General features: G+C 39.5%; 3 protein-coding genes, 3 long non-coding RNA genes and 1 pseudogene across 11 annotated transcripts in view; 4 read left to right on the forward strand and 3 right to left on the reverse strand.

Annotated features, from left to right (window-relative positions):
* The window catches only part of KAI2 (alpha/beta-Hydrolases superfamily protein), a 2,275-nt gene extending 601 nt beyond the window's left edge, over positions 1-1,674 (reverse strand). Inside the window, exon 1 of the mRNA XM_077377645.1 lies at positions 1,215-1,674. Within this exon, the coding sequence (XP_077233760.1) occupies positions 1,215-1,582 (368 nt within the window). The 5' untranslated portion in view covers positions 1,583-1,674. The remainder of the gene's footprint in view (positions 1-1,214) is intronic.
* A 19,456-nt stretch (positions 1,675-21,130) lies between these two features.
* Positions 21,131-25,362, forward strand: LOC143876041 (uncharacterized). The gene is made up of 2 exons (XR_013250287.1): positions 21,131-21,771; positions 25,005-25,362. It is a non-coding gene; the product is annotated as an uncharacterized LOC143876041 (long non-coding RNA).
* Positions 25,363-40,055: 14,693 nt separating this feature from the next.
* On the reverse strand, positions 40,056-51,975 carry LOC143875714 (putative protein phosphatase 2C 78). The gene is made up of 4 exons (XM_077377316.1): positions 51,563-51,975; positions 49,988-50,361; positions 40,888-41,124; positions 40,056-40,717 (listed from the first exon to the last, which is right to left on the reverse strand). The coding sequence occupies exons 1-4, from the start codon at positions 51,816-51,818 to the stop codon at positions 40,457-40,459; spliced, it is 1,128 nt and encodes a 375-aa protein (XP_077233431.1). The 5' UTR covers positions 51,819-51,975; the 3' UTR covers positions 40,056-40,456.
* Positions 51,976-64,956: 12,981 nt separating this feature from the next.
* On the forward strand, positions 64,957-65,408 carry LOC143875715 (uncharacterized). The gene has a single exon (XM_077377317.1). It carries the CDS (start codon positions 64,999-65,001, stop codon positions 65,281-65,283), a length of 285 nt encoding a protein of 94 aa, XP_077233432.1. The 5' UTR covers positions 64,957-64,998; the 3' UTR covers positions 65,284-65,408.
* Positions 65,409-82,097: 16,689 nt separating this feature from the next.
* LOC143876042 (uncharacterized) lies at positions 82,098-100,818 on the forward strand. Of its 6 annotated transcripts, none has more exons than XR_013250290.1 (7): positions 82,107-82,366; positions 91,769-91,897; positions 92,016-92,201; positions 94,152-94,229; positions 95,422-95,492; positions 95,590-95,660; positions 100,629-100,818. It is a non-coding gene; the product is annotated as an uncharacterized LOC143876042 (long non-coding RNA). The 6 variants fall into 6 exon arrangements; XR_013250288.1 differs by having other exon boundaries at positions 82,111-82,366; positions 94,207-94,229; XR_013250289.1 differs by having other exon boundaries at positions 82,111-82,366; positions 91,769-91,892; positions 94,207-94,229.
* A 12,262-nt stretch (positions 100,819-113,080) lies between these two features.
* On the reverse strand, positions 113,081-113,794 carry LOC143876044 (uncharacterized). The gene is made up of 2 exons (XR_013250294.1): positions 113,575-113,794; positions 113,081-113,406 (listed from the first exon to the last, which is right to left on the reverse strand). It is a non-coding gene; the product is annotated as an uncharacterized LOC143876044 (long non-coding RNA).
* Positions 113,795-115,384: 1,590 nt separating this feature from the next.
* LOC143876043 (subtilisin-like protease SBT1.7 pseudogene) lies at positions 115,385-118,516 on the forward strand (annotated as a pseudogene).
* Positions 118,517-125,001: the final 6,485 nt, after the last annotated feature.

Below are 125,001 nucleotides of genomic sequence, written 5' to 3' on the forward strand. Positions count from 1 at the left end.
AATGAAATTTTTTTACTGATAATCTATGCATACTTATGCATATGCTGTAAAAATCTATTTTTAGGAAAAGACAGACCAAAGAAAAGAGATGGAAATGATACAAAATGTCTATTCTTAGGAATAAAAAACCAAAGAAAACTAGAGAAGAGGTTGAAATGGTAGTTAAGAAGATATTCAACGCATACCTGTTGAGCTGATGTCATTTCCAGGAAAGGACAAAGAAAAGGGGGTGAAGTGCAGAGAAAGGAGTATAATTACGTTAATATGCTGTATGCCATAGACATTAAATATAGGCCACTGATAATCGCACCACCATGTTTTTTATAATTGACCTAACTCGACTCGTCTTTTATTACTTCCAGTTGTCCAACATTTATGATAATTCCCTAAAAGCTCTCAGAAGCCAATTAAAACATAAAATGCAAGGGAAGTTAGTGCAATTATCAAAACATGGTAGTGTCAATATCATTAGCCAAAATATTTTTTTAACAAAAATACCTTTTGAGTAAATTTAAGAGCACGGTATTTTCAAGTTGAGTCGAGTTGGGACAAAGCCTTAGTTGAGTTGAGTTGAGTTATAAAAACTTAAATTACATTATTAAGTTGAGAACAATTTTTCAAGTATCAAACCATGGTATTTTCAAGTTGAGTCGAGTTGGGACAAAGGCTTAGTTGAGTTGAGTTGAGTTATAAAAACTTAAATTACATTATTAAGTTGAGAACAATTTTCTTAGGAAAATATTTTTTTTCTGGCATTTAGAGACCTTTTCGAAATATTTCCCAATATGTTACATAATTTAAACTTGTCTTAATCTACAATGGAATGCTTTCATGTTTAAGAAATGGCAAAGAAAAGGGGGTGAAATGGTGAAAAACAGAGGTAGAAATTACATTTATAGGAATTAGACACCAAATCTCTTTTTCCAGTTTAACCCAAAATCTTAATTTTATTAGAAGTTTAGTTATATGAAAACCATTAAGATTAACATATTTAGGCAAAAAAAAAAATTAGGCCCAGTTTGGAATTCAAGAAAAACATCTCTTGTGGAAATTCCTTTCCTAAGAAAGTATTATAGTTGTATTTAAAGACCTGTTTTGGAAACATTTCCCAACATGTTAAAACTTTAACCCTATCTTAATCTACAATGACTAATTGGGAAATACTCTACAAATTAGAGATACCCATTTGAATTTTACCTAGAAGAGTTTCATACCTGGGAGAAGCAGAGACACAAATGACCTTAGTAAAGAGATCAGGGCGATTAATGGAGGCAAGCATTCCGACTATGGCGGAAACGGAATGACCGACTAAGATGCAGGAAGTAACTCTAAGCTCTTCGAGTATAGCCAGAAGATCATAAGCATAACCTTCAAGAGAGGAGTATCGATCAAAGTCAAAATAATCTGGGTTTGTTGGACCAGCACCCATGTTATCAAAGAGAATTACTCGATGATCATCTACAAGGTGAGGGACGAGGTGTTTCCAAACGGACTGGTCTGTGCCGAACCCATGGGCTAGAACTATGGTCTGATCTCCGGACCCTAAAATCCGAACGTTGTGTGCTTCTTCTACGATTCCCATTTCAGCTTCGTACTACTACTACCCTTGACTTCTTGGGAAGGAATAGGGATTTTGAAGGAGGTGGGAGGTAGTGGGTTTATTAGAACCACATGTTTGTATGACAATTGACTAATGCTTTGTGATGAATAATATCTGGTTGATTTTTTAGTTAATGGATCGCAGGACCTCTTCAAATTGTGTCTCGCTCTAATTTTCTTGGAAATGTTTGGGTGTGTAAAAAAGAAGTATAGTGGGCCCACCAATTTGGATGATAGAAATCATTCAAATGTTACTAGGAGCTACGGGTGCAACTCGGGTCGATTTTGTGGAATTCAGGTTAAAGCTTTTACATTAAAATTGGGTCGGGTTCAGGTTGATTCCTATTCATATTTTAGCAAAAGCTCCATCCGACCCGACTCAAGTTGCACCCCTAGTAGGAGCATGTTCGGCAAGGCTTCTCTTTCTCGCCTGAATGCTCTGATTTAGGGCTGGCAACGGGGCGGGTCGGGGCGGATGTTGGGGTCCCCTACCCCTTCCCCTCTGAGGGGAATTTCCCCCCTCCCCTTCCCCTCCCCTCTGCGGGGATGGTGGGGAATCCCCCTCCCCTCCCCGCGGGGAATATCTAATCCCCTTCCCCTCCCCGCATCCTTCGGGGACAAAATCCCAGCCCCGCCCCGCCCCAACATCACCCCCTCTTTAGTCATTGATACACTAATGCTGGGTGTCCCTAATCAACTTGATGCAATTTCAATATATAAAAATGTTATAAACTAACAATCGATAGGCTACCTGTTAATTAAATTAGCAGGAGATTGGTATAAGGAGTTTGTCTTCTCTTCTTTATATATTGATTGAAATGCTGAGCAGCAACGAACGTCCAGATTTCACTTGTTTGCAGTGTTTTTTTACTTGAAGATTTAATAAGAGAGGGCAGATCCATATTCGGTATTTGTGTGTGGACGATGGATCCATTGGACCGACAGTAGCTGTTATTGGATGATGGGATTTCCGCACATTGCTAATTGGATTCGATCCAACTTCAAATTTAGATCAAGTGGTATCATAGCTTGCCACTTAGAGTACCCAACATCCAAACCCCATTTTGGATCATTAATTTTGGGAAATGTTATGAGCACTACTGTATTCTGATGATCGCACTCCTGACTTTATTAAAAGTAAGGTATGGCCCACACCATAGGATGATCCAAACCGTCCATTAGATGGTGCACACCCTAAATAGGTTGCGCCCAAAAAATCATTTCCTTAGGTTGATCCTTACCCTCCAATCTGTAGAGGTACTGAATGATCATATTCCTCTGTAGATCGGAGGGTTAGGATCAACCTATTGAAATGATTTTTGGGGCACAACCTATTTAGGGTGTGCCCCATCTAATGGATGGTTTGGATCATCGTATGGTGCGGGCCATACCATACTTTTAATAATAAAATGCAATTTATTTTGGCTATCGATATTGGCACTACAATTTTTTGATAATTGCATACACTCACTCACTCAGCTTGTCTTTATTATTTCAACATCTGTCAAAAGGTTATTATAGTTCCCAAAATGCTCTCAGAAGCTAATTAAAAGGAAAAGACAAGCTAAGTCTATGTTTGGGGGAATCTTGTAGCCGATCCACAGAGTTTCTAGTAGTTTTCCTTAAAAAAAAAACACTTAAAAATATACAAAAAAATGGCATTGATTAACGGGGCAAGGTGGGGCGGGGCGGGGAGGGGACAACTCCATCCCCTTCCCCTTCCCCTTCCCCTCCCCACACCAGGGAATTTTTAAAATCCCCTTACCCTTCCCCTCTCAAATAGGGGAATCCCCGCCCCAAACGGGGCGGGGCGGGGCGGATCCCCGCTTTTTCGGGTGAAATTGCCAGCCCTACCCTGATTAAGCGGGGAGAAATGGATGGATGAGCATCTTCCGACAGTCGGAAGAATCTCATTTTTTAGTTGAAAGGAATGTTCAAAACAAGAAACAAGCTTGGTGGCCAGCTAGTCAAACGGGATTCTTGTGATTTTTTTGCTCTCTCATTTTCTGCACTTAAAAAAGCAAAAGAAGCCCATTCAATAATAGTTACGGAACACGCCCGCCTAAGCGTCAATGGACCCAGATGGATCAAAAGGATCCGAACAACAGCTGGATTCCGTCGTGCGTCCTAGATATATGTCATAAGGTCTAAAATTATTTTGGATCATGAACCAGCCACAAAATCTGATGGAGCATCCTCGGTCTGAATAGAAGGATCGAATGTACTATTTATATTTTCTTTCATGTATGTTTTTATACTAATGAGAGTAGTTTCAAGTGATTTGGCTTCCCACTTGTTAAGCTCTTTCTTGCTTCTTTGAATCTCTGTCTCTCTCTCCACCCTAACATTTTCCCTCTTTCCTAACCCTAAGCCCTAATTGACTACAATGTAAGTACCACCTAAGAGACTCTTATAGATAGTCCGATTGAAAATGGATCGATCGTGACCTAGTTTCATAAAGAAAGATCCAAAAAGCATTCCCATTGACACCCCTACTCAGCCCCTCAGCCACACCCCCACCGCCCCCCACCCCCCACACACAAAAAAAAAAAAAGGTCTTCTCTATAGGATGATTCTACCCCTTTTGATTTGTGAAAGTTTCTATATATACTATAACTATTTGAACTTTTTTAACCATCCACCAGCAGTATTATACATTGAAGAATCGGCTCCCCCTATGTTTTGATAACAATATGTTTGTATCCCTTACTAGTCCATTCGTTTGTAAAATATATTTATAATGGGATCCTACCTTTTATGTTTGGGTCACGATTTCATTTTGAATAGGACCATAAATTGGAGTGTCCACGGTAAGCATGAAAAAAAGAATATTGTTTGAAATACAATGAACAAAAATAAGACGTGTGGTTTTGTATAGTGGTAAGTTAACATGGTATCAGAGCCAAAGGTCTCTATTTCAAACCTCCCAGATAGCAAAAATCCACATGTGATGTTAACTAACCAACTTCTCCAAAAGCTTAAGCTGTTAGAAAAATGCGTTATTTATCTTTTACACTCTAACACTCCCTGCACGTGTGGCCCACTTGGCAAACACGTGGCACATGTGGTCCCACTTTGGGCCGACCATCGCATGTGGATTTTCGCTATCCGGGAGGTTTGAACTCGAGACCTTTGCTCTGATACTATGTTAACTAACTAACTTCTCCAAAATCTTAAGCTGTTGGAGAAAGGCGTTATTTATCTTTTATACTTTAACATGTATACATTAGGGCCTTCCATTTGGATCTAGTACGCTCCATTAAATTTTGTGGCTACATCTATATGATGATTTGAAATAATTTCGAAACTTGGTATATGGATCTGATGGACTTATTTGGCTCAAATCCATCTAGCGTGCCCAAATCCTATCCATTAACATTCGGAGCCTCTGGATCCTTTGAAATTTTATTTTTTTAAAGGAAATTTTTTTAAAAAAAAAATTATCTACATCCAAATGCCCTGTAAAGGATGTTACTGGGGGGTTAACTTAAAATAGCTACTCCTAGCTAATGCTATTGAAACGACATGATCCACGAGGGAGAGAAAATAATTTGAAAGTACGGAAGGGGTCCAATATATAGGTGTCTTCTTCGAAAGAGCCCATGTAGGTCACAACACTGAGAGATACATTCACATGGGACTGCCCCCTATATTTAATGCCGAAGCAGGGAAAAAAGATCTACTAGCCTGTCATTTCGGGACCATGGTGGGTTTTGTCACACACAAAGTCAAAAGTGGGTGGTCCAGAAGTGGCCCTCCGTGTGTTTCAGCTTCCACTTGTTGGACCATTTTACATGGACCATGTGATGTGATCCTCTATGATCTGGAACTCTTGATTTTTGTCTACTATCTATAATGAAATGATATTAACCCTTCCACAACTTTTCTTCGGCTTTGTCCTTAAAATGACTATGGTTACACCACTAAGGAGTTGGGAATATCATTTCCTTACGCATAACGGCAACGCCACGTCCACCTTCTGCCACGCAAATGAGATTTTCCTTGGGTGGTGATATCCCCCCTTCCCTGTTATGTGCGTGATATGTGGAGTTAGTTCACTCCCCTTTATTTTCAGTGAATAAAGACGTGTGCAAGATATGTTTCTTGTAACGTTTAAGAGTCTAGCTGTGTCTAGCTTATGTGGCTTAGTCTCATAGGTCCATGTATCTAGATCAGTTAGAAGTGTTACCCATTTTCCTAATTGTTGGGCTCTCATTCTATAAGAGCTACCATTATCAGGATAATAAACTATGTAGAAATTTATTCCCAAAAGTGTGTCTTGCGCACAAAAGAGGACAGACCCTTCCCTCGACGTGGGTCAAAGGCCGATCTTCCCTCTAAGAAGATCAAATCCGCTGCGATCCGAATAACCCCTCACCTAAAAAAAGAGACTTAAAAGCTAACAATGGGGGGGGGGGGGGGGGGGCGAATATCACTACCCTTTTCCTTTTATTGTGACTGTTGTCAATGTGTTGTGCGTGTAGTAATATGTAGGAAAGAATTAGACTGGGCGTACCGCATCAATCGTGATCCATGTTAAATAATAGGGATTTTGCCAACAAGTGCCTCCTACAAATAATATATGCCAATAGTCTTTAAAATTTTGATATTGTCCACCAAGTATTACTTTTAAAAAATTATTACCACAAGGTCCCTAAACTAAACTGACGTTACTTTTTGTTGTAAAGACTTGCAAAATGACAAGTTTACCCTTCAAGCTAGCCCATGATGCCTTTAATAATCACACGGGCCTAGGTTTCCATGAAACTGTATATGAGTAGTTTAGTCTATAAGACTAAAAAATATAAAGTGGGCCCCATGATCCGAACCGCTGATTTGCTAGTTTAGTCTATATACAAAATATAAAGTGGGCCCCATGATCCGAAAGTTTAGTCTATAAGACTACAAAATATAAAGTGGGCCACATGATCCGAACCGCTGATTTGCTAGTTTAGTCTATAAGACTACAAAATATAAAGTGGGTTCCATGATCCGAATTGCTGATTTGCTAGTTTAGTCTAGAAGACTGCAAAATATAAAGTGGGTCCCATGATCCGAACTGCTGATTTGCTAGTTTAGTCTATAAGACTACCAAATTTAAAGTGGGCCCCATGATCCGAACCGCTGATTTGCTAGTTTAGTCTATAAGCCTAAAAATATAAAGTGGGCCACATGATCCGAACCGTTGATTTGCTAGTTTAGTCTATAAGACTACAAAATGTAAAGTGGGCCCCATGATTGAACCGCTGATTTTCTAGTTTAGTCTATAAGACTACAAAATATAAAGTGGGCCCCATGATCGTAACTGCTGATTTGCTAGTTTACTCTATAAGACTACAAAATATAAAGTGGGCCCCATGATCCGAACTGCTGATTTGTGGAGGTCTTTGTACTCGTTTGTGAACAAGGAGAAGAGCAGGAGAGAAAATAAAACGTGGTATATTTATTGGTTGAAAAAATCACTTACAACTAAGGGTAAGTTTGTCATTTAAAAAAAATTGACGGAGCAAACTGACAGCTGTGTTGTGGAGGGACTTGGTGGCAATTATTCTAAAAAAGCATTACCGTACAGCTAATATTTCATTCTAATGACTTATTAGCAACTGTATTATGAAGGAGGGACTATTCGGCAAAAATCCCTAAATAATATATATTCAACCTTTTTTTCCCCTTGGAACAGTCCCTTGTAGTGTATTTATGACTGCTCTTTTAAATTAGAGAGGCTGTCCAAAGGAGGTATATCCCAACTCCTAAGTAATAAAAGGGGCAAATATATCATTTGAGAACTAATATGGTGCCCGACCGTCAAAACCTAAAGGGCGGAGAGAGAGAACCATCTCTCCCTTGATTTTTAATCCAAGAAAGACTCCCGTTTTTTACTTTTTCCTTGGTTCAGTTCTCAAGGCAACAGGTTTTGTCTATATGTGCCCATTTATGTTTTGACAGTCGGGCATCATATAAATTCTCATATCATTTAACTAAAATGAATGGGCAGTGATAAATTGACCCTCATATATCTTAAAGCGACTCCCTATGTCTGAGGAGAGAGAAAGACACATAGGGTGTCGATTTATCACTCCCCAAATTAGACCCGGCAAAAAGTGACCCGGACCCGCGGGTCCACCGTGTCCGCCCGTAAATTCCGGGTCCGGGTCACCAATCTGTGACCCGTTTGAAATTGACCTGCGGGTCCACCCGACCCGTCAAAACTGGGCCGGGCCGGGTGGACCCGCGGGTGCCTGTAGAGAAGTACAAAAGTTTTATTTTGGCCTTTTTTTTCCCGTAATTGTCATAATTTTTTAATTTCCTTTGTAGTTTTTTTGGTAATTGTCATATTTTAATACATTCTTTTGGTTTTTTTTTTTGTAATTTTTCTACTTTGCTTTCATTTTTCCGTAATTTTTCATTTAAAACTTAGTACCCGCATGATTATTATATATTGCTATTATTTATTTAAAGCCACCTTTTGCGCAAATCGTACTTCTGCCGATCTTTGCAGCAAAGGATGGGTGACAAGCCGAAAAGTAGCCTCAGCGAAGGTGGGTAGTGAACCCCTATACCAAAAAAAAATCTTTAAAAAAATACGTCAAAAATCCGGGTGACCCGCAGGTCGACCCGGCCCGTACGGGCCGGGTGCGGGTCCATGGGTCATTTTGACGCCAGTTTGACCCGGACCCGTACGGGACGGGTCAAACCCGGGCCCAGCCCGCCCGTTTGCCAGGTCTACCCCAAATGAATCAACACGAATATTTTGTGGGCCCCAAAAGGGAAAAATGAATGGCCCCACCTAATATTATTCAAATCTTTGAGTTGTTCTCAATTAGAAGTGTTACACTAGTGAGCGGTCGTCTCATCTCTTTGGTTGAAGTTGTACCTGTGCAGGTGTGTTAGAATCATTCTATGATTACTGTGTTATGATCACTCACAACTGAGGTTCGTCGATTGTCAACTTGGTCACTTTTCCAAATTAGGCAGCTATGCAGATCTGGAATTCCCTGGACTCTGGCCCTCTCGAGTATGATATGACTGATAAGTCTTGTACAATTGAGCTAGAATTGAACCTCCAAACTCAGAGATGAAGAACATAGCCTTATAGAATTGAGCTAGATGCTCAGCCCCGAATAATCAATAATCCTTGTGCCCAAGACAAATAGTTTTGACCAGTAAGACTCACAGACGTGATTTGGGGTTTTTCAATAGTCAGTCCCCATTCAGTAGTCCTCTCTAATTATATCGAGAGCGTTGGGATGAGCTCTATTAAATTACATTTAGATCATATAACAGTGCCAAATGGTAAAATGCACCCCAAAAGTCCAAACAATCACTTCCACACCTCCCCATTTAAAAGGACAACAGGTTCAATTATAAAAATTAGAGTGAAAAAATAGCAAAACAGCCACTCTAACTAGCAAAACAACTGTTGCACGTTTTATTGATACTCTATGCAAAAAACAATTCAGCAGAAACATCCCAGCTGGTAATTGTTGTGAGAAAACCCTCTATAGCAATCTACGATTTCAATGGCAAGGCAAAACGAACGAACAAACGGAAGCAAATGCACAAAGACACAAAGACTTACGTGGTTCCGCAAACCTACATCTACGACAGGAGACGAGAAAATCCACTGTATACAGAACTGGCCAAAACTTACTCTTATCGGGCCAAACTCACTTAAAAAATGGGTCAAGCCTAACAATAAACAGGCCGCATCTGGGCCGTACACAGTATTTCGGACCCAAAAGGGTTTGAATTCAATGCACCCAACTCAACAGTAATCGCCTTGAAAAATAAACAGAGAGGCACCCATAAAGATCTAAAGTACACTAGTAGCATTTTGCAAGATGAATATCACCTATTTGTGAAATTTTTTATTTTCACCATATCCTCGTGACGTTGTTGAATATCACCTATTTTAACGTCGATTATGTGGTTATTTTGATTATATTGTTTAGGCTATGATTTAGAGATCAGTACTACTGGGCAGGAATGGTGCCTAACACCTCCCATTCCTGAGACTAAGTAACATACCCAATCTATGGAGATGCATAAGGTAATTTTAAGACATGCATGGGTCCTAGGCCCTAAATCATGGATGGCTACTCTAGTTGAACCCCATTGGATTTGTATCGAAATTTTTTTGTGGCGGGGATATTTTGGGGTGGGAATCAAATAGGACAATCCGTTCGTAGATGTTAATCAACGCATGAATCGCCCTTCAAATGAAAAATCCCCTAAGAACTCCTTGTTTAAAAATAGAGGAATGATAGATACAAGGGAGCCCTTGCATAAAGAGACAAAAAAGGGCTCTTAATTGGATCCACGTCATCAAATGTACCTGATTTTACTTTTTCAAACGATTTTAAAATGTAACTAAAAATGACGTGGATCCAATCAAGAGCCCTTTTGTAGCTCTTTATGCAAGGGCTCCCTTGTATCTATCATTGCTCTTAAAAATATGAAAGCATAGACGAGAAAACTTAAAATGGGACTGTCATTGCAAAGAGCTGAGAATCAGGCCGGAAGGCGTCTGAATCGCGATGTGCGAGCGCAAGAGCCCACAGTGTGTAAGAGAATATCTATAATATATAGATGTTAATTAAGTGTTAATTAATAAAAATTAAATTGATGTATGGACATGTAGTTACATGTGACACAACCTCCCCCTCTCCCTTGGAACTCAACTCAACTCAACAAAGCCTTTTTCGCAAACTAGTTGGGGTCGGCTAAATGAATCCTTTAGAAAAATTTCATGAAGAAGGTGAAAGGAATCTACCCGACTCTAATATTGTGGAAGTGGAGTGATAATCCACTGTACAGAAGTCCTCATAGAAGTGGTGAAACCTCTCCCCTTCCTTTCTGCCCATGGGATAGATGAGAAAAAAAAAGGTATTCCTTTGGGAAATCGACTTACAAAATCTCTCCATTCCTCTGCTATTTACTCTCTCCCCCTCTCATCCTTTGATATTGATTTTGTTAAATGGGGGTAATCACTCCAGTCTCTTCATTATCCATAAATCATAATGAAGAGGCAAAGAAGGGACATAACTACAAATAAGTATAGCCTGCCATCTGCTATTCAAAAAAGAAACCCCAAAAAAAAAAAAAAAAAACGTATGGCCTTCCATCTGATAATGTATGGACAAGTCGAGGCTCTTAATCGATGCTAGGAAATATATCATCAATGCTTTGTTGGAGATCCCTGTTCATTTAGGCCCTGTTCGTTTCAGATTGTGACCACAGATGGTGAGGGTCCCAACCCATTACTGGCCCAAAATTAAACAAAAATTTGGGGCCAATAATTGGTCCTGTGCTCAGAATCAGTTGTCACAATCTAAAACGAATAGGGTTAATTTTGAGTCTAATAATCGGTATTTGATTAACAATCTGTTGCAACAATCTTAAGGCCCTGTTCGTCTCAGATTGTATAGCAACGGATGGTGAGGGCTCCAACTGATTATTGGAGCAAAATTAGAAATGGGTGAAATGCGCGGATACATGTCTGCTTGCTGAACGGAGTTCTTCCCAATTATTCATCATTTCTCATCCTCAGCAAGGCGAAAATGAGAGGACCCATATGGAGAATGCTTGCTGAACAAGCCCATAATATTACCACGTAGCTTATGGAATCCATTTTCTCACTGCTTAGGCCCTGTTCATTCGTTTAAGATCCTGCAACCAAATGTGAATCTAATACTGATTTTTTGACTCAAAATTATGTTTAGGCCGTGTGTGGCAACCGATTGTGAGCCCCAAACCGATCCCCGCAAAGCTGGTGTGGAAGAATGAGCTTTCCCCTGATTTTTCGAAGACACTGGCATTTGATTTGGGTGATTCTTATTCTCCTGTTTCGGCAAGCCACACGAATTTGATTCAGCGGGAAAATGATAATGGTTGCCGAACAGGACAATAATTCCACTTAGACTCTCGTTCTTTGCAAAAAGGACGTGGTAAAATCTTATCAAATAAGAGGCAAAGAAGGCATCTATAGAAGACCCCCTCCTATCATAAGCTCATAACCTTATCAACAGTCCACTCTTACCATGCCTTCTAATCAGAACTTGGCTTTCCAGGGACTACATTGGAACCCGGTAGCAACCTCACTGCAAATACGGGTAGAATTGATTCTAATCTTCAAAATATAAAATTTTGTATGGAATTGCAATCCCTCCCAAAACATACATTGGATCTCGTGTCATTGACAAGCTTCTAGGAATGAGCGTTCGTCACCTTCTCATCTCGGAATTCCAAAACATCAATAAGAGTAAAAGGAAATTCTTCCATAAAGAAATGGGGACCAAGGGAACTTGGGTTATAATAATAATAATAATAAATTGACTCTGAACCGAAACGAATCACCATTCATGTAATAGTATCCCTCGAGTAGAATTATGTACAAAAAATCCCGTATTTTATTACTCAAAATTCATCTTCTCACCTTACCTCCGTTCGGATCCTTCATATACAGTCCTACATATCATCAGTGTGTCTGATATGTGTATGTATATGTCGTAAGAGACATGCTAATACCATTTGCCCAAGGGGTGAAGAATTAGCACCCAAATGAGACTCAGTTTTGTACCTGTCAAAGGGAACACATGTTCATAATCCTTCACCCCACTTGAGGGGAATGGAATATCTTCATGTTATATAATTTACTTCTTATTCACCAAAGATTGGTAGTTAATGTTGTTGGATATTTTAGTGCCTTAAAGGCATGTTGACTTTTTTAATTAAAAGTCAAACATTTTGCCAGGTTTTATTATATTTTAATATCATATACGTTTTGTGCTTTTAACTCGTTATAGAATTTACTCATTCTTTAATATTACTTTATGACTTTTTTGTAAACGTTCCAATGCTTTATATGGAGAGATGTTGGGGATTGTGGATTATATACACTTCCATAGTGTATACAATAGATCCTACTCTTCCTCTTGTTATAACAAAAACGAGAAAGTCTCTTCCTTTCTACTGTTCACTTTTCTAAAGTGTGTTTCTTCATTTTTCAGGCTTTTAAGCTTTTGTAATATTTGGTTTTATTTTTGGGCAAATTATTCGGCATCAGTCGTTGTTCGCAAGGTCCGAGCCGGTGCGTGCACACCGTCTGTGACAAAGAAAGTGGTGTTGTATCCTAGAGATAGGTCGCAAGAGAACCCGATTGCATACCAAGCGTGGTGGGGGCGATAATCTATCGTAAGGGTAGCGTTATTTCGTAATGTGCCGCTACCACTATATTCATTCCCTTTTCTTTCATATTTCCTCTGATCTTTGCTTACAAATTTGCGGTTTACATTCGGGATCATCAAAGGAAACACTTTCTTTATTTCATTTCAATTTTATATATATATATATATATATATATATATATATATATATATATCACTAGTTTTGTTGAACTAATCTACTTGACCCCTTCCAACAATCTTAAGATAGATTATTTGGATTAGTTCAACATGGCCGGTGAAGATTACACCCGTCCCGAGAAGTTTGACGGATTGAACTTCAAGTGTTGGCAACAACACTTATTCTTTTGGCTTTCAACTCTTAAAGTTGCCTATGTCCTGAGCACACACAAACTTAGTCCCGAAGAACATGAACCTGCTCAATCCAAGGTTACACAAAAATGGGAAAATAATGACTTTTTGTGTCGTGGCTACATTCTTAGTGCCATGACGAATTCCTTGTATGATTGTATTATGGAATGATGACCGCAAAAGAAATGTGGGAAGCTTTAGATAAAAAGTACAAAACCGAGGATGCCGGAGTGAAAAAATATGTAGTGGGAAACTATCTTAGATTTGAGATGGTGGATGGAAAATCTGTCTTAGGACAAGTTCATGAATTCCAACTTCTATTGAATGAGATCCTAGCGAAAGGAATCAAAATGAATGACCGTTTCCATTCGGCGGCCATTATTGATAAACTTCCATCTTCATGGAAGGAATTCGGAAAAAGTCTTAAACATCGAAAAGATGAATTATCTTTAGAAGACCTCTTAGTGACACTCCGAATTGAAGAAGAATATAAAAATCGTGATCAAAATGATAAAGAATCGGAACTCCTTTCTAAGGCCAATCTTGTTAGACTAGTGAGAAGAAAACAAATAAAAATCCTGGGTCTCATCAAAACAAGAAGATGGAGAACCGAAATCACTTCAAAAGTAACAAAAAGATAAAAAATAAGAAGAAAGTGGGTTGTTTCAATTGCGGAAAACTTGGACACTATGCTAGACAATATCGACATCGAAAGGAAAAAGACACTTACCAAAATGTCGGGAACTCTCAAGTTAAACCTGCTCCTCAGGCCAATATGGTGGAATTCGGGACCGTTATTCACAGAAACCGAAGTGAAGAAGCCTATAACCGTAGACTCTGAAGTGAACATGGTGTTCAATGTAAGTGATTGGTGGGTAGACATTGGAGCCACTGTACATGTCTGTTGTGACAGAAGTGTGTTCGTCACCTATCATCATGTAGATGAAAACGAAATACTTTTCATGGGTAACTCCTCAACGGCTAAGGTCATGGGGAAAGGGAAGGTTGATCTCAAACTCACTTCCGGCAAGGTTCTCACACTACACCAAGTTCTCTATGTTCCAGAAGTCAGGAAGAACTTAATTTCTGGCTACTTGTTGAACAAGCACGGTTACAAGATCATCTTCGAATCTGATAAGTTTATTCTCACCAAGGGTGAGATGTTTGTGGGAAAGGGTTGGGGGTCTATTCAAGCTCAATGTATCCATGATTGAAATCAATAAAATTTCTGATTTTTCTGCTTATATTGTTGAATCTTATGATGTGTGGCATGGTAGATTAGGACATGTAAATTCTCAATCTATCAAAAGGATGAAGAACTTATATATGATTCAAAATGTTTCTATTGAACAAAAACCAAAGTGTCAAATATGTGCTCAATCAAAATTTAGTAAAAACCCATTTAAATCAATAAAAAGAAATTCAGAAATTCTAAGACTAGTACATAATGATGTTTTCGACCTAAAGACACTATGACTCGAAGAGGGAATAAATACTTTATAACATTTATAGATGATAAATCTAAATATGCAATGGTATATCTTCTTAAATCTAAAGATGAAGCTTTCGAAAAATTTATAACTTATAAAACTGAAGTAGAAAATCAGTTAGAAAAAATGATTAAAATACTTAGATTGGATCGAGGTGGTGAATACACCTCAAATGAATTTTCTGAATATTGTAGAAAATATGGAATTATTCATGAGGTGACGGCACCTTATTCTCCACAACAAAAATGGAATTGCAGAAAGAAAAAATAGGACTCTAATTGACATGGTAAATGTCATGCTAACTAGTTCACGGCTACCACTCAACATGTGGGGGGAAGCATTATTGTCTGCTTGTCATATATTAAACAAAATACCCTATAAGAATGAAAATGGAACTCCATTCGAGTTATGGAAAGGTAGAAAACCAAGTATTAAATACCTTAAAGTGTGGGGGTGTTTAGCTAAAGTAAGTTTACCTCCCCCTAAGAAAACAAAGTTAAGATCTAACATAGTGGATTGTGTATTCATAGGGTATGCACAAAACAGTACAGATTATAGATTTCTAGTGGTGAAATCTGAACATAACTCTATAGATGTAAACACTATATTAGAGTCTAGAGATGCAGAATTTTTTGAGGATGTATTTCCTCTTAAACTAAAAAGTGTGAGTCAAACCCTAATACCTCAAACAGAAGTTGCATCTAGTAGTCATGGTATTCCTCAAATGGAAAACCAAGAACCTAAAGGAAGGAAAAGAGGTAGAGAAGAAGCTAACCTAGAGGTAGAACCTAGAAGTAGTCTAAGAGCAAACAAAGCTACTAATTTTGGCTCTGACTTTTATACATTCTTGGTAGAGGATAATCCATCTACTTTTAAAGAAGTCATGTCTTCTTTGGATGCAAACTTCTGGAAAGAAGCTATAAATAGTGAAATAGAATCCATTATGTCAAATAACACATGGGAGTTAACAGATTTACCTCATGGGTGCAAACCAATAGGTTGTAAATGAATTTTTAAAAAGAAACTCATAACCCATGTATCTATAGAAAAATTTAAAGCCAGATTAGTAGCCAAAGGTTTTAAACAGAAAGAAGGGATGGATTTTTTTTATACATATTCTCTTGTAACTAAGATTACAACAATAGGAATGTTGATAGCTATAGCGGCTATCTATAACTTAGAAATCCATTAAATGGATGTTAAAACCGCTTTCCTAAATAGAGAATTAGAAGAAGAAATTTACATTGAACAACCTGAGGGATTTGTTGTCCCTGGTCAAGAACATAAAGTTTGTAAACTTATAAAATCCTTTTATGGTTTAAAACAAGCGCCAAAACAATGGCATGAGAAATTTGATAAAGTAGTGTTATCAAATGGTTTCACCATAAATGATTCTGATAAATGTGTATATAGTAGATTTGAAGATAATTCTGGAGTTTTGATCTGCCGTATGTCGATGATATGTTAATCATCGGTACGAGTCTAGATGTTATAAATGACACTAAGAATCTTTTGTCAAAGAACTTTGACATGAAAGATCTTGGATTGGCAGATGTAATCTTAGGGATTAAGATAATTAGAAATTCAGAAGGGATAGTTTTGACACAATCTCATTATATTGAAAAGATCCTTAGAAAATTTAACAAATTTGAAAGTACTCATTTAAGTGTACCATATGATCCTAGTTCAAATCTTAAGAAAAATAAAGGAAAAAGTATATCACAATTAGAATACTCCAGAATTATAGGCAGTTTAATGTATCTAATTAACTGCACTAGACCTGATAAAACTTACGCAGTTGGTAGGCTAAGTAGATATACTAGTAGTCCTAGTCAAGAACACTCGGATGCACTTATCAGAATTTTAAGATATTTGAAAGGCACAATGGAGTTTGGACTCTACTATGGTAGTTATCACGTTATATTAGAAGGATATAGCGATGCAAACTGGATTTCAGATTCTGAAGAAACAAAATCCACAAGTGGATATATTTTCACTTTGGGTGGTGGTACTGTCAATTGAAAATTTACCAAGCAGACCTGTAGAGCACGTTCCACCGTGGAATCTGAATTTATTGCTTTAGATAAAGCAGGTGAAGAAGCAGAATGGCTTAGGAATCTGTTAGCAGATATTCCTCTGGTGCAAGCCAATTCCAGCTATTTCTATTCATTGTGATAGCCAAGCTACAATAGCAAGGGCTAAAAGCAGAACATATAATGGTAAATCCAGACACATATGTTTAAGGCACAATAATATGAGGCAATTACTTTCTGATGGAGTAATTGCAATTAATTTTACTAAGTTAGAGAGAAAGTTGGCAGATCCACTAACCAAAGGACTACCTAAAAAGCTAGCGGTTGAAACATCAAGAGGGATGGGGCTAAAGCCTATCAAATAGAATCACCAATAACGGCAACCCAACCTATATGACTGGAGATCCCAAGAACTAGGTTCAATGGAAAAAATAAGTTATATGAGTGATCAGTGAAAGCACTATACTTAAATTTTCATGAGAATGAAAGACTTCTCTTGGCCTATCCCTAAGATGCAAATAGTGCTACCTGTAACGATATGGAGGAAGAGCTTTGCTCTGAATGGGTCTATTGTTGTTTATAAGCAGGGTGTGTAGTCACATTTACCCTTGATGGACTCACTCATATGAGTGTGGAAGTGGGGCCGCTTCCTATGAGAATTAAGGCTTATTCTCTACAGCGCTCATGAAACAGGATCAATGCATGGCCGAAATGTGCTACCCCGATAGAACACGGTTACATTACAGGTATCGTGTGTGTAATATGTGACGGTCTATTACTCAAGGTTCTTAGTTCAAGATGTAATTCACTTGGAATCTTTATAGACTGGAGTATATGAACACTGAGTGAAGGTTCAAGTCCACAAGACACCTTCGCCCATTGCATGATATATTGATTTGCCCATATTTATTTAACATATTTTGATTTGAATTTTCATTCATGTGGGGATTGTTGGATATTTTATTGCCTTAAAGGGATGTTGACTTTTTTGAATCAAAACTCAAACGTTTTGCCAGGTAGGTTTTATTATATTTTAATAACATATACGTTTTGTGCTTTTAACTCATTATAGAATTTACTCATTCTTTAATATTGCTTCATGACTTTTTTGCAAACGTTCCAGTGCTTTAAATGGAGAGACGTTGGGGATTGTGGATTATATACACTTCCATAGTGTATACAATAGATCTACTCTTCCTCTTGTTATAACAAAAACGAGAAAGTCTTTTTCTTTCTACTGTTCACTTTTCTATAGTGTGTTTCTTCATTTTTCAAGCTTTTAAGCTTTTGCAATATTTGGTTTTATTTTTGGGCAAATTACTCTACATCAATCGTAGTTCGTAAGGTCCGAGCCGGTGCGTGCACACCGTCAACGACAAAGAAAGTGGTGTTGTATCGTGGAGATAGGTCCCAAGAGAACCCGATTGCATACCAAGCGTGGTGGGGGCAATAATCTATCTTAAAGGTAGCGTTATTTCGTAACGTGCCTCTACCACTACACTCATTCCCCATTCTTTCATATTTCCTTTGATCATTGCTTACAAATTTGCGGTTTATATTCGGGATCATCAAAGGTAACACTTCCTTTATTTCATTTCAATTACATATATCACTAGTTTTGTTGAACAATCTACTTGACCCCTAGATTATTTCCAACAAATGTACCCTTCCAGTGGGTCGAGAAAGACTTCAATTCAGGGCGTCGGCCGAAGAGGCTCATCTGCTTCATCCGCATTATAAGAGTAGATAACCGGTGCATTAGTAAGTGAGGAGTAGCTGCCATTTGCGAATGATTCGCAACTTACGAATCACCCCTAAACACAATTTGTTGTTAAGCATAATCGCAACAAAGGTGAAAATCAGTTTTTACTAAGTTTTTGAAAATCTGTCTTCTCAAGTCATTTCAGAGTTATATCCTTGATAGTATCCCTAGTAGAGTCGACAGCCCGTGGATCCCGGACAATCGCAGAGGGTGGGCGCATTGTGTTATTTTGATTGTCCCTTTTTGTTTCCTTCGGTTAGGGGGTGTTTGTAAATGTCTGTGTTTCCTGTGAATTTGGGATAAAGATTTGAATTCCACAGAAAAAAGATTCTCAAAGTCTCCAGCTAGGTTAGGCTCTAAGACCAACGCCTGCTCTTTTGATGAATTAGGGATAAAGATCGGACTTTCACAAGAAGGGTGGTGACCAAGTTACCGTCTAGGTCAGGGCCTAGAACCTGCAATTAACTCTGTTTCTAGGTATGGTATGGTCTGGACAGAAATCTAGGTAAGGGATATGGTTACATTCGGGGAAGGTATTAGCACCCCTCATGCCCGGGTAAACCTGGTCTCTTGACTTGACTTGGTAGTTTTGGGAAAACTCAGCAGAAATTAGTTTTAAACTTTTGTCACGATTAAGCTTATTCTCCAATTGGGTTTCAAACGGAACGAAATGGTGAAAATAATAAGGAATTTTAGGTCTTTTGGTTGTTTTATTGAATACTAAACAGAGGTAAAGGGCCTTTTTAATTCAATCTTCGACGAACGATAATACTCACAAGATTGAGATTACCCCTAGATCTACTTCTTAAGCGTAAGCCCTCTTTGAACAGGTCAAGTGAGCACATAGAATCGGAGGCAATCTCAATCTAGTTGATTATTGCGGGCGATAAGTGAAAATTAAATAATGGTCTTTACAAAGGGTAAAGAGGGAATTTTTATTTAGTAATAGAGGGGGCTTACTTAATCTAGTGTATTTATAAACAACAATATTAAAATGATTGAAATAGACTTCCCTGCGAATTCCGGACATCGGGAGGATCGAGGCCCATATTCCCCCCTTGCCGCTTACAAATACCGAGGATAATGATCCATCGTTAATCATATTATTTGTTGCATACAAATAACCGGACTTAATGAAATAGCCTCCATTTTAATAAAGAACGAAAAAAGAAGCGGATTTACACTAAGGGTTTGGGGCCAGAGGATCCCCAAACCCTATAATTACCCGTTCCCAAGTTTTGTAAATGAAATACAGAAAGCTGTTAAATATACCTAGCAAAGGAATAATATTGCCTTCGGAATTTTAGTATTGCCATCGTCCTCGAGCTCGTACTAGAGTGGGCGTTCGGAATTTCGGCAGAATGCCGGCGTCTTCGCGCTTGTAGTAAAGTGGTGTAGCTATGAATCCTTAGAATTTTGCCAGAGTGCCGACGCCCTGGGTTTATAAGGAACTTCAGGAGAAATTGGGTAATATACCAATTTCTAGGGAAATTCGGGAGGTTCCTCTCTCTCTCTCTCTCTCTCTCTCTCTCTCTCTCTCTCTCTCTCTTAAAAAGGGAACTAGAAATCTTGAAAGAAACTAATTTCTAAGAAAAGCAAAAGCCAAAAACCAAAACTTAGATGATCTAATCTGATTTTGATGTTAATCTGACTTGATTCTGATCTGTTGAAAAATGAAAATCGAACTTTGCAAAACATCAGAAATCGCATGTTGTGATTTGATATCGCAACTTGCGATTTGGTCTGACACAAATGTCAGGTTGGCCGACCAAATCGCAGGTTGCGATTCCCAAATCGCAGGTTGCAATTCCCAAATCGCAATTTGTGATTTTGGAAATCGCAAGGGAGGGTTTTTTAATCTTTAAAATTGGTTTTTTGGTTCCCGAGAGTGATTTATGGGTTTCTGAGAGTGATTCTCAGTTTTCGAAAGTGATTCACAGTTTTTGAAAAGTAGTTTTTGTTCCAAAAGTTAGTTTTTGTTCAGTGCTGTGTAAAAACAAGCTTTTTAGTGGTGTCGTAAAAGGCGGGTGTTGGGCAGAGATGGGCTTTGGTTTAACTTTGGAACAAAAATTTGTTTTAATAAAGTATTTTCACTAGAGAAAGACCAGAGATGCTCCGGGACTCATCATAGGAAATGTTCTCGTGACAACCTATCATTAGCACGACCTTGACAAAATGGGGTGTCTACATCCTTAAATACATAATCTAATTTTCTATGAGACTTGTTCCTAGAGAGGTTTTCTTTTTAGGTTCTCAAATAGACAAAGAGATCCTAAAGAGACAAAACATTTCTATAATGTTTGAGGGTGTTACGATATTTCTCCCATGACAGTGGTAACTTATCAATAATAGCGGCTACTGGAATTTCTTCATCTATTTTAATCCCCTTTGATAGGATTTATCCCGCCATCAATTGAATTTCATTTACTTGATCAATTACGGAACTCCCATCCACCATCATAGACCAAAATATTTTTGTATGACATACTAGGTATTTCTTTTCTAAGGTCATACAATTTATTACTTAAGGCATTCAAAATGTGTCCCCTACATATATAATCATCGTTTTTCCATTTTTCAGCAACATGAATTCTTGCAAGTTCATTCTCTTCTACATTAGTAACCATATTAGATAACACATATTTGTAGACACCCACATTTTGCCTTACTTTAACCAACAATAACCTAATATATTGATCCGTAGAATTTCATTGGTAAAGTATGCATCCTCAAATTTTTTGAAAAAAACAAAATGATAAAGAGATGTACCTGGTGAGATGATTAGATCCGAAAAATTGAAAAATACCCTGATTGGTGAATTTAGTGTGTTAAATCCATGTGAGAACCCCCTCTATCATTGATTTATATGTTTTAGGTCATTAATATCTTGATCTGACTTTACGGATCATCAATCGGGACAAAATAAGCTAGGGTCACTTCATAGCCCAGACCCTGATTCCATTCCGAGACCCGATTTCCGTAAATCGTTAGATCAATGGCAGATCTTGACCTGGGTCTAACCATCCAAAATCACCTAACCTCTCCTCTCATCCTAACCACCCAAACCTCACCTAACCTCACCTAACCTCTCCTCTCATCCTAACCATCCAAACCTCACCTAACCTCACCTAACCACCTAACCTCACCTAACCTTACCTAACCTCACCTAACCTCACCTAACCTCACCTAACCTCCTATCCCATTCTCCTATAAATACCCTCTCATCCCACCATCCAAAAAAAGAAAAAAGGAGGAGAAGAAGGGGAGAACCCCTCTCTTAGAAAATTCAAGCCCTTTCTCTAGACCGAATCCCTCTTCTCCATAAGTTTGCATGGAATATCGTTTACAAAAAGGTATGCCTTTTGGAATTTTATTTTATTTTCTATATTTGTATGATTGAGTGTTGTTTTGCGTATATTTTGGTTACTGTCATGTTTAATTTCGTACCGGTTTGGCCTTTGTCATGTTCTCACTTATGCTAAATATAATTAATGTGTTAGGGTCATTAGAACCTATTAGAGTGGGATCTTAAAATCATTAGCTTTTTTTTAGGAATTTCGGATTTGTTTTGGGAAAACAATTCATTAAAATTTTTGAACATTTACAAGAAAGAAAACTTGAATTTTACATGAATTATCAAAACCCATTTAATTTGGCTTACAAAACCTCCATCTTTCAATTGATAACAACAGCCCCCACTCCAATTTGATAACAACAGCCCCCACTCAATCTCAAGAACCCAATATCCATACCCCACCTTGCCAAGTAGATAAAAACAACCCCTTTTTCAAACATCCCATTTGAATCTAATCTCAGGCCCATTCAAGCCATTTTTCATATTCACCGTCTTTTAATCACTAAAAAAATAAGAACTATCAAAAGAAAACATGGGGGTGCCAATATCATTCCCGTCATAGTGCTAGCTGTTAGACTTTAAACAGATTTTTTGACCTCTAAACAACCGAATCGTGGGAAATGGTTAACTACAAAGTCGTAGATATTTTCGTTCCGTTTCCAACGAGTATTCGTGCTAGATCAGACGGCGAGCGGTTAAAAAGTTAAGTCCAAAATGGTTGCGGCACACCTTTAGGCATTTCCAGTTTAATGTTGCTGTCCTTTTGTTTGCAACACAAATTCGAACCTCTAAATCACAGATTTACAAACAATGGAGAACTACAAAGTTGTAGCCCTATAAAAGATCTTTCCAACGCATGTTTGTACGTTGAATTTGGCCAAGCTGTTAAAGAGTTACGACAGTTTTAGTGGGCTGCATTTGTTAGATCTTTTAATGGTCAATGGTTTGTCGAATTTGTGCAATTGTCAAAACTTGGTTGTGTTAACGTCATTTTCCAAACCAAAATCGAAAGACATTAATCTAAAGTACATCCAACCTAAAATTAACAAAACTAAAATTCACCCATTTAAAATCCACTGATAAAAATCCGTTAAAAGCCATTAACCAAAAGACCACTAAAAATTTCAAGTGAAACTAAAACCTTCTAAATAAACAACTTTAAAAGCTACCAAACACACTAAATACCTTCAGATAATAAAAGCTTCAAGAAAACTTTAAAAGTTTCCACAAGCCCAAAAGAATTCGAGATTCCCAAGAGCCGGTGGATTCAAAATTCCTTTAGGAACCCTTAGAGCCCAATTTAGGAACACTGGTGTCGTGTCCTAAGTTTTAGGGAGTCTTAGGTTTTAGGGAGTCCTAGAGTCAGGAGTCCAGCCTCATCACAGATGCTTGCTATGTATAGCAACCGTGCCATAGGTCTAGTTACACTAGTCACCCACTCTTTCCCTAGGACAAGCCTAGTAAACTAGGATGTAGGCTAACCTGCATTAGTCTAAGGGAGAACTTGCATTTAGATAAGAATCATATAGCATCTTAGATGAAATCCTAAGATAATAAAATCCTCAACTTGAATTAAATAACTTCTCCTAAAACTGTTGAAACAGTCAATCCCGTCTAGGTCGGTGTCCTAGTTGAGTTAGGCATAAGTAGCTTAGCTTAGGTGCACCGAACTACGTCGACTCTGATCCCAGTGAGGCTTGGGTACGTAGGCAGCTTGGATGTCTGATGGCATACCACCCGCGAGTCGGCACCACAACAAATTGTGGTGTTTTGTATATTAATTCTCTTGTAAATGCTTAATCAAATCACTTAGGACTTTCCATGAAATTAGAATTTTAGGAGAACTTTCACTTAGATTGAATCCAGACAAATTAATAAATCAAGATACACATTTAGGATTCACATTGAAATTAGATGTTAGGATGCATGTCACTTAGTTCGCACTTTAACATAGAGTTGAATGAGCCATTTAAAATAAATTTAAAAGAGTTAGCTTTTGGAATCGAAGACCGATTATCGGGCAGGAATGGTGCATGTGGTGGATAACTCCCCATACCTTCCATTACCGATTATCGGGCAAGAATGGTGCATGTGGTGGATAACTCCCCATACCTTCCATTCTCGTAACCAGGTAGCGAGTCTAGATTTCTGGTTAATTACGGGTCCTAGATCCCACATCTAGGTGGCGACTCTGTCAGTCTCTTTCGTGTGGAATTCGGATTGCCTTAGTGATCCCAAGTTCACAGGAAAGATTAATTCAAATCAATAATAAAATGCACACGCCAATCGCGTGGATACGAGAGACCAAGAGAGAGAGAGCGGCGGCTCGCGCCCCACACCCCTCTCGCGGGATCAGGGTACCACAGTTTGGCGACTCTGCTGGGGATCACCTAACTTCATTAAAATTCCAAAAGATAATTCATTTGAATTTAATTTAACTGGCTCATAAAAACTCTATACTTGTCAGATTAATTTGTCTTGTTTTATTTTCTCATCACCTTTTACTTGAACTTAATCTAACAAAACCTGAAGGCATCATAGATTGCGCAAACATATTGCACACACTTACATCACTTGCATCTAAACCCTTGCATCTCACGTGCACACAGTCCTATTTTAGGAACCCGGAGTGTTATCTAGCATGGTTGACTGGGATTTCATCACCTGGTGCCTCTGTTCTAGAGAAGCATTCCACCCTTAGCCTAGTACCTTTATGGTACGTAAACGGATCTCTTGTTCACGCCGGACACTGGTACAGTATATCGAACAGGGATTCGCGCTAAGGGAACTCTTGGCCTTACCCCTAGATTAACCCACACATGCATGTAGTATACGAACACATGTGCATCACGTGTGTGAGCCTAGTTTAGGATATCCTACCCATTTGTGTCTAGATTAGGCCGTGGTCCATCTTCCAATGGCTACGATCGGTCCTTAGATACACGAACAAAGTCATGAGTCGAGATCCTCTCTCCACTCCGCTAGATTAGGATTAGGGTTGATGCCTTCAGGTAACACTGTTAAAATGTGTGAAGATTAAAAACTTTCCCTTTGGGGTTAGGATATAAATCCCATCATTTCCAAAGATCTCATAGGATTAGTCATTCATGATCTATCTGTTGATCTGTTGAAAGCAATCTTATGCTATCTCATCTAATCTCTTGATCGTGCGTCTTTCATTCTTCTGTCATACAATTCGATCGTATCTTCATGCCATCCCCTAACTGGCAGGAGCAGAATCTCACAATCTTTCGATTATGCAATCTCATGATCTGATCATGCCTGGTCCAGATGATCCAATCTTAATTGTACCCTTGGTCCTTTCTTACTCTAAGGGCAACATTTTTCAAGAATATTTTGCTAAGTCCTTCGGAGTTTACTCTCATAATCCTTGAACTAGGGGCATTCCCCTATGCGAATCAGTCATCATGGTCAGTACAATTGTTGAGTCCGGTCTTACATTTCAAGGTCAATGCCTAGTCCAGGCAAGTTATCTCTCTTTTTTATTTAGAGTTGTGAATCCTGAGAGGATAGGTCGTCAGATGTAATAGCTTTTTCTTTAAATAAAAATTTCAAGTCAAATAGTTCACTTGTGTCTGTTTCTTAAGTGTGCTTCTGATCTTAAATAAGACTCCCTCCTCAAATGAGGACAAAATTGACAAAACTCCACTTGAGTCACAGCAATTACTTGAATAAGAGGAGGAGCGCCAATCCCGGCTTTTCAAAGATGAAATTGAAGTGGTAAACACTGGCACTGAAACTTTGATTCAGTGAATGCCGATTGAAAATACATTACCCTCTGAAGAGTGTGAAGAATTGATAAAATTATTTCAAGAATAAGAAGATTGTCTAGAAAAGCTATAACCGATACCAGGGGCAAGACATGGATGGAAAGCTCAAAGAAAATGAAGAAAGTGAGAAGATATATGCTATACAAGGGGCATAGAGTGGAAACAACTTTCATATTTTCAATCAATGACGTTGGTTCTCAAATTCATAACATAAAGCCAACAAATTCAAGATAAGAAGTTCAAGAGCATGCATTGAAAAGTGATCATCAGATATCAAGAGTACGAATCCATAGATGGAGGATGTCAAAGAACAAGTTTCGCTCTATGAAAGTCTACATCACGCATTAGAATCTTGAAAGAAGAAGATCCATTATCTTACCTGGAAATGCCGTCAAGCTCCGTGAAAAAAAAAAGAAAAAGAAAAAAAAAGAAAAACAAATAAATAATCAGTACCAGAGGGACTCTAGTAACCTAGATCGATTCTCAATCTGAACATCGGAAGGCCTCCTTTGGCCGAATAAATCTCAAAATCAGAACCCAATGTCAAAAGAATACCGATTTGCAAATCCTCCGAGCCTAAATCAAATTTTCTTGAAAACCCATCAAACTCGGGGCATTCGCCCCGAACTACGCGAGACCTGATCCCTACACTGGGGTACGTAGGCAGCTCGGTTAAACCGAGTTCGGTCGATTCAAAGAAAAAAAGAAAAGAAATTCAATCGTTTCAGAAAAAAAGAAGAGGGACAAGTTCCAACAGAAGAGAAGTCAATCATTCCAGAAAGAACGAAAAAAAGGAAAAATCAATTAACCTTCAAACAATTTATCTTCAAACTAGGGGCATTCGCCCTGAATTACACACGACCTGATTCCTACATGGGGATATGTAGGCAACCTGTTCATAGGTTCGGTCGAAATCTTTGTCGAGCCTTAAGCCATTCTTTGTAAAGCCCTATCCTACCTATGAAGTCCTCCCGATGTTCAGAACTAATGATCTAGGTCTCGAGACACGATAAGAAAAAAAATGATGAATAAGAAAAAGAACGGAGTTTGAAGATCTGCTAGACTGAAAACCTGAAAAGGCGGTTTAGGCAAAATTTAAGATCATTCCCCTGCTAAGTTGAAAACCCGAAAGGACGGCTTAGGCAAAAGCTAAGGGGACAGCCTGCTGAATCGAAAACCTAGAAAGGCGATTCAGGCAAAAGTTAAGGCTAGCACGGTCCGCCAAGTTAAAAACCCCAAAAAGGTGACTTGGTCACGGTAAGAGAATCATTATAAGAAGGCCACATCCGATATCAAGACTGAAGATTAACTGAAGTTCAAACAAATTCAAGTAACATCCTCAAAACTGGGGGCATTGAAGCTAAGCAATCTTAGGGGTCATAATTAAATCCTTGAGGCATTACTGTTTTAAGGAAAAGGTCCAGTGTTTACCAATTGAAAAACTATTCCTCGGAAGGATAGACTTACCAAACAAAATATTAACTAAGTCAGAAGCATCACTGTGTCTGTCAGTGTAGTCAGTCAATCTTTGTTATTCTAAGTTCACTCATTCAGAGCTCTTCAGTCCTTTGAGTAGTGCCTTTTATCTAAGTTTTCTCTTTAGAAAGAGTCGATCATTGTCCAGTTAGTCAAATGTTACAGCTGTCTCGGTGAAAGATGCCTGGTGTATCTAACCCCCTGCAATCGTTCCAGAGCTAAGTTAATCCGCATGCAAGGATTTCAAAAAACAAAAAAAATCTAATCTTACATCAAATTCAAGCTCATGAAAAATCTCTAAATTCTTCAAGCCCGTTTGAGAACGGTCTCTCTTTTCTTTGAGTCCATACAACTATGGTCTCTTATCCTCTTTGAACATCATACAATTATGATGTCTCATTCCCTTGGAATCCGTACATGTCTCATTCCCTTGGAATCCGTACAAATACGGTATTTCATTCTCTTCGAGTCCATACAACTATGGTCTCTTATCCCCTTTGAACATCATACAACTATGATGTCTCCTTTCCTTGAATCCGTACAAATACGGTATTTCATTCTCTTCGAGTCCATACAACTATGGTCTCTTATCCCCTTTGAACATCATACAACTATGATGTCTCATTCCCTTGGAATCCGTACAAATACGGTATTTCATTCTCTCCTAGTCCATACAACTATGGTCTCTTATACCCTTTGAACATCATACAACTATGATGTCTCATTTCCTTGGAATCCGTACAAATACGGTATTTCATTCTATTCGAGTCCATACAACTATGGTCTCTTATCCCCTTTGAACATCATACAACTATGATGTTTCATTTCCCAAAAATAAAATTAAAAAAAAATAATAAAAATAATAAAAAATAAAATTTTTTTATCAAATCCAATCCCCGATTCAAAAAAAAATAATAAAATAAAATCCAATCCTACGAAAAATCTCTAAATTCTTCGAGCCCGTTTGAGAACGGTGCCTCTTTTCTTCGAGTCCATACAACTATGGTCTCTTATCCTCTTTGAACATCATACATCTATGATGTCTCATTTTCTTGGAATCCGTAAAAATAGGATATTTCATTCTCTTCGAGTCCATACAACTATGGTCTCTTATCCCCTTTGAACATCATACAACTATGATGTCTCATTTCCTTGGAATCCATACAAATACGGTATTTCATTTTCTTTGAGTCCATACAACTATGGTCTCTTATCCTCTTTGAACATCATATAACTATGATGTCTCATTTCCTTGGAAGCCGTACAAATACGGTATTTCATTCTCTTCGAGTCCATACAACTATGGTCTCTTATCCCCTTTGAACATCATACAACTATGATGTCTCATTTCCTTGGAATCCGTACAAATACGGTATTTCATTCTCTGCGAGTCCATACAACTATGGTCTCTTATCCCCTTTGAACATCATACAACTATGATGTCCCATTCCCTTGGAATCCGTACAAATACGGTATTTCATTCTCTCCGAGTCCATACAACTATGGTCTCTTATCCCCTTTGAACATCATACAACTATGATGTCTCATTTCCTTGGAATCCGTACAAATATGGTATTTTATTCTCTTCGAGTCCATACAACTATGGTCTCTTATCCCCTTTGAACATCATACAACTATGATGTTTCATTTCCCAAAAATAAAATTTAAAAAAATAATAATAAATAAAAAAAATTCATCAAATCCAATCCCCGGTTCAAAAAAAAATAAAATCCAATCCTACGAAAAATCTCTAAATTCTTCGAGCCCGTTTGAGAACGGTGCCTCTTTTCTTCGAGTCCATACAACTATGGTCTCTTATCCTCTTTGAACATCATACATCTATGATGTCTCATTTCCTTGGAATCCGTACAAATATGGTATTTCATTCTCTTCGAGTCCATACAACTATGGTCTCTTATACTCTCTGAACATCATACAACTATGATGTCTCATTCCCTTGGAATCCGTACAAATACGGTATTTCATTCTCTTCGAGTCCATACAACTATGGTCTCTTATCCCCTTTGAACATCATACAACTATGTTGTTTCATTTCCCAAAAATAAAATTAAAAAAAATAATAATAAATTAAAAAAAAATTCATCAAATCCAATCCCCGATTCAAAAAAATAATAATAAATCCAATCCTACGAAAAATCTCTAAATTCTTCGAGCCCGTTTGAGAACGGTGCCTCTTTTCTTCGAGTCCATACAACTATGGTCTCTTATCCCCTTTGAACATCATACAACTATGATGTCTCATTTCCTTGGAATCCGTACAAATATGGTATTTCATTCTCTTCGAGTCCATACAACTATGGTCTCTTATCCTCTTTGAACATCATACAACTATGATGTCTCATTTCCTTGGAATCCGTACAAATACGGTATTTCATTCTCTTCGAGTCCATACAACTATGATGTCTCATTTCCTTGGAATCCGTACAAATACGGTATTTCATTCTCTTCGAGTCCATACAACTATGGTCTCTTATCCCCTTTGAACATCATACAACTATGATGTCTCATTTCCTTCGAATCCGTATAAATACGGTATTTCATCTTGCCCAAGCCCATTCAAAAATGATGCTGCGTTTTCATTAAGAATCTTTCAAAAGTCATCCATTATTCTCTCTGAGACCATTTGAAAATGACGTCTCATTTCCTCTGAAGCTGTTCAAAAGCGATATTCCTTTCCCTCCGAAAATCCATTTGAAAATGGTATCCCATTTCTCTCGTTGCCAGCGGCACCGCAGCGGGTTTGTTTTATTGCATTCCAATTCTAGGATTTCATCTAAGGTCTTGCATTATATTAGGTTGCATTGTGTTTAGGGGGTTCTTTGTCGATTAAAGCTACGCAAAATGGTTCTGTCATTTTGACTTTGGTATTCGATGACTACGTCGTCTCTACCAAAGAGGGGCATCTGTAGACACCCACATTTTGCCTTACTTTAACCAACAATAACCTAATATATTGATCCGTAGAATTTCATTGGTAAAGTATGCATCCTCAAATTTTTTGAAAAAAACAAAATGATAAAGAGATGTACCTGGTGAGATGATTAGATCCGAAAAATTGAAAAATACCCTGATTGGTGAATTTAGTGTGTTAAATCCATGTGAGAACCCCCTCTATCATTGATTTATATGTTTTAGGTCATTAATATCTTGATCTGACTTTACGGATCATCAATCGGGACAAAATAAGCTAGGGTCACTTCATAGCCCAGACCCTGATTCCATTCCGAGACCCGATTTCCGTAAATCGTTAGATCAATGGCAGATCTTGACCTGGGTCTAACCATCCAAAATCACCTAACCTCTCCTCTCATCCTAACCACCCAAACCTCACCTAACCTCACCTAACCTCTCCTCTCATCCTAACCATCCAAACCTCACCTAACCTCACCTAACCACCTAACCTCACCTAACCTTACCTAACCTCACCTAACCTCACCTAACCTCACCTAACCTCCTATCCCATTCTCCTATAAATACCCTCTCATCCCACCATCCAAAAAAAGAAAAAAGGAGGAGAAGAAGGGGAGAACCCCTCTCTTAGAAAATTCAAGCCCTTTCTCTAGACCGAATCCCTCTTCTCCATAAGTTTGCATGGAATATCGTTTACAAAAAGGTATGCCTTTTGGAATTTTATTTTATTTTCTATATTTGTATGATTGAGTGTTGTTTTGCGTATATTTTGGTTACTGTCATGTTTAATTTCGTACCGGTTTGGCCTTTGTCATGTTCTCACTTATGCTAAATATAATTAATGTGTTAGGGTCATTAGAACCTATTAGAGTGGGATCTTAAAATCATTAGCTTTTTTTTAGGAATTTCGGATTTGTTTTGGGAAAACAATTCATTAAAATTTTTGAACATTTACAAGAAAGAAAACTTGAATTTTACATGAATTATCAAAACCCATTTAATTTGGCTTACAAAACCTCCATCTTTCAATTGATAACAACAGCCCCCACTCCAATTTGATAACAACAGCCCCCACTCAATCTCAAGAACCCAATATCCATACCCCACCTTGCCAAGTAGATAAAAACAACCCCTTTTTCAAACATCCCATTTGAATCTAATCTCAGGCCCATTCAAGCCATTTTTCATATTCACCGTCTTTTAATCACTAAAAAAATAAGAACTATCAAAAGAAAACATGGGGGTGCCAATATCATTCCCGTCATAGTGCTAGCTGTTAGACTTTAAACAGATTTTTCGACCTCTAAACAACCGAATCGTGGGAAATGGTTAACTACAAAGTCGTAGATATTTTCGTTCCGTTTCCAACGAGTATTCGTGCTAGATCAGACGGCGAGCGGTTAAAAAGTTAAGTCCAAAATGGTTGCGGCACACCTTTAGGCATTTCCAGTTTAATGTTGCTGTCCTTTTGTTTGCAACACAAATTCGAACCTCTAAATCACAGATTTACAAACAATGGAGAACTACAAAGTTGTAGCCCTATAAAAGATCTTTCCAACGCATGTTTGTACGTTGAATTTGGCCAAGCTGTTAAAGAGTTACGACAGTTTTAGTGGGCTGCATTTGTTAGATCTTTTAATGGTCAATGGTTTGTCGAATTTGTGCAATTGTCAAAACTTGGTTGTGTTAACGTCATTTTCCAAACCAAAATCGAAAGACATTAATCTAAAGTACATCCAACCTAAAATTAACAAAACTAAAATTCACCCATTTAAAATCCACTGATAAAAATCCGTTAAAAGCCATTAACCAAAAGACCACTAAAAATTTCAAGTGAAACTAAAACCTTCTAAATAAACAACTTTAAAAGCTACCAAACACACTAAATACCTTCAGATAATAAAAGCTTCAAGAAAACTTTAAAAGTTTCCACAAGCCCAAAAGAATTCGAGATTCCCAAGAGCCGGTGGATTCAAAATTCCTTTAGGAACCCTTAGAGCCCAATTTAGGAACACTGGTGTCGTGTCCTAAGTTTTAGGGAGTCTTAGGTTTTAGGGAGTCCTAGAGTCAGGAGTCCAGCCTCATCACAGATGCTTGCTATGTATAGCAACCGTGCCATAGGTCTAGTTACACTAGTCACCCACTCTTTCCCTAGGACAAGCCTAGTAAACTAGGATGTAGGCTAACCTGCATTAGTCTAAGGGAGAACTTGCATTTAGATAAGAATCATATAGCATCTTAGATGAAATCCTAAGATAATAAAATCCTCAACTTGAATTAAATAACTTCTCCTAAAACTGTTGAAACAGTCAATCCCGTCTAGGTCGGTGTCCTAGTTGAGTTAGGCATAAGTAGCTTAGCTTAGGTGCACCGAACTACGTCGACTCTGATCCCAGTGAGGCTTGGGTACGTAGGCAGCTTGGATGTCTGATGGCATACCACCCGCGAGTCGGCACCACAACAAATTGTGGTGTTTTGTATATTAATTCTCTTGTAAATGCTTAATCAAATCACTTAGGACTTTCCATGAAATTAGAATTTTAGGAGAACTTTCACTTAGATTGAATCCAGACAAATTAATAAATCAAGATACACATTTAGGATTCACATTGAAATTAGATGTTAGGATGCATGTCACTTAGTTCGCACTTTAACATAGAGTTGAATGAGCCATTTAAAATAAATTTAAAAGAGTTAGCTTTTGGAATCGAAGACCGATTATCGGGCAGGAATGGTGCATGTGGTGGATAACTCCCCATACCTTCCATTACCGATTATCGGGCAAGAATGGTGCATGTGGTGGATAACTCCCCATACCTTCCATTCTCGTAACCAGGTAGCGAGTCTAGATTTCTGGTTAATTACGGGTCCTAGATCCCACATCTAGGTGGCGACTCTGTCAGTCTCTTTCGTGTGGAATTCGGATTGCCTTAGTGATCCCAAGTTCACAGGAAAGATTAATTCAAATCAATAATAAAATGCACACGCCAATCGCGTGGATACGAGAGACCAAGAGAGAGAGAGCGGCGGCTCGCGCCCCACACCCCTCTCGCGGGATCAGGGTACCACAATATTCAAGAATGTAGCAAGAAAAAATTGCAGCTTTTGTTGCCATCTCTTAAAATCAGATTCATCAAATTTCTTAGGTCTTTCAACATGAGTCGAAGCCATTATTTGAATAATCTAAAATATCCCTTTAGAAAATCAGTGATACTTGTCTCAAGATTTTTATTTAGGATATTGGAGGATTTCATATTATACCTTTTCCAAGATGAATCTGATGATAGAACTGAAATATGTAGAATCTAATATTAGTGCAAGATCTGATATGTAAAAATAAAACAGTAACAATGTAAGCAGTAAAGGAGAACTTATCGATGAGTTGAGGCACGAATCTTAATCCCCTGTCTTTGAGACAAGTATCGCCCCCACATACGACGAATCGCGGTGAAGATTGGTTCTCTTGGCGTATGTCTTCAAGATTCAACAACTCCGCTCCAGGGGGTGTGCACTCATGCTACCCGGATGTCTAGCGAATATGCTTATGTAGCCTTGATCAGAGATGAAAACGACCCAAAACTTCTCAAACAGTAAGAACCAAAAACAGAAGTAGATAGAATACAGAGAGAAATATCTTTCTATTTGTTTATATCTCTCAACTCAAAATGACGCCTTAAATAGACTCCCAAAAGTCGCGTCCTTAATCCCTTAATTAAGGGACACATTTAGGAAATGTTGCCCAATGGGAAGAAAGATAAATCCGCACTTCATGGACGGTTACAAAACAAAAAGTCGCAAAATGCCCCTGATGAATTCGAAGTTATTTACAAGAACGACTAAGTTATCTGACCAAGAACTTCGAAGTTATTCACCAAGAACAACGAAGTTATTCACCCAAGAATGGTGAAGTTATTCTCCAATAACTTCAAAGTTATGGAAGTTATGGAAGAATTTTCATGGGCAGTAACAAAAATAAAATTAAAATGGAGGAGAAGAGAAAAGGCTTCGAGTCACACGCGCGGCCAGCCGGGCCGTACGGGGCAGGGCCGCGCGTGTGTGTGGTATAGCCAAAAGCCCGCCGGATCCACTCGGCTACTTGAACGCGTAGGCCCACATTTTCCTCTTCTCATTCACAAAGCAAGAGAAGTGAACAACAATATATACCGATGAACCTTCCCTCTACTTTCCAATGTGGGACTAAATATCTCCACAAAGGACAAAGGGAAAAGGAGGGAAACTCACTACAAAAGCACAAAGTGAACAAGCTAAAAGACAAAAGACCCATAAAAACAAAGTGGGCAAATATTATAATTTTGAATTAGACATCGGGGGAGAGAGAGAGAGAGAGAGAGAGAGAGAGAGAGAGAGAATCCCATCTCTCTTTTGATTAGTAGCTTAATATTTGTTGTAAACTGAATTGGGTATCTTTCTGTTTTCCATTATTTTTTTTCTGCCTAAGATTTTATTTCACTTGTTCAACGTGAGAAGGAAAAAGAGAAAAAAAGATTCAATAGAATAAAACTGAATTTCTTGTGACCGATAAAACCCAAAATGGGTGTAAACATACCTCTTGTTCTTGTAAACTTCTTCCCCAAAGAAGAATAAATAGATTTCCAAAGAATCTAACAGAATTTGTTTTCTTTATTATGAGACAAGGGCAGACAAAACATGTTGCACCTTCAAGAGGAACTCTAACCTATAACCTCCCTGAATAGAAGTGGCCTTTTAGCAAAGAAACCGAGGAATTTTCTTCAAAACTAAATCTTCTTAATAAGCAACCAACTCAATACACATAATAATGAGATAATAAATAAAAAAGCATTAAGAGGCTAGAAATAGGGAGGGGGTGGCGGATTAACCGGACTTGGAGGGTCATAAGGTTCATCCTTCCTGTGGGGAGGGTTGCTCGTAGGAGTAGGCGGCATTATGAGACGCCACCGTTTTGCCTCCTCTTCCATTTGGCGAAAGTGATGATTGGAACCAATGGCGACTTGCTCGTAATCCGGCATAGGGTTGGTCTTCATCTGCGAAGCGGGGACTCCAGCATTGGTCTTTGTAATGCTTGTCACCACACCAAGTACCAATATAACAACCAGTGCCCATGAACGAAACTTCATTGCATCTATTAGCTGCGAAAAACTACTTGTTCATGCTCTCTTTTATAGGCAAAAATAAAGGTTTGAATTTTTTTCACACCAAATCTAAGAGATTAGACCTTAGATTTAACTTAACAAAAAAAAAGGATCTAATCTTAATTATCAAACTTGCTGTTCTTTGTGGTTTTGTCTTTTCATGGATGACTTTTACGGCTTGTCGGCCAATTGGATGGTTAGAAATGTCGTATGGCGAGACTTTTATGGGTAGGCTCATGCATAATGAGGTGATAGTGATCAAGATCCTCTTACATGTAGGGACCCCTTTGATTTTGGTGACTAGAGAGCTTCAAATTCAACCATTCCTTGGTCAAAATTGTTGAAATTCTAGAGGGATTGTCTCGTTTGAGGTTAGCAAAGAGTGAATAGATAAATTTTGAGGATCTCAAATAAAAGATGCTAAACTAGGGTCACGGAGTAAATAACAGAATTTAGAATTAAAAACATACAGGAAAGGAAAGTAAATGACAAAAAATGGAGACGACAGAAACTTTGAGCCCTGATAAATTCGGCCCCTACAAGTCCCTATTCTGCTTTGTAGCCGGCAATGGTGCGTGAAATTGTAGGCTTTATGTGAAAATAAAAGAAATGCTAAATTAGGGCCACATTGTAAGTAACAGAATTAGAATTTACAGCAAAGAAAAGTAAATGACAAAAAAGTAAATCATATAATACATGTTTTTGGAATTTTTATTTCACTTAGATCCACTTTGCTCAAAGATCCAAACCGTTCACTTGTTGGCCTCCAACTTAAGTAGGCCTTGTCCAAAAAAATCTTCTCCACAGAATGACCCTAACTCTTTTAAATGTAAAGAAAAATATATGGTATTGTTGCTACTCAAATCCGGCCGAGTGTAGGAACGACTTTGTTCAGCCTAACATGGCCCCAGCACGGTTGGTCGGTGCAACCGTGTGGGGTGTGTGCGTGTGTGTGCGGCTGTGCCAGCTTCCTTGGAGGCAATAAACTAGAAACTTAATTTGAGGGGTCAGCGACCAAAACGTATCCATCCACTGGGATTGGATTTCAAGCGATTGAGAGGAAGAGGGGAATGACACTAATTCCTTGGGCTTCTCTTCCTTTACACAGGTGGGAAGGTCAATACAGACGTGACGCCAAATGTGGGGATGTCGACACACCCAGAATGTGAATGACCTGTCAACACGCGCAGAACGTGAATGACTTGCGATTGGTCAATGCCGCAAACAACTCTCAGGGTCGACAGACCGTTTGATTCATGTGTCTCCTTATATAGCTTTATTCAGATAACCGCTCCTCATTACCCCACATTCTCTTGGAGGGCACTTTTTTGTAACCACCCATGCTAGGCTCCCTTATTCTCACGTCCTCCATTCTTCCATGTGGTTATATCCACCTTCCCATGATAGGTAATTGTGGTGCCACTTCTTTGACCCAATCCATCCAGATAGTATTTTGATAACTCGGTCCCCCTCGACTGATTGGGCTTAAGATAAGTACAACCGTGAATGAACTTTTGGCAACTACCCAACCTTCTAGCTCCCATTACTTGCACATTCGTCCACATTTTCATCAAACACCATACTAGCACATAAGTCTACTGACTCGGTCTAAACGACTCCTCACTCGGTGAATTAGTCTTTCATGATCGATCATGCCCAAAATGGGTGTAAACATTGCCCCCACATTCCTTCGGTTGACAAATGAAGACTAATGGAAAGTAGCATAAGCCAAATGTCGAACATACGGGCATATTATTATAACATCTTTGAACGCTGTAATTAGTCCTGACATCTCGCTATTTTGGATTATGAATTTTGGCGGTTGAGCAAGGACGCATGTTGCCTTAGGGTTATGCACGTTATTTTGAAACCAACGGGATGAGCTTGGGATCTGAAATATCCAAAGACCACAATACTCATCTTCCCCGACTCTTCACCTTTCCTTTGGTTAAGGGTTCTTCCAATCCTCCTTTAAGATTTCTCATATGTATGGTGTCTTCTCCCTTTAAGAGTCCCCCTGATCCAGATCCCCTTGAAAATCCTAAAGGCTCTTGATGAATACTATGGTGTCTTCCTCCACATGGCCAGGAATTTTCTGCAAGTTTCTGATGACTTCTTCTTTTTTTTTTTTAAAGTTCTTTACAATTCAAAATTTACAAGAGGGGATTCTATTTTGTCTTTTTGTGGTTTGTCCTTTAAGACTTACTTTATTCTTTCTGGAAGCCTCTCTCAAAATTTGAACTTCCCTGAAAAAGGCTAAGGTCTTGTGAAAACCTTCAGTCCAAGATGGGAGATTTATGAGGAAAAGAGTGTCCATATATACTTCCACTCTCATTGTCTTGTGAATGAAAAAGAGGAAAAAGAGAGACCTCGTACATGAGCCGTCGGGTGGCCCGGTGGGCTAGACCATACCACGCGCGCGCGCCGCCTGGCCCGGCGCGGCCGCGTGCGTGGCCCCTAAGCTCTTCTTTTCTTTTTTCATCTCATATTTTTCTTTAAAAAATAATTTTGTTACCGTTTGGAAACATCTCTACGTGCTTAGTAGGACGTTTAGGAAACGTTAATTACGCAATAAGTATTGCAACGTTTCAATTCCCAACAGATTCTTTCCTTTCTATAAAAATCAGATTTAGAGAGAAGAAAATCAATCCCAAGTGGAAAGTCTTCCTCTCTTCTCGTTCTTCTCCCTTTCTGCTTTTTTGCAACTGTTATTTTTCCTCAAAGCTTTCTAATCAAGGTATTTTTGGCACTAATAAGCGACTTCTAAGGCATCCGGGCTGCGTTGAGTACACACCCCTGGAGCGAAAGTTGTTGTATCCTGGAGACATACGTCAAGACGCCCATCTGCACCGTTGATTCGTCATAGTGAGGGCTAGATTTGCCTTAAGGACAGCGAAGATTCTTCGTGCCTCAACTCGATAAGTCATTTCTTCTTCTGTTTTGTCTGCAGATTAATTATTGCTGGTTTCTACCATCTGTTCATATCAGTTCATCTTCTGTGGAGCTATATTGGTATATTTTGTATCCCAAAATTACAGATTATAATAATATTTTCTAACAATTTCAACACTGTTGGAGATATTTTTGGTTTAACATTTGGTAAGGCTTCCATTTATTCTAGATTTATCACTATCTACGGAAGGTTTGACGTTGATGTTACCAACCGTCTACTTTGTTTTTCTCTTGATTTGAGTATGTAAGTTCTTTCTTTGCACCAAATCAGTCAAGGTCATCAAAACCAATTCGAAGTTAGCATTATCCTTGTTCCATGGCGCGCTTTAGTTCCCCTAGCCTTATTGGCTATATATCATGGTTTCCACGACTTCTTATCTTTTGGCCTGGAGGAGTGACCGCCTCAGTATGAGTTTATGGCAATCTAGATCTATAAAATCATGAACTTGGATGATGAATTGAATGCCCTGGTCTTAGATTTATACAACAATCATTACATATTCTAGCAAGTCCAGGAAGATAACACCCATATACAGCAAGTTCAGTTTCTCAAACATTTGGGTGAGACATTGGAAGCTATATTGAAATGCCTTGACCAATATTTTCTGATCGCAACCCTATCTTCATAAGCTCTAGAAGGAGTTCTTTACATTACAAGGGACATAACTGCAAGTGAGATAGCCTACCATCTGGAAATGGATGGACAAATTGAGGCTCTAAGTCGATGCTGGGCGTATATATCTTCAATGCTTTGTTGGAGATCACCTTAAGATTGTTGCAATCGATTGTGACTCCAATACCGATTATTGGACTTAAAATTAAGGCCCTGTTTGTTTTTAGATTGTGACAACCGATTGTGAGTCCAATAATCAGTTTGGGGCTCAGAATCGGCTGCAACAGTCTGAACTGATCAGTGCCTTAAGATTGTTGCAACCAATTGTGACTCCAAGACCGATTATTGGACTTAAAATTAAGGCCCTGTTCATTTTTAGCTGGTGACAACCGATTGTGAGCCCCAAGCCTATTATTGGCCCAAAAACTCACAATCGGTTGTCAGTCTTAAAGGAACAGGGCTAGACATAATCTTGAGTAGAATAATCAGTACAATCAGTTGTCAGAATCTTAAATGAACAGGACCTAAGCAGTGGGCAAAATGGATTCCTTGGCTAAATGGTCATATAGGACGTTCAGCGAGCATTCTCCACATGGGTCCTCTCATTTTCGCCTTGCCGAGGACAAGAAATGATGAAAATTTGGGAAGAATGAGCTTTCCCCTGATTTTTCAAAGCCACAACAATTTGATTTGGGCGATTCTCATTCCCCTGTTTCGGGCAAGCCACACGAATTTGATCCAGCAGAAGAATGAGAATAAGAACAGTTGCCTAACACACCCATAACTTCTCTTAGGCAATATAATTTTGCTTGGGCTCTGTTTCTTTCGCCCTAAAATGGACGTATGTAAAATTTGTTTTAACTGAGCCTTATCAAACAAGAGCCAAAGAAGGCATCTTTAGAAGACCACCTCCTATCATCGTGCCTCCTACAATTAGCACAGATCAAGTTGATCAAGAATCCTCAAGGAGAATCTCTTCATGGCCTTGAACAGAATGAGGATTCAACATGATTGGGCATCAATAAGACAAGAATTTCAGGTACAGAAGATGCTCTTCCTCAAGCTGTATTAACCTTATCAACAGTCAACTATTGCCATGCCTTCTAATCAGAAGTTGATTTCCCGGGTACTACATCAGAACCATGTAGCAATCTCGGTACAAAAAACGGGTATAATTGATTCTAACCTGCAAAATATAACATCTTATATGTAATTGCAATCCCTCCCTTCTGATGTGGGTGTCTACCAAAACATACATTAGATTTCGTGTCATTACCAAAGCTTCCGGGAATGAGCGTTCGCCGCCTTTCCGTCTCGGAATTCCAAAACATCAATGAGAGCAAAAGGAAATTCTTCCGGAAAGAGATGGGGGCCAAGGGAACTTGGGTTATAAAAAAAATTGTCTCTGAACAGAACGAATCACCATACATGTAATAGTATCCCTCTTGAGTAGAATTATGTACAAAAAATCCCGTATTTTTATTACTCAAAATTCGTCTTCTCGCCTTACCTCCATTAGGATCCTTCATATACAGTCCTACATATCATCAGTGTGTCTGAAGTATGTATGTATGTATATGTCGTAAGAGAAAAGCTAATACCATTCGCTGAGGGGTGAAGAATAAGAACCCAAATGAGACCAGTTTTGTACCAGTCAAGTGAACACACATAATCCTTCACCCCACTTGAGGTGAATGGTATTAGCATTTCTTCAAGTTATATAATTTACTTTTTATTCACAAGAGTGGTAGTTAGTGTACAATTCCAGTGGGGGATATGGCTTTCAGTTCAGGGAGTAGGCCGAAGAGGTTCCTCTGCTTCATCTGCGTAATAAGAGTAGATATCAACTGGTGCACTAGTGCAGTCAACAATGTTCCCCTTGACTTTGGACGAACCATGGTGACGATCGAGATAGATCACAATCACGGTAATATCATCATGAAAGTGGCGCCTTATCCCCTTCTCGATCTTTTTTATGTCCTCATATCTCATTTCTCTTTTCTTTGCGGCCTCATTAAGAGCTTCTCGCACCAAGCGCTTTGCTATTCCCTGCATAATTCATAATTCATCGGCTAAATGGTTCATAAAAGATTTTGGACTTAGACAAACAACTTTTTTTTTTTTTAATGGTATCTTAGACAAACAACTTGTGAATGGAAAACAATGCAGAATGAGTACAGCAATATTGAAGAAACATCAGATTGGAGGTGGGAACTTACGGCTCTTGGATTCTTGTAAACGATTTCTACAGCTGCTTCGTCTGTTAATTGCTCCCAGAGGCCATCTGAAGCAAATATCAAAAATAAGTCTTGTGGTTTGATCTTCCGAACTTGTATTGATGGCTCTGCGGTCATCACAGCTCTTTTCAGAGGAATAGGAGACCCAAACTGATGGAAGAGAGGGTCCCTACTGAACTCGGGCTTTTTCAAATAGATGTCTCCAATCGATCTTGACACCTAAGAGAGCAAATATCAGACTTTAATCCCATCTTTATACAATATGCTAAAATTTAGGGATAGTTCAGAATAGAGTGCTACATTAGCAGCTACCAGATGGTAGTAGAGAGAATTATCATAGGATTTGGATCCTTTTCGCATGATTTCGTAAATGTCAATATTCAATAGTAAGTAGTGCTTAAAAAATAAAAACTTCTATTCTGACAAGAACATGTATAAGATTTCATAAATATCAGGCACATCAATGATATAGAGTTTTTTATTGACTCTATAAGGCTTAAGCCCTAGTGAACTCGGGGAGAGTCAATGACTGTTTTCAGGCGGTTTTAGATAGTACCAGTAAAAGAGTGCGAACTAAGTCCAAAATGGGTGCATGACAATATGAGAAATTACGTGCCTAGAATATGAACTAACAGATAAAGCATCAAACTTAATTATAACTAGCAAAAAAGGAGGGAAAAGAAAATTCTAAGCACAGCCATAAAGAGATGAAAAGAAAGAAGGAAAAAAGAAAGGAACAGATAAAAAAGGACTGCCTTCTCCAATATACTGTCCCTATTTATAGAACCTCCCATAAAGGTCTCAATTACCGTTACCCTTGCTCGACTATAATCCAATATAAAACTAAATGGAAGAAGGGCATCTTTGGACCATACAAAGAAGACTGAAAATAATGGGAACTGCTTCCATGAAACTTCAGCCTCATGGTGTGACATCAAAACAGACTTAAAGACACGCACCAGTATTTCATCCACCAACCGTTAAACAATAAACTTTCCATCTAAGGCAACTAATACAAGAAACACACAACCAGTAAATTGGATTTCCAGTGTTGTCAATCCATTGGCAGACCTCAGATCTAAACATGTTTGTTATTACTCTGAAAATGAGTGTGGGATTAACCCTAAAAATCAGTTAAAAAAACCACCATGGAAATGATGTCCCAAGATTAAGAATTTTGAATATCTGGATTGTCAACCTCCTTTCAAAGTTAGTTTGGCAAATTCTTTTTTTTTATGGGTAAGCTGGGGACAGTTACAAAGATGACTAGTTACTACATCACTGCATACAATAAACAGAAAGGGCAACAGAGTCGACTGCTAATGATGCATCCCCATAGAAAGATCCTTCCTGAAATAAGCGTCAATTCCAAAGGAAAAGAATGTAAAAAGGTATGATTGGTTTCACCAATGAAGCACGAATACGGGTACAGGGTGCGGGTACGACACGATACGGTTACGTGGATACGTGATTTTAAAAAAAAGGATATGAGTACGTTGGGGGTACGTTGAATATAATATATTTTTATATCTTATTATAAATTTATAAAAATAAAAATTAAATATTTTGTTAAAGAATTCAAATAATTTAATTAGAGAACAATCAAATAACAATAACATCATCAAAATCTAATATTACTTCACCAAAATCTATTATTACTTCTAAGTTGTTAGGTTTTTAATTACGGGATATATATATATATATATATATATATATATATAGAGGAAAAGGATTGTACGCTCGACCGTACCTAAGGTTAGGTACGGTAGAGTGCCAAATCACATGGGTCCCACTTTTTTTTGGTCATCTAAATCATTCATTTGCAAGGCCCCATCATAGATAGGGTGCATACCAAAAATCAGCTCCATAGGATCATCCTAACCCATCCATTTGTGGAGGTCAAAATGGACAGACACTGTTTGTCCACAAATCTGCCCATTTTGCCCTCCAGTTTTGGAGGGGTTAGGATGATTCAATGGTGCTGATTTTTGGTACACACCCTATCTATGATGGGGCCTTGCAAATGAATGGTTTAGATGACCAAAAAAATTATATATATATGAGGAAAAGGATTGTATGCTCGACCGTACCTAAGGTTAGGTACGGTAGAGTGCCAAATCACATGGGTCCCACAATTTTTTTGGTCATCTAAACCATTCATTTGCAAGGCCCCATCATAGATAGGGTGCATACCAAAAATCAGCACCATTGAATCATCCTAACCCCTCCAAAACTGGAGGCCAAAATGGGCAGATTTGTGGACAAACACTGTCTGTCCATTTTGGCCTCCACAAATGGATGGGTTAGGATGATCCTATGGAGCTGATTTTTGGTATGCACCCTATCTATGATGGGGCCTTGCAAATGAATGGTTTAGATGCCCACCAAAAATGTGGGACCCATGTGATTTGGCACTCTACCGTACCTAACTTTAGGTACGGTCGAGCGTACAATCATATACCTCATATATATATATATATATATATATATATATATATATATATATATATATATATATATATATATTTTTTTTTTTTTTTTTTTTTTTTTTTTTTTGATATATTCAACCCCCCTTTTGTTAATTGGGACAACCCCTCTATTGTAATTCTGTAATTTTCGATTTAATTTGAACTGGGTGCGCACCCAATACGTACACAAACCCGGGTGCGTGCCCGGTACGCACCCAAAGAGTACTCAAGAGCACCCGCACCCGATAGGCACTCGACACGGGTACGTGGGCGTCCGGAGAGTACCCGTGCTTCTTAGGGTTTCACTAAAGAGGAAATTACTGTGAAAACAATAAGCATCAAAGCATCAAGGTAATCGAGAAGGGGGCAAGCAAGAAAACTCTCAATCATTGGAGTTATTTGGGAAAGGCAGAATCAGTGATATGCAATTACTTTATATGCTGAATAAACTATCAACTGGAATAGTTGGTGGCCTGTCTTAGCACTACGGTGGAAGTTCATTAGCTGCTTATGGAGCATGGTCAGGTCTCAAGTGCATTATTTCAAAAAAAGATGAATGCATAGTTACCTATGTAATGTAGCAGTAGCACAAGTTACTCGGTTCCAACAACCAACAGTCAAGATGAAAGAATACAATTTACATTTTGAATAGCTCCTCATTATTATACTTGACAAAGGTTTGGGTGCATTTAATATATTAAATGCACCATTTCTGTTTCTAAAGTGATAATGAGATATTGTTGAAGAGGTGGGAAATGTGTCGGCTAGAGAGAATTTCTATCATAAAAGGAAGATGTATTAGATTCCTTTCGTTGAACATTGCAAAGAACTGACAAATGAGGAGAACAAAAGATAACTTTTTTTCAGCCAAAAAAAAGGGCAAGAACATATAAAAACATAAAAACAAACATAAGAAAAAGAACTTATAAAAACAAAAAGAAACAAAAATGGGGTTGGTTCTTAATTGGGATCATCACCAAAACAAGGACAATTAGTTACAATTCTTTAAAGCATGGTTGTAGTCTTGTAGAGCATGTTTGCTTTCGAAAAGTAAAATTCCAGTTCACATGCCAAAGAAGATTCAAAAGGAACAATGCAAATAAATTACTATGGAATGAAACAAGAGCTTGTACATGATGTTACCATTCTCCCTCACAAAGATTATTGCCCCTAGTCATTGTTATAGTGTACTATGATGCAAGGCCTAGAACTAAATAGTATATGCGACCATGAAATTCGCTTAGGCTCCATTCCTTTTGACGTAAAATGGACGTAAAATTTGTTTCATGTCGTAAAAATGAACATAAAACAAATTTTACGTCCTTTTATACGTCCAAAGAAACAGAACCTTAAAGTAAATTAACTCATAACTTTAAAAATTTACAGTATAAACTAGAACAGCTACAAACAAGCAAGTCTGCTGTCATCTTGTAGCATCTGGACAGTGAAATATAGGCTAAAGCACTGCACAAAATAAAATGAAAGTCACAAGATAAGAAATGTTAATTTTTACCAACATGGGATACCCTAAATTCATCATCTTTGCCTATTAGAGCACAAAAAGAGGCCAAACCATCAACCGATATAGGTCCTAGCATATTGCTATTTTTTATTTTTTTTTGAATGGTAGTATATTGCTAGTTTTGTATGCCCTCAAAAGCTATTTTTCAGTTTTATCTATTTAAACACTCTTACATGCGATATACGAATTATTTTTTATGGTTTTATTTAATTCACTATCATGATTGTTATGAGTATATTAAATTTATGTGCATTAGATGTTGACATAAGGTTCCTTAGGCAACATTGTAGGAACATCATGCTTAGGATTTATGAATCCAAGGCACGAGATGGTGTTTCAGTTCCTTGTAGACATAAAATAGTTCTCAACTGGGAATGTAGAGTGGTAAATCACATTCTAGTACAGCTGACATATGTTGTGCTGTTAGGAGAGGAAGAGAGAGAGACTTATCTCAGTTAAATATCCAAAAAAAAACGAACAGAGAGAGAGACTGCTCAGTCACTGGAGTGGAGAACTTAAGAAGACTGGTCGCTGCATACAGATGCTACACCAAACATGATCATTGATTGCAAAACACCCAAGGGATATTCTAATTGTATAATGATTCCATTGGTTTATTTACATGAAATGGATCTCTAAATCTGAGGGATCCATATAATTCTATTTAATGTTTGTACAATTTTGATTATACTAAATAGTAATGCCCAATAAGGGGCTATATATGGGTACATTGGGTTAATATTGGGTTAATAGAAGAATACGACACTGCATAGAATACTTGTATGTTCAACATGGAATCCACCATTCCCATAGGAGAGAATACTTAAAATGACTTTCTATATGCATTGAGCTCCAAAAATTTGGATCCAATGGTATTTGATAAAAAGATTTCATCAATTGTTTTATCAAAATATTATATATACTATTAAATATAGGGAAATGATATCAGCACTGCAATATTTTGATATTTCTGCTCAAGTTTCTTGTCTTGTAGTATTTAAAGGGCTGTCAAAAGGTTATTACATTTCCCAAAAAGCTCTGACAAGCCCTTTAAATACTAAAAGACAATAAACTTGTGCGGAAATATCAAAACATTGCAGCGCTGATATCATTTCCCTAAATATATTATTTACAAAAGTATTTGTAAAACATTTTAGAAGTCCATTAATATTATTTAATAAATTAAAAAATATAAGGAGCTAAAATTCAGGGGATAGAGACACCCCAGTCTAATTGAAAATTGTTTCCAATTGGAACCAACAACTAGTCTTGGAAATTGGAAACCACATGGAGATCCTACAACCCATCTTAGGGGTCACGAAATTTACAACAAGGTGACCACCATCTATGTAATTTGTATGGGTTCATTTGGACAAGAATTCAAAAAGGAGGCAGAACACTTGAGCTGCTCACAGGTAACCGTGAATATATTCTCTTAATTTTAAACTATAGAAAATCCATGGAAACCATGAGTTCTCATCTAGGATTAGATTTAAAATAGTTTTAAATCAATTATAATCTATAGAAAATTTAAAATAGTAAGTGTTTCAGTTCCAAACCCATTGCCTTCTTAAAGAAATCTCTACACCTCGATAATGTGTAATTTTGGAGGGTACAAACCCAACCACTTTGAAATAGAAAACAAAGAAATTATGCAATTGGATGTCTTCCACAAGAAAAAAGAAAAGGGATGGAAAAAGATTTCTGCTGTGCAATTCGACATCGACTGAGTCCTTATCAGTGCACAAAACCCTAGCAATTGCTTCTTGAATTTATCATCTATACTTTTGAATAAAGTGAAGCCCCTTCCTGTTTTTTAGGGAGGGGGCCAATAGAAAAGGCAAAGCATATGTTTTTATTTCAATAGATGCAATGATCGCAATCCCCTTCAAAAAAAAAACAAAGAACAAAAACTAATCATATGACTCCAACATAGACATATCACACGACCCCAAAAACATAATTCACATGTTCAAAACAAAAGAATCCATGTGTTTAGAAGACACCGTCTGCTCCTTTACTCGTGTAATAAACCAAAACAGCCAACTGACATTCCCATAAATAAAAGATATGATGGTTAAGATATCTGAAGATGTGGGAATTGGAGCTTTTAAGAACATGAAGACTTGTGAGAGTGTGGACTTTCTTTAGAAGAATTATACAGTTTTACTTTCAAAATGTACATATTTGGCTAAAGAATTTACTGATGTGACTGATGTCTCTTCATCTAGAGAGTTCCCATAGTAGAGTGGATTTGTGCGTAATTAGTGAGAATTGATAGATGAATAATCTACTTATACTATCTCTCCTCTGTCTGCTTTCTCTCTCCCCTCTCTCTGTTAGAATGCCATTTTGGTAGTTGAGTTTAAGATAAAGACAATGATTGTCATACGACTCATACCTCCTGCCAAGGGAACTAAGTCAGACGGCTAACAAGCCTAGCACAAAAATTAGCAAATCAATAGTGCAAGCAATCTCTACCTAGATAGACAAAACCTCTAAACTAGATCAATATGTGACAATGAATGAGCAGACTAACTCAATTTCTAGAGGAGTTTGGCAAGACTATTACAAACATGGCTGTGATGTCAACAACATGGGCCCAAAGCAAGTTGTCATGCACTTTACAAGTGCCCAAAAATAGAAGCATTTAATGGAATTAGGGTTTCCTTCCCATCATGGGATTATGGATCTAAGTCTGACTGCAAAATTTTAGATGTTTGAAACCCACCTAAAAGTGAAATTCAAAAGAAATATAAGAAAGGAGAAAACAAATCCATAAACAAATAAGACAATAAAGAAATCTTTAATATGCATTTTAGAAGGAAATATATTTTTTTTAAAATTGGTCTGATTTGGTTAGAAGTAGAACAAATGAAGACGGTTTATATTGAATTGGACTGTTTGGAACTCGAAGGGCAACGTATTGTATGCGTGGTACTTGGGTGAACGTGGGTAATTACCATGCGTTTTAGAAAGAGATATATATTTTTTTTAAATTGGTCTGATTTGGTTAGAAGTAGAACAAATGAAGACGGTTTATATTGAATTGGACTGTCTGCAACTCGAAGAGCAACATATATGTGCGTGGTACTTGGGTGAATGTGGGAAGTGGGGGACGTGGGCAAGTGCTTGATCCTATTGAACAAAGCAAAAAGGACTAGCCTGCTATGAATTTTACAAAATATACCTTAATTAGCTACAAGAAAATATGATCTGTGCGATCGCCACTAGAAGATTATTGGAATTCAGGGATCTACTGTACTCCCTATGCCTCTTGAGCCATGAAAATACTTAAGGTTCTGGCATAAAATGGGTTCAAAGTTCAAACAATTGCAGAGACAAGATGGCATTTGATTTGTAATATACTACAAATTTCTTATATGATCAGGATGCTACCAACAGCACCAGCATAATAGTATACATGAATGTTGAAAAATCTGTCCGGCAGCGTATTGTTAAGACACCAATGGTGAGTAAATGGACCCCCATGAAATTGAAAAGGAAGGTGAACACGTCTGGAGCATGACAACATAATAAGATGTAATTTCATTTGTTTCAAACAATTAACTGAGATGTATCACTCGATACAGTTTGCTTTTCTGGTGGACAAGACAAAACACAGTGTATTTACTATAGCTTGATGCACACATTATTTATCCAAAAAGTCTACAATATCGTTTGACCTTTGAGGAGTTTTCTGTCTTGGGCAACATTGTCAGAAATTTATCGAAATCCAATACTTCAAACATTAAACAATGAATGGCATGGATTTAAGTTAATGTACATGGGCAATTCTTCTTACCGTGTTCTGCCCAAACCATTCTATTTAGCTAGATGCAATTCTCTAGAAGACTTTGTGGAAGCTAAGTTGTGATGGTCTAAAGAAAGGTAATCAGGGTGCAGCAATGCCGGATGGTCTACATGTGGAGTGCAATGACTATTGTCTATAGTTCCATCTGATGAATAGAATAAAGGGTGTTTCGATGTCTTCTCCTGGCAAGAACGAAGTTTGATGGGGAAAAATAGGAAATGTCTCCTTAACTAAGCCATTTTTGGGAAAATAAATGAAAATGGGTTTTGCTAACGAGTGCCCAGGGAACTCGTTAAGCATCATTTAATGGCCATTGGGAACATGAATTTACACGTACCTTGATACTTTTACACCCGTTTTGAGATGTTTTCATCAAAGTACGTGTAAATTCATGATCCCCATGGCCATTAAATGATGCTTAACGAGTGCCCTAAGGGCACTCACTCGTTAGCAAAACCCAATCAAAATTAAGCAAATAATCTGGCACTGAGGAGTGAGGAGTATGGTCAGTCATTTCAACTTCCAATACTAATAAGGCAACTTATGTGAGAGGGGAGTGAGAAGGGCGTGATAGGGGGCCCCAAAACTAATAGGGGCAGGCCCCTCTCACGCGACATCATACCTATAGTGAATAAATAATTCAGCAGGGAAATTGTAATGGGTTTTCAGAACCAGACGATACAGCCAGATGTGTAATTTTTTGTAGGCTTGGTTCTTATTTGAACGTAAACTCACAATAGTATTTTTGTTTCAAATAATTCGCTGTTCTCACTTGCTCTACTAGAAAAATAATAAAAGAATGAAGCTATTGACAATCCAGTTTCGAGTGGCATGAAACGATATGCATCATGAACAATACTGAAATCAATCTTAAGAATTCAGATTTTCATTGCTAACGATGTTGCCCATTCATTCACCCTGAAGCCACATGTATGCCAAAGAAATACCCCTACTTCTCTCAGCACCACATGTTGCAACTGAATGGGAAGCCAATTGAGTGCAGTGATTACAGTTCCTCAAAATCATCCCAATTTCAATTTCTATAAAAAGATGTTACACTGAGTCAGCAAATTCAGAAAAGAAAATCTGCAGCCAAATCAGGAATCAGAAGTTGCATTTGTTGTTAAAGATCACAAAAATGATTGAAACTACTAAAGAGGAGCATGTATCTGACTCTGAAATTCATATAAAAGCAAAAGAAAAATCCAATCAACTAAAACACAGAAACAAAAAAGAAAGACTTATAAGAGGGAGGGAGAGGGACTCCACTTGTTTTACCTGAATTATGCCCTTAATCCGCCAGACTCCACGAGTATACACAACTATATGAGAATCATCAGGATGAAGCGCTTCGAGTTCCTTCCTAACCTCTTCAACAGCGACATTATGATCGGTCGAAAGCCGTTCCGCCACAACAGGATGGCTCCGACCATCGGAAACCCTACGACCAAGCACCGCTCTCGAATCCCCAAGATTCGCCACATACAAAAGATCATCCGTGATCGCCCCGACCAGGCAACAAGATCCAACTGAAGCAAGTTGCGGCCTCGCAGGCCACGATCGTTTCACCAAATGGAAGAATTCTTCCTCCGTCGCATTAAACGCCTTCTTAATAACATCTGCTGATAATCCCCCTTGCTCTGAAACAAACTCTGAAAAATAAAAAAAAATAAAAAATTACAAGATGTTAAGATTGTTTTTCCTTATTTAAGTTGTTACTACCTTATCTTCTTTATCCTATTCTGCTAATTTTTGTTTCCTATTTTACTCTCCCTAATTTCAATAACATAGATGCCACACGGCTATTGGAAGCAATAATCTGGCTTACTGCTGTAGCTCACTGGAGCCAAATTCCCTCGAATTAACTCAATGTTTCTTCATTTTTCTCCCATTAGAAGGAATAATCACGTTTTTTCCTGATTTCCGTTTCCTATTTTACTCGCCCTAATTTCTATAACATTTGTAGATGCCGTATGGCTATTGAAATGATTAATCACATTTAGTGCTGTAGCACATTGGAGACCAAGTTTCCTCGAATTAACTCAGGGCCGTTTGGATACTCGGATTTTAGAATCCATGATTTCTTCAAAATTGTAGCTAAGAGACGAGAAGAAGCCGTCGTCTTTGACTCGTTTTTGACTTCTCGCCCTTCCTCCCATATTTCCAGGTTTTAGAAATCTCAAGATGTAGGAGAGATTTTTAAAACCTGATTTTCTCAGTTAAAATCCAAGAATCGCTGTCGGACGACATACGGCAGCTTGATCATGAACCCTCCTTTACACTGTTTTCAAACTAAACAGCTTGATTCTAAAATCCGCGTATCTAAACGGCCCCTCACTGTTTCTTCATTTTTCTCCTATTAGAAGGAGTAATCACATTTTTCCTGATTTATGTTCCCTATTTTGCTCACCCTAATTTCTATCTACTATTGGAATGAATAATCACCTTTAGTTCTGTAGCACATTGGAGGCCGAATTTCCTCGAATTAACCCACTGTTTCTTCATCTTTCTCCTATTAGAAGGAATAATCACGTTTTTTTCCTAATTTCTGTTCCCTATTTTGCTCACCCTAATTTCTATAACATTTAGTGCTGTAGCAGATTGGAGGCCAAGTTTCTTGGAATTAACTCACTGATTTCCCAATTTTTCTCCTACTGCAAGGAATAATCACTTCTTTTTTTTCCTTGCTGGCCCTAATTTCTATAACAATGGAGTTCGATTTTTCTCCAATTTTTCTCCAATTCGATCCTTCTTCTCTATTTTCAATTCTGATATAACAGTGTTGAAAACGAGAACAAAAACAAAGAAAAGAAAATACAGTAAGATTAGGGTTAGGGTTAGGGTTTGACATACTGTGGAGATGAGAAAAAAGACGATTATTGATGAATCGAGAAGCTTCAGGACCACCATGACCATCATAAACCCCAACATAGGTTGCAAAAGGGGAGGTAAAGACCTGAGCTTGATCTTCTAAAGAGGAATTAGCTTGGACCACGGCAAATGAGTAGTCTCCAGAGGCATGAGGTTTTAAATCTAGATGCCATAACAGATTATCACCTCCTCTCTTTCCAAAACAGCGACCAAATGGCCTGCAACATGTCTGCAACATGTTTCACAAACCCTAATCTTGGATTTACTTGTCTTTGATTTTTCTTCTCTGTCGGAACGAAATAAGAGAGATGGAATGTGGTTTTGAGGGGGGAGTTGAAGAAAGTCTTGGCAAATGCCGCGTTTTAGATGAAGACGGGAGCCACTACGCGTGACTGTGTTTTGATTTTCTTTATTTTTCTTCAACTTACTTTTTTTTGGGAGCTGATAAATTCGCACCCCCACCCCCGTAGGATAATTCGCCCCACTATTAACTTGAATTGGGGGCATACTTTAGGGATGATTTTTTCGCCCCCCCCCCCCCTCCCTGCGGGGCTAATGCGCCTACGTGTAACGTGAATTGGGGGCATACTTTAGGGAGATGATTTTCCCCTTGGGATAATACACCGCCCTTTACGTGAATTGTGGGCCGACTTTTAACGCAATTTGATGTCAATTCACGTTAGAAGTGGGGCCCATTATCCTAGAGAGGGGGCGAAAAATTCAGCTCCTAGACTTTAAAGCTTTTCGAAATTCGAAGTCAATATAACGTTAACAATGGGGCGCATTATCCTGGCGCGAAATAATCATTGCCCCAGACAGACTTAACGCTTCTTGAGTCAAATCAGGTTAAAATGAGGCGCATTATCCTAGAGAGGGGGCGAAAAAACCATCGACCTTTTTTTTTTTTAATTATCTATTCTCTTTCGTCTTTCTCTTTTTAGTCTTTTCTTATCCAAGTCTATGGGTTTTTGTTTCTGGGGCTTTTGCTAACGTGCGCGTGTGGAATTTCGATGGAATTTGATGTTGACGTGGCCCGTGGTTTTGAAGGAGGTTTTTGGGTTTCGACGAATTTTCAAATTTCTTGACCTCTAATTAGTCTACGAAAAAAAACGGAAAGTAGAGGATTCCACACTGATGAGAAATTACTTAAACTGACTTTTATGATAAAATTTTGGGTCCCACCAATGAATATGTATTTGTAATCCTGATAGTTGATCGAGTGGATCATCGTGGAACAACTTTCCTGTTTTTTTGGCGAGACTCTAATCAAGGGCTAGGATCATCCGATCACAGTTCAGGGGCAATAGGAACGGCCACAAACAGAAGATTGACTAGTGAGTAATGACCACTTCTTAAAATTATTTGTTCACATGTGAAATGGCTACAGTGAAGTGAAATACATGTGAAATGGCTACAGTGAAGTGAAATATAAGGGCATGTTCTCATTCTCAAGAAACGGCCAAAAACTGAAGAATTGGAATTCTCGAAAGTGACTCTCTATAGCTTTGGAAAATCCAATTCTCCACCACCATTTTCGCCTGATTTTGGGAAAAGTTTGCCAAACGCGTTCCTTCAGTTTCCTTCTCTTTTTAATCCACAGTATTCTCTTCAGGTTCCGTTTCCTTCGACGTAAAAAATGGACGTAAAATTTGTCAAATTTTACGTCCATTTTTACGTAGAAAGAAATAGGGCCTCATTGAATAGTTGGTGAATGCAAATTAAGCTAATGGAGAATAGACACTAGGGTGATCTCTAAAAAAGATAATACGAAACTTTTTTTTTTTTTTAATCTACACCAAAAGAATATTAAACCCACTTTGTTCGGCAATCTTGATTCCAATCGTGGACGAAGTAGTAGGAAAAAGAAAAAGAAAATAATGGATTGCAAGAAAAAACATTTTAGACGGAAAAAATTTCTTTTTTCTTTCAATAAATTAGAGGGAAATGATGCGATTATAGTTAGAGAGATGATAGAATGAAGGGCGCCCTTGGAAAATTCAGGTTCAAAGGCGCCCCTGTTGGTTAATTTCTGCAAAATGTGGAGCCGAAAATAATGGATTGCACCTAAAAAAAAGTGGAAACCGTGTTGACTTTGCAGAAATCTACCAATAAGGACGCCCTTCATTCTATCATACATCTTATAGTTAATTTGGATGGATATTATCAAACCCCTCTAAATAAAATTTGAATAGGGTTGGTCTTAATTATTCGTTTAGTGTGTAAAACAAGTAGGAAATCTTAAAAAATATTTTTCCTTTCCGAACTTGTCCACAAAATTCTTGCCGTCTGAAAAGGACCTAAAATAATTATATTTTCATAGAAAACTTTTCTTGAGAGGGAAAATTTTCCGCGGAGATCAAACATCTTTCCATCAAAAAGAGTCAAGGCTAAGCAACTAAGTAAGTAAAATGTTTACCCACATTTTATCATTTTTTTTTTTTGTTGCCTCCTTTCCTTCCCAAGACCACCCATTCCATTGTAGTGTAAAAAGAGTAGTCATAACTACACTGGAGGGGCGGACAGGGAAAGCAAAGGGAGCGAATTTTTCACTTCTATTTTACCCATATTTTGAATTCATTCTACAACTGTTTGTTAGAACGTATCAGTCATCTAAATCAATGTGGTGCCTGAAAGACTTTTTGGGCCCCACCTGCAGCGTGTGGACTTGACCGGATCGCTTGATCTGATAGGCGATGGCAACTTGGGCCCACAGCCATTGACCCCACCTTGATCGGACCATCCTAATACCTTTTACAGGCAACAGCAACTTTCCCCAAGAAATGCTAAACCGATGATTTTCCTGATTTTTTTTTATTTTACATGAGAAGATTCACACCTCCAATCTATGTTGTTTCTATAACGTGTCATCCACGAGTCATCGAGGAGTTAGCTTGGGACGTGGTCGAGAGGCTGGGAGATGAAGCACTGCTGATATTTACTTTTAGAATGGGATTTATAGATGGTTGATCATGGATATTGTTTTAATTGAATAAGAAAGGATTATTTTGTCAAGTGGATTTTTGGTTACTTTTGCCTCGCATATTCGTGAGGTAGCTTGCAGGTATGTAACGCTGCCTGTTGCTCGGTTCGGGGCGTCACACCAAAGAGGGCAAGTGAGGAGAGTTTGAGAAAAGGATAAAAAAACAAGGGGAAAAAAATTCTACTCAAAATGTAATCTAAAATTTCCCTTTTTCTAATCACTTTCAACCTCTCTTCACTCGGTCCATGGAAAATCGACAAAACTATTATCCCATGGGAAAAAAATTCATGGTCGACAAACATTGACAGGGATGTATTAAAAAAGTCTAAAGTGATGGCGTCAGAATCTGGGTTCGCGATCGCGCGGTGGGTAGAGAGCCTCCGCTGGGGTCTGCAATCACAAACAAAGGGGTCAGAGAGGTCCAGAGTTGGTCCCGGACGACCACTTCGACACTCAAGTCAGATTCTGGACCAACGATATAAAGAACAACAAGAAATGGCGGAGGTATAATCAGGTTTACCATGACCAATGTACGGGTTCTTTCTCTGATATCTGGGTGAGTGAGTTGAGGGCCTGGATAGAGGGAAGGATAGGGCGTTCAGCGCCTCTTCCCTTTCTTGATTAAAGTTGGAAAATCTTACTAACGGTATAGAGCTTCCTCTAATGGCCTCATTTTTTAGAGTCGTTCCTTTTCTTAGGCTGGATCGGGCCTTCCCTTCTTAGGAACTTAATGGCGTATTTATACTTTGATCTTGCATGCAAATCCTCTTCATGGGACGTCACATGAACCTTTTCATCATTTCAGAGAGAAGACCTTCTTTTGTTGGATTGGGTTGCCTCCCTGGTTCGACGGTGTGCGTGGCTTTGTTGTGTAATCTTGCCCATAAACGTGATAATGAAGTTTTTGGAGGCTGGGAGGTGACACGTGGCAAGATCACGTGATCTTACCGTGTATTAATGTCTTTCCTAATCATGATTAGATTCCTCTACAGCATGGGTAACACGTGGTGAGATCCAACGGTCCCGCCGTATTTATGCCCGATCATAAAGCATCTAGTTTTGCCCAGCACCAAAGAAAGGACAAATCAAAGAAAAATAGGCAATCTCACAACGGTCCCGCCATATTTATGCCCTATCATAAAGCATCTAGTTTTGCCCAGCACCAGAGAAAGGACAAATCAAAGAAAAATAGACAATTATTACATGTCATGCATAGATACTTGAAAAGATGTAAAGCTCACCCAAATTATTTCGTACTAATCTTTATTAACGACATAATGCAAACATTATGTCGCTAATTCTATACAAAAATCTACCGAAGAAATTTTCATTCTAGCATAATAAATCACCAACTATTATCAAAATAATTATAATTAATAATTACTCTTTCATTGAGCACTCTAAACACATTCAAATTAATTAGATATAAAACTAAATGATAGTTTTAGAGTTAGCTTCTTAACTTTATTTAGAATAGCATAAAGTATTCCCCTGTGAGAATTAGTCACTTTGTTGTGTCTACTGGCCAATGTCTTTCACCAAAGAGTTTGTCGTGATGTCTTTTTCAGTCATGTACAAGAGACTGATATCCAAACGACTATATTTTGATAATGGGACGGCTAGCTCATTTTATTTTACATTTCTGTAGTTAGCTATTGAGAACATTTTGGAAATTGTAATAGCTTTTGACAGCCGGTTAACAAGCATATACAGAAGTATAGAACACGGTGATTCGTCCCATTATCAAAACAAAACATAGTTATCCAGATCTGGGTCCCCAAACTACTAGCATTAATGCTAGTGGGCCCTATTGCATCAAAATTTTAAGTGTAATTGATGGACCCCGCCATATGCAGGAGCTTGATGGAGATGGTGGGCCTCACCCCATCAGGACATGAGATGTAAAACGGTGGTCCCCACCTTATTCATGGAATTTAAGTGGAGTTGTTGGGACCCACTCCATCAAAGCATGATGTTAAATGGTGGGCCTTGTGGGGCCCACCCTATTCATGATGAATTTGGGTGGAGACTGGAGATAGATGGACAGACATTTTAGCATTTTTTTCTGAAATCGGACTGCCATGTGCTTGCTTGTGAAACCAAATTCGTTTCTATCACCTCATCAGACGTGTATCTTTCCACATTCTAAGAATGTGAGTGGCCAAATGCGAGACAAGCCAGTACACAAAAATATATTTTCTCAATCACATAGGGTCAACAATCATCACTATGGCGGCAATTTCACCCGTGGATAAGGGAACGGATCCGACCTGTCCCGTCCCCGCACAGTAACCACTATCAATTCCTACCTTTCCTTTATACTTTATTGTTTTAGTGCAAAAATTAAAATTTTTTTGTATAGGCTACTGATATTGGAAGACCATGTTTTGATAAATGCACTAACTCATATTGCCTTTTACTATTCAAACAGCTGTCAAAGACTCAAAATTCAAAAGTTATTAAAGTTTTCAAAAATTAAAAAGCAAAGAGGGATTGCTTTTTATTTTGGCCTTTTTTCCCTTTTCTAACGAGAACAAAGAATGTGAGTAGGGATGTAAACGAGCCGAGCCGAGCCCGCTCGTTAAGCTCAAAAGCTCGGCTCGGGCTCGAACCAGGCTCGGGCTCGGCTCGGCTCGGTCAGGCTCGCGAGCCTTACCGAGCTTGGGTTATATTAAGTTCACACGCCTCATCTTCCCTGGACAGCCCTATATAGTGTAATTTGACTACTTTTTTTACACTATGGGGGGTGGTCCAAGTAACAAATGGGGTTCCTAAAATGAAGTGACATATTTTGCCTCCCCCTTTCACTCCCTGGACAACCCTTTTAGTGTATATATTAATATATAATATATATATTTAAATATATTAAATTCTTAACGAGCCTTAACGAGCCGAGCCGAGCCGAGCCTGGCCTAAATCGGGCTCGGCTCGTTAAGGATTCGAGCGAGCTTCCGAGCCCGAGCCAAAATTGACACCCTTAAATGTGAGAGAGGGACATAGAGGGGAAGAAGAAAGGGCCCTCATCTTCGCCCTCCACCACCAACTTCCGACTTCGGCCGCCACCCACCTCCATTTCTCTCCACTCAGATTTCTCTCTGTATGTGTTAGAGAAAGAAAATTGTGGGCGGGGACGGGGCGGGGATGGTGGCAAACATTCCCCGCTTGCCCGAAGCGGGACGGGGAATTCAACCATAGGTGGGGACGGGGATGGGGAATGCAACATCCGCCCCCACGCGCCCCGTTGCCAGCCATAATCATCACGAGCTAATTCCTTTAGAATAATGGATTATTTAATGGGATTTGTTAGGTAATTTTGACAAAAAGCCGTTTTACTGCTCACTTTTTCAGGAGAGAACAGCCACATACCTTAGATGAATTAAATGAATAAGATAAAATCTGCCACGTATCTTAGATGAATTAAATGAATAAGATAAAATCTAGGAGTGCAACTCTAGTCGGGTTGGGTCGGGTTGAGGCCAACCCGAACCCGACCCGAGCAACAATTTACTCAACCTGAACCCCACCCGAGTTTCAACCTGACGAGGTTCAACCGACCCGACCCGAGGAACCCTTTTTGCCAACCCGACCCGAGTTCAACCCAACCCTACCCAACTTGAGATTTTAAGCTTACAAAATAAAAAAAATTATTAAAAATGTTAGGTTGAACTCGGGTCGGGTTGCCCAAGCCCTCAACCCGAACCCGACCCGAACTCAACCCGAGTTGAGAAAACTCAACCCGAACCCAAACCCAACCTGAACTCAACCCAACCCACTTTTTTTCAGGTTGAACCCGACGGGTTCGGGTTGAGCCCGCCCAAGTTGCACCCCTATTAAAATCTGCTGCTAGGTAGTTGTTCTCTCCTGAAAAAGTGAGCCATGAAATGGCTTTTGGCAAAAATGCCTAGCAAATTCAGCCCTACTATTTCCATGTTTACATGATCAATTTTGTTGATCTAAACCGTAACTGCAAGTTCAAATCGCTTTGATCAGGTGATCCTTGGCCCTTGATCTATCATGCTTCAATTAAGGTTCCACTAAGAAAGGACAAGCCATTCATTTTTGTACTCCTTTATGATGCAGGTGCATTCCCTCTGTAATGATGATGCCTGATTTTTATGCTGATTTTTGTACTACAAGATAAAAGAATTTGAAAAAAATAGTAAACTAGGAAGTTGTAGTCATTTGAAAGATGTTTCCAATGAGTATAAGCACAAAAAAATCGGACTAGTAGTTAGCATGATATGACTGTTTTAGTAGACTAAACATCTATGCGGAGAAATCGCAAGGTGCCCGACCAAGTCCCTTGTGGGTGGTACCATAAAAGTACCACCCTTGATGCTTGATCCAACAACATCTTAAAAAGTGAGTTGTTGTTGGATCAAACATCAAGGGTGGTACCGCCCACAAGGGACTTGACTGTCGGTCCCCATATAAAAACTCCATCTATGCATTTATAAGTTCATAGGCTAATTAATGTGTTTGTGAGTTACTAATTTATAAGTTTGTAAGTCCCTAAACTAGTTAGTGGGCTAGGTTGAACGTTTTTTCTCTTGTATTCATCTATTAAAAGTGCACCAAACATCTATAATGAGAATTTTGTTGAAGAAAGATTTTTAATATTTTGGCAAGAATTTTACTTCTTGTTCTTCATCTACTACCTTAAGGGTTGTGTTCGTTGATCCGAACGGTATCAAAGTGGTATCAGAGAATCTGGGTGTAACCTTGCGATGGTGATCATGAGATCATTCTACGTTAGGCTTAGCAATGAGAAATTTGCGCTAGTTCGAATTTATCAATGACCAACTGATGTTGCCAAGGTCCGATTGAAATTGAGGCTCCTAACCGAGAGAGGATCTCCATGATATTGAAATTGAGAAATTGAGGCATCAAGTCCAAACCCTTACCAAGAGGTTAGCTCTACAAGAGCCTCCAAATGAGGCGAACGAAAGTAATGGATCGGAATCGGACGTCAACCCTTTCGCTCGGCCATGCCAACGCCAAGGAGAGAGCGGCGATTCTTCTTCGAGACGTCCCCCTCTAGGTCCAAATTTCACCAATGTTAAGGTGGAGGTTCCCGAGTTTGAAGGAAAGATCCAACCAGATGTCTTCATAGCATTGCTTACTACCCTTGAATGAATTTTTTACTACAAAGAAGTTCTTGACGAGCACAAAGTGAAGATTACGGCAATCAAACTTCTTAAGCATGCCTCAAGATGGTGGGAACGACTAAAGCTTCAACGAGAAAAGGCCGGAAAATCAAAGATTAAATCATGAAAAAAATAAAGAAAGAGTTTCGTAAGAAGCATTTACCAAAAATTATCTACAAGACGCTTTTGTGGACATGTGCCAATTTCAACAAAGGATTTGTTCCGTAGATAAATACATAGAAGAGTTTGACAATATGATGGTGCGATGTGGAGTTGCCGAACCTGAAGAACAAACTTTTGCTCGATATCCAGGAGGGTTGAGGCATGACATCAAAGAAAAGGTGCAACTCCAATGTTATTTATCGTTCAATGTTGGTCATCGTTTGGCTAGCAAAGTGGAACAACAACAACGGCAACGACAAGAGCAAGGGATATTGGGTTCTTTTAGAAGTCAGAATCTAGGTCATGAGTCTACTCCTAACTGGGGGAGTACGTCTGAATCTTATCCCTCCAATAACATCTCCCGACCATCCAATCATGATGCAACTCCAACTTATAAACGGCCTAATCCTTCTTTGCCCCGTTGTTTCAAATGCCAAGGATATGGTCACACTTCATCAGAGTGCCCCATTCACAAGGTTGTTACTCTCGTGTATGATGAAATACAAGAGCTCAATGATGAAGAACCGACAACCGATCCTCAAGAAGATGAAGAGGTCATCCATAGTGATCAAGGCGAGCTCCTTGTGGTCCGAAGAGCTATGAACATGGACCGCTTTAAAGAAGACAACGATTGGATTTGATTTAGTATTTTTCATACCGGTTGTACTTCTCATGGCAAGGTTTGAAATGTTATTATCGATCTAGGTAGTTGCTAAAACATTGTCGCAACGGTGGTGGTGGAGAAATTGAACCTCAAGACTGAACCTCATCCTCATCCTTACACTTTATCTTGGATTAATTATGGAAATGAGGTATAGGTCTCTAAGCGCTGCCTTGTTGGCACTAGGTATCGAGGTGAAATTTGGTATGGCATATTACCTATGGATGCATGTGATTTACTTTTGGGGCGCCCTTGGGAGTTCGACCTCAAAGTCATCCATGATGGTTTCAAGAATACCTACTCTTTTATTAAGGATGGAGTCAAGGTAACTTGACTCCCTCTAGGATGGAAAGATGACTCAAAGCTGACAAGGAGGAGAGTAACCTTTTTCTTCCAAGACCAAATTTGATCAAGAGACCAAGGAAAATGGCATATCCTATGCTCTACTAATTGATAAAGCTAATGCGGAGCGTGAGGAACTTTAACAAAAATTTAATGAATTCATCACCATAGGAATCGGATTGGACAACATATTTGGTGAACCAATGGAAATTGAAGAGTTAGGTGGATGGAAACATATTACATTGATTTGTTCATTCGTTTACATTGATCCATTTTTATCTGATCCGACATTTAAGCCTATAGCGGATATTCATGAATTCAAGCATTTTCAATATGGAGACATATTTTATTTTCGTCTTCGGAATTATGCAGTAGGATTTGATCCTCAAGAGTTTAAGATGATTATCATTTTTTGACACTTTAAAATTCGAGGATGAGTCTTCTTGAACTAGGAAAGTTTAGCAAACTTCAAGATCGTGCTCGTGCGGATGGTCCGTTTCAAGTGCTAAAGAAAATGCGGATAATTCATTCAAGATTGAATTACCTAATGATAACGGCGTTTTAACTTAGGGACGAGTTAATGTTCAATCGGGAGGAGATTGATGCAGGTGCATCCCCGCTACAATGTTGCTGCCCGATTTTCAAGATCAATGGTCTTGATTTCACACAAATGCCTTCTTTGCCCGAGTAGGGCATATAGACTTTTGTGAAAAGATATGGGAGAAACTTGGTAAGATGTCGGAGAAGCGAAATATAAGGGATCACAAACATAGATTGCCCATGGCTAAATATGAATTGAGAAGAAAGCTTTATAAATCCATTTGTAAAGATCCCAAACAATCTTGCTAGTGATATGCCATTTTGGTCACAAATCTTTCGGGTTGCTTTTTCTAATAAACATTTTTGCTATTTGTACTAGTAATTACTGGTTTATGGATGAGTATCAAAGTAGAATAGAGACTTTTTTATTAGATGAGAATGAATGAAGAAATACTATATTATCTCATATCGAATGTGGAATACTGGTTCTTCCCAGAATTTGTGCGACTTGATAAATATAAAACTACGATAAATATAAAATTTACCCGTGGATCATACCAATCAAATTAGTTCTTTTAAATTTTCGTGGAAACTAAATTTAGTTGAATACAGAAAAAATGAAACTAGGCAATAGAAGTTATATACTTCTTGGTTGAATGAAGCTTTCAAAGTCATGGAAGCTCTCTTTCCTTTTATTTCATTGTTTGGACTGTAAAGGATTGAGATTTCTTTATCCTTTTCAGCAATACAGGACCAACATCCCAATCACAACGATGTGAAGCCATTAAAAAATGATGACATCCCCTTTACCTCTGTAAAAAATTCAAAACAAATTGAAGACATTTTGTGGGATGTACACGGCCTTTTTGAAAACAAAACCTAAATAACTATCACAACCTTCTATATTGAAAAACTATGTAGAAACTGCCCCTAATTTTTCTTTTATAAATTACGGGAAAGACATTGACAACAAAATATTGTTTTGGGAGTCAAATAGACTAAGGGACTAAACTTGGTAGTGTGGATGGACTTCATCCTTGCGGGCGCCCTCTCACTCTCGGATTTTGAGAACCGATTGCCAGTCCAAAACCAATTATTGGAGTCAAATTTACAATTAGTCCCCTTTCATTTGAGATTATGGGAACCGACTGTGAGTCCCAAACCTATTATTGGACTCAAAGCATAAACTTTGAGTCCAATAATAGGTTTGGGACCAACAATCAGTTCACGCGAACAGCGCCTAAATGTAAATTTGAGTCCAATAACAAGTGTTGGACTAACAATCGGTTCTCAAAATCCAAAACAAATAGGGCCTAATTTTCCCGGCTCCCATTGGAGGAATGGTAGGTGGTGAATAGGTAAGACTTTGGAAGTCTTGCCGACCTAGGCAAAAAAACACTTCATAGGAGTCACCAATCAACACTTGCCACAACGGCCGAAGGAGATCAAGGTGAGCCTTGACTTGAGTCACTTGATAATGACATTGTTGAATTTGAAACAAGCCCGCTAGATCTTTCTTTGAGTCTTTTAAGTATCAAACCATGTTTAAGCAGCGGAATTTCAAGGAAAGATAAAATAATATACGAGGATGATTTATCAAAAATAAGAGAAATTGATGGAAACTGTGCTAATTGATAAAGGAAATGATGGGTTAATGTCTTCCACCCTTTGCCAAAAATTCCATTTATATCCCAGTTGTATTATGCCTATTCTCTTCAATAAGACGTTATGATATTACCTACTTTCTTTAGGGTAAAGTGGTAATCTACATCTACATATATAAAGGCAAAATCTTGCATCATTTTCTTCCACCCTTTGCCAAAAATTCCATCTATATCCCACTTGTATTATGCCTATTCTCGTGAATAAGACGTTATGATATTACCTACTTTCTTTAGGGTAAAGTCATAATCTACATACAAAAAGTACCGACACAGGGTACCTGTCTATGACAATTACGAAAATAAAGTACCAAGAAGAGGTAAAGACAAATGACAATGACGAAAGAACCACTTGATATTATTCATGCAGTACACTTGCAAAATATTGACGGAATCCGGGCATCTTAAGAGGGACAACAATTATGGAAACCTCTATCGATTGGAGGGCTAGGATTAGCCTATATCGATTTGAGGGCTAGGATCAACCTATGGAAATGATTTTATGGGCACAACCAATTGATGTTGTGTTCCATCACATGGACGGTTTGGATCAACCTATAACCCTCTATAGATCGGAGGGTTCGGATCAACCGATGAAAATTATTTTTCGGGCACGCAGTGGCCCATCTAATGGACGATTTGGATCATCCTATGGTACGGGCCATACCGTACATTTTCATAAAGTAAGGAATGCGATCATCAAAATACGGTTAGTAGTGACATTACAAAATATGGTAGTGAGGACATTAGCACTATATATAATTTGAAACCATCGTTGTTACTTGGATGTTCCCACGCAGGTCGGGTTCAACCCGAACCTGACGGGTTTAACATCGAAATAGTCTCCACAATCCACAATAGACGGTTTGGATAATCCTATGGTGCGGGCCATAACGTACTTTAATAAAGTGAGGAGTGTGATCATCAAGATATAGTAGTGCAGATAACATTTCCCTTTGTGACATAGATTCATTGACATAGATGCAATCCAATCTCTGCCTAAGGGGGGGGGGAAATCGGTCAATGCATTGGCAATGAATGATTGTAAAACTCTACTTTCTGGCAAAACTAAGAAGGTATATTTTATAGTTTACATTTACTTTCTTCTTAATTTGTCATCTTCATATTAACACATCATTTAGTTATTTTGTGACTTGCCAATGTATGTCTCTCTTACTTCTTTTTTTCTTTTGAAAACTTTACTTTTATTTATTTATACTCCAATACTTACATTTTCTCTTCGATTTATTTCTTTTTCTTTTATTTATAGGCATCCATCTAACAAATAAGCTCTCAACTTTATTGTAGGTTAATTAATATAAATTTCCTTTGTAAAGTCTTCTTAATCACATTGTCTTAGGGTTTACTTATGTTAAATGTTGGTACCAATTCACATTCCAAATGGTCTTTATTATAAAAAAAATTTCATTTGTGCTTATGCCTATCTAAATGCATAGAGTTCACTTCTGTAAAACCCGGTTTTACAGCTATTTTTACACCATTACTTAATTTGTGGTTATTCTTACGCGAAATTGCACGTGCATTTTTACTAGTTACTCAAAACCTTAAGCTATTAAAGTTGGTGTTATTTACTATTTACTATTTACTATTTACTATTTACTGAGCAATCATTTTTACTTCAGGTCTCCGTCACTGATGCCCCTCTTTTTTGGGTTTGTGGCATGTGACCCCTCTTTTGGGTTGGTCTTACAGGGATTTTTTAATATCAAGGAACTGTTGGATTTTGTCGTGTAACTAGATATTTTCTCCCATCTCCATTTCCCTACTACGTGTAACTAGATATTTACATCTACGACATGTGGCTTTGTCGGGCAGACTCTCACGTGATACGAAACTTAAAGTTTCTATTATTTAAGAGACTCGAGTAGATGCACTAAAAATAGACGAAAAATATCACAAAAATCATGTCGAAGAGCAACGAAGAGAAGATGGGAAAGGCCGGAGAGACCGGAGAAGAGAAAAACAGAGTAGGGGGAAAATCTCCGGGCAGCGGGCAGCAGGTGGACCTGCCCGTGGATTCTAGCCCTTATGTGAAGTACTCGGATTTGGAGGACTACAAGCTCCAAGGATACGGTACCACAGGTCATGTTGACCCTGTTGTGAAGCTGCCCGAGCGAGGTGGTGGTGGGACCGATGGGCCCACTCTTTCGGGGAGCGGGCTGAATGACCGGCAAGTTAGTGGGGGGTAGACAATATCAATAGCCGGGGAGTATAGTGAGAGAGAACCACCTGTGAGAAGAAGAATAAAACCGGTGAATGAAATGTGGTGTTGTTATAAAAAGTAGGGGGTGCAGTCTCGGTACCTTTGCCGTTTTGTTTGTCTGTTCTTTGCTCTTTATCCGTTGCGATTACTTTACTTTCTATTTATCTTCTATTCAAGTTTCGGTTCGGTTCGACCCCCAAACCGAACCAAACCGAAATTTGAATCGGTTTGGTAAAACCAAACCAAAACCAAATTTTCGGTTCCGTTTCTGTTTGGTTCCGCAAATTTTGCCACCCCTTACTCATAATCATTGGAAATATTCGGTTTCGGTTCGGGTTCGGTTTGATCCCAAACCGAACCAAACCGAAATTTGAATCGGTTTGGTTTAACCAAACACAAACCGAATCCCAAACCGAACCAAACCGAAATTTGAATCGATTTTGTTTAACCAAACACAAACCGAATCCCAAACCGAACCAAACCGAAATTTGAATCGGTTTGGTTTAACCAAACACAAACCGAATTTTCGGTCCAGTCTCGGCTCGGTTCCGGTTCGGTTTGGCTAATTTTGCCACCCGTAATTGTATGGTTGCGTTGAAGTAAAAAATGTACCCAAACCCCCCTCAGGGTCAGATTTTCCAACCCTGACCCTGTTCGGGCTCGGGGTGGGTCAGGGCTCACAGGGCCAAACTTGCACCCCAATGGATACTATTGTTTTTTTGGGGAAATGATATATGCGTCCGTCATTCTTTACAGAGCCACCCCCTTTTAGGGTAAAAGAGGTGCTGTGCATGACTTGATAATGCACTAGAGGGGCTGGCCGAGAGAATCAAGGGGGTCGAATATATCACTTACCTTTTTCTTGGAGGGTCAAACTGTCAAAACGGAGGGGACAAAAATAAATCTTTGTTTCATGCTTCTGGAAAACTACACGTGGGAGAGAGCTACGTGCGAATTTTACTATGAAGAGACGGCAAGATCTTATCTTCATGACCCCCATTAAATATTGAACAAGCTTCTCATGCTATCCTTGGCATCCAACGGCCGTCAACTTATAATCTTGGGCAAAATGAGGTCGACATTGGGCTATATATATGTTATCAAAACGAGTGTCCCATGATATATCTCCAATGGTATTAGGGCCATGTGTAGGGGCCAGGAATTTTATTTTTATTTTTATTTTTATTTTTTTTCAGGAAATTGATACGGAGACTGAGAGTACCACCTAACATAAGACCTGCAATGAGAATATGCCATGTGTACAAAAAAATTTACATTTTGCTATTTTCCCAAATCTAAGGGATTGCTCAAGTCACTCGGCTTGTTGTGGAAAGAATCAATTGGTTCGGTCCTGTTTTAGGTCCTATTCTCGGTTTCCCTACCATTATGATAAATTAGTGTCTCCAAGTCGTGAGAGAGAGGCGTTGTGGGAGAAGGAGAGAGATTTGACAGTGTACTATAATGAGTGTGAGAAATGACTAAAAATTAGGAACAAGTATGAGTACAACCGAACCAGGGAAAGCGAAGGCTAACCTTCCTCTGGCCTTTATGTTGGAGGGGGGGGGGGGGGGGGGGTGGGCTTTCTCTTTCACCTCGGCGCCTACCATACCGAATGAATGGAATGGTTTATGCTAGTGCAAACTTGAATATATGATCGAGTCCCTTAGCCGGGCAGATCAAACAAGCAAGTCCGATCGACCGAGCACTGGAATATGAGCGAGCTGCTAACTCATTGATCGAGCAGATATGAGCAAGAGCCGACCGACCACATATGAGCGAGCCACCCCAACCAATTGATTGGGCAAGCCTTTGCTTCTGGGAGGTCTCATAGTCGCATATATTTTACTGGGGGATCATTAATGGACCCGATAGCAAGTTGGCTCTTTCTCCTCGTGTGAAGTCCCGCTTTCAAGATTCTCCTGATCGTGTTCAACCCCTCCAGTGGCAACTTCCTTCTGGTTTTTAGCCACTTCTCACCACTTGGAGGTACTAGTTTAGCCACTTCACTTGCCATATCCTCTCTCACCACTTGGAGACACTAGTTGTCATGAAAAAAAGTTCATGGTAGCCAAATGTATCCTATGGCCATGTTTAGATATATACTCACAAAATCTAGATTTGGATTTCTCACATTTGCAGTTGAGATTTGGAACCGGATCCGATCCTTCGATTTCCAAATCAGCTACAATAGTGAAAAAAACCTGATTTTCAAATCTTTTCTTCACCCTTGCCGCGCCTCTACCTTTCTGCAGCAACAACAAGGCGTCCTTCCCTCCCTCTCTCGTACAACATGAGCATGGGAATGATTGATGTATTTTGTATCCAAAACTCAAATCCAAATTCAAATATAAAAACATAGGGTATCCAAACGTGGCCTAATGGAATTTTGAAATCTATGGTTGGGCTCAACAGATTAGATGGGCTATCTCGACGAGTGCAATAAGTGGGTAGCGCTCTACTCGTTATCGGCTTGGGTTGAGTTGGTATACTGTTAGGGTTGGGGACAGTTAATCAGAATCTCGATTTAATTTCAGGTTGAGGGCTTGGGCAATACTCAACTCAAGAAAGCCTTTGTCCCAAACTAGTTGGGGTCGGCTAAATGAATCCTTTAGAAAAAATTTATGAAGAAGGTGAAAGGAATCTACCCGGCTCTAATCCTGGCTCTAGTTGGATTCTTCTATGTTGATCATTTTCTTCCATTCTATCCTATCCAAGGTCATGGTCTCTATTATGTTCCTAGTAATCAAGTCTTTCCTCACTGTTTCTACCCAAGTTGTTTTCGTTATGCCCCTACCTATTTTTACTCCATCAACTTGGCACAAGTCTCCTCTTCTCACTGTAGCATCCAAAGGCCTACGTTGGATATGTCCAAACCATCTTAAGTTTATGGTTTTTTATTTTCCGAATTTTCTTTTTCTATGGTTTGGATTACATCCATCAATTTTTCTAGGATTTTAAATTCTATTGTTTGCCCCCCTAGGAGCATGAAGAATAGCTCCATTAGTGATAATGGCTTGTAAACAATGTTGTGATTTCTTGCCATATGGCCATCAGGCCCAAAAGATGTTCTGATAGCTTTAGTGATGGAGAATTTATATGATGGGTGGCCGTGAAAACACGTGAAGTCTAAAAAAGTAGGTATGGCCTACTCCATATGATGATCCAAACCGTTCATCTTTTTGGGCACAACGTAAATAGGTTGTGCCCCAAAAATCATTTCCATAGGATGATCATAACCCTCTGATCTGAACTGATCTGAATACGGAGTGCCCCAAAAATCATTTATGGAATCTTCTACAGATCGGAGGGTTAGGATCATCATATGGAAATGATTTTTGGGGCACAACCTATTTACGTTGTGCCCAAACAGATGAACGGTTTGGATCATGCCTTTAAGCCCTTGGGGTTTGCAATGTAGATCCATTGATCGTTTAATGAAACCCCTTTGCAATTTTACATGCAACAGATGAATGAAATGGAGGGTCCTCTCTCACATATTGAGAATCTACATGTACAAAATGGCATGAATGAGAACATAACTTTTCTGTCATCTCTGCTGCTTGTGTTTTATCTATAGGGTCATAAGTCTTTTGTGCTTAAAACCCATAAAATAATGGGCTGAAGATAGTGATCCGGCATATGACCGTGATGACAAGAAGGCACCATCATCATCATACAGAGGTATAATGAAATTCACTCCAAAGATGCGTGCTACGACACCAAGCCTTCTGAAATTCTCGAGCATCAGTGCTCTATCTCATCCCTAACCTTTTGAACCTCATCCACTAGTGTTTTTTTTTTTTTTTTGAAAAATGATTTGTAATAATTATAAAGGAATCAGATAGGAACAAGTTGTCCCCCCACTGATTTTACATCAATTACATTAGACTGATTACAGGTTAGGATAAAACAACGATACATACATAGAATCTCTCAGCACCCCTTCCTTTGCTAAAGAGTCAGCTGCTTCACTTGCTGATCTCCTTCAATGTTCTATTGCGGCTTTAACACCAATACCAGATCCAAAATTTCCACAATCATTTCTTGAAGACGCCATGGCCCTTTCGATTTACACGATTTACTCGATGATGCATTCGCTCATCCCCTTGTTTCTACTCTGAGGAAGCATAATGAGGAATCTGAATAAATTGGAATATCGGAACATCCAAAATAACAACAAGCTTAAAATATATCCCAGATCTGGAAAAATCATCAAATGAAAACTCATGTTCCTAGACAGGGAGAAATTGATCTAAATAACTGGAAAGAGTTTTTCCAAGAACATAGTTAAACCTAAAGGGTGATTGAGGCAAAACTTAAGGCACACGGTCCGCCAAGTTGAAAACCTGAAAAGGCACCTTGGTCAAGGTAAGAAATCATCCAAGATGCAATATCGTGTGTCAAATGCAGAGGGGCAGAAAGATGCAGAGGGGAGAGAAGAGGTAAACCTAGAGAGGAGAAAGGTGCATAGTTTTTCGGCCGCTAAGGGTAGAGAAGAGGAGGAAATGGTAGTCCTCGAGAGGTTCAACTCCTGTTCATTACAGAGAGAGAGAGAGAGAGAGAGAGAGAGAGAGAGAGAGAGATCATCAACCCGAAAAATGAGATTTCTATGTTATCAAAAAAGAAAATAACTGCTAAAAGCTAAGTTTCTTCTTTCCCTAGTTTTTACGGAAAGTTTGATCCCAGAATTCCAAAATCCAAGGTAGACTAGTAAACCAAACTTTGGAACTTTATCATATTTTAAGGAAATTTTTTCCCAGGAAAGAAAAATCCATAGATCTAAACATGGCCATTAGGGTAGGTCATGTTTTCATGCATATTTTGGGAGATGATTTTTTTCATGTTACAAGGAGGGCGCATTATCCTAAGACGGGGCGAAAAAATCATTGCCCTTTTTTCCTTTATGCTCTGTCTGGTTGCTTAAAGTTGGCTGGTTGCTTGAAGTTGGCTGGGAGATTAGGAGAAGAAGAAGTCAAAGGAGAGAAGACAAGCATGGAAGATTGGGAGAAGATATGTGGAAGATTGGTACGGTGGTGTTTGGTTACATGGCAATCTGCGAGAAAATTAGCAGAAGATGTAGGGTGCTATTACCAAAATGAAGGATGGAAGAGAGAGAAAGGGAAGAGAGAGAAAGGGAGAAAAGAGAATAAGACAAGAATTTCTTGAGATCTTCTCCTCAAATTCTACCAAAATGGTGAAATTTGGGGAGAAGATTATGAAGGGAAATATCTCTGCCACATAGGCACCACCTAGGCTAAGAAGCAATAATGATGTCTAGAAGTTGTCTAGTGGTCAAAGGTATAAATGACAACCAAACATGCTTTGGGGAGAACTTTGGAAGATCTCAAGCATTTGAACCTCCTACAATCCCCTAAAATGAGCAACCAAGATAAGCACGGAAGATGGGGAGGAGATTAGAGGAGGATTGGTAAGTGGTGTTTGGTTGCACGGCAATCCGTGAGAAGATTATCGGAAGACGTAGGAGTGTCATTACCAAAAGAGAGAGAGAGAGAGAGAGAGAGAGAGAGAGAGAGAGAGAGAGAGAGAGAGAGAGAGAAGAACCTTATCCTAATCTTCTCCCCAAATTCCACCAAAATGGAGAACAATTGGGGGGGGGGGGGAGAGAGAGAGAGAGAGAGAGAGAGAGAGAGAGAGAGAGAGAAGAGCCTTCTCCTAATCTTCTCCCCAAATTCCACCAAAATGGAGAACAATTTGGCGGGGTGGAGAGAGAGAGAGAGAGAGAGAGAGAGAGAGAGAGATTAGATGGGGAAACATTGTCGCCATGTAGGAAAAAAAGCTAATAATGATGTCTAGAAGTTGTGTGGTCAGAGGGAGTTTGAGCAACTAAACAAGTTTTGGGTAGATTTCTGGAATATCTTCCCACCTTGGGCATCGATACAGAGTATTACCTAATCAAATTCGTCTATCCCCATCCGATTTGGAAAAAAAACTGTTAGATTGTGTAAATCAAAATCCAATGTAGATGTGGCGGGGAATTTAGTGCGCAGGGAATGACACGTTTAATAGACACATGGTTTTCATTGTCCCAGGCGTCCCTTCCCCGGGACTTATCAAAACATGGTTGTGCTGGTAACATTTCCCTAATAAAAATATGTCAAGAAATATCTATCAATTTCAATTATCTTCATGGAATTAATATCTCCACTCTTCTTTTAAATAATGGCTCTATTATCTCTATTTTATCTATAATATACACTAAACTTGTTTCATTCCTTGGACAATTGTTTTTTTTAATTGAAAATTTGTAGTTTCCGTGGAAAATTTTCACGAAATTTTTTCTAGGTGTGATTTTTTTTTTCTAGGTGTCATTGCATGAGTGGGGCCATCATTTTACACCTCAGCTTCATACCAAATCCATGCTTATGACGGGGCTCACCATTTACACTGTCTTTGGATAGGGTGGGTCCCCCCACCAACTCCTCTCTAACCTGTGCATTGGGTGGGCCCACCATTATTTTACTCTAATGCATAGCATTGGCCAAGAATGCTGATACTTTTATAGTTGAATCGAGTTAAGAAAGCAAATAGTTTTATAATTGAATCAAGTTGGCACACTGTCACCTGGATCACTCCTAACAATCAACCTCTGACATCAACTACTTGGTTTTCCTTTGCTGAACCCAAGAGATGTTCCTGACTTGTGCTTGGTGGTCAAACCAACAGCCTCATGCTACAAGTGGGGATATTACATATTTTATATTTACATATGCAATTCAAATAAGTGAAGTAATATATTTTCCCCCTTTTCTTCCCAGGGCCACCCCTAAAAGAGTAGTCATAAACATGGTTTAAAATACCGGTTTCGGTCCCTAAGAAAACCGAAATTTCGGTCGAAATTTGGTAAGAAATTGATAAAATTCAAAGATTTCTATTAGTCTCGGATGATTTACAATAGAGCTCAAGGTGTGCTTATATTGAGCACATACATGATAAACATAGAAAGAGATCAAGCAGACTATGGAAAGAGATAATGATGGAATATTCTAATCTAATCTACTTACTAATTAAATCTAGCTGCCTATTCTAGTGGGTTGCCTCATTAACCAACTTGCCTAATCTCCCACAAGAAGATCTAACGGTGAGATCTACACCTAATCCAACGGTGAATCTCACATAGGATCTCACATATTCTAATAGAAATTAAGAAGAGTATTTAATTAATTTCCGAAATTTTGTAACAATAAAATGTCCCAAAAACGAAATTTCGGACCGAAATTTGGTATTTAGCGAAAAATGGGATTTCACGAAATTTCGGATTTCAGGTCCCCACCGAAATCCGAAATTTCTGTCCGAAATTTAGGATTTTGGTCGAAATTTAAAACCATGGTCATAAATACACTAGACTAGGCTGGCCCAGGGAAGAAGATAGAACGAATATATCACTTCCCTTCAAATAAATCTTTCAACAACCAGTCAAAACAATGTTTGACCTAGTGAAGAGTGGCACTATCAAAACAGGAGGTTCAAGTATTATTTACCAATATATAATGCAAACCCATTCCCTATACCCCTCCCTCCCCCTATAAAATCACCAATTTGTCGTTAAATATAGAGACCTACTACAAGAAATAGAAAGAGGTGAAGAAAAGCTATCTTTGTTCTTTCCCCTCTATTTTCTTCTATATTTTTTTCTCCTCCCCCTTCTTTTCAACCCAATAAAATACAATCAAACCTCCACAGTCAAAAAAATTCAAATCCTAAACCGTGTCTAAAGGCCGGTCGGAATATAATTCCGAAACTTTTGGCAAGCCTGCAAAAACCCCTTTTCATCTTTTATCTAATAGTTTTTCCCCCTTTCACTTTTTTCTTAACCCTCCATCTGTCTTTCTCCCTTTAAACCCCTCTCTCTATAAACCCCAATTCCCCTTCCTCTTTCTTTTACACCCTAACCATGACACTAGAAAAAAAACCCATCAAAGAAAAATGGGTTTCAGATTCTGACGAGGAAGAAGCCTTATCTCTCTCTGATCTTCCAATAATAGTCTCAGAAGCACCAATTTTTGATAAGGACACCCAAAAAGCAGAAGCTGAAGAAGAGTTCAATTTTGGGTTTGAAGAATCAGAAATGTGCTCGGCTGATGATGTTTTCTTCCAAGGTCAAATTCGTCCATTACGCCCTTCAGTTAGTTCCGAGAACGGACTCGGACCCAAGAATCCGAGTTCGAGATCCGAGTCCAATGGGAGTTTAAAGAGTAGTAGTATTAGCAGTAGTAGTACGAGTAATATAAGCAGATCTTCATCTAGTGAGAATCGAATTTCAAACAGTTTTTTTTATATGCATCCAAGTCCAAAACCCCAAGTGGGTGTTTGGACTAAAAATGGGGGTAAGAGTTTGAAAAGGTCAAATGGTTTAGGGGTTTTCCGGTTGGGTTTGGTTGCACCTCCGGTAATAGAATTGGATGATCTCCGGTACCGGAAAAGTCGTGGCAGGAAGAGTAATAATGAGCAGAAGAAAGGTCATTTGTTGAAGAGATTTTTTAATGGTGGGTTTAATTGTAAGTGTTCTGCAGTAGAGACTGTTTCTTCTAGAGTTGTTATTATTAGAAAGAGAAAAGAAGAAGAAGAAGAAGAAGAAGGAAAGAAAGGGATTTCTCAACGTCGTACATTTGAATGGTTAAAGGAGCTTTCTATTGCAGAAGCACCACTAGTATAGTGGAGAGTCTCTTTTTTACTTTTTCAAATTTCCTTTGTTTTTGGGGAAACAAAGAGAGGCTCTGTTTTGAAGTGTTTTTTTTTTTTTTTTTTTTTGTTTTTTGGGGTTCTACCGACGAAGGAGAGGTGGGTGTAATTTGGTTAGTGATGATTAAAGAGTGAAGCTTCATGCTTTTATTTATGTTTTGTGTTTAGAGGCATGTTTGTTTACTTACTTGCAAATTGTTTGGGATTTAAAAGTAGCACGCTTGAGGCTCTCTTTTGGATAAATAAACTCTAATCGGAAGCTAATGGAGACAAGTCACAATATTTAATTCATATGGTTAAGTGTAGCCGCTTTTTAGGTTCATATAAATCCCATGTGGGTGTAATTGGATGAGCTGATCTAACCCGGCATCACTCTTGTGTTCACATATGTTCACCTTAGTTTGATCGGATGATTTGAAACCCCTGGTTGATTATAAGGTTTTCCCAAGAAAAGCTATAGTTCAGATTCTTTAACCTTAGGGTGTTTCCTTTATGGGTTTTGCTAATGCGTAGGGCACCCCCGTTAAGCATCATTTAATTGCCCTTGGAATCTTGAATTTACACTTGCTTTAAGACTTTTATACACATTTTGAGAATTTATCTACAAATTATATGTAAATTCAAGATCCCAAGGACAATTAAAGTGCTAGCAAAACCCTTCCTTTATTTTCAACTCTTGAGTGAAAATTTATGATGATTTTCAACAAATTTTAGGACGAAGAAGAGTGATTACACCAGATTCTCTTCTCCTGGTGTAAAAATTAGATGTGAGAGGAGTTGAAGAACATGACCTAAATTGTTAAAGTTTTGTAGGCATATGCAATGTTCATTTGGCATTGAATATGGACCATGTCTAGTGTCTACAATATCAACGGTCACAATATTACACATACATGTTCTCGTGCATAATCCTTGATCCCAACTTTACCCGTACTCTTATAATTGGATTTGTGTCTAATAATTGATTTTGAGCTCACAATCAGTTGCCGAAACTAAACCTGATAATCCTCTGGGAAATATGATGTCGGTAGGGTCCAATTTTCATGTGCTTGCTCAATGCACAGGCGCAATGGATTACGATATAATAGTGATGGGGTTGGGGGAAGTAGTGGAGAGCTCCCATCATGTCGTCACTCTGAAGTAGTGTGTGCATAAATGCTGCACATTCCACATTTTGTCATCATTTTTACCTTGTTTTTTTATGCTGTATAGCACTCATTTCCATTTCATGCTTTGGCAGTGATTCTTTTCATACAAGGAGAACTACCGGTGGTGATAGCAGCTTCCTTGGAACAATTTCTTCTTGTTTGAATCAGTTGAAGTACAAATGACTAAATAACACCAACTCTTACTGCTTAAGCATTTCAATTAATTGGTTGTTTCACATGGTATCAGAGCTATTGTGATGTAGGACATTAGTGTTAGATTAGTTGTTTCACATGGTATCAGCCATGACTAGCCCATCTAAAACCTGAGAAAACCAACCCCAAATTTCCTAGTTTTAGTTAACTAAACCCTTCTAAAAGACAAGCCTTCACTCCTCTGTTCTAACAGACCCGTAAGCCCACCTAACCCAATTTTCTCAACGTCCAAACATCACCTGACAGCAGCCTCTTATTTCAGCCAAGAAGCTAGTCCCCATATCCTAATTTGTAGGCTTTGCGCATCCCCAAAATGTCCCTATACTAACAGAAACATTTCACCCTTTTCATTCCTTCCTTTTACATGCTATTAACCGAGCCATATAAGTCCTATAACTTCAGCCATAGATTCCCTTCCAAACCAGTCCCAAATACCTCAGTTTCTTTCCAAAACTTTAGCCCCATAGCTCTTGTTATTTCCTAAACTTTAGGCACACACAATATCTAAATTTGGCTGTGCAAAATTCTCTTTCTTTTAACAGCACCACCTTTTTTTGGTGATTTTGCTTAAATTCCAAAGTTTCTATTTCTCAAAATCTATATACAAAATCCTCAAAGGATTAACCGTATCTTCCATTGCTTATAGACCTTAAAGACTTTCTAGTTTTAGCCACCCCCACTCTCTTACCTCATTGCCCCTCTTGTTTAATGGAAACTAGCATGCAATTTCCATTGAAACTTGCTATATCAGCTTGCCCTCCCTGTCCAGACCCAACAAATTCCAATTCCTTTTCACCTCCCAACTCCTATTTTACCCGCACATCACCACCCTCCATATTGTTAACCTCAGACCTCGTTACAAGATCCTTTACAAAAGCCTATCCCCGTTTGATCCTAACCCTTATAGTAGGCAAAATTCACCTTAACCAGCCATGAATTTATCTTTGATTCTGCCCTTCTTTGGGTATGGAGATTGCGAGGCTACATGTTTGAAATGGATCGATGCCATTGAAGATTGTCAAGAAAAATACGGTCTCACTCAAGAAGAGATGATTAAATGTGCTAAAGTGACTATAGGCCTCTATGCCAAATTGCTATTGAAAAAGATGGAACTTGAGCGCCATACACTGGGACAACCACCCTTCAGGTATTGGTATGAAATTCGTGATCCTTTTATTAGAGAATTTGCTCCAGCTACGTATTGAGAGTCTTTGATGATCCAGGCTAAATCAGGCGAGATAAAACCCAAAAGGCCAAGGACCGTGCCAAGAAGAAAGCCACGTGTCTCCTAATCCAAAAGACTTGGCGCATGTATCGGGCCAGAAGCTCATTTAAGAGGTACATCAGCTCTGCAATCAAGATTCAAAGCTGGTGCCGTTAAAAGATCGCCCGAGTTGATTACTCGTGCACAAAATATGCCACCAACATCATTCAGAAAGCCTGAAGAGCCAAGATCACTCGACGAATAATCGTGATCAAATTCTTAGTTGCAGCGGGCGAGTCAGAAATGGCAGACAAACTCTCTCTCTCTCTCTCTCTCTCTCTCTCTCTCTCTCTCTCTCTCTCTCTCTCTCTCTCTCTCTCTCTGACAACGCCATTCATACCAAGCAAAGTGAAGGATACGTTCTACCTCAATTACCTAGGATCAAAGAGTTTATTGAGGCCTTGATTTGTAGTCGAATCAAGTCCAACCTTCTACGAGGTAGATGGAAGTACCTGGTTCGATGGAACAGATTTCAATTCGAGGTCGAAGCGAATAATTCATCTGTACAGATCTATTATACATCGGGTCTAAATTTCAGCTTATTCCCTTCATTTTTGTCAAAACTCGAGGACGAGTTTCTTTTAAGTGGGAAAGACTGATGTAGGACATTAGTGGTAGATTAGTAACTTTCGTTTTATTTTTTTACTAGGATTAGTATGGGTTGTTAGCTAGCAAGATTACCCTTCTAATTGTAGTTGCTTTCTTATTGTGATAGGATTTTAGATCTTTCTTTTACTTATTTAGGAATTGATTTTATTTTATATAAAGGGTTGTAATATGTAAGTTACAATCAATCAATGAAAAAATATCAAAGACTTTTGTCTCTCTATCTCTCTTCTTCCCTTTCCTAGTGGATTCTAAGGTTCTTTTTCTTCTTCATAGTGGATTCTAGGACAATTATCGGATCGTACGCTTCGGGTGCGATTCCACGTTTGATCCGCTGCGTTATATTGCCTCGGGGCAGGTCTTGAGTTCAAAACCTAACAACTCATTAATATTAAAAATAAACGTGTACATCCGACTCAAAAAAGAGGGGTCGCATATGAGGGGGAGTTTTGATGTATAAATGATTAGATAACACCAACTTCAAAAAGCTTAAGCTTTTCGAGTAATTGGTTGTTTCACACAATCAATATGATATCAGTTGTGTTATTCAGTTAGTAGAATGTTTGTAACAAGGTTCGAAGCGCCCTTTATATGACCTTTTTACCATTCCGAATGTGGGTGTATCTAGTTGTTTAAAATTTTCTAATTTTTTTGGGAAATGATAAATGCGTCCCTTTCCATCACATGGGACACCCAACTGCAGTGTACGTATCAACCCTCTGCAGTCATTGATACATTGGTGCTGGGTGTCCCAAGTGCTGAAAAGGGGCGCATTTATCATTTCTTATTTTTTTTTGTAGGCCAATATATCGTAATCTAGTATCTCGGAATATTAGTTGATATTTTATACAAACTCATAGAAATTCGAGATAAAAAAAACAAATATGAGATTTTTGAAGTAAAAAGCACAGTTTTTCCCCCTATTTTGCATGATCTAAACCATTCATTTGTTGGAACCCACCATAGACAGTTTGTGGCCCAATTAGAGAAGTGTTAAAGAGGGTGATTAGTGCTATTATCAAAACACGGTCGTATAGAGACCATCATAAGTGGTAAATCTCAAGAGGAAAGAAGTGTGTCTGAGGACAGACACCTGTACGAAAGTGTCACAAACTATTTGTTTCCAATTCTCGGAAATCGAGTAGCATTAATGGATGGCTCTGAAGCGAACAGCATGTTCATCACTTTTAAGAAATATGAATATTCCCTTTAAAACATTTGCAGGTAGAGGACTGTTGTTTGAGTAAAGACGATAAAGTGTTGAATGCCGTTTTTTTATTTATTTGGGTTCAGAGTATTATCGTGTGTCAGCCATCTTCTCTTTTTAATGTCTCTAATGGGTCCCAGTTCCTATGGATGTAAGGTCATGTTAGTCCAGACCACATGGCACAACTAACCCACCTCCGGAGCATTATAAAAAGCTTTGGTGAGTCGCCCGAGTCAACTATTAGCTACCTTGATAAGTTCTAGTTCGTTTCTACATATTACTTCTAGGGATTTGCTCGGGTCCATCAGAGAAGGCATTTCAGAGATGGTCTTTGCATGCCACACAGGCTCACTTTTCAGCAGCTTTTGTCTTCATTCAAGAGGTGGCTGCTCTGACATGCAATAGACCATCTGGGAAATGCCCTCTGCGATGGACGCTAGCAAATCCCAACACTTCTTGAATGAAGACAAAAGCTGCATAAAAGTTAGCCTGTGTGGCTAGTCTGACATCTAACAGACCGTCCACGAAATGCCTTCTGCGATGGACGCTGACAAATCCCTTATTTCTAACCATTAGTCATTGACTTTGTCAAATTATTGCAAACCCGCTCTTAAAACTTCCATATTGTTAAAAAAGTAATGCTTTTAGAAAAATAATCAACACAACATCCCAGAGCAAACTGCAGTTACTCTACTAAAATTTTAAAAATGACAATTTCCGGCCCATATATAGCTTTAAGCCATTTTAGCTCATTTTAGACTTAAATGTTTTAGGAAAACACTTTGAAAGAGGGATTCCGTGTGGAAAATAAAACGGGTGACATGACCGATTATTTGACCCATTTCAAAATGTATTTATTGTTTTATGAGGATTTAAGCTCTCTCCTTTTGTCTTTTAGTAGGCGTGGCTCCAATGGTTGATGCCCTTTTTTTTTCACAAAATGGATTCTTGCTTTCCTAGCATTGCTCAATGTTTTATCTTCTTCCTCCAACTTCTCCTACGTTTACGCACGAAACTCTATCTTTTCTTCTCTATTCACCAACAAAAGCAAAAACCTAGTTTCTTGTCGGTGATAAATACTCTTGTCATGCCTCCATTGGAAGGGAACCTAATTGTATCATTGATAAAAGAGCTATAAAAATTGGTCTCTTCGCTTGAATCTATTGCCATGATTAGAATCTCCAGGGAAACTGTGATCAACAGTAGAAGCATTTCGTTGGTAACCTACTAACCTGGCGGGGTAGGAGCCTCATCGGAATCTCGGCGGCTAGGGATGAGAACCTGGACCTATTCTCCAAGAACTGTCAGATCATCCCCGTTGTGGCCCCGTTGGTTGTATACTTAGCGTGAAACAACCAGTTACTCCAAAAGCAAAAGCTTAAGCTATCGGAGATGGCGCATTATTTAATCTTTTGTACTTTAACACTCCCCCTCACTTGTGGCCCCTCTTTTTAGGCGGGGCTTACACGATGTGACACATGTGATCCCGCCTTTGGGTTTGCCATTGCATGTGGATTTTTAATATGAAGGTGGTTTGAGCTCAGGACCTTTGCTTTGATATCACGTGAAACAACCAATTACTCCAAAAGCTTAAGCCATTGGAGATGGCATTATTTAATCTTTTATACTTTAACACCTAGGTGGGGTGATCTACCAATTCCATCCATAGGATGTGGCCTACCATTTTACCCCATGTTATTAGTGGTTAGGGCTCACCACTCTGCCCAAACCTATGCATGCTGTGGTAAGCAGGGGCGGAGCCAGGAATTTGCACAAGAGGGGGCAGACAATGGTTGTTATATAACACAATGGTTTTGATCATCTATGGTGTGGGCCGTACATTACTTTTGGGAAAATACTGAAGAAGTATAGGGACTTGCACCATCTAAAATCTCAAAATTTTGATGTAGTGGATCCATGATTGTAAACCTCATGTTTTGATGGGTGGGAGCCACTATTTTACACCAATGCATATCATGTGGCAAGAACATTGGCATTTTTAAAAATTCCAAGCCCAAAGGATCCGTTTGGATGGTGAAAAGCCGAAATTGAAAGGAATGAGGTGGCTGAAAAAGAAATAGAAGTTTCCCAGAAATGCACAAAATCCCACCTAATTCAAAGTGAGAGAGAGAGAGAGAGAGAGAGATTATGGAGGGAAGGAAATTGCCAAAATTTTCGCTATGCATTTTGCAATGATTGGAAAATACTTATTATCCATTGCCCTCTTAAGGAAAAAAACTGTAAATTAAAGAGGGGGAAGAGGGCAATTTTGGGAATGTAACCCGCCATCTGAGATACCATATACATATTAGATTTTTTAGGGGGGGCAACATCCCCCCCCTTGACCCCCCTGCCTCGTGGTAACTGGTAAGGTTGCCATCATGAAAACATGAGGCATTTTCATCATTTTACAGGTACGAAGAGAGAGAGAGAGAGAGAGAGAGAGAGGTATTTCCATTTGGCTATGTATGAATCTAACCGATGATGTCCATTAGAGGGCTATACCAAGGAAACATTTGTCATATATGAGACATATAAGCCATGGGGTGTCTTACAAGAGATCATCAACACAAGAAGCAGTGAACATTCAAATTGGCTATTTTTAGGAAATATATGGATAATGAGTTCTCAAAAAGGCTCTTTGAAGCCCTATAAATACTACTACCGCAAGTCTTCTGGCGACTAATCTCTCCCATCTTCTTCTGGCGAAATCCCCTATTAGTAAAGTAAGGCCTTAGCTATGGAAGAAGCCATGGATGCGCGTTAACCCCTATCCTTCCGTCCTAGTCCTGTCCAGACATGATGCTTCGCTCATCTTTATCAAAACATTAGACAGCTAAAATCATTTCCCTAAATCTAAGCCCAGAAGAATATGATAAAATATTGTTAAATCATGGTCTGTTTGGTTGCCAGTAAAATTTAAAACCTAGGAAGTTTTTAGTAAAATTTTCGTCCCATCCCATGTTTGGTTGCCTTTTAGCACTAGAATTTTTTTAATCCCATTCTTATAATGATTGCTTATGAGTATGACATGGACTCCTTGTCCCCTCTTTTTCTTTCCTAGGGAATGATGTCCTCTCTCTTTCTCTCTCTTCCCTCTCTCTCCTCCCTTCCCATCTTTGGTAATGACACTCCTAAATTTTGGCGAGAATTTTAGAAATTGTAGGAAAAAAAAAACCCTAGCAAATACCATTGACTTCACTGTTGGGATTAAAAAGCTCCTAGGATAAAATTTTACTGGCAAGCCAATTATCCTCCTCAATTCAGTTACTGATGGCAGATCAAAGCTCCAATCAATTAACATACGCATTTCATAAATACTGGCCGAAAAATGGAGATAATATTGGGAAATGTTATCAGCACTCCTGTATTTTGATGATCATAGTCCTCACTATCTTAAAAAGTAGGGTATGACCATTACCATAGGATGATCCAAACCGTCCATTAGATGGGCCACAGCCCAAATATGTTGTTCCCCAAAACTCATTTCTCCAGGTTGATCCTAACCCTCCGATCTATATATAGAGGGACCGGATATTAGAGGGTTGACTTGACCCTAATAAAGTGAGGAGTGCCATCATCAAAATACGGGAGTGATGATAAATATAAACGCTTTCTTACCGTTCCGTACCGCACTCTCACGATTGAAAAGGACAGTGGGATGATCCTCCTTCTTCTGTGTATAGAGATCATAGCCGTTGGTTCCTCCGCAAAACAGAGGGGGAAACTTCTACTACTACCTCTGCCCTTCTCTCTAACAATCTCTACCATATACAGATTTTTCTTCAATCCGTTCCTAGGGTTAGGGTTTTCAAAATACAAATTTTAATTTCTTTTCCTTGTCTCTCTTGATTGAGATCAGATGACCTCTAAATTTCGATCAGTGGGAATTTTTTCCCACCGCGGAGGAAGTACAAGAATCCGCTGATAGGTAGAACGAATTCCTTTTTTTTCCTTCTCTGTAATTGTAATTTTATCTTCTTTGTTGTTTTATTTGAGGATATTCGTTTATTAGATCTAGATTGGTAATTTCTAGGGTTACTTGTAGAGAGAGAGAGAGAGCTGCATACTGCACTCGGCACTGCAAAGTGGCAGCTTGTTTTATTCAAGGTTTTAAATTTCTGTTTTGGTGTCGGCTTTGGCCACCATTTTGATTTCGGAGGAAATCACGTAAAATTCGGTATAAAATTTCAGTATTTTTAAATTTTTGGTGGAAATGTCTAAACTTTTGGTGAAAATCTGTGGGGAAATCTTCTAAATTTCGTTGGAAATCTTATAGACATAGACATCTTCCAGCTGAAAATTTAAACCTTGGTTTTATTGTATGCTTAGTTCTTAGGTTTTGATGGGTCACTAAAACTCAGACCCGTGCCCGCAAATTTGCGGGTGGGTCGGGTCGACCGCGGGTCGCTTTGCCAGGTCTAGCTTCGATGGTTGGTTGTAGTGGGTTCAATATATTAAGGGAAAATGACCAAATAGAAGGGGTTTCTACTGACTATGACATTTGAAGAGGGGTGTTTTGTAAATCACCAATCAAGAGTGCATATGACTAAAATGCCCTTGATTCTCTCTCTCTCTCTCTCTCTCTCTCTCTCTCCCTATCAAATCACCTTTTTGAAATGATTACATTTATAATACAAATCCCAAAACCCACCTTTTTCTCTCTTCTTCTTCTTCCTCCCACTTACGTACGTATGAAAAACCCAAAAACCTTCATTTTTGAAACCCAAAAACCTCCATTGTTAGATGCCAAAAGCTCCATTCTATTGCTGAAAACCTCATTTTTAGATGTCAAAGCCTCCCTAACCCTTCATTGCATTGGAAAACGCCTCCATTTACAACAACTATTGCAAAAAACGTTATTAGATTCCAAAATCGCAAAAATCTTCACTAGAAACCATCATTCCATTGCACAAAGCCTCCATTCAATGGAAAGGTGTATATTTCTAGCCCTCTCCCTTCTCTTTCAATTATAAGGCATGTTTATAAACTTGAATAAAAGTTTTCCATGTTAAACTACTGTTTTTCACTTTATAATCATTGTTATTTTACTGTAAACCACTAATTTCTTAAGTTAAACTACTATTTCACTACGATAAACCACTACTGAAGTGGGTGTTTATAAGTGGTTTATATAGCTTCTTTGGTTAAGAATCCTCAGTAGTGGTTTATAATCCTAAGTAGTGGTTTATTAAGGCTTACCAGTGATTTAGAGTGTTTATAATTGGTTTATAAGGATTAACAATGGTTTAAAGTGTTTATAAGTGATTTATACAGGGTGAGCAGTAGTTTATAGTGTTTATAAGTGGTTTATACAACCTTATCAGTAGTTTAGAGTGTTTACAACTGGTTTATATAGGGTAAACAGTGATTTATATAAGCTTATCAGTGATTTAGAGTGTTTATAAGTGGTTTACATAGGCTTATCAGTGGTTTAGAGTGTTTATACATGGTTTATACAGGGTAAGAAGTAGTTTATAGTGTTTATAAGTGGTTTATATAGGCTTATCAGTGGTTTAGAGTGTTTACAACTGGTTTATATAGGGTAAACAGTGGTTTATATAAGCATATCAGTGATTTAGAGTGTTTATAAGTGGTTTATATAGGTTTATTAGTGGTTTAGAGTGTTTATACATGGTTTATACAGGGTAAGAAGAAGTTTATAGTGTTTATAAGTGGTTTATATAGACTTATCAGTGGTTTAGAGTGTTTACAAGTGATTTATATAGGGTAAACATTAGTTTATCTAAGCCTATAAGTGGTTTAGAGTGTTTATAAGTGGTTTATATAGGCTTATCAGTGGTTTATAGTGTTTATACAGGGTAAACAATGGTTTATAGTGTTTATACATGGTTTATACAGGGTAAACAGTGGTTTAGAGTGTTCATAAGTATTTTATATAAGCCTGGGAGTGGTTTAGAGGATTTATAAGTGTATAATATATGGTAAACAATGGTTTAGAGTGTTTATAAGTTGTTTATATAACCCTAACAGTAGTTTAGATTGTTTATAACTGGTTTATATAGGCTTAACAGTGGTTTAGAGTGTTTATAAGTTGTTTATACAGTATAAGCAGTGGTTTATATAGGGGTAAGCAGTAGTTTAGAGTATTTACAAGTGGCTTATATAGGGTAAACAGTTGTTTAGAGTGTTTATAAGTTGTTTATACAGTGTAAACACTGGGTTAGAGTGTTTATAAGTGGTTCATGTAAGCCTAGCAGCGGTTTAGAGTGTTTATAAGTTGTTTATATAAGCCTAACAGTGGTTTATAGTGTTTATAAGTGGTTTATATAGGCTTAACATTGGTTTAGAGTGTTTATAAGTTGTTTATACAGTTTAAGCACTGGTTTATATAGGGGTAAGCAATGGTTTAGAGTATTTACAAGTAGTTTATATGGGGTAAACAGTTGTTTAGAGTGTTTATAAGTTGTTTATACAGTGTAAGCAGTGGTTTAGAGTGTTTATAAGTGGTTCATGTAAGCCTAACAGCAGTTTAGAGTGTTTATAAGTGGTTTATATAGGGTAAGCAGTGGTTTGGAGTATTTACAAGTGGTTTATATAAGGAAAACAGTGGTTTAGAGTGTTTATAAGTGTTTTATATAAGCCTAGGAGTGGTTTAGTGTGTTTACAAGTGTTTAATATAGGGTAATCAGTTGCTTAAAGTGTTTATAAGTGGTTTATATAAGCCTATCAGTGGTTTATAGTGTTTATAAGTGGTTTATATAGACTTAGCAGTGGTTTTAGAGTGTTTATAAGTGGTTTATGCCTATCAGTGGTTTAGAGTGTTTATAAGTGGTTTATATAGACTTAGCAGTGGTTTTAGAGTGTTTATAAGTTGTTTATTTAGGATTACCAATGGTTTAAACAACTGAGAGGGAGAGACTACCAACCTGTGAGAGGAGGTTCACTCAGAATCAGAGGATACCGGAGAGAGGTGCACGAACCTGCGGGGCATTGTGACCCTCTAATGGACGGTTGGGATCATCCCATGAGAGAAGGAGGGCATTGTGGCCCTCTAATGGATGGTTGTAATCATCCCATGAGAGAAAGAGGGCATTGTGGCCCTCTAATGGACGGTTGGGATCATCCCATGAGAGAGAGAGGGGCATTGTGGCCCTCTAATGGAAGGTTGGGATCATCCCATGAGAGAGAGAGGGGCATTGTAGCCCTCTAATGGAAGGTTGGGATCATCCCCTGAGAGAGAGGTGAGCATTGTGGCCCTTTAATGGACGATTGGGATCATCCCATGAGAGAGAGAGGGGGGCATTGGGGCCCTCTAATAGACGGTTGGGATCATCCCATGATAGAGAGAGGGGGGCATTGTGGCCCTTTAATGGAAGGTTGGGATCATCCCATGTGAGAGACGGGGGCATTGTGGCCCTTTAATGGACGGTTGGGATCATCCCATGAGAGAGAGAGAGCGCGGGGCATTGGGGCCCTCTAATGGACGGTTGGGATCATCCCATGAGAGAGAGAGAGGGGCATTGTGGCCCTCTAATGGAAGGTTGGGATCATCCCATGAGAGAGAGGGGGGCATTGTGGCCCTCTAATGGACGGTTGGGATCATCCCATGAGAGAGAGAGGGGCATTGTGGCCCTCTAATGGAAGGTTGGGATCATCCCATGAGAGAGAGAGGGGCATTGTGGCCCTCTAATGGAAGGTTGGGATCATCCCATGAGAGAGAGGGGGGCATTGTGACCCTTTAATAGACAGTTAGGATCATCCCATGAGAGATAGAGGGGGGCATTGGGGCCCTCTAATGGACGGTTGGGATCATCCCACTAGAGAGAGAGAGAGAGAGAGAGAGAGGGCATTGTGGCCCTCTAATGGACTGTTGGGATCATCCCATGAGAGAGAAAGAGAGAGGAATTGTGGCCCTCTAATTGATGGTTGGGATCATCCCATGAGAGAGAGAGAGAGAGAGGTGACGGTATTTTAAAAATGAGGGTATTTTTGTCCTAAACCCTTGCAAACCAGTCACCATCACTATAGATTGGTTATTTCCAAGTCTCCCCTCTTCAAATGTCATAGTCAGTAGAAAGCCCTTTCATTTGGTCATTTCCCCATATATTAATTATGTAGGTTGGGTGGAAAAGGTTAATCGGTTGGAACCTTGGCAAGGAGCTGAAGTCATGAGGGGGGAACTGAAACATTATACGGCGGGGAGCTAGAAAGTCATATCTTTCTGGGAATTCGAAACGGCTGCCCAAAGCATTTGATGGTGGTGATGAGAAAGGCCACAGTCATAATGAGGCATGAGTCCCTCTTCGTTCCACGTGTCCCTGCGGCAACGATTCCCAATCGACGGGACTTTCTTGTGAGTGACCTAATCCTTCTATTTAAGGAAGCTGTTGCTTCTTCTTTTCTCTATATCTGTGAGTATCTTCTAGGAGATTCTTCACTTCTCTAAGCTTCCTGCTTTTTCTGGTAGCTTTATTCATTTCCTTTCTTTTCTACTTCACAACTTCTTTTACCATCATGTCTCAGGTGTCTAATTCACCACACCGGCCGGCGGGAGGTGTTCCTGTTGTAGAGTTGAGTTCATTAGGTGAGAGCGGCAGAGTTTCTTTGAAGCCCGTAGCCAAGAGAACAAGGGGAGGCAGAGGAGAGAAGAAGTGGGTCCGAAGGTTACCTCTCATCTCTCTTTTCTTCTATAAGATCCAGCTCATTTCTTAGTAGTCCGGGGTTCTCCCGCTCGTCATAATTCTCGACTCTAAAGGACGGAACACCAATTTCCACTGTGATTACCGCCTCGACCCCAAAGGCCAGGCTAAACGGTGATCCCCCCTTGGCAGTGCATGGCATAGTCCTATAAACCCAGAGAACATTGGGCAACTCGTCCGCCTATGATTTACTAGTGCCCTCAAGGTGTTTCTTGATACCCTGGAGCAGGATTCAGTTGGTTACCTCAGCCTGGTCATTGCTCAAGGTGTTTCTTGATACCCTGGAGCAGGATTCAGTTGGTTACCTCGGCCTGGCCATTGGCTTATGGGTGCCCGAATGACGTGAAGCGCTATTCAATGTTCAATTTCTCACAAAAATTTCGAAATTTAGAGCTAGGAATTGTGTACTGTTGTCCGTGACAAGCACCTTGGGTATGCTGAATCCGCATACTATATCATAATAGAAGAAATTCTCCGTTGCTTTGGTGTCCATCTTTGCCACGACTTTAGCGTACAACCACTTGGTGAAGTAATCCACAGCAAAATAGAGCATGGTGCGCCTCCCACTGGCTGGGGGAAAGGGTCCAGGAGATCCATTCCCCACATAGCAAATTGTATAGGGCAGGATATTGGTGTGTAGAGGGTGGCCGGTAAGCGCGGTATCGAAGCAAACTTCTAGCATTGTCCACATTTCTTAACGAATTCCTGCGCGTCCTGAAGGATGGTCGGCCAGAAATGACCATGCCTCAGGATCTTATGGGCGAGGGCTTTGCCCCCAAGTGATCACCACAAATTCCTTCATGAACCTCTTCCGGGGCATGGTTAGTCAACAGGGGAGCAAGGCATTTTATACGCGTCCATGAATACAAACGCTTATAGAGGTTCTTTCCATCATAAACATATTGAGCGGCCTGTGCATATAATCTCCGTGCTTCCTTCCTATCTTCCGGCAACATGCGATCTTTGAGGAATCGGATTATCGGATCCTTCCAGCTTGGTCTGGTCTCAAGCTCCATAATTTCCTGCTTGTCAATACTCGGATGCTGGAGGATCTCCATGAAAATCGTTCCCGGGATAGTGGTGTCAGATGAGGTCATTTTTGACAGTGCATCAGCTCTGGCATTAAGGATCCTTGGTATCTGATCTACTTCTACTTCTACTTCTTCGTAGTCCGAGAGTCTACTTCGCACCTTCTCTAAGTATCTCAACATTCGAGGGGCCTTTGTCTCGTAGAGGCCATTGACCTGACCCATGACAAGTTATGAATCACTATGAATTTTTAGGCGGTCCTCCCCTGGCTCTGAGGCAAGGGCGAGGTAGGCGAGGAGTGCTTCATATTCTGCTTCATTGTTAGAAACGCTTAACCCCAACCACACCTGTAAGGAACATATCAGGACCGGTCAAAACGAGGCCTGAACCACTCCCCTCTTTATTGGAGGAGCCATCCACATAAAATGTCGACAGGTAAGCCTTCTCTGACCCTCCATATATCTGGGGGGTCTCCTGCCCCCTTAGTCCTCGGTTGGAACAGTGCATTCCACGTCAAAATCTGCCAGCACCTAAGATTTGATAGCTGGATGTGGCTTGATCTGGATGTCAAATTGCCCTAATTCCACCGCCTAATTGATCATTCTTCCCAAGGTATCCAGTCGCTGAAGAATTTTTCTGAGAGGTTGGTCCGTAAGCACCACTATCACATGAGATTGGAAGTACGGTTGGAATTTCCGAGCGGTAACAACCACGGTGAAGGCGAATTTCTCTGTCTTTTGATACCTTGTCTCTGCATCATGGAGAACTCTGCTGACATAATACATTAGGCGCTCAAGTTTTCCCTCCAAATGGATCAGGACCGCACTTACTGCGACTAGGCTTATGGCCATGTATACATAGAGCTCTTCTCCGAGAGCCAGCTTCTTGAGTATAAGCGCGACAACCAAAAAGTAGGAGAGAAGATACCGTGACCTCCTTTGAAAGGAAGAGAAACCCCTTATGCAAAGAAACGTTCCCGCCTCTTCGAAACATAGGTCCCTTGCCACGTGGCCCCCCTAGATCGCCGTTAAGGAGCGCCATCCCATCAAACGTAACGCCGTCAATCATTCCCAAACAGATATTTACTAAGGATGAGAAACATTTAATACACTTATTAATGTTTTTGGTCGTTGCCAGAGGAAACCCTACAACAAGCCTCGGTCAAAACGGAAAGATCACCACAACAAACAGAATAATCCTATCTCCTAGGCAACCAACCCTCGTTGCCCAATCCGGCCCTCACCTTGAATCGGAAAACTACCTAGACAACCTAAGGGCCTCGACCTAAGATGATCATCCAAGACGTTTTTTTTTCCGAATTTTGGAGGTTAAAAATGGACAGATTTGTGGAGGTTTATACCCATCCACTTTAAGCTCCACAAATCGAAGGGTTAGGATAATCTTGTGGAGCAGATTTTTTGTGCACACTCTATCTATCTTTCGACTATCCAAATGGATGCTTTGGATATCTATCTTTCGACTATCCAAATGGATGCTTTGGATCATCCAAACAATGTGGGCCCACATGATTTTTTGAGCTCTTGCTCAGATAACTTATCTGAGGTATCGCGCAGAAAACGTTTCCCATATGAAAACGTTTCCCATATATATATATATATATATATATATATATATATATATATATATATATATAGAGAGAGAGAGAGAGAGAGAGAGAGAGAGTTAAGTGAAGCTACACATACGTGTAGCTAACTTAGCTACACCGACGGCTTAAAATACAGTGGGCCCACATTGTTTGGGTGATCCAAACCATTCATTTGATAGGCCCTCACATTGATAGGGTGTGCCCAAAAAATCACCTCCATTGGATGATCCCAACCCTTCAAATTGTGGAGGCAAAAATGGACAGATTTGTGAAGGTTTTTACACGTCCATTTTTACCTCCACAAATCGTAGGGTTGGGATGATCCTATGGAGCTGATTTTTTGGGCACACCCTATCTATGTGAGGGCCCATCAAATGAATGATTTGCATCACCTAAACAATGTAGGGCCCACTGTATTTTAAGCAGTCGGTGTAGCTAAGTTAGCTACACGTATGTGTAGCTACACTTTTCTCATATATATATATATATATATATATATATATATATATATATATATATATATATATATATAGAGAGAGAGAGAGAGAGAGAGAGAGAGAGAGGAAAGTGAAGCTACACCACCGGTGTAGCTAACTTAGCTACACCGCCGGCTTAAAATACAATGGGCCCACATTGTTTTGGTGATCCAAAGAATTCATTTGATTGTCCCTCACATAGATAGGGTGTCCACCAAAAATCAGCTCCATAGGATCATCCCAACCCTTCAAACTGTGGAGGCAAAAATGGACGTGTAAAAACCTTCACAAATTTGTCCATTTTTGCCTCCACAGTTTGAAGGGTTGGGATGATCCTATGGAGCTGATTTTTGGTGGACACCCTATCTATGTGAGGGCCAATCAAATGAATTCTTTGGATCACCAAAACAATCTGGGCCCATTGTATTTTAAGCCGGCGGTGTAGCTAAGTTAGCTACACCGGTGGTGTAGCTTCACTTTCCTCATATATATATATATATATATATATATATATATATATATATATATATATATAGAGAGAGAGAGAGAGAGAGAGAGAGAGAGAGAGAGAAAACGGTTCCTACACATATGTGTAGATAAGTTATCTACACACTAGCTTAAAATTCAGTGGGGGCCACATTATTTGGGTGATCCAAACCATTCATTTTTAAGGCCCTCACATAGATAGGGTGTCCACAAAAAATCAAATCCATAGGATCATCCTAACCATTCGAACTGTGGAGGCAAAAAATGGACTAATTTGTGAAGGTTTAAAGACATCCATTTTACCTCCACAAATCATAGGGTTGGGATGATCCTATGGATCTGATTTTTTGTGGACACCCTATCTATGTGAGGGCCTTTAAAATGGATGGCTTGGATCACCCAAACAATGTGGGCCCCCACTGTTTTTTAGGCTAGTGTGTAGAGAACTCCCTACACATATGTGTAGGAACCGTTTTCTCTCTCTCTCTCTCTCTATATATATATATATATATATATATATATATATATAGAGAGAGAGAGAGAGAGAGAGAGAGAGAAAACGGTTCCTACACATATGTGTAGGGAGTTCTCTACACACTAGCCTAAAAAACAGTGGGGGCCCACATTGTTTGGGTGATCCAAGCCATCCATTTTAAAGGCCCTCACATAGATAGGGTGTCCACAAAAAATCAGATCTATAGGATCATCCCAACCCTACGATTTGTGGAGGTAAAATGGATGTCTTTAAACCTTCACAAATTAGTCCATTTTTATCCTCCACAGTTCGAATGGTTAGGATGATCCTATGGATCTGATTTTTTGTGGACACCCTATTTATGTGAGGGCCTTAAAAATAAATGGTTTGGATCACCCAAATAATGTGGCCCCCACTGTATTTTAAGCTAGTGTGTAGATAACTTATCTACACATGTGTGTAGGAACCGTTTTCTCATATATATATATATATATATATATATATATATATATATATATATATCTTACGATTTACGATTTGACCCCTATTACGATTTACGATTCGATTCCGATTTTCAAAACATTGGATGGACGGCCAGATTTGCCTCCGACAAAGGAATCGATGTCCAAACTGAAGTGGCTGAAGAATGGTTTCGGGGAAATGGAAGTGTGGGCTTCATCACCAAGCCACGTATACTATGCCATTGCGGTCTTATCAATTGGGTAGGGTGAGAAATTTGTTCCCTTATTTATACTATCCTTTCTGTAATTTAAATTTTATTTCTTGATTATGTCATTCTTACAGAAATACGTTGTTAATGAAGCTTATTGGATTTTTGTTTAAAGGGCATCGATGATTGCTATGAAAATGTAAGAGCTGCCTGGATAGCTGCAGTGACGAATCTTATAATAAGCAGCTCTATGTATGGATTGGAGCTGTTCAGAGACAGCTTCAAAGGTCTCAGTATCATATCCAATATAGTCGGCCCATTCAATTAACCTTTTGGGTCATTCTTGTTCTTTGCCTGATTGGTAAGCTCTTCTAAATTAGAGATTATTATTTTTTATTTTATGATTTCCAATTTCTCTCTTGGATGTATGTAAATTGTGTTTGTAGAGCTGAGTAAAGTTTCACAAAACAGAAGTTGCTTTTGCATTATCTGAAAGTTTTCTGACTTTTCATCATAAGATTACTTTTGAAACTGTAAAGAGGCTTAATTAGTGTGCAATATGAAACCAAAAGTTCTTTATATGTATCTTGTTGATGTTATTCATGACATATATAGTAGTATCTATTTGTGCATTGTTTCCATTGGTGGGTATCTTCATAGAATATGTTTTTAAGAATAATTTCAATTTAGTTTTTGGGATTTCTGGGTCACAAATTCACAATGCGTATGGGATTCTAAAACGGTCAAATATTGCATGCCCCTATTTTTGTTTGGCGGTGCAATTTTGAATGCCAAAGAGTCTCTCCAACTTGGATTATCTTATGGAAAATTTATGCAGTGTCGAAGCAGGAAACGTGGGATGGGGGGTTTAAAATCTGGCTTGCAAGATATATTGACAAGGAGAATCATGAAATCGAGAAAAGCTGATCTAATCCACTCAAAACAAGATCGAAAACTCTCCATATGCAAAGCTTAAAATCAAACATATCATCATAATCTCCTCTACAACCACAAGTTTTAAATATTTAAAACTTGTTTCGTTTTATAGTCAAAGCACATACATGTAACCAAAACCCTAAACTAACATGAATTTATCATAGAAATAAAAGATAAACACAGAGAAAACATGCTAAAAATAAATTCAGTATTTGCTATCCTCCTGCTTTTCTGCGCATCCATCGATTGATGGCCAGACCTATCGATTAATGGTTGGAGATATCTATCAATGGTTCTGGCCGTCGATAGATGAAGCACGTTTCTAGATTTAATAAAAAATGGGCTCATTTTAACAATTCTCGCGGTGGCTTAATCTTGATTGTCGATTGTCTTGTGGCTTGCATCATACTCCCTGGGTAGGACAAACTTTGTTTTTCTCCAATAGGAGATGTATGTCTTCAAACACGGTTTCTGCGTAATTCTTCTTCCTTTCTTGCTATCAACAACATCATCACAAGAACCAAAAGTTGGCATATTTTCCTTTTCATTGATGCCATTGTCATCATAAGCAGCATAGATGAGAGGAGTATCATATTAATTATTTGTAATAATCATCAGATAGACGATAAAGACAGAGAAATTTTGTGGGAACATTTTCCATACCTTCAACCAATTTGTTTTCGTTATCCAGATACAAAATTGGTAGCAATGCAAGTTGCTAGGATAAACATAAGACTTGGCAACAAATCTCAACTACTTCCCTTCTCCAATCATGGTTTATTTTCGTCGGCTGTGGGTCTTCGAAGGTACCATGATTGATCTTCCAAGAATGTACCTGTCTATGATACCAAATGATGCAGCACGACATATTGAAAAGAACAATGGAGGATTACGAATCCCTCTTGCAGGATATGTCTACAAGAATTACAAAATCATGAAGAGAATATTAAAATCCTAAACGGCTACAATTTAAAACAAGACTGAAGACTCTTCATAGGCAAAGCCCTAATTTGTGCTGCTGCTTCATCCCGAGCCCGAGAAATTAATTGCATGTCTTGAATTGACTTGTCAGCTGGCTTGATCCTAAAAATTAGTCTTTTGTAGGCTGAAGTCATTAGTTTCTTTAATAGTTGTGGGTGTGCAATTTTTTTTATGGTGTTTAGGGCTTTGAAGTCAGGATTGATTATCATATCTGAATATCAAATATCTCTTAATTTCTCTAAAGAATTTGTTTATTTCAAACTCAGTTTTTCTCTTTTAATAGATATACGCATACTACAAAAGTGAATCAAGCCGTCTATTATTTTGTGCTTACATGGAACATTGACCATTAACTTTATCTTTGCTGTATTATTTGTGGTGCGTACAATTTAAGGGAGTTAACCAATTCTTTATTCGTTATTTGATACACATGGGGTCTGGAGTTACAGAATTCTTATGGAGGCCTATTCAGGTATTCTTGATTCTCTCTTGTCTATGTTCTCATGTCCACTGTTGTTATGCACGCTTTGCACTTTTATAATTCCTGTCTTTTTTAACTACTTTCATTTATAGCTTTGTTTAAAAATCGTGTTTTCATGGTCATGCATGCTTGTAAGTATAACCACCACACATGCAAACATATGTGAATCCTTATGCATTACCCATTGTGCATGACATGTGTGTTCTGAACCAAGCATGGGTCATGTTCTTCCAACTTAGCGCTTTTACCATTGCTCTCGAGTGATTGAGAATTTGTAGAGATACACACAAAAACACATGGATCTGTACAAGAATTTGTAGTGATGCACGCCCATACCTTTTTTTTGAGCGAAAATTTTACTTCATTGAAATGGAACAACTTACAGGGACGATAACTCTCCAGAGATTGGGTGCAACCTGCAATACAAATGGATTTACAAAATTACACAACCAGTCCGAAATAAACCCTGTTCTGAACACCTGCTGTCCCAAAAGTCCCAAATTACGTAATGACCTTTAGACCACTTGTGGGACAGTTTCTCCTATGATATTTTCATCCCTGTTTATTCCTTGTTTCACCAGTTCATTTGCTAATGTATTTGCCGATCAATGGCGATGCCAGATATGTGGTTGAAATTTATTGCATTTGAGGAATCATATTCCATCATCAATTGTACGCCAAGTGAGGTAAAAAAAAATAGACCATATAAAAGCGCCCTTGCTTGCCATTCAAAAAAAGAAGAAGGAAAAAACAGAGCCCTTGCTTCCGCTTCATTTGAGTCACAAACACCTGCTAGGCCCTAGTATGCTTTGATCATTCTACATTTGAGTCACGAAAAACTCACCCTATACCCGCCATCCTTAGTTTGTGCATGAGCTTCTATCAAGTTCATTTTTTACCATCCAATTGATGGAGTTGCCCATTTAGACTTAATTGGTGTTGGAGTCTTTTCCCCAAATAATTTGCCTCTAATTTCTCACTATCTCTACCATAGAATAGGATCACAACTTCTTGCTAGCTTTTGTCCAGCTGCTTAGGTCTATTTTTATATCCGAACAGACACGTCCCAGAGTTTTATCACCCATACCTTGATAGGACACAAACAGCATGTTTTTTTTAGTGTTATTGTTTGGATATTATTTTTGGATGTAATACATTTTTCATTCTGTTTATATCTTAACAGATGACAGGGGGTTATATTTTTCTGTGGACAAAGGCTGGGGAAGTTATAACTACAGTGGTCTTGCTTGCCAGGTCTGGTACATCCCTCCAATTTGTAAATTCTGTTTGGTAATGCCTAATATCATGTAAAAATTTTGCTTTATGAGGGTTAAATCGTAGATTGAAGCAGGTAGAGAGATGTATCCAACAATTGCCTTTTAATACAAGAAAAAAAGGTGTTCCTCATCCAAACAGGTTAAGGTATGCTGTTACAGAATGCTGTTGTTATTCCATTTCTCGTTCCAATTTCAGCCAATCTCTTTGTTATATATGTTGCCATCATGGTAATGTACACTCTTGAAACTTTGTGGATTATGGGTCAGATTTTGTTTCTTCATAGTCGATCTTTGATTACCTTCACTTGTAACCCAGACCATCCAAACGGTGGGGCCTAATGTGAATGGCCATCACACAAAATTACACTGATCAGGTAATCCTAGCCATTCGATTAGTGGCTTCATTCTTTGAGAAAGTTCTGACACTAGAAGGTTTCAAAAAAAGGGTGGCCCAGTGCACAAGGCTCCCGCCATTGCTGGGTCTGGGGAGGGCTAGATTTTTTTTTAAAAAGGTAACAAGTTTTATTATAAATTAGTAAAGGGGACAAGATATCCCACATACAGAACCATTACAGAATGCCATAGCCAGAAATACACCTGATGGGGAGGGCTAGATGCCTAGATGTATGCAGCCTTTTACCCCTGCTTTGCAGAGAGGCTGTTTCATGGTTCTAAAATATCCTAGAGATGGATTGGCAAGATGTCCTTTTCTCATTGGAAAAAAATGAGAAGTATGTTCGTGGCATATGTTCTTAGTGATATGATGGATGGCTCCTTAGTGAAGTATTTTATTCCATTAGTCGTTTGCCATATATATCCTAGTTTGTAAATTTGTTGTATTGTCCTTTTTTTAATGACAAAGAATTGTAGTAATGAGAAGAGTAAGGGCGCACCCTGGCGATCGAGATGATCAATATGTAGTTGTATTGTCCTTAGATGTCATTTTACATAAGTAGGGGTAGTTTATGTATTTTTCCATATTAGGGACTGGCCCCTTAGAAGCTCACTCGTTATATCTTGGATTTGATTTTGAAATTGTAATGGAATTTTAGATCTAAATCTCAGATCCCGGTAGTTTTGGAGGGAAATTTCTTTCCAAGAAAGAAAATCCCTGTTGAAATTTGTCCAAGAGAGGAGGAATTTTGCTTGGATCTCCAACTACTCTTTTCCATCGTAATCCCATTGCTGTTGTTGTAAGGTTTTAATCTTCATTGTACAAGATCCAACCGTCCCCTCACTAGATCTCTCAAGCATTCTGATGGAAAACTAAAAGCAATGGACCAGATCCTATTACTATGAATGTGAGCGCAGTTCTGGACTGTTATGAGCTGAATTATTGTGGAGTCTCAGCAGTTTAAGTTTCTTCACGTAATCACGTTTGGGTAAGAAATCTAATCACTGTTGTTCAATTTCTTTAAGATCTGAGGTTTGCGAATAGAAATTTTCGCAAGAACAATGCACGAAAAAGTTCAGATCTGTGATTGTTATTAAATGGAAAAACCTACGGATCTCCGTGAACTAGATATAGAATAGTATATTTCTTCTTCCAGATCTAGCTTCCATACTCGTTCTTCTTGAGCTTAGAACTATATCTGTGAGATCGTGTTCTAGGCCTAAGAAGAAATGTAGATCTGGCATTAAAAGTTTGAAGCAAGCTACTGAACAATGCAAGCGAAAGCTTGATTCTGATCTGGTCATTGTGCGACTGCAATCAGATCCAACTTTGAGCCGACTTTGTAAGGGATGAGAATTATAGGATTAAGTTGGCAATTTTTCCAAATTAGAATCCATTGAATTCCCGGAGTTGGACGGTGTTCCATTTGAATCTCCCAGTTCTAACTCTCCGTTTTGGGTAGACCATAAGCTAGCGAGAATGTGCACTCTCCTATTTGAATATGCAGTCGCCTATGCTCAATTAGTTAAGTGGTGGCATCTTTTCGAAGATTAATCTGAAGAGTTGATACCGTCAGATACGTATTTTCCTCGGCAACGAGTGGAAGACCACCTTCAAGACAAGAGAAGGCCTATTTGAATGGATGGTCATGTCGTTTGGCCTATCAACTCTCCTAACACTTTCATTCGAATCATGATCAGGTGCTTCGCCCCTTCATCAGACATTTCGTAGTAGTCTACTTTGATGCATCCTCATCTACAGTCGTGATGAAGAAACGCACACCCAGCATCTCAAAAAGGTATTAGAAGCTCTAAGAAAGGAAAATTGCACTTCCAAACTCATTTTCTTAGGATTTAAAGTTTCTCTGGAGGGACTCAAGCTCGACGAGTCCAAGATTCGTGCCATTGTTGAGTGGCCTGTGCTGAAGAACATCCATGATGTGATATCTTTGTATGGATTCTCCAGCTTCTATCAAAGGTTTACCCATGGTTTCGGTACCATAGTGGCACGTCTTACAGAATGTATGAAGCACGAAAAAGTTCGAGTGGACACCCTAGGCCCGAAAAAAGTTCCAAAGAAATCAAGGTATGCCTCACTAGTTCACCTGTCCTAGCGCCACTTGATTTCAACAATGTCTTTGAGGTAGGTTATGATGCTTCTAAGATCGGTATTGGGGCCGTGCTTCGCCAAGGCCTTTGACCCATTGCTTAATTTGGAGAAAAGATTAACGATGGCAGTTGAATTACTTGATGTAGGATCTTGAGTTGTACACCATCATTAGAGCCCTACAGTATTGGAGGCATTATTTAATCCAACGGGAGTTTGTCCTCTGCTTGGATCACGAGGCATTGAAGTACCTTTAAGGACAACATAAACTAAGTGCTCGACATGCCAAGTGGGTAGCCTATCTTCAAGAATTTACTTTTTCCATTAAATATAAGTCAAGTACTCAAAACAAAGTCGCCTCAGCCGCCATCACTTTCTTTTGAGCACTATGTGAATCGAAACCTTGAGTTTTTATTTCTTAAAGGACAAGATCCAAAGCGATGAACACTTTGGCAAGGCGATTCAATCCGTTGAAGGTGGCAAAGATAGCAACTTCTTGCTTATGGACGGATATATTTTCAAAGATAATTGTTTGTGCCTGCCTGATTCCTCTTTACGACTCAAGGTGATTCTAGAAATACACAACTTTGGCATGAATAAGACCTTAATCGCACTAAAGGGGAAATTTTACTGGTCGAATATGGACAAAGATGTCAACAAGTTCATTCAGAGATGTGGAACTTGCCAAGCGGGAATGGACAAGCTTCAAATGCGGGTCTGTATATGCCTTTACCGGTCCCTTCCTTTATATATATGTGGATTTTGTATTGGGTTTACCAAGAACTCCTAGAGGATGGAATAGCATCTTCGTGGTAGTCGGCGGATTTTTAATAATGGCACACTTTCTACCTTGCAAGACCACGATGACGCCTCCAGGATCGCCAATCTATTCATTAAGGAGATTGCTAGGTATCATGTCCCTGAGAGTATCATCTCCGACCAAGATTCCAAAATCGTGAGCCACTTTTGGAGAAGTCTGGAGAATTTTTGGAACGAATTTGAACTACAATGGCTCATATTACCCTCAAAGTGACGGCCAAGCTGAGGTTGTAAATCATTCCCTAGGAAATCTCCCAAGGACAGATGTGAAGACAATGGGCAATTGGGATCTAGCGTTGCCTTAGCTAGAATACGAGTTCAATTGCACTTCACATGCCCCAAAGAAGGTAGAAGGCCCTTTAAGACACTAAATGACTTTCTTTATCTAACACAAACCCTTCACGATGACTACTGTAAACATCTTCCTCCAATTCTACAATGAGGAATACCATTCTCACTTCCATTTGATGTAGTTCTAAGTTAAAGTGACTTCGTAATGCCATGATTTTCCTTAAAGAGCACTTCATTGAATTTGGAGAGAAAGTCTCATGTTAATCTCTGTCTACCTTCAGAGTAAATCTCTTGACCACATGTGGTTTTATACCATTGCTGGTAGAGGTTCTGCCATCGATTGATCTTATGCAATAGCATCTTGCGAATCATCACGGTAGGTCATCATTTTTTCAGCATTTGCCAGTGTAATAACCATATCCCTCATTTCCTCAAAGATCAATCCTTGAGATTCTTCACTCCCACTAATGTCATTATCCTAAAAAATCTTGTATTCCCATATTCTACAAGCTTAGTTGAATAAGTAGTACATTAAAACATATAACCTTTTAGCCTTAGATTTGATTGGAAATCTTTAAAAAGTTCAATTGTCACCCCCCTAGATGGACGGTTTATTTCTGCAAGACTGTTTTGCTTGATTGGTTTTCTTTATTGGAAAAATTGCCAATGGGGGACATCAAAATACGAGAATTGACAACGGGAGACACACTTTTGAGAAATTGTTAAGGAGGGTTGATAACCCCCTTTTGAGAGTTTGATAACCCCATTTAGAGGGTTGAGAACCCCCATTTCGTCCCTCTCTAACAATTTTTCAGAAGTGTGTCACCCCGTTGGCAAGGCAATTTTTCCTTCTTTATTTGATCAACCATATGGACAGTCGATAGACACTGAAGGTCCTTCATCGGTCAAACTCACATCAAGAGCAATCAATAAATCAATTCCCTTTTCTTTGACGACCTCTACCCTTCATCATTTTCCAACAAACGTAGTTATAATTGAAAACAAACACACTAACGTATCAATCTTATCTTCGTTTCTTTCGTCCTCCCTGCAATCCCATACATAAAGAAAATAAAGATGAATTGCGTGGGTCACTAATGTTGCACAAACCACCATACCTACATAATTGCATGCAGCTAAAGAATCCCAATATTCCTATTTGCATACCCTACAAAGCAATAGAAAGGAGTTGCCCTTTCAATAATGAGGGTTCACCTCTATTTAATTGCCAACCACTAGCAAGAGATACCTTGGAAGAATTGCATGGCAGTCCTCTCCTCTCTCTCTCTCACTCTCTCTCTCTCTCTCTCTCTCTCTCTATAGCGTTGAAGAGAGTGACATCCCACCAAGCAAACACAAAGACCCACCACCCAAATATCTTTCGTGGATGTATGCTTTCCTCATTCTTTTTCAACGTTACTTAAATGATATTTCCACCACTCTTCTTTTGTCTTTTCCTGAAATCATCAGTAGAGTCTAACAAAGAAATGCAATCATTTTCAGGAAGAGAGGAACATGTGGAGGTGAAATGCTAGTAATAGTGGTGAAAATATCATTTTCCTATCATTATAAGAAAATGTCATTATATGGCTGGAATCATCTATGAGTAATGCTTCATTAGGGCACGACCTCATTTTACTGTACAATGAATCTAAACCTTCCATTTGATGGGCATTATTGCTTTGAGTTTAAACCATCCCAACTTTGAAAAGTTGGCAAGAATGTAGTTTTTGACTGCCATATTCAATGAGGAAAGAGTTCCAAAGCAAGAGCTATCAGATGGAAAGCTTACAGCATTTAAAGGTGACATGAAATCCACTATACTATAGTCTAAGTGGGCCTGTGTCTCACCATATTATAATGAGGTCACGTCCTACTAAAGCATTCATCCATCGTCTGTTCCATCTTTAATGAGGAAAGATACGCATAACTGAAAGTTAAGATTGGATGGTTGATGTGATTTTTGGGCTGAAGGGCCTATTAAATTTGAAGTTAAAATCATTTGAAGATGAGATCCACTATATTTTATACTGGGCATGCCTCACCCTATTACAATGAGGTCGCGGTCTACTGAAGCCACAGGGGTGCAACTTAATTGGGTCACCCGAACCTGATGGGTTCAACCTGATTTCGGCTCATATTGGGTTGGCATTTCCTCTGGTTTGGTTGTGTTAGGGTTGGGAAAAGCCAACCCGATTTAATTTCGTGCTAGGGACCTTCGGCAACCCCACCTGAACCGAACCCGACACGATCCTGTCTTCATCCTCTAATTTCATCGTGATTTTCAAAATCTTAGGGGATCTGCTTTTATTAATATAATTTTTTTGTATTTACTCTAGTGCAACCCCCAATCCAACACGACTCAAAATGACCTGATTTACAAAAATAGGTTGGATTAGGGTTGAGTAATTTAGAGGTGGGTTAGGTTAGGGTTTACCTGAGGCTTGGGTTTGGTTTGATTAGGGTTGAGGGAGTGCTACCTCGGGTTTGGCTATGGTTGGCCACAGCACGACTCAACCCGGCCAGAGCCCCTAACCGAAGCTAGCATTCTTAATTTCATCTCATCTGTTATCACTTAATCCGTCTGGTAAATACACTTGTTATATAAAAGGGAACAACTTTGATCAAATTTTGTAAACTGAATTTTCCTCTTGATAAAGTAGTTGCCTAAAACTTACCTAAACCGTGTTTTTTGTACAAACATTAAGGGGGTTTCCATGTGGAGATGAGGGTGAAGTGCGTAAAACTCGGGAAACAAAAAACAAGAAACTAGTGTCTCAAAAAACTCTCCACAAAATCCGATAGACTAGTTCTTGATTTTTTGCCGCTTCTCCTTACCAGAGCTGATTTTTGTTTCCTAATTTTTAGCCATTTCACCCTCATCTACACTTGAAGACCCCAATTTATCATGGAAAAAAAAAAAAAAAAATTCATGGTAGCCAAGCGTGCCCTAATGGCATGTGTTGGCCAACAATGAAAACTTATTTCAAGGAATATTAAATAAGTGGCCCCTCCCAAGTCTCTCTTCTCTACACGTCACTCAAAAGTAGCTAAGTGGTACCTCCCAAGTCTCTCCCCTCCACACATCACTCTCAAGTGGCCGCGCCAATATTCTATGTTTTCTTTTCATGGCTGCCATACATGCCCTAAATGTTGTTTTTTCAACCTTTATCCCTGTCAATTTATAATAAGATCAATAACCTATTAGAATCTTTCAAGCATTACCTTACTTTTATATTACCCAACAAAATAGGCCAACATGATTGATAATCTAGATATAGCACACACATTATCTGCCAAGAACTTATGTTAAGTAAATATAAAAATGAGAAAAGCTGCAGGGAGCTTCCCTGCGCTTTAGTAGCTTATAAAGCCTCCCATTAGTTCGTATAGCGGGTCCACCTTTTCGGGTCTACAAAAAGTGACGAATGGGAGGCTTTATAAGCCACTAAAGCGCGGGGAGCTCCCTGTGCTGCTCCGCAGCAACACTTTCCTCTATAAAAATTATATTAAAAAATAATTATTAATTAAAAACTAGTTAAAATATTTAAAGGTTAAAATGAAAAAAAATGAAAATGAGATTTATCTTTGATTGAATTAGAGATGATTTGGTAATTATAAAATGGAAAAATGTCATGACATAAAATGACCAAAATACCCATAAGTAATGGCCATATTGTCCAACACCATCGACAGGAGTCTCTTCCCCACACCCAGGAGAGTCCGACTAGTAAAGGGGGTCCTCCTGCCAACAAAAAAATGACCTTAAGACATTTTATTTTTTATCAGTTTTTCAACAGGCTAGTGGACCACCTTTGGTGGCTGTTGGCCAGTCAGACAATTTAATTTTTATTGGCATTGGTTCCATTTGGCTGTTGGAGATTTGTAGCTACTCTTATGCAAAGGGAAATGATAAATGAGCCCCTTTTTCATTACATGGGACACCCAACTGCAGTGTACGTGGCAATCAAATCCGTTGAGTCCTTCTGACGTGAAGTACATCAGCCCCTCTACAGTCATTGATACACTGCTGCTGGGTGTCCCAACTGATGAAAGGCGCGCATTTATCATTTCCCTTGTGCAAATTTACCCTTTTAATTATGAGTATTTTGGTTATTTTTCAAAGCCACATTCAGCCACGGCCCTCATCGAGCTCTTTCGTGTCATCCTGCACATGTGGCACAATTTCAAGCCCTAAAAGTCGGCCCCGCATCTTTCTCTAGCAGCTCACTTATAAAAACAAGGGTCCCAAGCTTTATTACACGCTTATCAATTAAAGAAAAAACCTGTTCATGGCTCTTTCTGGCCCCTTCGGCGCCATTCTATCAGAAAGCAAACTAAACAACAACCCATGAAAAAAAATGTAAATAGGGGAGGAAAATAGAGAACCCAAGAGGCGAAAGATAGACCTACGCCTGACCACTGCTTACCTCTTCCTTTTCATTATCAATGGCAATACCCACAGCCACAAAAACCAATGAACACAAAAACCCCGCCCCAAAATTGAGAAAATCCTAAATTGAGAATGTTCTTCTATCAAAAGAAAACTCAATTCTTTGTGAGTTTGTGGTCAAAATCTACTAGTGGCCGGGTCTAATCTAAGGATAAGCCACTAGCAGATTACAACCATAAGAAAATTTCTGACGTAAGAAAACTTCTACATATCTTCACACCTTCCCATTCTCCCACTTGAAGACATATTGACATTTCACTAAAAAGAATATCCAATCGATTTCTGCCCACAGGAACATCAAACACAACAAAAGCCTTGCAACAAAAGATCTTCTCTTGTTTAACCGACTTTGTTAACATATCAGCTGAATTTGCACTAGTGTGAATCTTCTGAAATAAGACACCTCCATCGTAACTTAGGAAGTAATACTAAATATCAATTTGCTTTTATCCATCGTAAAAAGCTGATTTTGTCTCTAATGAAGTACACTTTAACCGTCGCAATGTATCATCATCACATTCTTCTTGACTTATTTTTTCAAGTAGTCTCTCAAGAAAAATAACTTATTTGCGTGCATGCATAGCCAATATGTATAACTTTTGTAGAATGTCACTATCGATTGCAACCTTCATACCCAACTAATGAACCACCTGTCATTGTAAAATCATATACAATGGTAGGCCTTCTATACCTTTCACCAGCAAAATCACAATGGTAGGCCTTCTCTACCTTTCACCAGCAAAATCTATGTACGACAAATTAAGATGGAAGTAGCCCAATAATCTAGATAATACCATAGTATAAGGTAGGGCTGCAACTCGGGTCGGGCGGGTCGGGTTTTGGAGAACCCAACCATACCCGAGAAATATCTCGGGTCGGGTTTTTTTTCGGAAAACCCACGATTCCCAAACCCGGCCCTACCCATGATAAATCTCGGGTCGGTTCGGATCGGGTCGGGTTTTTTCACGTTGACGCAAATTTTTAAGGAAAATTCTTGTTTGGCAAGGCAACTCAACTCATAGAAGCAGAAATTACACTCACATTACACTTGAATCAAACAATGATGTAATTACACTCACATCACACTTGAATCAAACAATGCTGTAATCAAACAATGTTGTAATTATAATCAAACAATGCTGAATCAAACACTTGAATGAACTCAACTCATAGAAGCAGAAATTACACTCACATACAGTAACAGTGGGTGCGTGGGTTTTCACTTTTAACTTTGGGATAATTACATTTACACCCCCTCTAGTTTCTGACACATCCACTTCCACCCCTATAGTTTAAATCGTGACAAATACACCCCTGTAGTTTCAATTTGTTTAAGGTTTGCCCCCTCGGCTGAAGGTTCATCCATAGATTGAAGGGTTAGGATGATCCGATGGAGCTGATTTTTTGGGCACACCATATCTATGTCAGGACCCATGAACTGAACGCTTTGGATCATCCAAATAATGTGGGCCCCTACCCGAATCCAAACACTACCAAAAAATCATCCAAATAATGTGGGCCCACATTGTTTGGATGATCCAAAGCGTTCATTTGATGGGTCCTGACATAGTGAGGGTGTGCCAAAAGAATCAGCTCCATCGGATCATCCTAACCCTTCAATCTATGGACGAACCTTCAGATGAGGGGGCCTACCTTAAACAAATTGAAACTACAAGGGTGTATTTGTCACGTTTTAAACTATAGGGTGGAAGTGGATGTGTCAGAAACTAGAGGGAGTGTAAATGTAATTATCAACTTTTAGCTAACAATAGAAAAAAATGTACATACTATAACTTATGTAACTCGGGTCGGGTCGGGTCGGGTCGGGCCCCTTCAAACCCGGCTCGACCCGAGATTCATGCGGGCTTTTGAATGCTGAACCCGGCTCGACCCAAAACCCATGAAACCTGAACCCGACCCAGGCTATTTTCGGGTCGGGTCGATGCGCGTCGGGTTTTACCCGGCTCGAGTTGCAGCCCTAGTATAAGGGGTGGTTGTCCCGAATCAAAATTTGTCGAATAACAAATAAGGGTATTTTTTGAAAAAACTAATAAGGGAAGGGTTATCTCTCGTGCAAAAGCCAGCCGCGGAATGGCTTTCCGAGAAATTGCGTAGCAAATCCCAATATATGTGTGTGAGTGTGTGTAGGGATTTGCTAGGGACGATGGTAGAAGGCATTTCGCTGACCGGCTGTTGCATGAGAGTGCAGCCACATCATATGAATTAAATGAAAGAGACAAAATCTCTGTCTATGTGGTTGCTTTCTCATGCAACGGCCGGTTCACAAAATGCCTGTTGCATGAGAGAGCAGCCACACCAGTGTCGGTCGACCGAGAATTCGCGACGGAGAATTCTAGAACTTCAGAAATTCATAAGTATTTCATTTTTCATTAGATTTCAAAATTCTTGTGCTTTCCGAAAAGCTTAAGACACCTAATTTTCATAGAAAATAGTTTTAAAAATATTTGGGGCCTCTAAAATTTCATTAATTGTATACATTACTATTTGGGACTCCCCCCGGAAAGCATACTTTCCACTTCCCAATTGGTCATTAATGAGTGTTTCGTGGCCTCTATGATACCTCGTATACCGTTCTTAGACACTTTCATGATCATTTGAATGATTATTTGATTCCAGGTGACTGAGTCCACATCCAAGGATGTTGGATTGTGCTTTAGAGGTAAGTAATATCTTGTTTCTTTAGTTCTTTGATCTTAACATTTTCCTTAGCACCCCCTTAAGACTCAAGACTTGTGTTGAAATCTGATTCATGTGATATCCTCTGATTAGCCGGATAGGCATAAATACTGGGGGACCGTTAGGATCTCACCAAGTGTCACCCATGCGGTAGAGGAATCTAATCATGATTAGGAAAGACATTAATACATGATAAGACCACGTGATCTTGCCATGTGTCACCTCCCCGCCTCCAAAAACTTCATCATCACGATTATGAGCAAGATTACACAACAAAGCCACGTGCGCCGTCGAACCAAGGAGGCAACCCAATCCAACAAAAGAAGGTTTTCTCTCTGAAATGATGAAAATGTCCACGTGGTGCCCCATGAAGAGGATTTGCAAGCAAGATCAAAGTATAAATACACCATTAAGTCCCTAAGAAAAAGGAGGCCCGATCCAACCGAAGAAAATGAATTACTCTAAAAAAGGAGGCCATTAGAGGAAGCTCCATACTGTTAGTAAGGTTTTCCAGCTTTAATCAAGAAAGGGAAGAGGCGCTGGACGCCCTATCCCTCCCTCTGTCCTGGCCCCCAACTCACCCACCCAGATATTAGAGAAAGAACCCGCACATTGGTCCTGGTAAACCTGATTTTACCTCCGTCATTTCTTGTTCTTCATTATATCGTTGGTCCATAATCTGACATTGGGACCCACCCCGGACCTACCTGACTCCTTTGTTTGTGATTGCAGACCCTAGCGGAGGCTCTCTACCCACCGCACGATCGCGAACCCGATTCTGGTGCCATCATATTGGCGCCATCCGTGGGACCCGTCTGAGCCTGAACACTTTGTGACGATGAGAAATCACACCCAACAGCAATAAATAGGAGTAATGACCAGGAGCCAAGCCCAACATGCACAAACTCATGCCTCTAATTCTCGGGAGCAGAACTTGCAGGCCTCAGTTGTCATGGATATACCGTTCACTTACAGCGCCATCATAGGATGCCCAGCCCTGAGGGACCTGGGAGCAGTAGTTTCTACCCCTCACCTCAAAATGAAGTTCCCCACTCTGATCGGGATAAGAGAAGCATGCGGACAGCAGATGATAGCACGCCAGGGCTACGCAGCAAGCTTGAAAGGAAGCAACGCCCCAGCTGAAAATTTCACGATCGGAAGCGAAGACCCCCGAGAGCGGGTGAAAGAAGTCAGTACTAGAAAAAATAACCAAAACACTTATCGGAGAAGTTAACCACTCTACGGGGTCATTAAGAATAACCAAGTCTTCAGCACACATGTACTCGTCATTGATCTGTATGACTCGGTGGCTGCAAAACTCCGGATTGTTTAGCATTTACAAAGGCTAGATAACTATATTACAGAAGAGCTTAAATCCAATTTACCTTTTGGGAAGCACAAGAAGCGGTCCGAGCAACCGATAGTTTTGCAGCTCTGTCACCATCGGTTTATTGTTCATCTTCTTAGGCCCAAAACTCGTGTACGACGAACTAGTGTATTGAGTGGCTTTCGTCCTTCTCAAACCCAGCTTCACTGCTCTCTCAGTACTCCAAAGTTTCGGAGCCACAGGTTTTGGTGGAGTGTCGTGGATGGAAATTACTACCGGCTCTATTCCCTCCCGTCGGTCTTTGCTTCCAAAAACGACCAACTGCCGGTCAATGGGAAATGTACATTGGCTTTGTCGATGGGAGTTTGTGACATCACTCATCGTTGGTGGAAATAGTGTGTGTTTGTGAACCATAAGGCCATGTAGGGTTCTTTGGCCTTATGTGAATGTGAATGTGGACTAAGCCTATGACCCTGAAGTACTTTGATTCAGTGTGTGACTTGTGCGTGTCATATCTTTGACTCCTATTAGAATGTGACAATGTGAAATTCAGACAAATCTCTAATTAGTCTTCTCTGGTGTCGATCACAATCCAAGAGGTAATCTTTTCCCATTTGCTAGTAGGAAGTACATGGGGATTCTGCAATTAATGAGATAGATCAAGCAGCTAGGAAGTCACTTTAAGGCTCACATTCCACTTAGCTTGGTATTCGGTCGACTGTTCATACTGTGCTCATTTTGACTTGGCCTATTCAAGTTCTCTTTATTATACTTTTTGAAATAAGCCAAAGAGACTTCTATGAATTTATAACTCTATTTCTCACCTTCTGATTTCATCTTAAATTATTCATTATTTAATTCAATTCAACATGTATTCAGTGAATTATTTTGATTTCAGTGTACTTTTGTGTTAGACCATGCTCATGGAATCTTTCACGCTATCCTATAGAATATTAGACCATGCTTCTCGTGTTAATTTCAGTTTCAATTTCTGTATAAGAATTGCGTATAATCCCTACTGATTCCTATCGAGTTTTTGGCAGTACAAAATTCCTGATTATTCCTACTGTGATTATGTTCAGTTACATCATATTGTCTTCAATGTATGAATATTGAACTCCAATTTTGAATTTCTTGATGTTAAACCAAAAGATATGATCTTCTGTACGTATGTGTGACCATGTTCCCCATTTTATGATTAGGATTCGTTCTAACCTTTTTGTAGGATCGTTAGGATAACCAAGTTTCCCAAAACCAATATAGGTGATGGGAAAGGCGCAACTAATTCTCTTAAAGTCTAGATTGACCACACTACAGCACATCGTACTGCTATCAACGGCAGCGTAGAGCCCCCTACTAAGTGAAGGATGAGCATAAGGTGCTACACACCTCTTGGGTGTGCCCCAGGTTGGGCTGTCAAGCCCCTTTTCGAGCCTGCGGGAGGTTCTGGCCCTCAGAAGTTAGCCCCTGCAAGGAGGACGGCTGGCCCCCATAAGCCAACAATCCCCCCTCCCAGAAACTACCCTGAGGAGTCTCGAACCTAGGACCTCTCTCTCATATCACTTGTAGGATCCCTAGGACAACCAAGTTTCCCAAAACCAATTGGTGATGGGAAAGGCACGACTAATTCTCTTAAAGTCAAGACTGACCACAGTACAACACCCGGAAATGCTATCAACAGCAGCGCAGAGCCCCATACTAAGTGAGGGATGGGCATAAGGTGCTGAACACCTCTTGGGTGCGCCCGAGGTCAGGCTGTCAAGCCCCTTTTCAAGCCCGTGTGAGCTTTTGGCCCCTTTTTGTCCCAACCTTTATTCCCTTTGCATGCTTAGACCTAGCTAGAGTGATATGTTATTACTTTTCGAGCGTTAGCTCACCCATGATTTATATTTTTCAGATATTAAGACTTGACTCTTGCAAAGATTTGGAGCAGGGACGTAGTCTCACTTTATCTAGGAAAAACACTAGTACATTCAATTTACACTTGAGTAATGGTGGATCTATTCACTCTATCAATAACCGAGCCAGATCTGGTGTATCATAAGGGATTTACCTTTTCTGTTGATTCCTACGGATTGGACCCAAAAAAAAAATTCTTGAATGAGGTATTCCAGCACTGATAGAATTTGCTAGGGACTTTGGCAGAAAGGCATTTCACGGCTGGTTGTTACATGAGTAAGCAGCCATTATGATCACTTTTCAGCAGATTTTGTCTTATTCATTTAATTCGTCATAGAGGTGGCTGCTCTCTCATGCAACAGCTAGGGCTGCAAATGAGCCGAGCCGAGCCGAGTTTTGGGGTATTCGGGCTCGGCTCGTTTAGTTTTTAAGAAGGCTCGTGTTCGGCTCGGCTCGTTTAGTTTTCGAAAAAGCTCGGCTCGGCTCGTGAAATATTCGAGAAAGCTCGGCTCGGCTCGGCTCGTCTCAAGAATGATAAAAACATACATATGTGGGATTTGAACCCAAGCCCTCTCTAAATCTAGTAACTTAACCACTCGGCCAAACCTTCATATGTAATAAACAACCCACATTCTTTTATTTTATATATAAAAAACAAATATAATCTAAGCTTTAAAGCTCGGCTCGGCTTGGCTCGGCTCGTTTATGAACCGAGCCTAAAAAGCTCACGAGCTTTTCCGAGCCGAACTATACAAAGCTCAAGTTCGGCTCGTTTATTTTGGCAAGCCTAATTTTGGGGCTCGGGCTCGGCTCGTTTAGTAAACGAACGAGCCCGAGCCGAGCTTTTAACGAGCCGAACCCAAACATGTTCGCGAGCCGGCTCGGTTCATTTGCAGCCCTAGCAACAGCCAGACGCGGAATGCCTTTCTTCAAAAGTCCCTAGGGAATTTTGCGAAAAAGCCATTTCGCAGCCAACTTTTGCGAGAGAACAAGTCAACAAAGATGAATTAAAAGAATATTAATACAAAATCTGCTAAAAATGAGCATGTGTGGCTGTTTTCACGTTTAAAATTGGAGGTTGTTCTCTCCTGCAAAAGTGAGCTTGGAAATGGCTTTAAACGAACTTAGATAGCAAATCCTATATATTATGGGGTACAAAAAAATTTCAACGATTGAAGATCCATCTTCTCTAAAAATATCGTTGGAGAAACTTGGAGAAGATTTTCTAAGAGCAAATGTGTGAAGTAACAAGAGGTGGTGCAAGTATGCTACTCAGGTATAAGCTTTTTGGATTTTATTTTTTCCTTTGACAACAATAATAAATCCATTAAAAATATCAGAGTTAAGATCAATAAGATTAGATTAGATATAATTTAATTAAAATTTGATTTAAATTAACAAAAAATGTAAATTAATAGAAGAAGTAACTTTCAAGAATGAATTCATCAATGTCATAAGTCGCAGATCAAGGATTGATGGCCACATGATCTAACACATTTGGATTAGTCGCAGATCATCTGAATAATGTACATGACCCACTAGATGAATCTTGTACGCATGACCATGTACCAGTTTCTATCAGCTATGTAATTTTTATTCTTCAGAAAAGTGGAGAAGAAATCAGTTGTTAGGCTCTTTCCTAACAACCAATGTTTGGGCCCTATGCTTGCCTCATGGACTCGATCAGATCCATTGAATTGAGTTACGATGACTAGTTCTGCTCATTGCAAGAAGTATCAATATTCAAGGTCCTACCCTATAAAATCCAAACCTCTAAATGTAGTAGTCAGTTGTCTTACACGGGTGTTGTCTTTTCAGCATGGGACCAAGATAATGTAGGTGGCCCTCATGATGGTCTACAAGACTATTAGGGGCATTGCTTCGCACCCATGCTCTACCCTTCATTTCCAAACAAACCTGGCTCTACTTGGAAACAGATATTCAAAGGCATTAACTGTAATGCTGATCTTCTTTCCTTTCTTCCTCCCTACCTCCCTCCAATCATGCATATATATAAATAAAAATAAAGATAAATTTTGTGGCTCACTAATTTTGACCAATCCACCATCCTAAATAATTGCATGCAGCTAAGGAATCCAAAGATTTCTAATTACATACCCTACGAAAAAAGGAATAGAAAAGAGTTGTCTTTTCAATAATTAGTGGTCTACTATTTAATTGCCAACTAACCTCTCTCTCTCTCTCTCTCTCTCTCTCTCTCTGGGTTTGAAAAGGGCGACATCCCACCAAGGAAACACAGCCCCACCACCGAATTTTAGGTGGATGTATGCTTCGGTAAATAATTAATGACTTTGGTAAATAACTTATCATAATACCTTTTTAATTAAAATTATCCACTTGTTAAAATAATTACAGGAAGCATCACCAAACTTACTTTAAACGTTTTTTTTATACGATTTAAATGTTGTTAGTTCATCTTAATTTTATCCTAATCCTTTTATATAAGATCAATAACTTGTCATAATCATTTCAACAATACCATGTTTTTCTTGTTACCCAATACAATAATAGGCCAACTTGATGGATAATCAAGATATAGTGAGATTAGACTCTTTAATGGAATTGGAGGTGTTTTGTTTAACCCTTTTGGGTTGGCCATGTTGTGCTTCTGTTGTTCCAGAGAAGCTAAACGAGTTTGTTATGTTAGAAAAGCTTTACGGGAGCTTTCTTGGCTTATAAATAAGGCTCTTGGTCCCTCTTCCTCTCACTATGATTTCATACTCTTCCAAAAAGAGAGTATTCACCTCAAAGGAAAGTTCCCATAAGCCGTGTAGTGAGGGAAAGGAAGAGAAGAACAGGGGATATTTTCAGGCCGATTTGGTGCTCTGAAAAGCGAAGGACTTCATCGGATTTGAAGCTTTGAAAATCCGGGAATGGTGAAATGTATTTCTAACCCATTCATAAGAATTTAAGTTTTCTTTGATTTGAATGCCCAAGATCCAAAGGGATCATTTAGTCAATGTTATTACAACAGCTTCCACTACCACTTCATCCATCTTAAGAGACATAATGTGGCACAAGTTCATTATCAAACTATCCTAAGATTCAGGCATCGAACGAGATAAAATGTTAACCTTCTTATATTTCTCAATTCAACATCGAATGCCATCAACTTTTTATTAGGAAGATGAATTCGTTTAGGTGTTCTTATAATGAGGCACCAAATCATCCAATATAAGAAGAAGATCCGTCAACCTGGGGTTTTCCTCAAACTCGGTATCTTTCATCTTCACGGGTTTATTTTCTTTTTACCCAATAGCAAAATCCTTAACCAATGTGGCATTTAACTTTAATTTCCATAGGCTCCGTTTCCTTCGACATAAAAATGGGCATAAAATTTGTTCATTTTTACAACATAAAACAAATTTTATGTTCTATGTTCATTTTTATAACATAACACAAATTTTACGTCCATTTTTATGTTGAAAGAAACGGAGTCTTCCCGACCATCCCAGATAACACAAGAAAATAAACCTTTTTTTCTACGCGCGGCACTTAAACTAAAGCTCTAGTAGTAGTAGATGTTAAGAAAAATATGTGGAAAAGCACAAATCACAATAATAAAAAGAAAGAGTAATGCTAGGAAAATCGGTTTTACATCGAGACTACACAACAAATGGGCTGTTGTGACCACATCACGTACAACTAGTCATTTGGTTAGGAAAATCAACAAAAAAAGGTCTTTTATTTTTCACACATGGCGCATTCTCATTGTCGGTTTCTCCTATAGGTCTTACTATGTTAACATATGATTAGAAAATAAAAGAGAAGACTAGAGAACACAAGAGGTGAATGATTTACTTGGTTCGGATGGTTACATATGTCTATGTGCAAATCTCTTCTTCATCATTAATAACAACGCATACAACTCCATGGAAGAAAACCTGCATCAACAAAAGAAAATTAAACCCTTACAAAAACCAAGAAAACCACTCTCTCGTTGGGTTTTTGAAAAGAAAAACCCAAAATAGCCTTATTCGTGTGAGTAAGTTGTGGTCTGTGCTAAAGAAGGAAACAAACACTTGCAGTGGTCCATTCTTATAGACCCTTACCACTTGTAGTGGTCCATTCTTTGAAAAGAACAATTCTCTCCACACCTCACACCCCAACATGGCCTTCTAGGAAGCTCTAACTTCTTACAATAATAATGGATAAAAACAGAAGGAAGTGATATATTCCCCCCTATTTTTACTTGGGACAGCCTCATCTAGTGTATGTAAGACTACTAGAGTGGGCTTTCCAAAGTAAAAAAAAAAATTCCCAACCAAAACGCTAAAGCCCACTTGCCCTCACATAACATGTGGCACACATCCATCTTAGCTGTAAAAAAAAATAATCTTAATTGCCGATTGCAACATGCAAATGGTACCAATAAAGGCATGTTTGGCAGCCATGAAAAGAAAATCATGGATTTGTAGGGAAGTTTTCTATTCCCGGTGAGAAGATAGGTATAGATGCATTAGAGAAATAGAGGTTTCTTGAGGGGTGGTGAGTGAGGAGAGCATATGATGGGCTGGAAAACAAGGGAAAAAGAGTATTCTAAGTAAGGTTTTTTTTTTTTTTTTCTCACCCCACTGGTGCGAGACATCAGACATAGGCCTAAGAAAGGAGTAGAAAATCTTTCACCGAGAAAGGTCACAGATGGAAGTAAAATAAAGTAACAAAAATTCTCAAGAAGATGAATTTATGACCCCTTTTCCCAGAATTTTCACCCTTGTCTTTTCCTAAAGCCGTCACTTTCAGGAAAAGACAAACAAAAGGGATGAATATATCAAGTCCCAATCTTCATCACAATAACCCAAAAAAGGAAATAAAAATAAAAAACTCTATCATAGTTTCATAATCGTGACATTTATCCGCACATATGAATACCAGAAATGCTTTTACAAGCTAATACTACTGTGAGAAACATCTTGCATGAGATCCATATTAGAATCAATCCCATCCTTTGATTATGAAAATTATAGAATCATGGTTTTAAATTTCGGTTTCGTTACCGGTTTCGGACGATTTCGGTCGAAATCCGACGAAACGATAAAAAAAAAACTATTTTATTCGATACGAAATTTTGTTAAACTATTAAATTAAAAAAAAAGTTTTGGGTGAAATTTTGGCCGAAATTCCAAAATTTCGGACAAAAAAAATTAACGTTTCCGGTATCAGACATTTTGGTGTCGGTCCCAACCGAAAGCCAAAATTTCGGACTTCGGTCGAAATTTAAAACCATGTATTGAATTTGGTTAAAGAAATCAGACCCTTAAACTCACATCTAAGATACATCTCACTTAACAATCTCTTACTCTCAAACTATAATATTCTCTGATTTTTCTCTCTCTCCCTCTGTTTTTTTTTTTTTACTGTCACAGGAATCTTATTCTCATGCCAAAACGACATGATAAAACCATATTCTAAACAATCATCTTTTTAAAATGTACACACCTCTCGCATGGCTTCCACCAGAAAGAAAAACAAAAAGAGGGGGGTGAAAATATCATTTCCAAACCCATTTGTTTCCTCTCGCATGGCTTCCACCAGAAAGAAAAACTAAAGGAGGTGGTGAAAATATCATTTCCCAACGCATTTATTATGTCCTTCCCTTACTCCATGGCCGACAGGAGGACAAATCAGTCCATTAAAACATGGACATAAGGACAAATCAGTCCTTTAAAACATGGGTTTCAGTAACTTCTCGTGATAAATTTGTAAAAAGTAAGAAAAAAATTGAAAATCAAAGAACCCCCCGACTTGCATGAAATCATGCATTCTTTCCGTGACTGACGATTTTAGCCTTTTAGGTTTGGTTTCAGTCAGTTTTTCTTTCTTGTGTTTCTCACAAAGATGGGGCGGTGCTTTGTAAAGCTGAAAAAATAAGCAAAAACAAAAAACTGAGTAAAGTTGGTGAAGAAAAGTTAGAAAAGCCAGAGAAAGATAGCTAAGAGAGAGAATCTTCATAACAGTAGAGAAATGAATTAAAGCGTAACAGTGCATGTGATGTTGAAACCTCTCCTTCTCTCTCTCTTGCTTTTGTCTGAACGCAATCATTCTAAGAACAAGACAACCCCTTTTCTTGTCTTCTCACCGTGATTTCACACCAAATGAGAAACCCTTATTTATTGAGGAAGATTACACTGGTTTCTTCCTAAAAAGCAAAGAAATTTCAAACCAGAGTCACAAAAGTGCTTAGAAAGTCCACTTCTTAGCAGCCCAGAAAGAAGAAAAATGGGGGTTTTGAGATTGAAATTCATTTTATCAGCAATTTTGCTATCTTTGTCCAACGTGTCAGAAGCAAAAAATGAGGGTTTTGAGAAGAAGACGTATATCATTCACATGGCAAAATCCGAAATGCCACCGAATTTCGCCGAAAATCGGCTCTGGTACGACTCATCTCTCAAATCGGTGTCGGACTCAGCTGAAATTCTCTACTCTTACGAAACAGTCTTACACGGGTACTCAACCCGACTCACGGAAAAAGAAGCAAAGGCACTGGAAGAAAAAAACGAAATTCTCGCAGTTTTACCCGAAATCCGTTACGAACTTCATACGACACGTACCCCCGAATTTCTCGGGTTAGACACAACCCAAGGTCTCGTGCCGGAATCCGAATCAGCAACTGACGTCATCGTCGGAGTATTAGACACAGGGGTCTGGCCGGAGAGCAGGAGCTACGACGATTCCGGCCTCGGTCCGGTACCGGCCGGCTGGAAAGGAGCTTGCGAATCGGGTAATAATTTCTCGCCGGCGGTAAGTTGTAACCGGAAACTTATCGGAGCCAGATTTTTCTCAAAAGGTTACGAATCTACCCTCGGCCCAATAGATCTAAACAAAGAATCAAGGTCCCCACGTGATGATGATGGACATGGGACCCACACATCAACTACAGCAGCTGGATCTTACGTGGCAGACGCTAGTTTATTCGGCTACGCGGAGGGAACGGCGAGAGGAATGGCGCCTCGAGCTAGAGTCGCCGGTTATAAAGTCTGTTGGCTGGGCGGGTGTTTTAGCAGCGATATTTTAGCCGCTATGGATAGAGCCGTTCTAGATGGGGTTAATGTTCTCTCTCTCTCACTTGGAGGAGGAAGTTCGTACTTTTATAGAGATAGCGTGGCGATCGGCGCGTTAGCCGCCGTGGAGAATGGGATTTTTGTTTCTTGCTCGGCTGGGAATGCGGGGCCCGTTTCTTACTCTCTGTCCAACGTGGCACCGTGGATTATGACTGTTGGTGCAGGAACGTTGGATCGTGATTTTCCGGCTTATGTTAGTCTGAGTAATGGGAAGAATTATTCTGGGAATTCGCTTTATAGTGGGAAGCCTTTGCCTGATTATGCTCTGCCTTTTATTTATGCTGGGAATGCTACTAATGATACGAATGGGAATTTATGTATGAGTGGGACTTTGATACCTGAAAAAGTTGCTGGAAAAATTGTTCTTTGTGATAGAGGGATTAGTGCTAGGGTTCAGAAGGGTTTGGTTGTGAAAGATGCAGGTGGGGCCGGGATGATATTGGCCAACACGCCGGGGAACGGAGAAGAGCTCGTCGCCGATGCTCATCTCTTGCCGGCGATGGCCGTGGGTCAGAAATTCGGCGATCTTATCAGAGAGTATGTTTTATCAGATCCGAAACCGACGGCTAGGATTCTTTTCGGAGGTACGAAATTGGAGATCCAGCCGTCCCCGATTGTCTCAGCCTTCTCCTCACGTGGGCCCAACTCTATAGCGGCTGAGATCCTGAAACCGGATCTGATCGCACCAGGTGTCGACATCCTAGCGGGGTGGTCGGGCGGAGTGGGCCCCACTGGATTATCAGCGGACGCCCGTCGGGTTGAGTTTAACATCATTTCGGGCACCTCAATGTCGTGCCCGCACGTGAGCGGGCTGGCAGCCCTTATAAAAGGGCTGCACCCGGACTGGAGTCCGGGTGCGATAAAGTCCGCGCTTATGACCACGGCTTACCACGTGGACAAAACAGGAAAAGGGCTATTAGATGTAGCCACTGGTCTTCCCGCTACGCCGTTTGATCTTGGGTCCGGCCATGTCGACCCGTCAAGGGCCCTTGACCCGGGTCTCGTCTATGACATTACCACAGAAGACTACCTATCATTCCTCTGTGCCTTAAAATACAACCCTCTCCAAATCAACACCGTATCGAAGAAGAACTTCACTTGTGATGGAACCAAGACATACTCTGCTTCAAATTTGAATTACCCATCTTTTGCTGTCCCATTCAACACTGAGACTACTGGAGCTGGTAGTAGTGGTGGTGGGACGAGCACGGCTAAGTACGTGAGGACACTGACAAATGTCGGAATACCTGGGACGTACAATGTCTCTGTGTTAGCCTCCTCTGATTCGCCGGTGAAGATTGTGGTGGATCCGATGACTCTAAGTTTTAGTGAGCAGTATGAGAAGAAGATGTATACGGTGAGCTTCTCATCGGTGTCGATGCCATCTGGGACGTCCATGTTTGCACGACTTGAGTGGTCGGATGGGAAGCATGTGGTTGGTAGCCCAATTGCCATTACTTGGCAATGATCTAAGAAAGGAAAGAGGGAGAAAGAGAGGGGGGAGAAAACTCTTAAACTTTGTTTCTTCATCTTCAAATCAAGAAATTGGGTTATATGTTGGGCGATGATATTGTCACCCCCCCTAAATTACGCATTCGCTCCCCTTTTGGCTTGATTTGACGTCAAAAAGCATTAATAAGGGGGGCGAATGCGTACGCAGGGGGGGTGACAATATCATCGCCCTATATGTTTTATTAGTTGTGTATTTCTTGTAAGGTAAATGATATATTCGTCCTTTTTTCTTCCTTGGGCCACCTCCTTGTAGTGTAAAAGGGCAGTCATAAATGCATTAGACGGGTTGGCCTAAGGAAAAAAAAAGGGGGCAAATATATCACTTCTCTTTGGTGTGTGCTCCTGGCGTAAATTGTAAATTATTTCATGAAATTAATGCAGACGCGAGTTGAAATAGACAATTCGAATTTGGTTTGCTTTATCTTTCTTCTTATCTTTTCCATTTTACAGGTATAGGTCGATGAATTTGGTTTGCTTTATCTTTCTTCTTAACTTTTCCATTTTACAGGTATAGGTCGATGTCTTATGTCCAACTAAAAGGTACAAAGATGGTGAAATGTGTTTTTCTTGATGCTCTGTTTCTTTTTAGATAAAATGTACACATTAGGTAAGATTTTTCATGATAAATAAGTTTCACCATATGGTGTGAGAAGGGTAGCGCAGGTTGGAGAAGGACAGATTTGAGAGGGCAAGATTGAGTTGAGGGTGAGAAGTGGCTAAATATCAGCAAATTGTCGATCGCATTTGGAGTGGAGTTTTTTGTTTCTTATACTTTTCAGGCTTTTTCTTGCCCTCTCCTCGTTGAGTCCCTCGCGTATTCCAGAAAACAAATCCCTCTTCCAGCCTCCCTCACCACTTGAAGAAGCTAATTTAACATGGAAATAAATTCATGGTAGCCAAACGCCAATATCTGGCAGCCATAAAAAAAAAAATTCATGATAAATTAGTGTCTCCAAGCGGTGAAAGAGGGTAGGGCAAGTGGGAGGAGAGGCTTGAGAAGGCAAGAATGATTTGAAGGTGAGAAGTGGATAAAAAATCAGGAAAAAGTCGGTCTTACTCTGAGCGGATTTCTTGTTTCTTGGTTTTTTCAGGCTTTTCTTGCTCATTACCCACTCATTCCCTCTCCTATCTATCCCTCTCCCACGGCCCGTCACCATTGAGTAAGTTAATATTCCAAGAAAAAAAAATTTATGGTAGCCAAACGTCCCCTTAATGACCCAAAGATTACTAAATGAGATCAGCTGAAAGATCGGACCCACCAAAGATGATATAATAGCAGCAATAAGACCACTGCCCAATCGTTAGGACAATGTCTAAGGGAAAGGGCAAAACAACTAGGGTCATGATACCCTTGGAGACAAACTCAAAACAGCTAAGAGAATAGATTACTTTGCTAATAGAAGTAATCTTCCTAAAGTCCAAAGATGGGACCTCGTTGTATATTTTGTCTTATTCATTTAATTCATTTGAAGTGGTTGTTCTCTTTTGAAAAAGTGAGCCGAGAAATGGCATTATGTGAAAATTGGCGTAGAAGTCCCTTTTCAATACATCCAACTTTTAAAAATTCTTTGCCACCATGTGCATGAACAAACCTAATTTTTCCAATATTAACAGTCAAAAGTAACGACGAATGCTAAGGTTCTCCAATGGGCCCATCAATTATTAGAGACTCTGTTCATCAAATTTGGAAGAGACTAAGATGATCCAAAACACATCAAATAAATTTAAATTCTAGTGGACTCAACAGATACCTTGATTTTCCTTATTCACTATGATATTGCTGCTCATTGCCAATTACTGATTTACAAGGGTGAATTTGAAAAGCTATTTTTAGGGACAAGGTGATGTTAGAAATATTAAAGAGAGACATAGTATTAATTGTTAGAAGGGAATTGCTAGCGTCCATCGCAGGAGCCATTTCGGGGCTAGTCTGTCGCATGTCACACCAGCCGAACACGAGGTGGCTGGTGTGACGTGCGACTGACCAGCTGCGAAATGGCTTCTGCGATGGAAGAGAGACATAGTATTAATGCACATAAATATAAAATTCTAAAGGGGGTTTAGTTGCATTGGACTTTGGGGGATCTTCTTCTGGAGACTTGAGGATAGGGGTGTAAGCGAACCGAGCTTGGCCAGGCTCGGCTCGGTTCGTTAAGCTCAAAAGCTCGGCTCAGGTTCGAACCAGGCTCGAGCTCGACTCGGCTCGGCCAGGCTCGTGAGCCTTACCGAGCTCGGGTTATATTAAGTTCACACCCCTCATCTTCCCTGGACAGCCCTATCTAGTGTAATTTGACTACTTTTTTTACATTATGGGGGGTGGTCCAAGTAACAAATGGGGTTCCAAAAATGAAGTGACATATTTTGCCTCCCCCTTTCACTCCCTGGACAACTCTTTTAGTGTATATATTAATATATAATATATCTATGATAGCTCACCAAACTTATGGTGAGCTTAAGCGCCCCAATCACATGGGTCCCACATTTTCTGTGGTGATCCAAACCATTCATTTGCAAGGCCCTATCATAGATAGGGTGTGTACCAAAAATTAGCTCCATAGGATCATCCTAACCCCTCCATTTTGTGGAGGACAAAAATGGGCAGATTTGTGGACAAGTAATGTCTGTCCATTTTGACCTCCACAAATGGATGGGTTAAGATGATCCTATGGAGCTGATTTTTGGTACACACCCGGTCTATGTAAGGGCCTTTCAAATGAATGCTTTGGATCATCCTAACAAAGTAGGCCCCAATGTGATTGGGCGCTTAAGCTCACCAACATTTTCCTCATATATATATATATATATATATATTAAATTCTTAACGAGCCGAACCTGGCCTAGATCGGGCTCGGCTCATTAAGCTTAACGAGCCTGGCGAGCCGGCTCGGCTCGTTAAGGATTCGAGCCAAGCTCGAGCTAAGCTTTTTTTGAGCCGAGCTCGAGTGAGCTTCCGAGCCCGAGCCAAAATTGACACCCTTACTTGAGGAGTAAGGCCCTAGTTCCCTAATTTGACTCAAGTTTTGGTTTCCACTCCAAAAGCGCTTAACGAGCCGTCTCGGCTCGGCTCGTTAAGGATTTGAGCCGAGCTCGAGCGAGCTTCCGAGCCCTAGCCAAAATTGACACCCTTACTACCCTTACTTGAGGAGTAAGGCCCTAGTTCCCTAATTTGACTCAAGTTTTGGTTTCTACTCCAAAAGCGTTTAACGAGCCGTCTCAGCTCGGCTCGTTAAGGATGCGAGCTTCCGAGCCCGAGCCAAAATTGACACCCTTACTTGAGGAGTAAGGCCCTAGTTCCGTAATTTGACTCAAGTTATGGAAGTGGGGGAGGATTAGGTCATAGTTCTGGAGGTGGTTCTGGTTGTGGGTTCAGAGGTGGTGGTACTACGAGAGGCGGAGGGTCCAGTGGAGGTAGTGGTTATTGGTCTGGGTTTGGTGTAGGCCAAGGTGGTGGCTATGGTTCAGGTCAGGGACGAGAATATATACTTGGGGGGGCTGGACTAATTTACACTTGCCTGAATTGGTCATTGGGGGGCCATGGCCACTAAGCATGCATGTAAAGCCACTAAACTAGCCAAGCATGCATGTCAAGCAATAAACCATAAAAGGGATTTTGCAATTTATTGCGGGGGCCATGGCCCTCCTCATGATATATGTTCCTCCGCCCCTGGTTCACGTGGTGGTTGTGGGAGTGGCTATGGTGGTGCAGGATATGGGTCAGGTTCTGGTGTGGGTGGTAATGGCCATGAAGGTGGCTATGGTTCTGGTGTTGGATCCGGCTATGGGTTTTATGAGGGCCATGGAATGAACTACGAAGAAATGTTAAATGGCATATCTGGATTTGACCCCGCGGCCCCTCATAATGTGATTTGACGTGAACAGTGGGCAACTTTAACGCTTTTGGATGTCAAATCACGTTAACAAGGGAACGCATACATACTGCCGAGGGGGTGAAAATATCATCCCCCTTTCCTTTAACATGTAATAATGTATGAGGGAGGGCACATATGATCGAAGATTATGAACCAACGGTTAGAAATGTCTAGTCATTATATACACGTCACCAAGAAACCCTACAACATTGCTATTTTTCTATTGGGAAATGATTTCAGCGCCACAATGTTTTGATAAACATGCGTCCACTTGTTTGTCTTGTAGTATTTAGAGGATATTACGGTTCACAAAAAGCTCTTAAAGCCCTTTATAAGCTTATATGAGGTGACCGCTAAAAACATGGTGGGACCCATATTTTTTGGGTGATCCGAACCGGTCATTTGATAGGCTCTGACATAGATAGGGGGTGCCCAAAAACTCAGCTCCATATGATCATCCCAACCCTTCGTACTGTGGAGGTGAAAGAGGGGAAATTGGATGGGTAAGTGGGCAAATTTATACCCACCCATTTTCCCCTCTTTCACCTCCACAGTACGAAGGGTTGGGATGATCCTATGGAGCTGAGTTTTTGGGCACCCCCTATCTATGTCAGGCCTATCAAATGACCGGTTCGGATCACCCCATAAATGTGGGCCCGCTATGTTTTTAGCGGTCACCTCATATAAGCTTATATGAGGGGCCGCTCACAATCACTTTCCCCTATATATAAATATATTAAATCCTTAACGAGCCGAGCCTGGCCTAGATCGGGCTCGGCTCGTTAAGCTTAATGAGCCTGGCGAGCCGGCTCGGCTCATTAAGGATTCGAGCCGAGCTCGAGCTGAGCTTTTTTTGAGCCGAGCTCGAGCGAGCTTCCGAGCCCGAGCCAAAATTGACACCCTTACTTGAGGAGTAAGGCCCTAGTTCCCTAATTTGACTCAAGTTTTGGTTTCCACTCCAAAAGCGCTTAACGAGCCGAGGCTCGTTAAGGATTCGAGCCGAGCTCAAGCGAGCTTCCGAGCCCGAGCCAAAATTGACACCCTTACTTGAGGAGTAAGGCCCTAGTTCCCTAATTTGACTCAAGGTTTGGTTTCCACTCCAAAAGCGCTTAACGAGATGTCTCGGCTCGGCTCGTTAAGGATTCGAGCCGAGCTCGAGCGACCTTCCGAGCCCGAGCCAAAATTGACACCCTTACTTGAGGAGTAAGGCCCTAGTTCCGTAATTTGACTCAAGTTATGGAAGTGGGGGAGGATTAGGTCATGGTTCTGGAGGTGATTCTGGTTGTGGGTTCAGAGGTGGTGGTACTACGAGAGGCGGAGGGTCCAGTGGAGGTAGTGGTTATTGGTCTGGGTTTGGTGTAGGCCAAGGTGGTGGCTATGGTTCAGGTCAGGGGCGGGAATTTATACTTGGGGGGGCTGGACTAATTTACACTTGCCTGAATTGGTCATTGGGGGCCATGGCCACTAAGCATGCATGTAATGCCACTAAACTAGCCAAGCATGCATGTCAAGCAATAAACCATAAAAGGGATTTTGCAATTTATTGCGGGGGCCATGGCCCTCCTCATGATATATGTTCCTCCACCCTTGGTTCAGGTGGTGGTTGTGGGAGTGGCTATGGTGGTGCAGGATATGGGTCAGGTTCTGGTGTGGGTGGTAATGGCCATGAAGGTGGCTATGGTTCTGGTGTTGGATCCGGTTATGGGTTTTATGAGGGCCATGGAATGAACTACGAAGAAATGTTAAATGGCATATCTGGATTTGACCACCCTCAGTACGCATGCGGCCCCTCATAATGTGATTTGACGTGAACAGTGGGCAACTTTAACGCTTTTGGATGTCAAATCACGCTAACGGGACGCATACATACTGCCGAGGGGGTGAAAATATCATCGCCCTTTCCTTTAACATGTAATAATGTATGAGGGAGGGCACATATGATCAAAGATTATGAACCAACGGTTAGAAATGTCTAGTCGTTATATACACGTCACCAAGAAACCCTACAACATTGCTATTTTTCTATTGGGAAATGATTTCAGCGCCACAATGTTTTGATAAACATGCGTCCACTTGTTTGTCTTGTAGTATTTAAAGGATATTACGGTTCTCAAAAAGCTCTTAAAGCCCTTTAAATGCTACACAACAAACAAGTGGAGCGCATGTTTATCAAAAAACATTGTGGCGCTGAAATCATTTCCCTTTCTATTTAGCATAAAATAAGGCTGCTGGATATTAGGGGTGCAACTTGGGTCGGGCTCAACCCGAACCCGATGGGTTCAACCCGATTTTGGCTTGGGTTGGGTTGGCATTTTCTCAAGTTGGGTTGAGTTAGGGTTGGGAAAAGCCAACCCGATTTAATTTCGGGTTGGCTTAGGGTTGAGGCCTTCAGGCCTCAACCCGACCCGAATCCGACCTCTGTCCTCTAGTTTTCTCATGTTTTTCTAGGATTGTGCTTTTTTTCCTTGTATTGTTCTATTTCTCCCAAAATGAACCCAAACCCAACCCGACCCTACCTGACCCGATTTGGAGGTGGGTTGGGTTACGGTTGACCATCCTCAACCCGAGGCTCGGGTTGGGTTGTGTTAGGGTTGAGAGAATGCAATCTCAGGTTGGGTATGGGTTGGCCTCAACCCGACCCAAGTTGCACCCCTTACTACTGCTGATACTGGCAGTTCCATGTTTTAATTAATAATTGCACAAACTGAGATTGTCTTTTCTTCTTTAATGGGTTTTCAGAGATTTTAGGGAAATGTAATATCATTTGACAGCTGCTTAAATTAAATAATAAAAGGCAAAAATGAGTTAGTGAAATTATAAAAACATGGTAGTACCAATATCAGTAGCCTCTAGTACCAATATCAGTAGCCTAAAATAAAGAGGGTACTGATATTGGCACTATCATGTTTCTATAATTTTAGTATGTCATCTTGTATTTCAATAAGGGGTGCAAGTTTGGCCCTGTCAGCCCTGACCCGCCCTGAGCCCGAACAGGGTCAGGGTTGGATTTTCCAACCCTAAGGGCGGGCCAGGGTTC

This window comes from Tasmannia lanceolata, unplaced genomic scaffold, assembly GCF_043159265.1.
Source record: "Tasmannia lanceolata isolate RefF3 unplaced genomic scaffold, GAP_Taslan_0.1 ptg000004l, whole genome shotgun sequence".
NCBI lineage: Eukaryota > Viridiplantae > Streptophyta > Magnoliopsida > Canellales > Winteraceae > Tasmannia > Tasmannia lanceolata.

Excerpts from the sequence above, each read along its gene's own strand:
- LOC143875714 (XM_077377316.1), bottom strand. The coding sequence starts at position 51,818 with ATGTTGCAGACATGTTGCAGGCCATTTGGTCGCTGTTTTGGAAAGAGA. Across the intron at positions 50,362-51,562 it reads TCTTTTTTCTCATCTCCACA|AGTTTGTTTCAGAGCAAGGG; the intron begins GTATGTCAAACC and ends TTTATTTTTCAG. Across the intron at positions 40,718-40,887 it reads TTTACAAGAATCCAAGAGCC|GGAATAGCAAAGCGCTTGGT; the intron begins GTAAGTTCCCAC and ends TGAATTATGCAG.
- LOC143875715 (XM_077377317.1), top strand. The coding sequence starts at position 64,999 with ATGTCGAAGAGCAACGAAGAGAAGATGGGAAAGGCCGGAGAGACCGGA.